This window comes from Orcinus orca, chromosome 10 (assembly GCF_937001465.1).
Source record: "Orcinus orca chromosome 10, mOrcOrc1.1, whole genome shotgun sequence".
Classification (NCBI taxonomy): Eukaryota; Metazoa; Chordata; class Mammalia; order Artiodactyla; family Delphinidae; genus Orcinus; species Orcinus orca.
Window position 1 is genome coordinate 55,073,527 of NC_064568.1, and position 144,179 is coordinate 55,217,705.

Below are 144,179 nucleotides of genomic sequence, written 5' to 3' on the forward strand. Positions count from 1 at the left end.
AAGTCCTTCCAGAAGTGACTGTTCCGCTCACTGCCATACCAGTTCAGCCTCATCCCATCCAGAGCCAACAGAAAAATGACAAAAGGCAAGGCCAGAACTATTAGGGGCTGTCTTTCTCCTACCTTAGAGTCTGAATGAGGATCTTGAAATATAGCTGTTTATATACCCACTTCACAGAAGAGAGAAAGCCAATCCTCAAAAAGACTAAATAACCTGCCTTGGATAAATCAGTTCTTGAGTAACGGACCAGGAAACGATGCCAGGTCTGAGAGCCATTGAAGCAGACTGGATCTTAGAAATCAGCAAAAAGGAAACTCCTGAGGGACGACAAAGGAGCTATCTGGGAAATTCCTACATAGTGATGGGCAAACAGGCCTGGATTAAGAAAAAGGGAAGTGAGTCTCCTCCATAGTAGCAAACAGGCAAATCACCCTCTTCCCTCTCTGCTCCTTGATCCATGGAGAGTGTAGTACTGGAACTCATGGAGCTCAAAGGCTGAGGGAGACAAGTGGAAAGGAAGGTACCCACAACACCGCAGGTATAGAAAGGAATGCCACCGCAGTGCTGGGGGTGGGGACACGCCTTACCTGGGAGGCTCACAGAAGTCTTCACATTGAAGGTAAAGAGTGAGCTGACCCTTAAAGATGAATGGACATCAAAGACTCCTCTATTAAATAACTGTCTGAGCCTAGATAAGTCATATAACCTCTCTGGACTTTGCAATGTTTAATCTATAAAATAAAGGAGGAAGGTGAGCGTTTTTAAGAGTTCTCTTAGCTCCATCAGTCAAGAATTCTATAAATTCGTAGTAGAATGGAAATACTGTTTGACTTTTCCCTACCATCTCTCATGTATCCTATGTTTTTCCTCTCTCTCTTGCTTGCTTTGGCAACCCACACTACCCTACCACAACCCCCGCCACTGAAAACAGAGGAAGTGAAATGAAAGTTTTAAAATGACAGGTGCCTTTACCCTTAGCTAAGTTTAACATGCATTCAGTCATCTGCTGTGGGTTATTTTGGCTTTAGACTCTATTTATTCTGTCAGTCAATATAAAAGGTACCACTCACCATACCACCACCACAGCAGACGTGCAGGCTGTAGCATGGAAAGAGAGGACTCCTTTTGTGGAATTTTAGAAAAGCTATTAGCTATATAGGATTTCACTAATATTTTTGGCATTTCAACATAGGGCTTCAAATCTTAGGCATGTGGAATCTCTAAGAAGTCTATTATATTTGAATAAACTATAATATTTTATTGTTAAAGGGCTATTTTTTAGATAAACTGAAGAGGAAAAAATGATGAAAAATGCTGAGTCATTGTAGAAACAGAAGAAAAAACAGAAAAGTACAGAGGAATCAATATAAATACACACCTTGGATTCTGACTAAATCCAAAGGGCAGAGATGATTGTAGAACCAACATAGGCTGATTCAATTCTTCAAGACCTTCTTTCCATTCATCACCAGCAAAGAAAAACCAGCATTCCTGTGACCATGTTCTGCCATACAGGTGAGCTGGGATCAAATCTACAGAAAGAGGGGGAGTCCCAGCCTTTGAGAGAGCAAAGTCCTAGACCCAGCTTCTGAGTGCTGTGTGACTTTGGAGAAACTCTAACCTCTCTGAATTTCAGTCCCCTCATGTGCAAAATGAAGTCTTTTGGGAGAATAGGAAGTGAAAAAAATAGGTTTTAGGTAACACTATCTGGGTTCATTCAGTCACTTATTCTTTCAGTCCTCAACTCTACATTATATGCTTACCAGGTACAAAGCACTAAGGATCTCCTGGTGAGTAAAAACAAACACGAAGCTATGAAAAAATAAGTACACTAATAAAAATAAAGGTACAGTTGTGAGGTGGGCAGAGGAAAGATGTGCGACACCAGGAGAACTATGATAGGAGTTGAGTTGTGCATGTGATGAAAATAAAGGGGTGGGGGTGGGGTAGGAGAGACGTTTCCAGGTGTGGTCTTTCGGAATTGCAAACCAGAATTATCTAATTAAGGAGGACAAGCCTCTAAGACAAATAAAGGAAAGGCCATTAACACTGTTGAAGACAGAACAGGGTCTCTCAAGCAGGTGGCCTGTGGTTGACACTGCAGACCACTGCTAGCAGGTCAGCTGGCACCAGCACTGAGAAAGGACCATCGCACTCCACCACAAGGTGAGCCTAGTGACAATGGGTGAGCAGGCAGGGCCACATCTACCTCTCTTAGCTTAGCGACTGTCAACAAGTCTTGAGGCCAATTTGAGCCTCAAATTTCCCTACATGTAAAAATGGAGCTTACCACGTCTCCTTCAGAAAGAATTCCACAGTATTTGGCAGAGTATATGTTCACAAAATATTTCCCTGAATGATCAAGGTTCACCCAAGAAAACTGTTTTCATGGCATTAATTCAGATTTAACATGTCCTCAAATTTGTCTTGGTGGGTTAATCAGAATAACAATTATGAAATTGACTCCTACAGTCAATTATGCTATAATTGACAGCTTTTAGGTAACAATCCTCATAAAACTGTGAATATGAAAGCAAATAAACTCCAAATTAAAAGATCATTAGTGGCAATTCAGAAGGATTATATAATAGAGGTCTATTATATGGGCCAGTTACAGTGTTGACAGCACAGTCATCATCATTTAAAATTTCTCTTCCCCAGCATGGACTAAACCAATCTTGCAACTCCCAAGATGATACCTCATTTACTACCTCATTCTTTTGCAAGAATTAAAACAAAGAAACAAAAACCTCACCTAGATTCCTGCCTGTTGACATTCGTCAGCAAATAAACAGCATCTGCAAAGCACAGGGCATTTTCCTCTTGCTCTGCTTTATCTGGGAGAACAGGAGGCAGGACTACATTTGGTTCCATACCTGTTATGCCCCAATCACTGAGTTACATACACACATCATCTCACCTAAGCGCCTAGCAATCCTGCCAGTTATGACCAGTCCCAACAGGTGATGAGACTGAGGCTCACTGAGAATAAATGACTTACAGTTACAAGGCTGGTACATGGCAGAGTCAGGATCTGAAATCAGATCTCTCTGGCTCTAAAACCTAAAACTTCGTTACATCAATTTTTTTTCCAAACTCAATGGCTCAATGGTGTAGCAATATGGGAAGCAGGGAGCAAGTGGGAGGGCAGAAGGAGGAGTCCAGTGATAATACTGGCACTAAAGGAGGACATTATCTGTAGATAAGTGCTGCCAGCTTTAGCAAAAATATTATAGGACACCCAATTAAATTTGAATTTAAGATAAATAACCATTTTTTTGTATAAGCATGCCCACATGCAATATTTGGGACCTACCTATGCTAAAAATTTTTTGATGTTTATCTGAAATTCAAATTTAATTGGGCATCCTGTATTTCACCTGGCAACCCTATTTGTAGAGAATTTTAAAACAATAGTAAAACTCCCTAAAACTTGGTATGCTTTTTATTATCACCATACACCAGCAGTTCGAAACACTGTCAGTGACAGAATACTCTCTGGTGGGTGGGCTTCCCTCTACCACCCTGCCCCCACACACTTAGATTCATCACCACCCAAACTGTTTTCTAGAATGTCAGTGTCCATGAGATGCTGAAACATCTGGAAGATGCCCACCATTCACCCCTTCCCTTCCTCCATGCTCAGGTGTCTCCATCAAGAGGTAGAGTCTAATTTCTCCAAAGATATACCGATGGCCAAAAGGCACATGCAAAGATGCTCAGCATCGCTAATTATTAGAGAAATGCAAATCAAAACAACAGTGAGATGTCACCTCAGAATGCCCATCATCAAAAAGTCTACAAATAACAAATGCTGAAGAAGGTGTGGAGAAAAGGGAACCCTCCTACACTGTTGATGGGAATGTAAATTGGGACAGCCACTATGGAAAATATTATGGGTTTCCTCAAAAAAACTATAAATAGAATTACCATATGATACAGCAATCCCATTCCTGGGCATATATCCAGAGAAAACTATAATTCAAAAAGACACACACACACCAATGTCCATTTACAATAGCCAAGACATGGAAGTAACCTAAATGTCCATCAACAGACGAATGGATAAAGAAGATGTGGTGGATGTCCCTGGTGGCACAGTGGTTAAGAATCCCCCTGCCAATGCAGGGGACACGGGTTCAAGCCCTGGTCCGGGAAGATCCCACATGCCGCGGAGCAACTAAGCCCGTGTGCCACAACTACTGAGCCTGCAAGCCACAACTACTGAAGCCTGCATGCCTAGACCCCATGCTCCTCAACAAGAGAAGCCACCACAATGAGAAGCCTGCACATCACAACAAAGTAGCCCCCACTCGCCACAACTAGAGAAAGCCTGTGCACAGCAACGAAGACCCAACAAAGCCAAAAATAAAAATAAAATAAATTTATTTTTTAAAAAAGATGTGGTATATTTATACAATGGAATATTACTCAGTCATAAAAAAGAATGAAATAATGTTTTTTGCAGTAACATAAATGGATCTAAAGATTACCATACTAAGTGAAGTAAGCCAAAGACAAATATCGTATGATATTGCTTATATGTGGAATCTAAGAAAAATGATACAAATGAACTTATGTACAAAACAGAAATAGACCCACAGATGGAGAAAACAAACTTACAGTTACCAAAGGCAAAAGGGGGGAAGGATAAATTAGAAATTTGGGGTTAACAGATACACACTACTATATATAAAATAGGTAAACAACAAGGACCTACTGTATAGCACAGGGAACTAAATTCAATATTTTGTAATAACCTATGAGTGAAAAGAATCTGAAAAAGAATTTATATATATATATATATATAACTGAATCACTTTGCTGTATACCTGAAACTAACACAACATTGTAGATCAACTATACTTCAATTTTTAAAAAATTTTAAGAAAAGAGGTAGAGCCTAACCCCCTTCTCCTTTGGATCTGGGTTGGTCTTGAACCTTGCTGAACCAAGAAACTGTGGCAGAAGTGATGTTCTGAGACTTCTAAGCCTAGAATATTAGAAGTTTTGGAGCTTCCTCCCTGGTCTCTTGGGGATGGTCACTCATCAGATGCCCCCTGTGAGAACACTCCCTCACTAAATCCCAATGAGAACCCATAGGCATGCAGCCAGGATGTGGGTAAGCACTCTTGTTGACAATCACGGTTGAGCTCCCAGCCAGCAGCCACTAACAACTGCCAATCATACAAATGCCCAGGCTAGTTGAATCTTCAGGTAATCCTGAGGTAATCAGAAGCCCAGACTCTTCTGATTGCAACTGCACAAGAGACCCCAAGCAAGAACCCAATCCAGTCAGGCACACACTGTGAGAGACAGTCATAAATTGATCTACATTAGGGTTTTGTGCATTGTAAAGCAATAGATAACTGGAGGAACAGAATTTTTGTGGGATTATAAAAAGGAAGTTCCACATAAACATTTGAGAAACACTGAAATAATCTCTTCTTTTTGGAGATTCACAATGTCATATCAACAGTTCTGGGAATTTATGCAAGGAAAAATGGATTTAATTTTATTCAGCCCAATGTTTCTTAAAGGGTCACATAATGCATTCTGCATAACACTCTCATTAATATTTTGGGAAACAGTGTCTTGGTAAGCTCACTTTAGGAAACCCTGCACTATTCCATGCTATTTCTCAACGAAACCAATGAAATGACAAATCCTGCTAAAAGTGTGGGCTCTAAGAGAGAACTAAGATGTAGAAATATTTAGATTATACAGCATATATGGTAGTTACATTCACTGAAAAAACAGGGGTATATGTTCTAATCAAGAAGAATATACATACACAGAGAATGGGAGAGAATATTTGAAATTGAGATCTATTGATTGATTGAGGTCTATTCCTGGAAACCTGGGATGCAAAACAGCTGAAGCAAAGTGTTACCTTTATTTTTTCTTAATAGACCTTTACTGGAATATAATTGCTTCACAATACTGTGTTAGTTTCTGTTGTACACCAAAGTGTATCAGCCATATGCATACATATGCCCTCATATCCGACCCCTCTCCAGCCTCCCTCCCATCCTCCCTATCCCACCCCTCTAGGTCATCACAAATCACTGAGCTGATCTCCCTGTGCTATGCTGCTGCTTCCCACTAGCTATTTTACATTCGATAGTGTGTATATGTCAATGCTACTCTCACTTCGCCCCAGCTTCCCCCTTCCACCTCGTGTCCTCAAGTCCATTCTCTATGTCTATGTCTTTATTTCTGCCCTGCAACTAGGTTCATCAGTACAATTTGTTTTATAGATTCCATATATATGCATTAGCATATAGTATTTGTTTTTCTCTTTCTGACTTACTTCACTCTGTATGACAAACACTAGGTCCATCCACCTCACTACAAATAACTCAATTTTGTTTCTTTTATGGCTGAGTAATATTCCATTGTATATATGTGCCACATCATCTTTATCCATTCAGCTGTTGATGGACACTTAGGTTGCTTCCATGCCCTGGCTATTGTAAATACTGCTGAAATGAATACTGTGGTACATCTCTCTTTTTGAATTATGTTTTTCTCAGGGTATATGCTTAGTAGTGGGATTGCTGGGAAATAAAAACTAAACTAAAACTATCTTTAGTTTTTTAAGGAATCTCCATACTGTTTTCCATAGTGGTTATTATATCAATTTACATTCCCACCAACAGTGCAGGAGGGTTCCCTTTTCACCACATCCTTTCCAGCATTTATTATTTCCAGATTTTTTGATAATGGCCATTCTGACCAGCAAGAGGTGATACCTCATTGTAGTTTTCATTTGCATTTCTCTAATAATTAGTGATGTTGAGAATCTTTTCATGAGCCTCTTGGCCCTCTGTATATCTTCCTTGGTGAAATGTCTATTTAGGTCTTCCACCCATTTTTTAATTGGATTGTTGTTTTTTTTTGATATTGACCTGCATGAGCTGTTTGTATATTTTGGAGATTTATCCTTTGTCTGTTGTTTCATTTGCAAATATTTTCTCCCATTCTGAGGGCTGTCTTTTTATCTTGTTTATGGTTCCCTTTGCTGTGCAAAAGCTTTTAAGTCCCATTTGTTTATCTTTGGTTTTATTTCCATTACTCTAGGAGGTGGGACAAAAAAGAACTTCCTGTGGTTTATGTCTAAGAGTGTTTTCCCTATGTTTTCCTCTAAGAGTTTTATATTGTCCGGTCTTACATTTAGTTCTTTAATCCATTTTGAGTTTATTTTTGTGTGTGGTGTTAGGGAGTGTTCTAATTTCATTCTTTCACATGTAGCTGTCCAGTTTTCCCAGCACCACTTACTGAAGAGACTGTCTTTTCTCCATTGTATATTCTTGCCTCCTTTGTCATAAATTAGGTGACAATATGTGCATGGGTTTATCTCTGGGCATTCTATACTGTACAATTGATCTATATTTCTGTTTTTCTGCCAGTACTATACTGTCTTCATTACTGTAGCTTTGTGGTATAGTTTGAAGTCAGGAAGCCTGATTCTTCCAGCTGTTTTTCTTTCTCAAGATTGCTTTGGCTACTTGGGTTCTTTTGTGTTTCCATACAAATTGTAAAATTTTTGCTTCTAATTCTGTGAAGAATGCCATTGGTGGTTTGATAGGGATTGCAATGAATCTGTAGATTGTTTTGGGTAGTATAGTCATTTTCACAATATTGATTCTTCCAATCCAAGAACATGGTATATTTCTCCATCTGTTTATGTCATCTTTGATTTCTTTCATCAGTGTTTTATAGTTTTTGAGTAGAAGTATTTTGCCTCCTTAGGCAGGTTTATTCCTAGGTATTTTATTCTTTTTGTTACAATGGTAAGTGGGATTATTTCCTTAATTTCTCTTTCTGATCTTTCGTGGTTGGCGTATAGGAATACCAGAGACTTCTGTGCGTTAATTTTGTACCCTGCAATTTGACCAAATTCATTGATTAGTTCTAGTAGTTTTCTGGTGGCATCTTTAGGATTTTCTATGTACAATATTATGTCATCGGCAACTGTGACACTTTTACTTCTTCTTTTCCAATTTGTATTCCTTTTATTTCTTTTTCTTCTCTGATTTCCGTGGCTAGGACATCCAAAATTATGTTGAATAAGAGTGGTGAGAGTGGACATCCTTGTCTTCTTCCTGATCTTAGTGGAAATGCTTTCAGTTTTTCACCATTGAGTATGATGTTAGCTGTGAGTTTGTCATATACGTCATTTATTATGTTGAGATTGGTTCCCTCTATGCCCATTTTCTGGAGAGTTTTTATCATAAATGGGTGTTAAATACTGTCAAAAGCTTTTCCTGCATCTATTGAGATGACCATATGCTTTTTATTCCTTAATTTGTTAATGGGGTTCATTGATTTGCATATATTGAAGAATCCTAGCATTCCTGGGAATAATCCAACTTGATCATAGTGTATGATCCTTTTAATGTGTTGTTGGATTCTGTTTGCTAGTATTTTGTTCAGGATTTTTGCATCTATGTTCATCAGTGATATTGGTCTATAATTTTCTTTTTTGTGATATATTTTTCTGGTTTTGGTATCAGGGTGATAGTGGCTTCGTAGAATGAATTTGGGAGTGTTTCTCCCTCTGCAATATTTTTGGAAGAGTTTGAGAAAAATAGGTGTGAGCTCTTCTCTAAATGTTTGATAGAATTTGCCTGGGAAGCCATCTGGCCCTGGACTTTTGTTTGTTGGAAGATTTTTAATTATGGTTTCAATTTCATTACTTGTGATAGGTCTGTTTATATTTTCTACGTCTTCCTGGTTCAGTCTTGGAAAATTGTACCTTTCCAAGAGTGTGTCCATTTCTTCACGGTTGTCCATTTTATTGACATATAGTTGTTTGTAGTAGTCTCTTATAATCCTTTGTATTTCTGAGGTGTCAATTTTGATTTCTCCTTTTTCATTTCTAATTTTATTGATTTGCATCCTCTCTATTTTTTTCTTGATGAGTCTGGCTAAGGGTTTATCAGTTTTGTTTATCTTCTCAAAGAACCAGCTTTTAGTTTTATTAATCTTTGCTACTGTTTCCTTCATTTCTATTTCATTTATTTCTGCTCTAATATTTATGGTTTCTTTCCTTCTACTGACTTTGGGTTTTCTTTGTTCTTCTTTCTCTAGCTGTTTTAAGTGTAGGGTTAGATTGTTTATTTGAGTTGTTTCTTGAGGTGAGGTGGAATTGCTACAAATTTCCCTCTTAGAAGTGTTTTTGCTGCATCCCATAGGTTTTGGCTTGTTGTGTTTTTGTTGTCATTTGTTTCTATGTATTTTTTAATTTCTACTTTGATTTCTTCAGTGATCTCTTGGTTATTTAGTAGCGCACTGTTTGGCCTCCATGTATTTGTGGTTTTTACAGTTTTTTTCTGTAATTGATTTCCAATATCATAGCCTTGTAGTCAGAAAAGATGCTTGATGTGATTTCCATTTTCTTATATTTTCCAAGGCTTCATTTGTGACCCAAGATGTGTTCTATCCTAGAGAAAGTCCCATGTAAACTTGAGAATAAAGTGTATTCTGCCACCTTCAGGTGGAATGTTCTATAAATATCAATTAAATCTATCTGGTCTATTGTGTCATTTAAAGCTTGAGCTTCCTTATTTATTTTCTGTTTGGATGATCTGTCCATTGGTGTAAGTGGGATGTTAAAAGTCATCTACTATTATTGTGTAACTGTTGATTTCTCCTTTCATGGTTGTTAGCGTTTGCCTTATGTATTGAGGCGCTCCTATGTTGGCTGCATAAACATTTATAATTGTTATATCTTCTTCTTGGATTGATCCCTATATCATTATGTAGTGTCCCTCCTTATCTCTTTTACCAGTCTTTATTTTAAAGTCTATTTTATCTGATACGAGTATTGCTACTGCAGCTTTCTTTTGCTTTCCATTTGCATGGAATATCTTTTTCCATCCCTTCACTTTCAGTCTGTATGTGTGCCTAGGTCTGAAGTGGGTCTCTTGTAGATAGCATACATATGGGTCTTATTTTTGTATCCATTCAGCCAGTTTGTGGCTTTTGGTTGGGGCATTTAATCCATTTACATTCAAGGTTATTATCAATATGTATGTCCCTATTACCATTTTCATAATTGTTTTGGGTTTGTTTTTGTGGGTCTTTTTCTTCTCTTGTGTTTCCCGCCTAGAGAAGTTTCTTTAGCATTTGTTGTAAAGCTGTTTTGGTGGTACTGAATTCTCTTAGCTTTTGCTTGTCTGAAAAGGTTTTGATTTCTCCATTGAATCTGAATGAGATCCTTGCTGGGTAGAGTAACCTTAGTTGTAGGTTTTTCTCTTTCATTGCTTGAAGTATATTCTGCCACTCCATTCTGGCCTGCAGAATTTTGCTGAAATAATAGGTGATAACATTATGGGGATTCCTTTGTATGTTATTTTTTGTTTTTCCTTTGCTGCTTTTAAAATTTTTTCTTTGAATTTAATTTTTATTAATTTGATTAATAATGTCTTGGTGTGTTTTTCCTAGGCTTTATCCTGTATGGGACTCTTCTGCACTTCCTGGACTTGGGTGACTATTTCCTTTCCCATGTTAGGGAAGTTTTCGCCTAGAATCCCTTCAAATATTTTCTCAGACCCTTTCTTTTTCTCTTTTTTTTCTGGGACTCCTATAATTCGAATATTGGTGTGTTTAGTGTTGTCCCAGAGATCTCTGAGATTGTCTATAATTCTTTTCATTCTTTTTCTTTATTCTGCTCCTTGGCAGTTATTTCCACCATTTTGACTTCCAGCTCAGTTATTCGTTCTTCTGCCTCAGTTATTCTGTTACTGATTCCTTCTAGTGTATTTTTCATTTCAGTTATTGTGTTGTTCATCTCTGTTTGTTTGTTCTTTAGTTCTTCTAGAATTTTGCTAAACAATTCTTGTATTTTCTCAGCCCGTGCCTCCATTCTATTTCCAAGATTCTGGATCATCATTACTATCATTACTCTGAATTCTTTTTCAGATAGATTGCCTACTTCCTCCTCATTTATTTGGTCTTGTAGGTTTTTACCTTGCTCCTTCATCTGTGAAATATTTTTTTGACACCTCATTTTTATTTTTTTAATGAGTCGGATTATGTTTCTGTCTTACTAGTTGTTTGGCCTGAGGTTTCCAACACTGGAGTTTGTAGGCTATTGGGTAGAGCTGGGTCTTGGTTCTGAGATGAGGAACTCCGTGAGACCTCACTCCAATGAATATTCCCTGGGGTCTGAGGTTCTCTGTTAGTCCAGTGGTTCAGGCTTGGAGCTCCCACTGCAGGAGTTCCGGCCCTAACCCTGGATCGTGAACCAAGATGCCACAAGCTGCGTGGAGTGCCAAAAAAAGAGAGAACAATAACAAAGTAAAAAATAAAATTAGACTAGGAAACTAACAGATATGTTAGAAAGAATATATAAATTAAAATATAGGTGAAACAAAAACCAGAAGGTATAACAGTACAATAGTAAAAAAGAGGAGGGAAAAGGAAAAAAAAAAAGGGGAGGTGAAGGCCTTGGCTGTGGAGGGTGGGGCATAAGCAAGGGTGAGGCTTATGTGGTGGGCAGGGTCTATGCTTAGGACCCATGGCCTGGAAAAGGCCCTGGGGGCTGTGGTGGGTGAGGCTTAGGCACAACTGAACAGAAGGGGCCCAGGTGTGCCGCCCACCCCTGGTCTCAGAGGGTGGAGGACATCACCTGGGAGCCCAGCATGCTCCCTGGGCTCAAGGGGATGGGGCTCTCCTCTCCTGCTCCTACAGTCCTGGAGGGCCCCTCCCACCTGCCTCTCCTGTTCTCCCCTCAGCCTCCTTCCTATGTCCCCAGGACCAATGTGGCAGCTGGGGGGGTGGGGGAGTGGGAAGGTAGGGGAGGATGACCTTGGAGGGCAGACCAACTGGGGAGCTCAGCAGGCTCCCCAAGTCCCAGTGGGGGGGCAAATGCCCTCTGCTCCTCTCCCACTCCTCCTGGAGTGCCCCTCCCACTTGCCACTCCTGATCTCCCCAGCTTCCTTCTTATGCGCCCAGGACCCATGTAGCCTAGAAGAGGCTTTGGAGAGGAGCATACTGGCCTGGGAGAACAGCAGGCTCCCTGGGTGCAAGTGGGTGGGGTAATCACCCTCTACTGCTCTCCTGCTCCTCCCAGAGGGCCCCTCCCACCTGCCTCTCCTAATCTCCCTGGCCTCAGGGGTACCAATCCTGTACAGCCACCACTTCTCCACCCTCAGTCCCACCATGTCCTACCAGTTTGCTTGGGGGTTCCTCCCATCTCCTTGGGTGTCAGAGTCCCCCACCAGTGACCAGTAGGTGCCCTAGTTGTGGGTAGACACTAACTCGGCACCTTCTCACATGGCCATCTTGATTCCACCCCTTACCCTTATTTTTTTTATTTTTTATTTATTTTTTCTTATTAGTCATCCATTTTATACACATCAGTGTATACATGTCAATCCCAATCTCTCAATTCATCACACCACCAAACACAGCCCCAACTGCTTTCCCCCCTTGGTGTTCATATGTTTTTTTCCCTACTTCTGTGTCTCAATTTCTGCTCTGCAAACCAGTTCATCTATACCATTTTCTAGGTTCCACATATATGCATTAATATATGATATTTGTTTTTCTCTTACTGACTTACTTCACTCTGTATGACAGTCTCTAGATGCATCCACATCTCTACAAATGACCCAATTTTGTCCCTTTTTATGGCTGAGTAATATTCCATTGTATATATGTATCACAGTTTCTTTATCCATTCATCTGTCGATTGGAATTTAGGCTGCTTCCATGACCTGGCTATTGTAAGTAGTGTTGCAATAAACATTGGGGTGCATGTGTCTTTTTGAATTACGGTTTTCTCTGGGTATATGCCCAGTAGTGAGATTGCTAGGTCATATGGTAATTCTATTTTTAGTTCTTTAAGGAACCTCCATACTGTTCTCCATAGTGGCTGTATCAATTTACATTCCCACCAACACTGCAAGAGGGTTCCCTTTTATCCACACCCTCTCCAGCATTTGTTCTTTGTAGAGTTTTCAGGATGCCCATTCTAACTGATGTGAGGTGATACCTCATTGTAGTTTTGATTTGCATTTCTCTAATAATTAGTGATGTTGAGGACATTTTCATGTGCTTCTTGGCCATCTGTATGTCTTCTTTGGAGAAATGTCTATTTAGGTCTTCTTCCCATTTTTGGATTGGGTTGTTTGTTTTTTTAATATTGAGCTCATAAGCTGTTTATATATTTTGGACGTTACTCCTTTGTCCAATGATTCGTTTCCAAATATTTTCTCCCAATCTGAGGGTTGTGTTTGTGTCTTGTTTATGGTTTCCTTTGCTATGCAAAACCTTTTAAGTTTCATTAGGTCCCATTTGTTTATTTTTGGTTTTATTTCCATTACTCTAGGAGGTGGATCAAAAAAGATCTTGCTGTGATTTATGTCAAAGAGTGATTTTCCTATGTATTCCTCTAAGAGTTTTATAGTGTCCAGTCTTATATTCAGGTCTCTAATCCATTTTGAGTTTATTTTTGTGTATGGTGTTACGGAGTTCTAATTTCAATGTTTTACATGTAGCTGTCCACTTTTCCCAGCACCACTTATTAAAGAGACTGTCTTTTCTCCACTGTATATCCTTGCCTCCTTTGTCATAGATTAGTTGACCATAGGTGGATGGGTTTATCTCTGGGCTTTCTATCTTGTTCCATTGATCTATATTTCTGTTTTTGTGCCAGTACCATATTGTCTTGATTACTTTAGGTCTGTAGTATAGTCTGAAGTCAGGGAGTCTGATTCCTCTAGCTCCGTTTTTTTCCCTCAAGACTGCTTTGGCTATTTGGGGTCTTTTCTCCATACAAACTTTAAAATTTTTTCTTCTAGTTCTGTAAAAAATGCCATTGGTAATTTGATAGGGATTGCATTGAATCTGTAGATTGCTTTGGGTAGTATATTCATTTTCACAATATTGACTCTTCCAATCCAAGAATATCGTATATCTCTCCATCTGGTGCTATCATCTTTAATTTCTTTCCTCAGGGTCTTATACTTTTCTGCATACAGGTCTTCTGTTTCCATATGTAGGTTTATTCCTAGGTATTTTATTCTTTTTCTTGCAATGGTAAATGGGAGTGTTTCCATGATTTCTCTTTCAGATTTTTCATCATTAGTGTATAGGAATGCAAGAGATTTCTATGCATTAATTTTGTATCCTGCAACTTTACCAAATTCATTGATTAGCTCTAGTAGTTTTCTAGTGACATGTTTAGGATTCTCTATGTATAGTATCATGTCATCTGCAAACAGTGACAGTTTTACTTCTTCTTTTCTGACCTGTATTCCTTTTATTTATTCTTCTTCTCGGATTGCCATAGCTAGGACTTCCAAAACTATGTTGAATAATAGTGGTGAGAGTGGACATCCTTGTCTCGTTCCTGATTTTAGAGGAAATGCTTTCAATTTTTCACCATTGAGAATGATGTTTGCTGTGGGTTTGTTGTATATGGCCTTTGTTATGTTGAGGTAGGTTCCCTATATGCCCACTTTCTGGAGAGTTTTTATCATAAATGTGTGTTGTATTTTGTCAAAAGCTTTTTCTGCATCTACTGAGATTATCATATGGTTTTTATTCTTCTATTTGTTAATATGGTGTATCACATTGATTGATTTGCATATGTTGAAGAATCCTTGCATCCCTGGGATAAATCCCACTTGATCGTGGTGTATGATCCTTTTAATGTTTTGCTGGATTCTGTTTGCTAGTATTTTGCTGAGGATTTTTGTATCTATATTCATCAGTGATATTGGTCTGTAATTTTCTTTTTTTGTAGTATCTTTGTCTGGTTTTGGTATCATGGTGATGGTGGCCTCATAGAAAGAGTTTGGGAGTTTTCCTTCCTCTGCAATTTTCTGGAAGAGTTTGAGAAGGATGGGTGTTAGCTCTTCTCTAAATGTTTGATAGAATTCACCTGTGAAGCCATCTGGTCCTGGACTTTTGTTTGTTGGAGGATTTTTAATCACAGTTTCAATTTCGTTACTTGTGATTGGTCTGTTCATATTTTCTATTTTTTCCTGGTTCAGTCTTGGAAAGTTATACCTTTCTAAAAATGTGTCCATTTCTTCCAGGTTGTCCAATTTATTGGAATAGAGTTGCTTGTAGTAGTAGAGTTGCTTGTAGTAGTCTCTTAGGACACCGTATTTCTGCGGTGTCTTTTGTAACTTCTCCGTTTTCATTTCTAATTTTATTGATTTGAGTCCTCTCCCTCTTTTTCTTGATGAGTCTGGTTAATGGTTTATCAATTTTGTTTATCTTCTCAAAGAACCAGCTGTTAGTTTTAATGATCTTTGCTATTGTTTTCTTTGTTTCTATTCCATTTATTTCTGCTCTGATCTTTATGATTTCTTTCTGTTAACTTTGGGTTTTGTTTGTTCTTCTTTCTCTAGTTCCTTTAGGTGTAACGTTAGATTATTTATTTGTGACTTTTCTTGTTTCTTGAGGTAGGCTTGCATAGGTAGCTATAAACTTCCCTCTTAGAAGTGCTTTTGCTGCATCCCATAGGTTTTGGATCGTCATGTTTTCATTGTCATTTGTCTCTAGGTATTTTCTTATTTCCTCTTTGGTTTTTTCAGTGATCTCTTGGTGGTTTAGTAACATATTGTTTAGCCTCCATGTGTTTGTGTTTTTTACGTTTTTTTCCCTGTAATTGATTCCTAATCTCACAGCATTGTGGTCAGAAAAGATGCTTGATATGATTTCAATTTTCTTAAATTTACTGAGGCTTGATTTGTGACCCAAGATATGATCTATCCTGGATAATGTTCTGTGCGCACTTGGGAAGAAAGTGTAACCTGCTGGGTTTTTTTGTTTGTTTGTTTTTTGTGGTACGCGGGCCTCTAACCACTGCGGCCTCTCCCACTGCGGAGCACAGGCTCCGGAAGCACAGGCTCAGCGGCCATGGCTCACGGGCCCAGCCGCTCTGCGGCATGTGGGATCTTCCCAGACCAGGGCACGAACCCATGTCCCCTGCATCAGCAGGCCGACTCTCACCACTGCGCCACCAGGGAAGCCCTAATCTGCTGTTTTTTGATGGAATGTCCCATAAATGTCAGTTAAATCTAACTGGTCTATTGTGTCATTTAAAGCTTCTATTTCCTTATTTAATTTCATTTTGGATGATCTGTCCATTGGTTTAAGTGAGGTGTTAAAGTCCCCCACTATTACTGTGTTACTGTGGATTTCCTCTGTTAGAGCTGTTAGCAGTTGCCTTATGTATTGAGGTGCTTCTATGTTGGGTGCATATATATTTATAATTGTTATATCTTCTTCTTAGATTGATCCCTTGATCATTACGTAGTGTCCTTCCTTGTCTCTTGTAACATTCTTTATTTTAAAGTCTATTTTATCTGATATGAGTATTGCTACTGCAGCTTTCTTTTGCTTTCCATTTGCATGGAATGTCTTTTTCCATCCCTTCACTTTCAGCCTGTATGTGTCCCTAGGTCTGAAGTGGGTCTCTTGTAGACAGCATATCTAGGGGTCTTGTTTTTTTATCCATTCAGCAAACCTGTGTCTTTTGGTTGCAGCATTTAATCCATTCACATCTAAGGTAATTATCAATATGTATGTTCCTATGAACTTTTTCTTAATTGTTTTGGGTTTGTTTTTGTACGTCCTTTTCTTGTCTTGTGTTTCCCACTTAGAGAAGTTCCTTTAGCATTTGTTCCTTTAGCTGGTTTGGTGGTGCTGAATTCTCTTAGCTTTTGCTTGTCTGTAAAGCTTTTGATTTCTCCATCGAATCTGAATGAGATCCTTTTGGGTAGAGTAATCTTGGTTGCAGGTTCTTCCCTTTCATCACTTTAAGTTTATCATGCCTCTCCCTTCTGGTTTGCAGAGTTTCTGCTGAGAAATCAGCTGTTAACCTTATGGGAGTTCCCTTGTATGCTATTTGTGGTTTTTCCCTTGCTGCTTTCAAAATTTTTCTTTGCCTTTAATTTTTGCCAGTGTGATTACTATGTGTCTCAGCATGGTTCTCTTTGGGTTTATGCTGTATGGGACTCACTGTGCTTCCTGGACTTGGGTGGCTATTTCCTTTCCAATGTTAGGGAAGTTTTCAAGTATAATGTCTTCAAATATTTTCTCTGGTCCTTTCTCTCTCTCCTCCTTCTGTGACCCCTATAATGAGAATTTTGTTGCGTTTAATGTTGTCCTAGAGGTCTCTTAGGCTGTCTTCATTTCTTTTCATTCTTTTTTCTTTATTCTGTTCCGCAGCCATGAATTCCACCATTCTGTCTTCCAGGTCATTTATCTGTTCTTCTGCGTCAGATATTCTGCTATTGATTCCTTCTAGTGTATTTTTCATTTTAGTTATTGTATTGTTCATCTCTGTTTCTTTCTTCTTTAATTCTTCTAGGTCTTTGTGAAACATTTCTTGAATCTTCTCGATCTTTGCCTCCATTCTTTTTCCGAGGTCCTGGATCATCTTCACTATCATTATTCTGAATTCTTTTTCTGGAAGGTTGCCTATCTCCATTTCATTTAGTTGCTTTTCTGGGGTTTTATCTTGTTCCATCATCTGGTACATAGCCTTCTGCCTTTTCATCTTGTCTATCTTTCTCTGAATGTGGTTTTTGTTCCACAGGCTGCAGGACTGTAGTTCTTCTTGCTTCTGCTGTCTGCCCTCTGGTGGATAAGGCTAAGAGGCTTGTGCAAGTTTCCTAATGGGAGGGACTGGTGGTTGGTACAGCTGGCTGTTGCTCTGATGGGCAAAGCTCAGTAAAACTTTAAACCACTTCTCTGCTGATGGGTGGGGCTGGATTCCCTCCCTATTGCTTGTTTGGCCTTAGGTGACCCAACACTGGAGCTTACCCTGGCTCTTTGGTGGTGCTAATGGTGGACTCTGGGAGGGCTCACACCAAGGAGTACTTCCCAGAACTTCTGCTGCCAGTTTCCTTGTCCCTTGGTCTGCCACAGCTGCCCCCCACCTCTGCAGGAGACCCTCCAACACTAGCAGGTAGGTCTGGTTCTCCTATGGGGTCACTGCTACTTCCCCTGGGTCCCGATGTGCACACTACTTTATGTGTGCCCTCCAAGAGTGGAGTCTCTGTTTCCCCCAGTCCTGCCAAAGTCCTGCAATCAAATCCTGCTAGGCTTCAAAGTCAGATTCTCTAGGAATGCCTCCTCCCATTGCCAGATCCCCAGGTTGGGAAGCCTGATATGTGGCTCAGAACCTTCCACTCCAGTGGGTGGACTTCTGTGGTATAAGTGTTCTCCAGTTTGTGAGTCACCCAACCAGCAGTTATGGGATTTCATTTTATTGTAATAGCACCCCATTTACCATCTTATTGTGGTTTCTCCTTTGTCTTTGCATGTACGGTATTTTTTTTTTTATGTTGGAGCTAGGAGTTTATTAATTAATTTATTTATTTTTGCTGTGTTGGGTCTTCGTTTCTCTGCGAGGGCTTTCTCTAGTTGTGGCAAGTGGGGGAGACTCTTCATCGCGGTGCACGGGCCTCTCACTATCGTGGGCTCTCTTGTTGCGGAGCACAGGCTCCAGACGTGCAGGCTCAGTAGTTGTGGCTCACGGGCCTAGTTGCTCCACGGCATGTGGGATCCTCCCAGACCAGGGCTCGAACCCATGTCCCCTGCATTAGCAGGCAGATTCTCAACCACTGCGCCACCAGGGAAGCCCATGTAGGGTATTTTTTTTGGTGAGTTCCAGTGTCTTCCTGTCATTGATTGTTCGGCAGTTAGTTCCCCTTACCTTTATTTTTAATAGGAATTTCTAAATAAAGAAGCCTTCTATCTTAACTCAAGCTGCAGATCTCAACTCAAAGTTTCACTTCACAGTTTGAATTACGTGGCTTGGCTGCAGCTGACAATCCATTTCAAATCCAGACTTTAGGCTGTGCTACATAGATAGGGCTTTACTAGTAAAATAAATCACAGTTAAAGTACAAGGATTATTTGTCTCCACCCATTTGTCTGAAATAGATCTCAAGTCATAAAAACTAATTCTCTAGCATTTCTTGACATATATACCAGTTGCCATGTTTTCCCTCTTTAGTTCATGATAGTAGGCTGAAAGGTATTTTTTTACATTTCATTTATCTGCTTTTAATAAATCATAAAGATAGCATATTCTTTTGCAGGTTTTCTTAAATATGAGTGTTTTTAATGTCAACTGCTTGAAGGAAAAGATTTTTATTTATGGATTCAGCTGAGATGAAAGAAAGTAAACAGCTGTATAAATAAATTGCTACAAACATCACTTTCATTTTAATGTAGTTATCAAATACAACATGTATTTACAATGAAACACTGCACAGAGAGAAGGTGAACACAGGAAAGGACCTAAGAGAGATGCAGTTAAGATGAATTTGTGGCCTTACTATTTTACTTGTGAAGCTTGAGGATATCACTGAATGGAAAGCAGGGTCAGCTCAGCATAAGCTACCAATGCAGAAGGAGTCATTCTTCACAAAATGCTTATCTTGTTTAACCCTATCTGGTTCATTTTGCAGAGAACAGACTCAGGCTTGGATAAAAGTCCCCACCCACCTTGCGGGTGGGCAGTAGCAGGATCTCCAAAAGTAGCACCTTTTCAAAAATGTTCACATGTCCATTGTTAAGATAATATTTTTTTTAAATGAGAGAGAAAAAAATGTTAGATGAAGTGTAGTGAGATACACTACAGAATCATCAATAATCATACCTTAGGAAGCACAGTAATCAGAGGGTTTTTGGTGAGTGTGTCTGTGTGTTTTAAATCTGTTTTCTCCCCTCTACTAACAACAAAACAAGCTCCATCTCTATAAAAACCATGTTGTCTTGTTCTGGGAGTTCCATTCACATTGAAATATATAGAAATGGTACTCCTGGAAATATGCAGTGCACATCTGTGGCCCTAAAGAGAGACCCTGCCCACACCCTCCTCTTCACTTGCTCTGCTGCCAGGTTGCTAGACCTGACTACACCTAAACAGCAAATCAATTCTTCAAGTTCATATATCCTTCCAACCAATAGTGGCACACCCTGAGTGTATATATAGCCTCTCTGATTTTAAGTCCCATTATGGTTTTCAGTTACATGTGGCCAAGAGAATTAATACTCCAAGAACATCTAGGTTTTCATCAAGTGGGGAAAAGTAATTTAGTTATAGGTGTGTAAGAGCAGAAACCAAGTAAGCAAAAAAGTCCAAATGGCTTTGTAGAACATTTAAATTCTTAAAACCCTAACTCATGATTCCTTCCCATATGTTTGTTAGAGAGACTGACAAGCAATCTAACAAGACCAAGACCCTCAAGACATCCCTTAGGTTCTCTCGGAAAAAGAAATATTAATATTTTTATACACACACAACAGAATCACATCTGTGTGCATATGCATGCATAGTCACTGATGAAAAGAAAATACTCTGGTTACTACAATCAATTGCGTGAAACCATCCTTTCATTTATAGTTTGCAGAACAAACATAAATAAGCCAGGTTTTATGAAAGTAAAAACTTCACATCCTTGACCTGAGCCCTCTTTGCTAGAGTTTTTAATTTACCTTTTTTCATGTAATAATTGTACTTGAAAGTTTATTATCACATTTACACTCCCATGTTCTTTTTCCTATTCAATTCTCATGACAATCCAGAGAAACTGGACCCAATTATATAGACAAGAAACCCAGGGCCAATAGGACTTTGGTGAGTTTCCAAGTGACACAGCTACTTAGGGGCAGACAAGGTTGAAGTGGAAACTGTTTTTTCACTATTAATCAACTGTTCTCTCTCTAATGATTGATTCTCACTTTATGTCTCTCTCATTCCCTTGCACCATTTCTGTATTCAATTTTATGGTGATAATATAAGGTAACTCTCACAGTTATTTGAGATCATTCGCAGGAAGGTAAAGGCAAAAATCAGAGTTTCCAAGACAGAATTCAGACCAGGAAAAAAGAATCTCACTATATAACAAATGAATGACAACTGTGCTGAAATGGGTTGGAGGAAATAAGTATAGACCTAAGTAACTTTGGAAATGAGGAAATGAGTGGAGACTCTCAGGTTAAAGATAAAAGGAACTGCACATAGGCACAATACGGTAGTTGATAAAGGTGTTTCTCATGGGAATAGAAGCAACCAATTTTGAAACCACTGTATATGTATAGTGAGACTAAACATATAGGTAAATGGATGGTGGGCAGTAGGAACTAGGTTTCTCATTATTAAAGATAAGCAAGGGAGGAGGTTAGAATGAATTATGTGATACAGGATTAGAGTTGGAGACATCAGTATGAACTAATGTTTAGCCTAAAACAGGTACAGATAAATATAGAAATGGTTATTGATGTGTATATATACACAGGTTAGTAAACATATATATGTCTGTGTGTATATATATTTCCAAATTCTGTTTGCTTTAAGCAGTGACATCCCAGTAGCAATGAACACATTTAGTGCCCAGATCTTGGTTTCTAACATCATTCTCCAATACAAGGAACTAGAACTCCTTGGAGAAATGACTGATTCTGGGGCTAAGGCAGAGAATATACAGGTGATCATGGAGTACCCCATAGTGCCAGAAAGTAAGGAAATGCTCAAAAAACAAAATTATAGGCATATGCCAAAGGGACACAAGAGCCAACTGAAAGTGCTCAATGACCAAAGCTTGAGCACTTTCAGTTGCTCAAGCTTTAAAGTTGGCTCAATAATTTGAGCCACAAAATAAATAACATACTATTGGGTTATAGCCTAATATATAAAGTAAATATACATGAGTCCACACTGATATAAATAAATGATTAACTAAATAAATAAGGGAGAACAGGCAAATCTCCTACGCAGAAGAATTCCAAATAATTTATATAGTTCCTCTCATTCAAGGAGGTAGAGCATAACACCCCCACCCCATCCCAAGTGTGGGCTACACATAGTAACTTCCTTCCGAAGAGTACAGTATGGAAAGGGAGGGGAGGAGTAACTTTACAGTGAGAAACCTATTTCAACCAGGTGATCAAGCTTAACACCATCAGTAAAGAGTCATGTTGATAATATGTATTCTTTTTTATTTTTTAACATTGTAGTTGATTTACAATATTATAGTAGTTTCAGGTGTACAGTATAGTGAGTCAGTATTTTTGCAGATATTGGGTATAATCCCCTATGCAATACAGTATATCCTTGTTGCTTATCTATTTTATATATAATAGTTTGTATCTGTTAGCCCCATACCCCAAATTTGTCCCTCTGCCCTTCCCTCTCCCCTATGGACATAGAGAACAAACTCCTCATAGAGTCTGTTCTCTATGTCCATGAGTCTGTTTCTTGCATATACATTTATTTGTACTATTTTTTAGATTCCACATATAAATGATATCATATAGTACTATCTTTCTCTATGATTTATTTCACTAAGCATAACATTCTCTAGGCCCATACATGTTGCTGCAAGTGGCATAATTTCATTCTTTTTTATGGCTGAGTAATATTCCATTGTATATATGTGCCACCTCTTATTAATCCAATCACCTGTTGATGAACACTTGGGTTGCTTCCATGTCTTGGTAATTGTAAGTAGTGCTGTTATGAACACTGGGGTACATATCCAAGGTATCTTTTTGAATTAGTATTTTCAATTTTTCTGGATATATACCCAGGAGTGAAATTACTGGATCATATGGTGGTTCTATTTTTAGTATTTTTTAAGAAACCCATAATGTCTTCCATAGTGGCTGCCCCAATTTACATTTCCACTAACACAAGGGTCCCTTTTCTCCACATCTTCTCCAACATTTGTTATTTGTAGACTTTTTGATGATGGCCATTCTGAGGTAACATCTCATTGTTGTTTTGATTTGCATTTCTCTAATAATTATCAACATTAAGCATCTTTTCATGTGCCTGTTAACCACCTGTACGCCTTCTTTGGAAAAATGTCTATTCAGGTTTTCTGCCCATTTATTGATTGGGTTATTTGTTTGTTTCTTTGATATTGAGTTGTGTAAGCTGTTTATTTATTTTGGATATTAACCCCTTGTTGGTTACATCTTTGAAAATATTTTGTCATTCTGTAGGTTGTCTTTTCATTTTGTCAATTGTTTCTGTTGCTGTGCAAAACCTTTTAAGTTCAATTAATTTTCATTTCTTTACTTTTGCTTTTATTTCTTTTCCTTTAGGAGACTGCTCCAAAAAAATATTGCTACAATTTATGTCAAATAGTTCCTATGTACATATGCCTATGTACTATTCTAAGAGTTAACAGTTTCCATTCTTACATTTAGGCCTTTAAACCATTTTGACTTTATTTTTGTATATGGTGTGAGGGAATGTTCTAATCTCATTGTTTTACATGTAGCTGTCCAGTTTTCCCAGTACCACTTATGGTAGAGACTGTCTGTTATCCACTGTGTATTCTTACCTCCTCTGTCGTAGATTAATTGATCATAGGTGCATAGGTTTACTTCTGGGTTCTCTAGTCTGTTCTATTGATCTATTTGTCTGTTTTTGTGCCAGTACCATACTGTACTGATTATTGTAGATCTGTAGTATAGTCAGAAGTCTGGGAGGGCAATACATCCAGCTTTGTTCTTTTTTCTGAAGATTGTTTTGTCAATTTGAGGTCCTTTGTGGTTCCATATGAATTATAGGATTTGTTCTAGTTCTGTGAAAAATGTCATGGGTATTTTGATAGGGTTTGCATTAAATCTGTAGATTGCTTTGGGTAGTATGGCCATCTTAACAATATTAAGTCTTCCAATCTAAGAGCATGAAATATCTTTCCACTTCTTTGTATAATCTTCAATTTCCTTCATCAATGTTTTACAGTTTTCAGAATATAGGTATTTCATCTCCTTGGACAACTTTATTCCTAGATATTTTATTCTTTTTGATTCAATTTTAAATGGGATTTTTTTAACCTTCTCTTTCTGATATTTTATTATTAGTGTACATAAATGCAACAGATTTCTGTACACTAATCTTGTATCTTGCAACCTCGATGAATTCATTTATTAGTTTTAATAGTTTTGGGATGGAAACTTTAGGGTTTTCTATGTAAAGTCATTCAAGTCATTTACAAGTAGTGACAGTTTTACCTCTTCCCTTCCAATTTGAATACACTGACTTCTTTTTCTTGTCTGATTACTGTTGCTAGACCTCCCAATACTACATTAAATTAAAGTGGGGAGAGTGGACATCTTTGTCTTCTCAAATTTAGCAGGAAAGCTCTCAGGTTTTTACCATTGAGTATGATGTTGACTGTGGCTTTGTCACAAATGTCCTTTATTATGTTGATATATGTTCCCTCTGTACCCACTTTGAGGAAAGTTTTTATCATGAATGGATGTTGAATTTTGTCAAATGTTTTTCTGCATCTATTGAGATGATCATGTGATTTTTATCCTTCCTTTCGTTAAGGTGGCATATCATATTGGTTGATTTGAAAATGCTGAACCACCCTCATAATCCTGGAATAAATCCAACTTGATTATGGCATATAGTCTTTTTGTTATATACTGTTGGATTTGGTTTGCTAATATTTTGTTGAGGATTTTTGCATCTGTATTCATCAAAGATACTGGCCTGTAATTTTGTTTTATAGTGTTTTTATATGTCTTTGCTATCAGGGTAATGGCCTCATAGAATGATTTGGGGAATAAGTAGTATATGTATTGGTTCTTCTTTATTTGTTTGGTAGAATTCCCCTGTGAAGTCATCCAGTCTTAGACTTTTCTTTTCTGGGAGTTATTTTTTATTACAAACTCAATCTCACTTCTAGTGATCAGTCTGTTCAAATTGTCTCTTTCTTCTTGGCTTAGTCTTGGCAGGCTGTATACTTCTAGAAAATTTTTCATTTCTTCTAGGTTGTCCAATTTGTCGGCATGTAACTGTTCATAATATTCTTTTATGATTTTATGTATCTCTGTGGTATCAGTTGTTATTTCTCCTTTTTCATTTCTTATTTTGTTCATTTGGGTCCTCTCTCTTTTCTTCTTGGTGAACCTAGCTAAAGGTTTATCAATTTAATCAATTAAAAAAAATAGCTGATCTTTTCTATTTTTTGATCTCTATTTTATTTTTTTCCTCTGATCTTTATTATTTCCTTTATTATTATTATTATTTATTATTTCCTTCTTCTGATTTTGGGATTTGTTTCTTCTTCCTTTTCCAATTCTTTTAGGTGATATGTTAGGTTGTTTATTTGCTATTTTTCTTGTTTCTTAAGGAAGGCCTGTATTGCTATAAACCTCCCTCTTAGAACTGCTTTTGATGCATCACATAGATTTTGGAAAGCCGTGTTTCCATTTTCATTTGTCTTGAGGTATTTTCTGATATCCTCTTTGGTTTCATCACTGACCCATTCATTTTTTAGTAGCATGTTGTTTAGTCTTAATGTGGTTGTTCTTTTCCCATTTTTCTTTTTGTAGTTGATTTCTAGTTTCATACCACTGTGGTTGAAAAAAATGCTTGATATAATTTCTATCCCATTAAATTTGTCAAGGTTTCTTCTATGGCCTAGTATGTCATCTATCCTGAAGAATATCCCATGCACACTTGAAAATAATGTGTATTCTGGTTTTTTTGTATATAGTGTCCTGTAGATCTCAATTAAGTCCAACTGGTCTACTGTGTCATTTAGGACCTCTGTTGCCTTATTGATTTGCCCACTGATGTCAGTGGGGTATTAAAGTTCACTACTATTATTGTATTATTGTCAATTTATCCTTTTGTATCTATTAGTATTTGAGATATATGTATGTATGTGTATATATATATATATATATATATATATATATATAATCCTGTATTGAGTGCCTATATGTTAACAAGTGTAATATCCTCTTCTTGTATTGATGCCTTTATCATTATATAATGTGCTTCTTAGTCTTTTGTTATAGCCTTTGTTTTAAAGTCTATTTTGTCTGATGTGAGTATTGCTATCCCTGCTTTCTTGCCATTTCCATTTGCTTGAATGTTCTTTTTCCATCCCTTCATTTTCAATCTGTGTGTGTCTTTAGCCCTGAAGAGAGTCTCTTGGAGGCAGCATATTGAAGGGTCTTGTTCTTTTATCCAATTAGCCACTGATCTTTTGATTGGAGCATTCACTCCATTAACATTTAAAATAATTAGTGATAGGTAGGTACTTTTGCCACTTTATTACTTCTTTTCCAGTTGTTTTTGTAGTTCTCTATTCATTTCTTTTTGTTTCTCCCATCGTGGTTTGACAATTTTCTTTAGTAGTTTGCTTGGGTTGCTTTATTTTTGTTTTTGTGTATCTATTGTGGGGTTTTGATTTGTGGTTACCACGGGGTTCATATATGTTGATCCATAATTATATTTACTTGTTTTAAAGTGATAGTCATTTAAGTTCAAACACATTCTAAAAGATCTATGTTTTTTACTCCCCACCCCCATATTTTGTGTTTGTGATATATTTTACAATTTCATGCTTATTCTTTAGCTGTTTATTATACTTATTGTTGCTTTTTAAATTATCTTGTCTTTTAATCTACATACTGGCTTATTTAAGTAATCTTTGATCTTTACTAAATATCTGCCTTTCCTACTGGGATTTCCTTTTACTATGGATTCTTTCTTCTCTTCCATTTAGAGAAAACCCTTCAACATTTGTTTCATGGTATGTTTAGTATTGATGAATCCTAGTTTCTGCTTGTCTAAGAAGTTCTTTAGTTCTCCTTCTATTCTAAATAATAATCTTGCTAGGTAGAGTATCCTAGGGTGCATGTTTTTCCCTTTCAGCAATTTGAATATATAACGCCACTCTATTCTGGCCTATAAAGCTTCTGCCGATAAATCAGTTGATACCCTCATGGGAGTTCCCTTTCATATGACTCTTTGTTGTTCTCTTGTTGCCTTTAGAATACTCTCTTTAACTTTGCCATTTTAATTATGATATGTCGTGGTTTGTCTCTATTTGAGTTTATCTTGTTTGGGAACTTCTGTGCTTCCTGTACCTGAATATCATTAAAAATGTACCAAGTGAAAGGAAGAAACAATGTCATGGATATTCCAAGACATAAAATACTTAAAATTACCTTTATATTTGCTTACAAAGAAACTGAGGCAAGTCTTTCCTCTCTTTCCTGATTTCCCTTTTTTATTAGATTTTGCTTGGGCTTATGCTGAAGTTACTCAGCACACTGTAGAGTCACCAGTTGGCAGTGGGAAGCAGTGGTTTGACACAATGGGCAGCAGAGTCCGAGATTTAAATATTTACAGAGGATAGCCTTGCAAAGTGGACAACCAGGTCTGGGCCTGAACAAAGATGGCAGAGTAGAAGGACGTGCTCTCACTCCCTCTTGCGAGAACACCAGAATCACAACTAGCTGCTGGACAATCATCAACACAAAGACACTGGAACTCACCAAAAAAGATACCCCACATCCAAAGACAAAGAAGAAGCCACAATGAGACGGTAGGTGGGGCACAATCACAGCAAAATCAAATCCCATAACTGCTGGGAAGGTGACCCACAGACTGGAGAACACTTTACCACAGAAGTCCACCCACTGGAGTGAAGGGTCTGAGCCCCAAGTCAGGTTTCCAAAACTGGGGGTCTGGCAACAGGAGAAGAAATTCATAGAGAATCATACTTTGAAAGCTAGTGGGATTTGATTGCAGGACTTCGACAGGACTGGGGGAAAGAGAGACTCCACTCTTGGAGGGCACACACAAAGTAGCGTGCACATCAGGACCAAGGGAAAGGAGCAGTGAACCCAGGGGAGACTGAACCAGACCTATCTGCTAGTGTTGGAGGGTCTCCTGCAGAGGCAGGGGGTGGCTGTGGCTCACCATGGGGACAGGACACTGGCAGCAGGAGTTTTGGGACGTATTCCTTGGCATGAGCGCTCCCAGAGTCTGCCATTAGCCCAACCAAAGAGCCCAGGTAGGCTCCAGTGTTGGGTTGCATCGGGCCAAACAACAAACAGGGAGGGAACCCGGCCCCACCCATTAGCAGTCAAGCAGATTAAAGTTTTACTGAGCGCTGCCCACCAGAGCAACAGTCAGCTCTACACACCACCAGTCCCTCCTATCAGGAAACGTGCACAAGCCTCTTAGGTAGCCTCATCCACCAGAGGGCAGACAGCAGAAGTAAGAAGAACTACAGTCCTGCAGCTTGTGGAACAAAAACCACATTCAGAGAAAGATAGACAAGATGAAAAGGCAGAGGGCTATGTACCAGATGAAGGAACAAGATAAAACCCCAGAAAAATAACTAAATGAAATGGAGATAGGCAACCTTCCAGAAAAAGAATTCAGAATAACGATAGTGAAGATGATCCAGGACCTCGGAAAAAGAATGGAGGCAAAGATCGAGAAGATTCAAGAAATGTTTCACAAAGACCTAGAAGAATTAAAGAAGAAACAGAGATGAACAATACAATAACTAAAATGAAAAATACACTAGAAGGAATCAATAGCAGAATAACTGAGGCAGAAGAACGGATAAGTGACCTGGAGACAGAATGGTGGAATTCATGGCTGCGGAACAGAATAAAGAAAAAAGAATGAAAAGAAATGAAGACAGCCTAAGAGACCTCTGGGACAACATTAAACGCAACAACATTCACATTAAAGGGGTCCCAGAAGGAGAAGAGAGAGAAAAAGGACCAGAGAAAATATTTGAAGACATTATACTTGAAAACTTCCCTAACATTGGAAAGGAAATAGCCACCCAAGTCCAGGAAGTGCAGTGAGTCCCATACAGGATAAACCCAAGGAGAAACATGCTGAGACACATAGTGATCAAACTGGCAAAAATTAAAGACAAAGAAAAAATTTTGAAAGCAGCAAGGTAAAAACCACAAATAACATACAAGGGAATTCCCGTAAGGTTAACAGCTGATTTCTCAGCAGAAACTCTGCAAGCCAGAAGGGAGTGACATGATATACTTAAACTGATGAAAGGGAAGAACCTACAGCCAAGATTACTCTACTGGGCAAGGATCTCATTCAGATTCGATGGAGAAATCAAAAGCTTTACAGACAAGCAAAAGCTAAGAGAATTCAGCACCACCAAACCAGCTAAAGGAACAAATGCTAAAGGAACTTCTCTAAGTGGGAAACACAAGACAAGAAAAGGACCTACAAAAACAGACCCAAAACAATTAAGAAAATGGTAATAGAAACATACATATCGATAATTACCTTAGATGTGAATGGATTAAATGCTCCAACCAAAACACACAGGCTTGCTGAATGGATACAAAAACAAGACCCATATATATGCTGTCTACAAGAGACCCACTTCAGACCTAGGGACACATACAGACTGAAAGTGAGGGTATGGAAAAAGATATTCCATGCAAATGGAAATCAAAAGAAAGCTGCAGTAACAATACTCATATCAGATAAAATGACTTTAAAATAAAGAACGTTACAAGAGACAAGGAAAGACACTACATAATGATCGAGGGATCAATCCAAGAAAAAGATATAACAACTATAAATATATATGCATCCAACATAGAAACACCTCAATACATAAGGCAACTGCTAACAACCGTAAAAGCGGAAATCAACAGTAACACAATAGTGGGGGACTTTAACACCTCACTTACACCAATGGGCAGATCATCCAAAATGAAAATAAATAAGGAAACAGAAGCTTTAAATGACACAATAGACCAGATAGATTTAATTGATATTTATAGGAAGTTCCATCCAAAAAGAGCAGATTACACTTTCCTCTCAAGTGTGCATGGAACATTCTCCAGGATAGATCACATCTTGGGTCACAAATCAAGCCTCAGTAAATTTAAGGGAATTGAAATCATATCAAGCATCTTTTCTGACCACAACGCTATGATATTTGAAATTAATTACAGGGGGAAAAATGTTAAAAACACAAACACATGGAGGGTAAACACTAAGTTACTAAATAATCAAGAGATCACTGAAGAAATCAAAGAGGAAATCGAAAACTACCTAAAGACAAATGACAATGAAAACACGACAATTCAAAATCTATGGGATACAGCAAAAGCAGTTCTAAGAGGGAAGTTTATAGCTATACAACCTACCTCAATAAACAAGCAAAATCTCAAATAAATAATCTAACCTTACACCTAAAGGAACTAGAGAAAGAAGAACAAACAAAACCCAAAGTTAGCAGAAGGAAAGAAATCATAAAGATCAGTGCAGAAATAAACGACATAGACACAAATAAAACAAGAGCAAAGATCAATAACACTAAAAGCTGGTTTTTTGAGAAGATAAAGAAAATTGATAAACCATTAGCCAGACTCATCAAGAAAAAGAGGGAGAGGACTCAAATCAATAAAATTAGAAATGAAAAAGGAGAAGTTACAACAGACATGGCAAAAAAACAAAGCATTCTAAGAGACCACTACAAGCAACTGTATGCCAATAAAATGCACAACCTGGAAGAAATGGACAAATTCCTAGAAAGGTGTAACCTTCCAAGACTGAACCAGGAAAAATATAAAATATAAACAAGGTCTTCCCTGGTGGCGCAGTGGTTGAGAGTCCGCCTGCCAATGCAGGGGACATGGGTTCGTGCCTCAGTCCAGGAAGATCCCACATCCCGCGGAGCAGCTGGGCCTGTGAGCCATGGCCGCTGGGCCTGCGCATCTGGAGCCTGTGCTCCACAACAGGAGAGGCCACAACAGTGAGAGGCCTGCGTACCGCAAAAAAAAAAAACAAAAAAAACTATATATATATATATATATATATATATATATATATATATATGTAAACAGACCAACCACAAGTAATGAAATTGAAACTGTGATTAAAAATCTTCCAACAAACAAAAGTCCAGGAACAGATGGCTTCACAGGTGAATTCTATCAAACATTTAGAGAAAAGCTAACACCCATCCTTCTCAAACTCTTCCAAAAAATTACAGATGAAGGAAAACTCCCAACCTCTTTCTATGAGGTCACCATCACCCTGATACCAAAAGCAGACAAAGATACTACAAAAAAGAAAATTACAGACCAATATCACTGATAAATGTAGATGAAAAAATCCTCAACAAAATACTAGCAAACAGAATGCAACAACACATTAAAATGATCATACACCAAGATCAAGTGGGATTTATCCCAGAGATGCAAGGATTCTTCAATATATGCAAATCAATGAATGCGATACACCATATTAACAAATTGAAGAATAAAAACTATATGATATCTCAATAGATTCAAAAAACTTTTGACAAAATTCAACACCCATTTCCGATAAAAACTCTCCAGAAAGTGGGCATAGAGGGAACCTGCCTCAACATAATAAAGGCCATATACAACAAACCCACAGCAAACGTCATTCTCAATGGTGAAAAACTGAAAGCATTTCCTCTAAGATCAGGAAAAAGAAAAGGATGTCCACTCTCACCGCTATTATTTAACATAGTCTTGGAAGTCCTAGCCACAGCAATCAGAGAAGAAAAAGAAATAAAAGGAATACAAATTGGAAATGCAGAAGTAAAACTGTCACTGTTTGCAGATGACATATATAGTAATGTCATATATAGTAATACATAGAGAATACTAAAGATACTACCAGAAAACTACAACAGGGAATCAATGAATTTGGTAAAGTTGTAGGATACAAAATTAATGCACAGAAATCTCTTGCATTCCTATACACTAATGATGAAAGATCTGAAAGAGAAATCATGGAAACACTCCCATTTACCATTGCAACAAAAAGAATAAAATACCTACGAATAAACCTACCTAAGGAGACAAAAGACCTGTATGCAGAAAACTATAAGACAAGGATGAAAGAAATTAAAGATGATACCAACAGAGAGGTATACCATGTTCTTGGATTGGAAGAATCAATATTATGAGAATGTCTATACTACCCAAAGTAATCTACAGATTCAATGCAATCCCTATCAAATTATCAATGGCATTTTTTACAGAACTAGAACAAGAAATCTTAAAATTTGTATGGAGACAGAAAAGACCCCAAATAGCCAAAGCAGTCTTGAGGGAAAGAAACGGAGCTGGAGGAATCAGGCTCCCTCACTTCAGACTATACTACAAAGCTACAGTAAACAAGACAATATGGTACTGGCACAAAACAGAAATACAGATCAATGGAACAAGGTAGAAAGCCCAGAGGTAAACCCACACACCTATGGTCAACTAATCTATGACAAAGGAGGCAAGGATATACAATGGAGAAGAGACAGTCTCTTCAATAAGTGGTGCTGGGAAAAGTGGACAGCTACATGTAAAAGAATGAAATTAGAACAATTCCTAACACCATACACAAAAATAAACTCAAAATGGATTAGAGACCTAAATGTAAGACTGAACACTATAAAACTCTTAGAGAAAAACATAGGAAGAACACTCTTTGACATAAATCACAGCAAGATCTTTTTTGATCCACGTCCTAGAGAATGGAAATAAAAACAAAAATAAACAAATAGGACCTAATGAAACTTAAAAGCTTTTGCACAGCAAAGGAAACCATAAACAAGACGAAAAGACAACCCTCAGAATGGGAGAAAATATTTGCAAACGAATCAATGGACAAAGGATTAATCTCTAAAATATATAAACAGCTCATGCAGCTCAATATTAAAGAAACAAACAACCCAATCCAAAACTGGGCAAAAGACCTAAATAGACATTTCTCCAAAGAAGACATACAGATGGCCAAGAAGCACATGAAAAGCTGCTCAACATCACTAATTATTAGAGAAATGCAAATCAAAACTACAGTGAGATATCACCTCACATCAGTTAGAATGGGCATCATCAGAAAATCTACAAACAACAAATGCTGGAGAGGGTGTAGAGAAAAGGGAACCCTCTTGCACTGTTGGTGGGAATGTAAATTGATACAGCCACTATGGAGAACAGTATGGAGGTTCCTTAAAAAACTAAAAGTAGAATTACCATATGATCCAGCAATCCCACTACTGAGCATATACCCAGAGAAAACCATAATTCAAAAAGACACATGCATCCCAATGTTCACTGCAGCACTATTTACAATAGCCAGGTCATGGATGCAACCTAAATGCCCATTGACATATGAATGGATAAAGAAGATGTGGTACATATATATAATGGAATATTACTCAGCCATAAAAAGGAAAGAAATTGGGTCATTTGTTGAGACATGGATGGATCTAGAGACTGTCATACAGTGTGAAGTAAGTCAGAAATAGAAAAACAAATATCGTATATTAACACATATATGTGGAACCTAGAAAAATGGTACAGATGAACCGGTTTGCAGGGCAGAAATTGACACACAGATGTAGAGAACAAATGTATGGACACCAAGGGGAGAAAGCCATGCGGGGGGGAGTGATGAATTGGGCGATTGGGATTGACCTGTGTACACTGATGTGTATAAAATTGATGACTAATTAGAACCTGCTGTATAAAAAAAAATGTGATCAAATGTATTCTATTGGAAAGAAGCAGAAATAGACCGTATTTACTGTGTAAATTATATAGTTTAATGATATTTAGCATCTACTGCAGATGTATTTATTATTGCAGATTGTATTTGCTTTATCAATGTCTTTGCTTTGGTAATCAAAATAAAATAAAATAAAATCTGAAAAAAAAAGAAAAAAATATGTAGGAAATTTTAAAAAAAAGTGGACAATCATATATGGATAAGGAGGGGTTAGCCAATATGCTCAAAGCTTTCATTAATTCTAGACTCAAGAGTCCAAGGTTACACTGGTCTTTTAAATAGAGTACATTATCTTCAAATTCAAGCACTAATTAGAGGGCTTCCCTCAACATGGTCAAAAAATCAGAAGGCATGGGAAGCTTTTATTTTCTACTTCAATTCTAAGCAGCACAGTGAATGAATATAATGGAAGAGCTGAACCCAGCATGGTGCAAAGTGAGTCTCTTTCAATGAATGGCACAGGAAGTTGGAGGGGGAAGGAGATGCCACAGCAGTAGGTAGGGAGGGAACTTGAAAATTATACTTTATATTCCAATCACTGTAAGAATTGTGGCAGGTTCTGATCTCCTCACTATCCAATTTTTCTCATTACTAAAGACAGCAAACAAAGCAAAAGAAAACAGCCTCAGGCCTTAAAATAGCAGGTTTCAAATGCTGAGAATCATGAGGCATCCAACACCTTGCGGCAACCCACTGTGCATGATTTCAGAGCAACAAGTAGTGAAGGGATACAGGCAAATGGATCACTCCAGCGTCACCTTCTAGAAGTTATTACCAATCCCAACTCAGTGGAGAAGAGACAGTCTCAAAATGGATTACAGACCTAAATGTAAGACTGAACACTATAAAACTCTTCGAGGAAAACATAGGAAAAACAGTGAGGCTGTTTGGGAGCCTTGAGAAGCTGCAAATTCTAAATACACATGAAAAAACAAACTGAATGCTCTCGATCTCCATCCAAGAAGCCCTAAGCAAATCTGTGAAAGTTTCTTCCTGGATACTTCTCCTGGGCATTTTTGATGCTTTAGTCTTGAGTGCATACAATGATTTCAATGGTAATATTTCTCTAAATGAGATGTACCCATAGAATCTTGCTGCTGGTACCATTAAGTACAATTTCTGGGTAATTCACCAGATCCTTTTGCCAGGGCCACCTCATCTTGAAATTCCTGGGAATTATGTTTTCTCCACTGGGGGAAGCCCAAAGCCAATGACTGTTTCATGGGTACAAAAGTTCGTTCTCTTGTCTTGGAGTGGGACAGCTTTTGGTGTTTCATCCTCCAGATCTCCCCATGGGATCAGGCTGAGGTCAGACCTCAGTTGAAACCACATTGTTGCTTCAATTATTCCTTGTCCTATTAGAATTCTCTCACTCCCTTACAGGTTTCACCTGAGAGTAGTCCCTCTAGAAATACTTGCACCAGAATCCCTTGCTCATTTTCTCCTACTAGAGAGCCTGATCTAGGTTGACCCCAATAAAAAATTCTGATGATGATGATAGTGACATTGTCAACAACTGCCAACACAATAGAAACTTACATTTACTGAGTGTTTATTATTGCCAGGCCCTTTTCTAAAGGTTTTTCAACAATCACCTCTTCATCCTCACAAAAACTCATGAGGTAGGTGTAATTAGTATCCCCATTTGGTAGAAGAAGAGTCTTGGAGGGGCTAAAAATACTTGCCCAAGGTCACACAGCCAGTATGAGTTGAAACAAGAATCCCAGGCAGTCAGGCTACAGAGCCTGGGCTCTTCACTTTTGTTCTACTCTAATTCACGTCCTAATATATTTTACAACCACGAGATTCTTAAAATCAATCCATTTGTTGTAAAGTTTCTTACCTTCAGGACCCAAAAATGTATCTTTAAGCAGCTAGTCTATCTTTGGCTCCGAAATCTAAAGAAAGTGTGAAGAACTGTGGCCTGAAAATACATGTAGGCCAGTTGCTGCTTTGTAGGGTGTTGGGGACACCATTGAGAGGAAGGGGCCCCATCACCTCCCCTTCAGTAGAGCTCAGACCACAGGAAGTCAAAATCCAGATTCCTTCTGTTTTATAGGCTGATTTAAGGAACATCTGGATATTCCAGAGCTGCTGGATATCCTGCACTTTGGGTTCATGACTCCTGGCTGTAAGAACCCAAACTGGACATCATAAAAAGTTGAGCAGGAAAGGAGTTAGGACAGCTTTTTCTCTCCTCTTACCTACGAATGGCAGCTGTACATCACCTCAACATGGAGCTTCAGGAGGGTTGTTTTTGCTTACTGGAGCCAGTGAGAAAGCAAAAGGCCAGCAACGTCCTGCCAGACACTCACTGTGCCCTGGATGGCTTCCCACATAAACAAAGTGGGGACGCCTTTAAAGAAAAGATGCCCTTGGCTTTTTGAGAGTGAGAGTGATCTTCCTACAAAACCACAACCTTTCCCTGGCCTTGAGTTCCCTATTTGAAAAATGTAAGTATCTGTGGTTTTACTTCTGTATAACCTTTTTCAGCAAACCCACAAGAATTTGGGTTCCAGTGTAAGAGATTTGCCAATTACTCCAGTTGGGCATAATTATAAAAAATAGAAACCAGGGTTTACAGAGGAAGAAGGAGGTAACTCGGAAGGCAGAATCAGGGTAGAAATTTTGGCAATAAAACCCAGAAAGAGAGAAGAGAGGGAAAACAAGTTTAAATCAGGGCCAGAGTAAGACTTTTAGGGACTGATGTTTAGTGAAAAAATTGCTCCTCACCCTATATGTAATTAAAAACAAAAACTTTATACCCTATACAATCAGTATAACTTATGTCAAAATTAAACTAGTTTCTCCTAGTTTTTTTTTTTTAATTGCAAAATTCTGGAGAAGTCCATAGCAGCTGGACTCCTATCTTTGGAACCTTTGGTTGGCCAGCCCCTTAATATACTTGCTGACAAAGCAGCGTGAGGTAAAGTGAAGCCTAGGTCTTAAAAACTAAATCCTTGTGCCTATTGGGAAGAGGGCAACTGTTATTTGTGTAGTAGTTGTTGATGTCTATATTTCACATAAATGGATAAAAACAAATCTGAATGCTTATTCTGCATTTTGGAGGCCAAGGAGGGTGCTAGAGGTGGGACATAGGAAGATGGAGGCAATATTTTTGTGCTAAAAATTCCAATAAAATCCCTATGGCATTGAATATTTATGAGAAATCCTAGACACAGAGGGGAGAAAACATCTTGAAGTGTGCTCATTATTGGCAATAAAGTAAAGCCATAACATAGCTGTAAACATAACCAATATTCACCTGGAACAGGGTAGTTGCATCATACTCATTATTAACCCATTGAAATATGTCTTACTGGTTGTGAGATAGCTGATGTTCTCAAACCCTCTGCTCCTCAAACCCTCCCCAGGAACCACAGGATTCCCAGGACCCAGCAACTAAAGGATTAACACCTGGACAGGCTCAGACCAGTGTCCACTCTGGTCAGTGTCCCCCACTGATGGCACACCAATCCGTAAATATGACATTGAAACCACATGGTGGGAGATCATGAAATTGTATTAACAGATAGGAGCTGCAGGATGGAAAGGAAGAATGTAGTGGCCATTACGACTCATTCACAATAAATAAAAATATTTTTTAAGAAAATTCTCATAGTCTTTTTTTTTTTTTTTTTTTTTGCGGTACGCGGGCCTCTCACTGTTGCGGCCTCTCTCATTGCGGAGCACAGGCTCCGGACGCGCAGGCTCAGCGGCCATGGCTCACGGGCCCAGCCGCTTTGCAGCATGTGGGATCTTCCCGGACCGGGGCACGAACCCGTGTCCCCTGCATCAGCAGGTGGACTCTCAACCACTGCGCCACCAGGGAAGCCCTCATTGTCTTTTAATTAAAGTTTCTCAACCATTACTTTTCCCACTATGGTGTTTTTAGGACTCTAAGCTTTGGAGTTGGAAAGACAAGTCTCTATTTCTAAAACTTGTTCTTGTGGGTGAGTAATAACCCCTGAGTACCCATTAACCTTTATTCACATTGAGCTGCTCACACGGAGCTGAGCAGGAACCCTCGACAAGGACCTGCCTACAACTCCCCAGAATTCACAGACCAGCAACCAATCCTGTCATATTGCTCCCTCTTTAGAATGATTCATACTTTTAAAAAGTTCTTTCATTTCACCATTACAAACTCCTGTAGAAGAGGGTTTTTGGAGTCTAGTTGTCCGGAAATCTTCCCCTTTTTTTCCAGCAGTAAGCAAACTCTAGCCTGTTGCACCTCTTGGGTGCAGATGGTTCCCTAGCCATCAAACAGTGGACATGAGTAAGTCTGAGGAACGTGCCTGGTGAATTACAGGCAGGTGCAAAACATCAACAAAGACATAGCTGCATCCAGGAAGGGTTTTCTTATATATGTTTGGTTGCCTCTCTCTCTCCGCCTCTCTCTCTGTTGCTCTCTTTCCTTCTTTCCTTCCCTCCTTCCTTCCTTCCCTCCTTCCTTCCTTCCTTCCTTCCTTCCTTCCTCCCTCCCTCCCTCCCTCCCTTCCTCCTTCTCCCTCCTTCTATCTCCCCATCCCTCTCTCTTTCTCTCTTATTTATGATCTTCAGTAGCCTTTCTATTTAGAAAGAGATCAAGAGAAAAAGAAATGAGGAGGGAAGGAAGGAAGGAAGAAAGGGAGGGAGGGAGGGAGGCCCAGCCTCTGCTTGAAATGCTAGTTAAGTCACAGCCCAACAAGTATTCATATGATAGCATTAGATAACCTCCCTGCTTCAAGCTGAGGAATTCAAGTCCTTTTACAAAGGACAATTTCTCTTACAAATGTTTAGTATCTGCATTAAGACCCTCCTCATTCCCCACTGCCAATACAACATCTCTAAGAAATCACCTTCTGCTTGGTAATACCTTGTTGAGTTTTTATTTTCTAAAACTATACTTTAGAGATGAGACAGTGGAATTTTAAGAGATATTACAAAATTAAAAATTCTGCCTGTTGCAGTTTCTTGGAACTAAAACCAATCCTCAACAAATTATGCTAATTTACTGTACAATGTTTAATTAAATCTTACCCCAGGCAATCTACTTCCAGGGTTTATTTTTACAGCTTAGAACTTTCAAACATGGAAATGCCTTTCAATTTAAATAGAAAAAAAAAACTATTCACTATTTCACTGGGAAAATAATGTGCTTTACCTCCTGGGCATATGCCCACCTTAAGTCTCTTTCTTTCTCATTCTCATTCTTTGTCTCTTTCTCTTCTCAGGAAAACAAAAATGCTCCTTAGAAACCCCCTTCTCTATTCTGATTTCTCTCTGAAATGGCAATTTTCTTGAACTCTGCCATTTCCCTTACAGATTGTGTTCTACTAAAAGTAAATGTAACTGATTGGAGATAAGACGAGATCTCTTCCACAAGGAAGTGGCAGTGGCTGCACATGTCACCGCTGACCACGGGGGTCTCAGCGCCTCTGACCCCTCAGGCTCACTGCGTTTGGGGAAGAACAGGCTGACATGTACCAGCTGCCCCATCTCCTCCACCCAAGCCCAGCATGTAGCCCCTGACTCAGTCCTCTGTCAGCTGTGCTTCCTAAACCTTCCCTTCTAGAAACCCCTCCATGACCAAGCCCACTGAGCTTCTGCTGCTAAACGTTCATTCAAAAATGTTAGACAAGAACCAGCAGGTCTGAAATTTCACTCCAGCCAGGCATTTTTTGTCCTCCTGCACAAAATATTACGACATTTGCCCAAAATCTTGATTTTAATAGTCTGCTTTCAAATTGTTTTCCACAGCAAGTACTATAACAACTTCATAATTTTCCATCCTTTCTTGGATTTGATAAAACAGTGAGCATTGTCCTCTGACATCTGAATGCCACACATGATTCAAAGTGGACACGGCGTCACAGAGGTGTTTGCCTTTTCCCATCAGAGGTCTCTGCACCACATTCTTTTTACCTTTGCTGTGTGACTTCTGCCCTTTCTGATGTAAGTCACAGGGAGGAGGAGCAACCTCCCACATAAAAGACCCACTCCACTCACATACCACAATGTTCATTGCAGCTCTATGTACAATAGTCAGGACATGGAAGCAACCTAAGTGTCCATCAACAGCTGAACGGATAAAGAAGATGTGGCACATATATACAATGGAATATTAGCCATAAATAGAAACGAAATTGAGTTATTTGTAGTGAGGTGGATGGACCTAGAGACTGTCATACAGAGTGAAGTAAGTCAGAAAGAGAAAAACAAATACCATATGCTAACACATATATATGGAATCTAAAAAAAAAAAAAATGTTCTGAAGAACCTAGGGGCAGGACAGGAATAAAGATGCAGACATAGAGAATGGACTTGAGGACACGGGGAGGGGGAAGGGTAAGCTGGGATGAAGTAAGAGAGTGGCATGGATATATATACACTACCAAATGTAATACAGATAGCTAGTGGGAACCAGCCGCATAGCACAGGGAGATCAGCTCGGTGCTTTGTGACTACCTAGAGGGGTGGGATAGGGAGGGTGGGAGGGAGACGCAAGAGGGAGGAGATATGGGGATATATGTATATGTATAGCTGATTCACTTTGTTATACAGCAGAAACTAACACACCATTGTAAAGCAATTATACTCCAATAAAGATGTTAAAAAAACAAAAACAAAAGCCAATCCACCTCCCTGGAGCCCTTGTGTAGGCAGCTTCCAAGGTGGCATCAGTGATGCCTGCCTCCTGGCTTTCCCATGTTGTGTACCCTCTCCTGCACGGTGCCAGGTTGGTCTGCATGGTCAGTGGGATACAGTCGAAATGATGGTGTCACTTCCAGACTTCATCTGTAAATTATGACATCCCCCATCTTGGATACTCTCTCCCTCTCGGTCAGTCAGTCTCTCTTCTCTCTCTCTCTCTCTCTCTCTCTCTCTCTCTCTCTCACTCCTCTGAGCACCTGCTCTGGGAGAACTTAGTGCCATCAATGCATAGGCAGCCTGTGGAGAAGCCCATGGTGAGGAGTCCCAGCCAAGAGCCTGCCAACAACCACACAGGTGAGGCTGAGAGCAGATCCTCCCCTAGCTGAGCCTTCAGATGAGACCTCAGCTCCTGCCAACATTTTGACTGTGATCCTATGAAAGATTAAGCCAGAACCACCTAGCTACCCAGATTCCTGACTCACAGAAACTGTCAAGTAATAAATATTTGTTGTTTGAAGCTGCTAAGTTTCAGGGCAACTTGTTACATAATAATGGGCAACTAATATAGAAATGTTGACTATCCTTTCCTCTTCTGGTATCTCAATCAAAGTCTGATCAAGAAAGAAGTCACTTGGTTATTTGGAACAAAGGGACTTAATGCAGGGAGTTGGTTATATAGGTGATAGATATGCTGAGAACTCAAATAAAACAGTGAGACAACCCAGACGTTAACAGCATCAAGCAGTCTCTACCACCCCTTGACCAGAATGGCAAAGAGAGGAGGTGGCGTTGCCAGAGCCATGGGCCAGATCACTCTACAGCGCAGTGCTGCCCAATAGGACCTTTTGAGATAAGGGAAATGATTTATTATTGCACCATCCAATATGGTAGCCACCAGAGACATGTGGCTACTTAGCCCTCCAAATGTGGCTACTGCAACTGAAAAAACTGAATTTTAAAAGTTTATTTAAATTCAATGAATTTAAATCTATATAGCTGCATATAGTTATATATGATAGCAGCTATCATGTTGCACAGTGATGCTCTAGAAGCTGAAACCAAAGTAGGCCATTCCGTTGGGAGCTGGAGCCTTGAAGGACATGCAGATACCACCTAAGATGCTACCAGAGCTAGAAAAGGACCAGGAGGCAGTCCCTGACATTGCTCATCCCCACCATCACTCTCTCTCTCCAAATTCCTGCCACCACTTCCCACTGGTAGGATCTAGCAGGAAGCAGATTCCAGGAGCCAGCCTCCCTGTGGGATGCAGAGCAGAGCAGGGAAGAGGTACCTACTTCAAGGGAGCATGTGCCCAGGAGACAGGAATTCACAATCTTGATGAGCTCTAGAACATCTACAGGCACACACCTTTCTCTCAATGAAGCAAACAACATCTTCTTGTACATTTCACAGTAGCCCTGGGACTCAGCCAATCAAGTCTTTCTTCCAAACATGTACAGTCCTCTTCCTAAAAGGGATCCAAGCAAGTAAATGTCTCTCTAACTTGATTTATGTGGTGCATTGGCTATGGCATTTTCCACAGTAAGCTATAAACTGCTGTATTCGTTTTCTACTCCTGTATAACAAATTACCATGCACTTAGTGGCGTAAAACAACATATTTGTATTTTCTTACAGGTTTCCTAGGACAAGAGTCCAAGGAGAACTTAGCTGGGTCCTCTTCTCAGAATCTCACAGGCTGTAATCAAAATGTTGTCCAGGGCTGCAGTCTCATCTGAAGGCTCACTAGGGAAGAATCCACTTCCAACTTTACTCAGGATGTTGGAAAAATTCATTTCTTCGCAGCAGTGTGGCTAGGGGCCCCAGCTTGTTACCAGCAGTTATCTGGAGGCTGCCCTAGGGGCCAACCATGGTTCCCTGCCACATGACACTTCCTATAGGCAGTTCAGAGCATGGTCTGAACAGTCTGATTTTCTTGCTCAGACTGCTACGAGGAAGTGTTATAAAACAAAATGTAATCATGGGCACAGCACCCCATGTCCTCTGCCATATAACATAACTAATTATGGACCTGACATTCCATCACCTTTGCTATATACTATTGGTTAGCAACAAGTCACAGGTTCTGCCTGTCCCCAAGGGGAGGGGATTATACAAAGACATTACTCATTGGAGGTTCACTTTAGGTATGTCTTCCATGCTGTTGGAGAACAAAGTCTATGTCCTACAAATATTTGCTGTTTATATTCTTAACAAATATGCTTAGCATACTAGAGTTGCTTAATAACAATTTCCTGGGTTAGAAAATCATATTTTCAAGGAGTTGCCCCTTAGGAATATGTTGACACCCAGCATGTAGCAAGATGGGAAATGCACAGGAAGCAAGGTGGTCCTGGAGGTCAACCGTTTGCTTGGCTAAGACAGTAGTGAGATGTCTCAGCCTTAGATGTGACAACACAGGCTTACCCACCTACAAAGGTACAGACACCAGGGTTTGCATAGTTCAAGAACATGGTCTAAGATAGAAGTCACACAGGCATAGCTGTGTCACAGGTCAGGAAGCAGATGGAATGTACTTGGCTCACATGTCATTTTTTAAAAAAAAATAAATTAGTTGCTAACATTTTCAAGTCAGGAAATTTCACACCTAAATTCAGATTTTTTTTTCTTCTCCTGAAATTGCAATAATCAGCAGAATATGACTTGTGCCCACCCCCTTTAAATGGGGCATGTACTTTCAATCCATCTCAATCTTTACCCAGCTCTCTCATTCAGAAGTCATATGAGTTTGCAACCTCTGACCTACGATAATGTTGCAAAGAGTCTCAGAATGTAGAACAAGCTCAACACCTGGGGACAGAGGAAATGACTAACCCCAGAGGTCCAGCCAGGGAGCTGAGTTCTGGGAGGTCTCTAGATGTGAAAAGCATTCATCAAAGACGGACTCTGTAAAGAGTGGAGTCAGAGTGAAGTTATTAAGAGACTCCACAGACCACAGTCTTTACAGAGGAACTCAGCGTAGGGATAGGAAAGAAGGCCAGTTCTACTCAGGGCACCCGTGTGCTATGGAATCCCACACCAGAACTGTGCCATTGCAGGGCAGTGAGAAACACACAGGATGCAAGGATGCCTGGTGAGCCCTGGGACTCCCATTCTCAGGGCAGTGTACTCAGAAGAGAGGCTTAATGCTCCTCTCCCACCAGGGTGAAGGGGCAGAGAGCAGAGCTGTATCCCTCAAAGAGGTCTGGCTCAGAAACTAGAGAAAAGAAATAAACCTACAACTGGAAGTAAATCCATGAAGAGATGGGGAGAGAGGCTGGGGCTAATAAAGAGATTTCACTGCACTTAATTCTTCAATTACAAGATCCAAATTTGTTTTAAGAACTGTTTGGTTTTCTTCAGAATTAATGTATTAAGGAATCTGTCTTCTGTTTCCTTCAAAAATAATAAGATATCATCACAGAATCTCAGACATACTTAAAATCACAAATGCAGAGCTTCTAGAACAGTTAACAAAAACTATTTCTATTCCAAAGGGGAACTTGCTGTATTTATGAATTTTCCCAAAGTAATAGAAAAGGTTACTCTTCTCTGAAATTTTCTTCTCTGGCCAGTTTCTCCTTCCACCACATTTTCTATTTCTTAGTCATCTACTATGTAGATGTAGGGAAAGATCAACTTCCTGCTAGTAAATTTCTGAGTACTTTAACTTCTTGTTAGTGAATTTCTAATGCTTGGTACAATCATTGGTTCCCATCCTGATTAACTGAAAGTAACTACCACCCACTGGATGCCCACAGACTTCCCCACCCATGCCGGGCAGCCACCCCTATTCTTGGTTCACAGAGGGTCTGTGTAGTGAATCTACTGTGTGCCCCCAGGATCAACTGTGGAGGTGGTACAGATGGCTGGACAACTGAGCAAAGCAGCAGCAGTCAGGTAGGTCTCAGTGGGAGGTGATCAGGAGCAGAGAACAGCCCTCCAAAGTCAGTGCTGCCCATTCCAGGGTTGGCTTCAGATGTCAAGAGTAGTTTAGCTCCCAGGGCTCATGCCCCATCCTACAAAGAACAAAATAAAACTCCCCCGAGAAACATATGACCTGGAATTATGATGGAGGTGAGGGCAGCCATGAGCGAAGGAATGGGAGGGATTGAATGGGAAGGGGAGAGGTTGCCATTGCAGCAGATGGAGCACCTATCCTCACTGTGGTTAAAGGAACATAGAGCCCCCAAATTCCTTCCATAGAATCTGGCTGTCACTGCCTCTCTTTCCCCAGTCCCCCATCCAGTACCTGGAAGTCTCCTTTGTGATATGAATAAGTCCTCAGGTTTTTTTTTTCTTTCACTGTTCTTGGAAACCTTGAATAAATCAGCTGAATATTCATTAACTTAAAAATGTATCCAGCTACAGGACTGCTTGCTTATAAACTCATCAGGTAAGTGCTCAGTGATTTCTGTGAAAGGAGGATGTGCATTATTCTGCTCCCAGGAAGGTAGGGTATCCCCTTTTGATTATTATACCCTAAGGGAGGGGTGGGGTGGAAATGTGTCCTTGAAGGATGACTTTATTGCTTCTCCATGGGGCATAGCTTTAACTTTAAAAGGGACCTCTGGGTACTAGAAGCTTGGTACTAAATCTCCTTTTCTTTTTCTGAATCAGTGCACTGCCTTCCACTATTATCTAATAACAGAGCATGTCTGGTCCTTGATGAGCCTCTTTTTAGGAAAGCAGGTTTCAGCTCATAAATATGACTGAAATTTCGTTGCAAACATACCCCAAAGGTTATGCGGTGATGCTGCAGACACATGGAAAACACACTTATCAGCCAGGCTCATCTGTTCCATCTGGAGTGGGACCAGGATAGGGACCACAGTGAATTCTTTCGGGGTTTAAGTGAGAAAGCTTGTGAGAGGAAGGATGAAGTTGAAAAAAGATTTACTTTTACACAGTAGACAAAGGAAAGGAGGTCAGGATTGCTACCGACAGGTCTCCTAACATTCCGTGACCACCCCAGCTGTGTGCACTGTACTGCCCCCTTCCCTACCTCTCAGGAATGAGCAGGATCTTACAAATACATGACTTGTGACAGGGATGATATTATGCCCTGGGATAAGACCCAGATCATGGCTCAGGGTCCCCAATCTCACTTTTTTTAAAATAAATTTATTTATTTATTTATTTTTGGCTGCGTTGGGTCTTTGTTGCTGCACGTGGGCTTTCTCTAGTTGCTGTGAGTGGGGTCTACTCTTCATTGTGGTGCGTAGGCTTCTCATTGCAGTGGCTTCTCTTGTCCAGAGCATGGGCTGTAGGCACATGGGTTTCAGTAGTTGTGGCACGCGGACTCAGTAGTTGTGGCTCATGGGCTTAGTTGCTCTGCAGCATGTGTAATCTTCCTGGACCAGGGATCAAAACCGTGTCCCCTGCATTGGCAGGTGGATTCTTAACCACTGCACCATCAGAGAAGTCCCCCCCAGTCTCACTTTTATCAGACACTTTTTTTCAGTCTGTCAGGAAAATGAGTCACGTAGAAGAGGAACAATTTATTCCTTCTCACAACTCTAACCTCTGCTTGTCTATTTAATAGTAGATGATCTGGTTATTTAAAAGATGCTATTAAATAAGCAGAAAACACATGTGATACGTATGTGTGTGTGTGTGTGTGTGTGTGTGTGTGTGTGTGTGTGTAAGACTTCAAATCTGAAGATGAATAATTGACGCTAAAGCCATGCAAAATGCCAATTCTTGTTGGATGGCCTGTTTCTATATTGTTGAACAACCAATTTCCCCTACAACACTCTTTTTTAGCTAATGAAATCATAATTTGCAGTCAAAATATTGACTTGGATCAATAGTTACTAACACAAAAGACTTTTTAGGTTTATTAAGTAAAACATTAATTTAAGAAAAGCTAGTTTCTGAACAATATATATATGGTCCAATTTCCAGAATTACAAAACTCAAAAACACAAAATAGAACTATATATATATATATATATATATATATATATATATAGTGAGCAACGAGGAACTTGGTTTATTCTAAATACTCCTGTATTGTTTGAATTTGTGAAAATATATGCAGTTGTTACTTACATAATGAAAGGTAACTATATTAAGACTATATTAACTTTACAAAGCCACCGTAGAATCCATTCCCTTGGCACAGTAGTGACTACAACTCCTCATCTGAACAACTGACCAGTGTCCATTCAAATCAGCCACCAATACTTCTCCTTACCCTCCGAGTCCACAGACTTTATCATGTATAGAACACACTTTGACTCATTCTAAAGTTTGAAAACTGCACGTCTTTGCTCCCCAGTGAAACCAGTAAGCACTTGAAGGCAAGAATCTTGTCTCATAGATATTTTATTTCCTGCCTTCCTACCATCCAGTTCATTGTTTAGTGCATAAAAAATATTTGATAAATAATAGTTGAACTTAACTCACTCTAAATCTCCTCTTTAAGCTAAAAATGTGATTGTCATAAATGTCTGAAAGGATAGAGACTACAGACATGCCGGAACACAAACATCCCCTTTAAATGTACACCTTCTGCTCCATGGAGCTCAGAGTCAAGAGAAAGGGGAGAAGCTCACTTTAACAGACAGATTTTCTGATCTATAACTGACCAACATTATTCTCTTTATCTTCTGTGGTCTGTGTCATTTTAAAAACTGTCTCAAAAGGGTGTATTATTGAGTTTCCTAGAGCTAAGACAGAAAATTTTTGAGATACATGGATAAAGTTAGAGATACAATGAAGTTTGTCACAGCATTATTGATTAAAGCAAAATTTAAAAACAAACTAAACATCAAAAATAAAAATATTTAAAGAAATTAAGATCTTTTCCCACATGAGAAAATGCTGCAAAGTCATGTTTCCAAGGCCTAATTCAATACAGTAAGTTGAATCCATATTTTTAAGTCTCCTCTACCCCCAATTCCTATTGAAATGAAGAGCTGCAATTAAAAATCAGGAAACATTATGCTAGCCTTGGAAATCAAGCAAAGATGTTATCCAAAAGCCAGACATTTTAAGTAATTATAGCAAGATCTAGTATAAATGAGACTAGATCAAGCAAAGAAAGAGGACAATAAATTCACAACTGAGAAATTAATGAAACGGACTCCCAGCCCAGGTGAAAAAAATGTTTGCAATATGGCAAAGACACAGTATGCAAATATCAAAATACTTGATGAAATTATGTAAATAAATAGTAATGACCTAGAGTGAAAGTCACAGATAATTCCAAATAAAACCTGGAGTTTGTCCTCTCCCATATTCCCCTCCAGGAAGAGAAGATAGAAAAGTTTTCTCAATTTACCAACTTACAAGAGAGGCATCAATATCTTTGTTCAGTCTTGATTTAAATTCTTTTTTTTTTTTAACTTAAAGATAATCATTAGGGTTTTCTGGATGGCCAGACTTGGAAGTAGTTAGAGGAATTAAGAGCCAAAAGAAAAATGTTCTCACAATCTTTCTTAACCTACACATGAAAGGCAATTGAATTGAACATTCAAGGCTCAGTCCTTGGAAAAGAACACAGTCTTATTTACTGTGTGTGGCCAAAACAAAAGAAAGAAGTGGCACCCCCTAATCTGCTACCTCTAGTCCCAGGGCCAAAAGTTCTTACAGACGTACATTCACCAAGAGGATGAGTGGGTGATGAATGTAGCATTAGTGACCCTTTTGGACCTTTTGACTATCTAAAGATGCTTATTTCTAAAAAAAGCCATATGGTTAAGTTCTGAAAACATCCTCGGAACATTACAGATGTTCCATTGCATGCCCAGGCTCAACTTTATAGAGGATCCTGAAGTTGTGTTTATCAGCAGTCCATGTCTTGTAAAGATCTCCATCTTATTTTTTATTGATCTGTATGGGCTTAAAAGGTCTATTATTACTGGCATCACTGCTTTATCTTGCTTAGTGAGACAAAGTCTATAATATTATTAACTAAAATTTTCTTTTGTTAAAAGTTGTCACTTTTTATATCCTGTCATAGTAGTAATTCAGTAATAAAATTACTAAATTTTATTACTATATTACAGTAAAATTTATTAGTAGTAATAAAAACATAGTTTGAGCAATTCAATGAAAATACAGGTAAAAGGAGAAATGGACATGGTTTGTTTAAATTGATATAATACAAATGTTAAAATCATGTTATCAAAGAGTATGGGAAATTTACAATACCCTAAATAAACAGCAGACTCCCAATTTTGTTTGAAAAAGAAGAAAATGTTTGTATGTATTTTTAAGTATGTTTGTGTATATGTGTGTTTATGTATGTGTATATATATGTATGTGTATATATGTATGTACATACATATACATACAGATTGACAAAAATATCTCCAATATTTGTAATCTCGAGATGCTGAAATTACCTATAACTCATTTTTTAAAATCTGTTCAAAATTTCCAATATTCAGCCCATCTAAAATTAATAAACACAAAGTAATATTTTAAATTTAAAAGCTAAATATAATCAACAACAAATGAAGAGACAAATTTGTTTTACTTGTAATAGGTTAGAATTATAAATTCAAAAGCAGAGAAAACAGAACCTAAAGGCAAGTCAATGTTCAATACAAAATGAACACATTTTCTCTATTTATTGTAACCAATTTCATTTACTAAGTAAAGCCTTTACTATATAATTATTCAATTCTCAACTCAAGTGAGTAGCTTTGATAAACAATAACACCCCAAAAGGTAACATCAGTCAATATCATACTACACAGGTTTTTTTTTTTTGGCGGGGGGGGGGGGAGGGGGGTGGTTGTTTGTTTGTTTGTTTAGTATATAATGATGAGTCCTGGACTTAAAGTCAGAGGCTGGAATTCAAGAATGTGTCTGACATTTTCCAACTGTGTGATTTTGGCTGTCACGTCACATTTCGGAACCTCCCAGCGCCCACAGACTACAAAACATTGTTACGCGTCTCACTTCACAGGATTCCTGTAATGAAATGATAGAATTTGGGCACTTTGTGTAAGATCGTGTAAAGAGAACTGCATTAATTTAGTGATCTCAAATCTGCTTTTGGCACAGACATCTGTAATTGCTAATGGCAAATCATAATTTTTTAAAAAAAACCTTTAAATTTAATGAGGGAATAGAAAACATTTCCTAACTTATCATCCGAAATGCCAAATAAACGATAGAATTGTGGCACAAAGTGAGAGATAAGTATGATTCAGTTGCATTACTCATGTACCACCAAATGGAGAAATGAGTTCCATGGCTAAGTTTGGAGTTCAGCTCATAACCAATACAGGTTAGGTCATGAAAAAATGCTTGCCTTTAAATGACCAATATTTTGAAAGTTAGAGAATTAACCATCAGAAAATCTATCACTAAGATACAGATAACTAAGATGGCTGGAAAGAGTCTCACACAGTATCTATCCAGCTGAGATTATGTAGCTCAAAATGTAATTGACGGTAGTTCATTTTTATGAGACTAGATTTTGAAAATAGTCTTTGATTGAAAAGAAGATGATTGCAATGTAGCATAATAACAGAATATAGTCACTGATGATAGTAGATGAAATCTGACAACAAGTTGAAATACTTGGACAAATAACAGAGAAACACTCAACTACCTTGGCAACAGGTATAATTATGATGATAAAATTATGTATTAAAGTAATTTTTAAAGGGTAAGTACGTATTTGTAAAGAGTCTATGTTATATATATATATATCTATTATATATTCAAGTCTAAAAACATTGAAAAAGGTAACTACGTAAGACACTAGAATAAAATAATTAATGAGGGCAAATATTTAATCACAATATGCATAATGCATCAGAATTTACTCATGTAGCAATTTTACACAATATAAAATAAAGATGAAAGCAGAAAAAATATATGTGGGCGATGGCAGTTGTGCCAATTACTGAAATTTCTGCTTATAAACTATTATTATACTTTTTATTATACCCAGTTATCTGGGATCCTATCATATTTTAATGACAGTTGAAGGATTGCATTGCCACACCTGATCCTTTCAATTAAAAACTGGTTATCCTAATAATTGAGTATTAAAATGTATATAACACAAAAATATACTTTCTTATTTTATTTTGTTTTTTAATAGCTCCCTCAAAACTATGTAACAGAATAATATTAACATTATCACCCTCATACCAGGAATTTAGATGAGATTTGTTTCATTGAATCTTGAGTTTTATTTGATTTTTGTATTAATTAGGACATATTTCCCCCCAACCCCATCTAAGGCTGATACCAGAGTAAAAAGTAACAAACTCTAATGGAAAAGAAAGCCAAAAGCAGATCCAAAATATATAAGAATTTATGTATGGAAAAAATGGCATTTCAAACTCTTGGAGAAAGATGGAATTCGTTAATATCAATATCATGCTCAATGCACAAGCTCTGAGGTATATGGCATCTACTTAGCAGAATGCCTGGCATATACTCAACAACTAATAAAAATTTTGTTGAGTAATTCAGTGAAAAAAAATGTGATCAAAAAAATGTTTGTTGGTTTTCAACCACAGAGATTTAAGATGTTACTATAAGGAAAAACAGCAAAATAATTCTTTTAAATGGCAATTATTTATCTCAATTCAGTTTTGTGTAAGTCTTACTAAGCAACACAAAAAAACAAACAAAAAGAAGCAACAAGATATCATGGAAAATATGGATAGATTCACAAACATAAAAATAAAAAACTCTAATGAAAGAATAAATACAACTAAAAGAAAAATGATAACATGGGAAAATATATGTCATATGTATCACAAGAGGTAATCAGAATTTGACAAATCAGAAGAAAAAGTAATTCTAAGAAAAACTGGCCAGGAATAGCCATAGTTAAATCACAAAATACAAATAAGTGATCAATAATCCTGAAAAATACTCAAGCTTACTAGTAATGAAATGAATGCAAATGAATCCTGTGATGAAATGCCATTTTAAACTAAAGAATCTCAATGATTAAAATAAAAGTTAATAACCAAGATGGAAGCATTCTGAAAGACATTCAAAGAGTATAGATGAAAAGATGTAAAAACATATGTTTACCTAATATTCCATATTTATCTCAAATCAGTTATCAAATATGCACATTAATACTAATATACAAGAAAGTTCTATATGATATTTACAATACAAAAAAACTAAGAAAAAATCTATATGCCTACAGCAGATATTATTAATTCCTCCCCACTCTCCATTTTCTCCTTCACTTTGTAAAAACACCACCACTCTCCTCCCCAGGTCTTATCAGATGACATTTTTATAAGAAAGTAACTTGCCTTTCCTATAAAGGGCAAGGGCATGGAGCTCATGAAATAATTCCAAGCACACAAAAGAAGGCAACACCCTTGGAGATGGTAGAGAAACAATACAGAAGAAATCTGGATTTCTAGGGGACCTCACAGAGCAAAGCCCCCTATCACAGCGAGGCCACCTGCCTCTCTGTGTCGTCAGCTTCTGTCATATCTGAATGACCAAAGCTCAGGTCTCTTTGTGACATCTGCGGAGCCTCTCCCCTAGTTAATTCAATGCCCAACAATACAGGATTGTTTACATGACTTCATTCATACAGTGAATTCAGCTACTGAAAGTCACAGTTCTGAAAAAATGTAAAAATAAGGAAATGCTCATGACATGGAGATTATTTACTAACCTGGTAAAAGCACATTAGTAAATAATAGATGTAAAAAATATATCAGAATCCTAATTTAGATACAGAAAAAAATATGAATTAAAAGAGAACAAAACAGTAAAATGATTCTAACTAGATAATGGGAATACAGATAATTTATTTTTTTAATTTTCTGTGATCACTTTGTACTCTTTTGATGGAATGTAATAAAACTGAGGGAAATGTTACAAGAAAACACAAAATTCTGATAGAGGAATGCCATTGCCACAGCTGAATGAAGAGGTGCTCTACCTGAGTGTTTAAAGCTCTCCCTGACCCAGAGGGGTGGGAAGGTTACACTGAACTGTGCATACAGGGAGCTTAACACATGTTTATTAAATCGGACCAAAGCAAACACGTTTTCCATGCAACCATTTAGTAGCATTTTAATGAATTCTTTTAAAGAGCAGGTTAAAGTTTAGCCCAAGTTTTAAAAACTGCCACTATTGACAACATATTCAACAATATTTCAGGATTTTGTTAAGGGACTATTAAGTGATTTTTTTCACATTCAATAATTCCAGTAAGTATGTATTTATCCTTTTGTGTGGCTTATAGCTGATGTGATATTCAACAGAAAAAGTGCTGTTAGTCATTCAGCTTGTTTGGGCAGAAGACTGGAACTTACCTAGTGTCAACCTGAACAAGTAAATACAAGTGTTAAATAGGAATTCACACAATTTTGTGGGTGATACAGAATTACAAGTTCAAAAACACGGGATAATCTGCTTCTCAGGCTGATTTCTTTACTGCTATCAAGGTTTTTTTTTCATGTAGACGAAGGACAGAAAATAGTAGACATTTTCAGAATTTATGTCTCCATCTAAATTTCCCTACCCACCTGAGCCCAAACACTGTATATCATATTTGGTAAGTGTTAACCAATGTCAAGTCCAAGGAAACTTTGAAATTTTTCTCTAGGGATTCCATTAAACTTTTAGATGCCCTGATTTTTTTCAGTGATTTTGGGATGACCATGGAGACTAGAATGAATAAATTTGTACAGAACTGTCAGTTCTTTTTTTTTTTTTTTTTTTTAGTTTTTTAGGTTTTTTTTTTTTTGCGGTATGCGGGCCTCACTGTTGTGGCCTCTCCCGTTGTGAAGCACAGGCTCCAGATGCGCAGGCTCAGTGGCCATGGCTCACGTGCCCAGCGGCTCCGCGGCATGTGGGATCCTCCCGGACCGGGGCACAAACCCGTGTCCCCTGCATCGGCAGGTGGACTCTCAACCACTGCGCCACCAGGGAAGCCCAGTTCTTTTCTTAACGAGTCAATCCAAACAAAGATGGATTAGTTGGACATTCCCAAGTATAAACAGCTCCAGTTAAAAATCACTCTTTAGCAGTAAGACTTTGTGTATTTAAATGATCTGTCTCAACGTCCATAATCTACATAAAAACAAATGTCCTGAGGTGGCAGTTTATCTCCTGGTAGATGTAAGGTGACCTTCACAGAAGAGGATTCTTCTGGAGCATTCTTCTGTTCCCTGAATCCCATATTTTAGATAAACGTTTAAGGAGGGACAACATCCCACCTTGCTAAGCCCATATTCCTTGGCCTAACCAACTCTTCAGATTTCAGGACAAATATCACTTGCTCAGGAAAGCCTCCTGACCCCCTACCACCACCCCACAGTCTGGGTTAGATGCTTTTGCTACATGCACCCTCATCACTCTACACAATTTTACCATGGGCTTGGCAAACTTTATGGTAACTGCCCATTGATTTATCTATATCCTCCATTGAACTCCATGGAGAACAGAACTATTTCAATTTTGTTCACTGTTTTGTCCCCAGCAATTAGCACAATGGGTGGCGGAAAATGAGCATTCAACTGTCAAATGACTGAATGCATGCATGCATGCATGCATGCATGAACAACCAATGCCAAAGAAATGAAAGGACAAGACAGATCCACCATTTTTTCACCTGCTCTCCTGGGTCCAGGATTCAATGTTTCATTTGGGAATGAGGAGTGGTTATTTCATAGCCACCTCTCACTGAGCCTCATTCCTTACTGAAAACCAGTTATTACCTTTGAAGGCAGGACCCAAACTCCTGTTCCTCTGCATTACATGTCCCAATCTTGCTTAGAACATTTTGAACAATATGGAGAAAAAGATGCAGGAGCTCTTCTTGCTAATTGTTTGAAGGTTTATCAACTACTTCTGGACCCTGAAATAAGGCTTATTTTCTTGGCTGTATGCTGCAGCTATATCAGCTAAAATCTGTGGGCACTGAGTGTAGATGAAATCTTTCAATATGTTATGCATATAAGAATATGTAATAATATAGTCTTGCATTATTTTCTGAATGTTAAGGTAATCATCATATAAAAGCAAATTTCTAAAAATTCAACCTGCTGAGGTAAATTAAGATAGTCATTTGAGATAATAAAATGAGAGTAAAATCAGAAGTTAGGTGACATTATTTGCAGATTTGAACCATGATTATTACCATCACTTTTCCCATCCACCAGCTGGGTTCCCTGAAGTCAGGAAATCTAGCAGAACAAGGAAGATGTACTAGGACTCAAGTGCCAAGAGTTGCCTTTGGCTCAATCACAGGGTTGAGATCATAAATTTGAACTGCTCATTCAATTTCCCCATTATGAAATTTACAGACATTTCTTCTTTATATTCCAAACACTTTGCCACCCAACTGTGGTCCCCATCTGGCTATAGCTTTCTCTGTATCAGTCCTGATTTTCTGGTTGATGATTCTACTATGGAAATTGTTTCTGAACAAAATGTTACAGAAAACAATCTCAGCTGCTGAAGACATCAGTTCTAAACTATCCTGTTTTAATTTGTCAACCTTAAAAATCTGGAAAAATGGAAACAATTTTGAGTCTCTAAGAAGAATCAAGATAATTATGTTTTTAAAATAACAATTGAGACGTGTTTAGTACAAAATCGAGCTTACTTTTTGTAAGAGGTGGGAAGCAGGCAGAAAATGACACTTATACTTGATGTGTAGTGTTAATGGTTATTGTCATCCTAACTTGCTGCACAGTTTCTATCATCCCTCAAAGCAGCTGCTATTGAAGGGTTGTGAATATTTGCTAACAGTGCTAAGTACGCATATTTTAATAATTCTTTTAAAATATGCTTACAAGATGCCCCAAAGAAAAGGATCTTATTACGTTCTACTTGAGACAATTGAAAACTTCAAATATATTGGAAACTTATTGGTTGAAAAAGCTCTAAAAAAATGAGGCCATGTCTGGGCTTCCCTGGTGGCGCAGTGGTTGAGAGTCCGCCTGCCGATGCAGGGGACACGGGTTCATGCCCCGGTCCGGGAAGATCCCACATGCTGCGGAGCGGCTAGGCCCGTGAGCCATGGCCGCTGAGCCTGCGCGTCAGGAGCCTGCGCGTCCGGAGCCTGTGCTCTGCACAGTGCTCTCACAACAGTGAGAGGCCCACGTACCGAAAAAAAAAAAAATTAGGCCATGTCTGCACACAAAAAGAGAAGTGGAAAATTGAGGCAATTACCCAGATCTTTCAGTATAAGAGAAACATCTTAGCCTTTATACATCTAGTCACTGAAGCAAATGCTTGTTTTCTTTCTTTTTTTTTCTTACTTTCTTTTTCCTTTTTTCCAGCATGAAAGATAAATTGTTGAAAGTCCCTATTTCTCCAAGCCTGCCCTAAAACAAATATAAATGCCTGACATTTTAATTCCTATTCAACCTGAGTTTTGCATTCTTGTGGGGAGGGGGGCAGGTAAGGAGAGGAGGAGCTCATTTCCCTTGCGTCCTGGTAACTGAAGCAGCTTTGGGTTAAGAAGACCCATCTAGACAAGAGCAGGAGACCTTGCTGGGTGCCTGGGGCAGTGGCTGCAGGAGTTGCAGGTACGGGCAAAGTCCTTTACTCTCTGGGACCCCATGTCGTCATCAGGCTAGTGGTCCCTAACCTGCTACCTGGTAGTGACTAGTAAATCACAAAATAACATCAGCAAAGTACTCAGCATAGGACCCAGAGACAGCATGTGCTTGGTAAAAAGGAGCTTTTGGTCCCAGTTGGTTTGGGATGAACTCTACTAACAGTTCATGCCTATATATTCAAAAATAAGTGCATTTTCACAGCCCTGAAGTGCAAATACCTCAGTTTCAGAATGAACTAAGCCTGTATCATTAAAAACAGGGCTGTTGAAGCCCTTTGTCAGCACTCCTACATCAGGAAACCTCAGTCCCTTTCATTTATAGCCTATTCAATGCAGCCACACCCAACACAAAATACAATTTTGTATATTTTGAAATAATTGAATTGAATTTTTATTGCTGAACATAAATGTAAATTTAGCTCTGATTTGATTTCTCAGCAGTCATCAGTATCTTCTTGTGATCTGAGTAGTCTAATCTACCAGTTTTCCAAATGTGATACAATGTCTATCCTGATAAATTTAATAATTTATTCAGATTAACATATTAATTTTGATTGGGACCATTCTTGAGTGAGAAAAAAGAAATCATTGACTACTTGTCAGAGACTTTAAATTCCACCTCCAGCACTTTTGAGCAGGGTGACCTGTATAAAATGGCCCCTTTGAGGCTATTCTATGAAATAACATCACTGTTTCCACGTCCTTCATCCATGTGTTACGATGCTTCCATGAGAAGGTATATGTGTAGGTACCCTATAATGTGTACGAACATTAGTACTTAGAGAAGCAAATGGAACAAAAACAGTAGTAGCAGCTTCAAAGCCAGATCCAGACTCTTTTTTCAGTTTTTCCACATCCTTTGTAATAAGTATGAACACAGAGCATCCTGGGGGAGGCCAAGGGTGTGTGGTAAGACCCCACATCCACCCATAAAGAAAAGTCGCAGATCTAGTGGCTCTCAGCCCTTCCTGGGAGGTGGCAGAGAGAGGTTCATGCCACATTCAGTGACAACATTCCCTTCTTATGTGAAGGCAAAAGCCTCAGGAAACAGGAGTGTCGTCTGATTAGAACCCACCCTCCAGTAGCCATTCACACAGTGCAAGGAAGGGCCCCACAAGTGGCTTGCTCTGGCTCCCTGGAAACTTCTGTGGCTTTCATCAGAGTTTACGAAAGTGAAACGAGGCCAGACATCTTTCCAGGGCCAAAATGGTTTGGAAACAAAAATATGCTGTGCAGAAAACCCACCTAAGCCAAGGCAGCTGAATAAGCACCCAGCTCGCAGCACAGGAAACCAGGCTGCCCTGTAAATAAAATTAACGTAATGAGACTCTGTCGCCATCCCACGTCTGAGTTAAAAAGTGATTTCTGCCAAGCCCTGCATCCAATCAGATAATCATGTCTCCGAATAGCATGAGACTTTTGGCTAGAGACTTTCCAATGGAAATTTAGAGCACCCATTCATCAAAATCTTTTTTTTTACAATCCGTCTCCCTACAGAATTATAGCATAGAGAGGACTTGCCCCATTCTGTGATTTTAGGAGCCAATTAATTACACCAAACTCTATTTTAACTGAGAAATGGGCATAAGAGTGAACATATACTTATGGGAGCCAGGAAGGGAGGAAGGGAGGAAGGGAGGGAGGGAGACAGGGAAAGACAGCGAGCCAGTGAGCGAGAGAGAGGTTTTCACTAAAGCATTTTTTCTATGGTCCCCAAAGTAATAAAGAACTAATGACTTAGATACATCTCTGGCCCCTCTGCAATAGGGTACCCAATGAGAGTGGCTCTCAAAGGATTTATCCACAAGGAAAGCAAATTCAGTCACATAAACAAGAAGCGGGGGGGAACTGCTATAGATATGTCACAGCCTTATCTCAATAGGCTTGGCTGTGTATTTAGACACTTGGCTGAATTAATATATCCCACTAAGTAACCTTGCTGTCTCCTGTCGCATGCTCGGTGAACAAGAGAAAGGCAATCAACGGCAGGTGACAATATTGTATGTGCTCCTTGTTGCTGAAATCAATGACTAATCTTGCACGGCTGGAACAAATAAAAAGGTAGGGAATCTGCTCTGACTGCAGAATGCCTCATAATATTTGCATTGAAAAACCTTTAATAATAAGCTCAGCCATGGTTGTCAACGTTCTATAGAAATACAACAGATTAGCTAGTTGACCCCTACCATTTGATTAATTTATCCCTGCTCTATGTACATCCCTCTGAAAGTGTTCCTACATGACTTTGTGTTTCAGTAGGTTGAAAATCTTCTCTTTCTTGGGTTACTCTCCACGGCAACTAGGTCAGAACTCTACCCATTGTGGACTCCATCGAATGGTCCCAGTTGATTGACTATCGTTCAGTCTTGGAGACATTTTAGGGAGGATGATAGCTGGGAACGTGGCATAGTTAGAATTACCTAAGTGCAAAAATCTTAAAAACTTAACTTTGGAAGGAGGCCGAAATGTTTAGAACTGAAACTTGTAAAATAGGCTGGAAAGACGAAATAATTAGACAAAAATAAAAAGCCTGATTATTTTTTTCATGTGTACCAAAAAAAATTTTTAAAGGTGGGGGAAGGTAGTTTAAAGAAAATTCCAGAAATGTCTGCTCCTGAGAGGTTGGAGGGGGATGGTGGAATGGAACTGCAGATTCTTGTGTATGCAAAATAAATCTTGCTACCCTATGGTGATAACAAGGTAAAAGAAAAGCCTTTGCTCTGAATCACCATAAAAAACAGCTTACACTCTCTAAACAGTAGTCTCCCCATCCATAAAATGGGAGTGTTATTAGAATTTTTGTAAGGATTAAACAAGATAAAGCACATAAAGTGATCATAAGTATGTCCCACAAATGACAAAATATACAATAAACATGGTCATAATTATAGTATTAATGCAGAGTATAAGTGTGCCAAATGTTGCCTACATGCCTAGGCTATGAAAGTTTACATTAACAATCAGTGTGCCACCTAGAATTACAATTCAATTCAAATACAAAACTCTTGTTCCAGTTATTTAAAAGCATAGTAAAATGTAATGATTTAAAGTTTTTATTCATTGTTAAAGCTAACTCTGAGGGGAGTTAAAAGAAAGATTGGAATATGTGAAGAATGACAGCATCATATACAGCAAAAAGCAACAATCATGAATAAAGATAGAACCTGACACATACATATGCCACAGTTAATGTCAATCGCAGCTAAGACCTATCAAAGAACAGCAAGCCAAATGCATTTTGTCCCCTCCTAATGGATTCTGTTTACTATCTTTAGCAAGACATCTTGTAACATAAGGGTGATTTTAAGATATTAAAAGTTAGCCTCTGGAGCTAAAAAGTAAAGACAGACAGAATCTACAAGCTCAGACCACCCCAGAGTTAGAAGTCTTTAGACTACCATTCAATTCAACTTTCCCTCCATGTAAAAATCCCCACCTGGAGAGCTGTCAGTTACACGTCTGAACACTAACAATCATGGGAGCTCAGTGCCTCCTAAGACTTTCTACCCCAATTTCACACAGTTCTAATAGCTAAAAAGTTCTTTGTCATGAATTACATTCCACATCCTTATTACAATTTCTACCATCTGCTAGAATAATGCAAAATTAATCTATTCTTTCTTCTACATAAAAACCCTTTATAAATAAAAATTGTTATCAGTGTGGCCCTAAAATCTTTCTCCCTTAAGCCAGATATCCACAGTACCATCAGAGAAGTTTTGGGTTTTGTTTTAATTTCAGGGAAGTTCTCTGATCACTCTCCTCTTGGCTTATCACTGAATCAGCTACTACATACCATTCTCTGGTGTGAACTGAGAAGCCCAGCTTAGGACAGAAACTTCAGGTCCCTCAGATCTCACATTAACCTGCTATTAATGCCATCCATAGAAAAATTAGAATGCTTAACAGCTACATCATTCTGTTCCCTAGCAGAAGACTTGATTTGTATAAAAATCTGTTCATGTATATGTTGAGAGCAGCCCAGATAGGTCTCCCCATCTCTGTTCTTCTTTGTTTCCTAACCTAAACAATTGTATCTGAATTTAATCATGATAAATAGAGTTGTCTTGGTTTGGGCTGTTTGTTCCAACCAGATTAAATCATCTTGAATTCCATATTAATACGTGATCCTCAGTTTTCAGGCATTTGCACACCTTTTCAGCCTACATTTGGCTTTGTGAAAGGGGAGGGAAAGGGTAGGACAGGGCATCCTAGGCCACTCTCAGAGTAAAACCTCACAACCACATTCTTTATTGATGGAGTTCCATTTTGTCAACAGGAAATCAGTAAAAACTGTCAAATGACTTGCTGAAATTAATGAAGACCTTGATTTTTTTTCAATCATCTGATCTAGAAGTCTAGTAATCTATCAAAAAAGAAATCAAGAGTAATTCTTATGCCTGGCCTAAAGACCTAAATATAAAACATGACAGCATAAAACTTCTAGAAGAGAACAAACACAAAACATTCTCTGACATAAATCGTACCAATGTTTTCTTATGTCAGTCTCCCAAGGCAATAGAAATAAAATAAAAAATAAACAAATGGGACTTAATCAAACTTATAAGCTTTTACACAGCAAAAGAAACTATAAACAAAACAAAAAGACAACCTACATAATGGGAGAAAATATTTGCAAACAATGCAACTGACAAGGGCTTAATTTCCAATGTATACAAGCAGCTCACACATACAACTCAATAACAAAAAAACAAACAACCCAATCAAAAAATGGTCAGAAGACCTAAATAGACATTTCTCCAAAGAAGACATACAGATGGCCAATAGACACATGAAAAGATGTTCATCATCGCTAATTATTAGAGAAATGCAAATCAAAAGTACAATGAGGTACCTCCTCACACTGGCCAGAATGGCCATCATCAAAAAGTCCTTGATTATTCCTCAGGAACAAATACCTTAGGAAAACTAATAATATTTATGTTATCCATTTATGACATTCTCACCTTTCTGTTTTATCCATCCCTCTTTGTTCTAGTATATTGGAGGATGTGATTTCCTTCTATAGCCTTAATTTAATATATGTCCATCTTTCATGTATAGATTATATATTGTTGAGGGAAGCAGTGAGATGCTGTCATCACTGTTTGCTAACTAGACGAGATTTTAAATAAAAACTGTAGAATGATTTTAAAATCTATGTTTATCAGCAGCATTTCTACATAACACATTAATATCTTTGTTCATTTACATAATTCACAATCGTCTGGCCAGAAATGCATTTTGGAACTTCTTCTCTATCCCTTGAGCCATATATAATTTTACATTACTTGTTCCTTGAAGAACATTCTTCTGGATTCCAAGATCCAAGAAAGACAAATCATGTCTGTTACATGTCACATCTAGCAGCATTACCTAACACACCACCAGGCTCATGGTACATACTCAAAACCTACTGTTTGACTGGAATATTACTCTGCATAAAACATAAATACTTTAATTCCATGACACTATTCAGCTCTCTATGTTCAAGTCATTAGATACTGATAGAGCCACGGTAAAAGCTAGCAATTCTAGAGAGAAAGAACACAGTTTCTGCCCTCAGAAAGGTTATCAACTATTAGGGAAACAAACAAGTAAACTAAAAATTGAGATAGATGCTGGAGAAGAGTGGATCATGGGATGTTAACAGAAACGTAAAAAGGGGCACCTAATGTTACCGAAAGTGGTAACACTGTTCTCTCAGGGTCAAGGTTCTGAAAAAAGTATTTTATCAAGCTAGTTTTCTCCAACTGCATATGCAAAAAGAATCAGTTTTGTAGTTTCAGAAGAGTTTCATCTTAACCAATTTTCTCCAGAGTCTAAAGAATACTGTTGCCATATATTGTTCCCATTCTACAAAAGGGAACAAGAATACCAATCACACAAATGGAATATACCCTCACACACCAAAAGACAGAACAGTCACAAATCATGGAGAGGATGACCCATATGGAGTCCCAAACAAACACTTAACAACACAAACGGTCTTCAACGTCAGACACACGTCAGAACCAATTAGCAAAAACGCCCAAATAGCACTTTGTGCTCACAAACGGGCCTTGACGTCAGAACCAACTGGCAAAACACCCAAATCACACTTCGTGCTCAAAAGAGAAGTTTGCCGGGTGCACACCGGTGGACTTATTTGGTCTTGGAGCTCGTCAGCTCTTCCAGAGGCATCTTTCCGTTCCAGCAAGGGAAAGCATACATTGGCAGCCAGTGCCAAGCAGGGGAGAAACAGCGAGGGGCCCCCAAATAAATGGTTTGAGCAGCTGCTAGGAATGTCCCTGCCAGATCCCTCTCAGGTCAGGGCCAGTGAGCCACGAGCAGAGGGGTCCTCGCAGCCATCCCAAAGCTTCTTCATGCCGGCGGCCCTGCTCCGGAAAACCCGGGAGCCAGATATCGCGAGAGCCCAGCCTCACGCTGGGAACCAAAACCTGTTAGCAAAAGTAGGTCCAGCTGCCGCTGCTCAAAAGCCAATAAAGAGACAAGGCTGGTGGAAAGGAAAGCTTGCTTTATTTTGGAGGCTGGAAACTGGTGGTTGGACTCCTGACAATCAGTGGGCAAGAGCTTTTATAGACAGAGGGAGGGGGCTACATGCAGAAACAGCACAGTCAGCTCTGACAGTCCTCTTGACACTGGTCATCGGTGGTCTGGCCACCATCATCTTGATTGTTTTAAGTACAGCTAGTCTTCAGTTCCAGGGTCGGTTTGTTCCCATTTCTTTGAGGCCAGTTCTCAGAATTGTGGCAGCTTATGTCATGGCTACAGTCTGGTCATCATGTATTAACTTCTTCCACCTGGTGGGGGTTTCAGTATATAAGACAGCTCACAGGATATGGCTCAGAATATTATCTCTAGCCCTTGAAAAGGAACAAAAGGTCCTTGACTTTGCTTAATGACTGAACTTTTATTATTTAGTCTTGTTGGACTGTTTTCCTTTGTTTCTGCATTTTCTCATTTCTCTGATTTGACTTATTCTTCGACTAAAGTTTTTCCACAGACAAAAGGCAGGCTGAGGATGTGGGGGGCCAAGGACCATAGGGTCCTGCTCCATTTCAATAACAGGGCCTGGCAGAACATGGCCAGGAAACTCTAGTTATAATCCTAAGTGGAGACTCCAGGTCTAATATACTTTTAAGCTGCAAAAACATCCATGACAGTACCTTTTCAGTATTTATCACACACACTTGAAAAGCTCATAATCTCCCCTTTTCTGACCCAAAAAACTCAGCTTATCTGTTCTCCCTATCATGATGAAATTCAGAATATATGTGTTTCCCTCAATGCCAAAAAGAGTATTTTACCACATAACAAGAGGTTTTTATATGCTCACAAAATATAATATGTATTAAAGCAAGAGAACCATCTTACAAGCGGTCCTTGTTTTGATCTGTAGAGGATTCATAGCTGAATTTAGGAAAATGTTCTTTCCTCCAATAATTGCAATATCCATCTAATTCTAGCTGAAGCAAACTCTTGTCATTCTGCTTATTCACTTACATTCATAAGCAAATGTAATTTCCTTGAGAAAAAGTATGTTGCCTGAATTGGTAAGAAAGAAATAGGTAAAGTAATTATTCAAAAAAACACGAAAAGCAAAAGAAACTTGGACTTGCTTATTAGTTCTTTGGTACGGAGCCATGATTTGAGTTGGGGAGCTTGTGTAAGTGCACATCTCATGCCTGGTTTGGAAAGAAACAAGGAACAAACACACAGCTTATGGAGGTATAGGGGATCTTCTTTTGATCAATTACTATAGCATGTAATGGTAGCTTAACATATATTCATCCATAAATATGAAATGATAATCAATCAACTTGCTGTTTATTGATAGGCACAAGAAAACCAGCAAAGATGAAAACGTGACCTCCAGTATCTGCAGCATGTGTTTCTGGCTGGCCAGTGTCTGAACTCCCTTCCTACCTTTGGAGAATTTACCTCACTTTATAAATAATATTTATAAGGGAAAAAGAACCTGCTCCAACCATAGAAGCTGCCAAAGACTCACTCCCCAGGTCCCCTGCAGCAAGAGAGAAAGGATGAGACCTACATTCTATCAAACAGGTGCACATGCCAAAGGCATTGAGTCCAGAGTGGATCACGGGCAGCACCCTGGGCCAGTGGTGGTGCCAATTGAGGACAGTGCACTGATACTCAGTGGGAACAGCCACGCCATCCTCAGCAGACTGACCCACTGGCAGGATTTGGTTTGTAGTTTCTGGCTTCCCTTTTCTTCTGCCTATTTTGCCAACCTAGTTTTCTATTCTTCCAAGCAATTCAGTGGCCTAACTAATGTAGTCTTGAAAAGTTCCTCTTCTGTTTAAAATACCCACAAATAATTTCTGTTGCTTGCCACCAATAACCCCACAAACAAAATGGTCTTACCAATGACTCTCCTCCCTGATACTAATATCTGGGCTATTATTGCGTCCACCCCTCACTATGGTGATTCACCTTTTTGCATACCTCATTCTCTCGTGTGAAGTCCTTGAGGGCAGGCATAACTTTGGTTTCCTAAGTTATGTTTATAACACCCCCTTAGCCTATTGGCACATGAAAAACAATCCTCATATAAAACACTTATTCCAGGGCTTCCCTGGTGGCACAGTGGTTAAGAACCTGCCTGCCAATGTAGGGGACACGGGTTTGAGTCCTGGTCCGGGAAGATCCCACATGCCATGGAGGAACTAAGCCTGTGTGCCACAACTACTGAAGCCTGTGCGCCTAGAGCCCATGCTCTGCAACAAGAGAAGCCACCGCAATCAGAAGCCCACGCACCAAAATGAAGAGTAGCCCCCGCTCACCACAACTAGAGAAAGCCCGCAAGCAGCAACGAAGACCCAATACTGCCAAAAATAAAATAAAATTAATTAATTAAAAAAACAAACAAAGAGACCAAAAAACCCACTTATTCCAGTTCCCTGATGTACCCAAACAGGCCCCAGGGGACTAAGGAATCTTTGAATATCTGATTTTAGAAAAACCAGTTGAAACTATCAAATGCATAGCATCTATACCACATAATTATCATTAATAATGTCTAGTATTTTATAACATGAATAGGTACTGTCTCAACTGATCTTCTCCACATATTTGAGGAAGATGGTAAATATTTCTACCATCCCAACTCACACATTGAAACACCCACTATAATTTCCCCCCAAATCATCCTCCTAGACTGTCAAGCAGCAAAGACACTAAAGTTGTTCCATAGGGATTATAAGGAAGATATTTTTTCACTTCCATATCCCTCTTGAGCTAACAGTTAGACTTTAAGTGGAAGATTTTGTATGATTTTATATATATAAGCACCTAGCAGCTGGTCACAGAAGTGAATGTTGTTATTACTATTGTGGTTGTTGTCAGGTACTAGGTTCAGTACTTTAATCCAAAGTATTTTTTTATTTGTTAATTTTTTTATATTTCATTGAAATATAGTTGATTTACAATGTTGTGTTCATTTCTACTGTGTGGCCAAGTGATTCAGTTACACATCATTTTATCAAATACATACCACAGATCTTATGTAAGGCACTGTTCTTATCCCCATTTTACTGATGGGGAAATCGAGGCTCAGAGAAGCTGGGTAACCTGTCCTAAATCTCCCTGTTCATCCAGGATTCACTCGTACACCTCTCTCACTCCCAAGACCACCTGCTCTGACAGCACATCCTGCTTCCTTTCCCATCACACGCCTCCTGCCCTCTCACTGTGCTCTCACTTCTCGTGGATGGATGGGGCCACCGCATCACACATAATGAAGTCGCCTCCAGCCTGTCACTTCATTACTCAGGGGCTGAATCACAGCCCTGAGCTGCACCTTGCCCCCCTGCCTCAGCCCACACAGTCCCTGATCACACACTGAGCCCCAGAGCTGTCTCCTTTAGCCCTGAGAGAATGACAGAACCTCCCAGTTTATTTATCAGAAGAGCCCTAAGCCTTTAATAAATGACCACTTCAGAAACACAGTTTCAGAGATCTCTTGGAGGGCTATAATTGGAGATGGTATTGTCACGGGTGCGATGGAAGGCCGACTGTATTTGCTCCTCTGTCCTCTTATGTTCCCTTCAGGTACCACGTAAAGGCAGTAAAAAATAGCTTAGCCATGCCGAGATCTCCGCAAGGGTAAGCATTTCTCTGTCATTCTCTGCTACAAGGCTGAGGCCATCCTTAAAATGGAAATGCCTACTGAAATGACCCACTGGTGGCTTCCTAATGGCCTGTTTCATTGTTAAATGTCTCATTTTACCTGATAAATCATTGAACCATAGCATCAATTGTGTGTGAGGCTAAAAAAACACCTTGCTGCTGATCTTTCCAGAAACAACCCTACCCCACACACAATGCTTGTTCTTTATTCCGCATTCTGGATTAGGTGACTTGCCTGCAGACTCCAATCTCCTTAGGGGAGGAATTTTCTGTTATTTGTTCAACACAATTCATTCCACGAGAAAGCTCTGTGTACCTTGAGAGTAGCACATAAATAAAGCTACTTGAGAGCCAGAGCAAGAGAGAGTATAGAAAATGTCATGTTTTGAGAAATGAAAGATACCATGGCTTCATGAATCTGAACATCACATTCATTTTACTTTTTTAAAGATTTATTTATTTTATATTATTTTATTTTTTTGGCTGTGTCAGGTCTTAGTGGTGGCACGTGGGATTTTTGTTGAGGCACGTGGGATCTTTTGTTGCGGCACGCGGGCTCTTTGTTGTGGTGCATGGGCTTCTCTCTAGTTGTGGTGTGTGGGTTTTCTCTACTCTAGTTGTGGTGCGCAGGCTCTAGGGTGTGTGGGCTCTGTAGTTGTGGTGTGCAGGTTCCAGAGGGCATGGGTTCTGTAGTTTGCAGCACGCGGGCTTAGTTGCCCCATGGCATGTGGGATCTTAGTTCCCTGACCAGGGATCAAACCTGCATCCCCTGCATTGCAGGGTGGATTCTTTACCACTGGACCACCAGAGAAGTCCCCCATCACATTCATTTTAAATTAAAAATAAAGATATATTTTTAAATTGTGATGATTAATTCCAGGAGAGGCACTGTTTTCTTCAATGTAAATGGAAGCTTTTCATTAGCAAACAAAATTATATATAAAATAATAACTTATATGAAAAGAATGTCTTCAGAATTAGAGTATCTCAGCCTTTGGACCGAAGTATTGTGGAGTCAGTAAAATGATCTTTATGGAACTATATTATGACATGGGGGGGAAGCAATACACAAAATATTACCTATTCTTGAAATTATGACCACTCTTATACAGAAAAATTACATAAAATTTCCTAGATTTAAAGGACCTTGGGATAGTCGTGAGGCAAAAACTGGGGAGCATATACATACCAGGGGCTACAGTCCCCTGTATTAGTCAGGATAGGATGGGTTGTGCTGCAGTAACAAAGCAGCCCCCATAGCTCATGACTGCATACATATTGTTCCTTAATCCAAGTTCTCTGTGGTCCCATTGGCTCTCCAAGGTAGCACCTTCCAAGCCATGGCTCATCACTCAGCTCCCTTCCATCTGGAACATCTGTGCCATCTGAACACATGGCTTTCAGGGTTGCCCAGGCAAGTTGGAGGATGTTACAGGAAACATTCCCTCCTGTTATGGACCAAATTGTTTCGCCCCAAAATTCATATGCTGAAGCCCTAGCCCTCAATGTGACTGTACTTGGAGACAGGACCTTTATTTTGATTAATATGAAATGAGGTCCTACGGATGGGTCCCAATCTGATGGGGACAGTACCCTGATAAGAAGTGGAAGAGGCACAGGAACTTGTGCTGGATCTCCTTCCCTGCTCACCTGTGGGACAGCAGTGTGAGGTCACAGCAATCAGGGAGCAGTCTATAATGAGGAGGACAGCTCTCACCAGAAACCAAAGTTGCCAGCACCTATTACCACAACTGTGAGGAAACAGAGGCCTACTGTTTAAGCCACCCAGTCCATGGTATTTTGTTATGGCGGCCTGAGCTGACTAATAACATGACTGCCTCAGCTCCAGGGTGACATACAACATATCTGACCCCAGACTACTAGTGGGAACTAGTGAGACGGCTCTGTTGACAGCATGGAGGCAAGAAGTTCTATTTCTCACACGCCCAGAAGGAAAAGAAGAGTAGGTATCAATGAGCACTGGCAGTGGCTCCCACACCTCCCCACACACCTCCCAAATGAGGGCCAAACCAGCTCTGATCTGGGGAGAAAACAGACAGGATTTCAGGAAAATAAGAGAGAGCAGGAACCAGTAAGGAATTAGTGTCACTTCCATCCCTGTTGGATTGAGACCCAAGGGACAGGAAGTGTATGAAATGAGTCTTGAAATTGTGGGTAATTTTGAGAATAGATGGTGACTATGAATCTACTCTTAAGTTTCTGAATATAAGAGTTTCCCAAGGTCCCATATATTGTCACGACACAAGGAAGCCACATTATGGCATATTGGGGAGGTGGTTCCCAGGGATTTACAGGGATTTTGTTAGAAGATTTAAGTAGAAGATTCAAAAAGCAGTAACACCCCAAGATTGGACATAAAAATAAGCCCAGGAGAGAGTCAGCTGGTGGCCCAGACATTACACTGACGAGGGGAACAGCAGCATCTTTTTGAAGCTCCCTGGTGCTGTGTCCTTCAAGACAGCGTTCACAGTAGGAGATGCCGACAACGGCTGGGATTTATAGCTTCAATAAGGACAGCAGAGGCTGTGTGGCGTTACTTGACAGACAGAGGCAAGATGAATGAAATTACCCTGAGGAAAAGCAAAGCCAAATTGGCAACCAGGGAGTCTTGATCCGCAAAGATCTGTGACTACAGCATACAGACCACAGTATCCCAGGAGCAGGGTCTGGCATGTCAGGAAACCCTCTCCTAAGCAGAAAAGAAGTTGTGGCCCTTATGCTCCATAGCTCTAAAAATAATGTATAGCTTTTCGTGGATCTCTCTGAATTTTAGAGGCAGATCATACCACACTTGGGAATATTGCTTTGAGCCATTTATCAGGTGACACAGAAAAGTGCCTGATTTCAGGGGTGTTCAGAGCAAGGGTGTTGGCAGCCATTCCAGGATGTAGCGTAAGCTGTCCTGCCACTAAGGCCATACGACCAACAGATATCATGGTGTTAGGAACACTCATGTTGAATAAGAATGCAGTGTATTTTCCCTGACAAGCCTCAATAGAAGAGTCCAGTGTGCATACCTTGGATTCTACAATAAAGCCACATCTTTAGCAGAAGAAAACTACTTGCCATTTGAAAAACAGTTCTTGGAATTCTAAGAAGCCCTAGTAGAATCTTAAGAGCCTGACCACAGGACACCAAGGAAGTATGTGTCTGGGTTGCCCATTATGAACTGATATTATCAGATCCATCAAACCATAATGTAGGGTGGCTGCAGCAGCATCCTTCCTATGATGGAAATGGTACCTCCAGGATCAGGCACAGACAGGTATTGAAGGCACACAGAACTTACAGGAAGAGGTAGCCCATCTCTCAACTCATGTCTTACATCCTCAAGGGGACACAGATCCTACGAGAAGGTACGTGGGTCCAATTCTCTGACTGATCAGTTCTGGGTATTGGTGCTGGCTGATGATGCTGCCATGTAGAAGCCTGGTCAGAGGTGGCCTTGAGGGGAACACTCCCAATGGGCAAAGATAAGAATAGGACATGTGGTCCTTGCTTTGTAACAGAGGAAGAAATGACCCGACCTGAAATGTATAATAATAACTAATTTTGGGCATTGCTGAATGGCTTTTCTTATTGGTCAGCTGCAGGGAAGGAATGAGATCAGAAGAACAGAGACAAAGGAATTTGGGGAACAGGCACAGGGGTGAACTTGTTGGAAAGGACACAAAACATGCTCATGTTCATGTTTCATGTTAGAGCTCACTTTAACGTAACCATTGCCCCAGAGCTTGCACAAAAGGCCCTTGGAACAGAGTTGCTATGGTGATGGTGACAGGAATGAAGGTGATGTATGGGTCACACAGCAAGGGACTCCTCTTACCAAGGTCACTGCTGAACGCTCAGCCTGCCAAGAGCAGAGTCTGATGCACTATCTCCCAAGGAGACCTGCCAGCCACTTACTGGCAGATTGATCTATCAGACAACTCTTATCTCAAATTTTACGTATTGGAATTGATACCTATTCCAGATATGGGATTGGCTTCCTGGCCTATAGTCCCTCTGTTGGAACCATGCACAGACTTACAGAACACCTTTACAGCTGCATATGCTACCGATCATTGCCAGCTAAAAGACCCTTTTTATGACGGTGGGCATTTGATCACTTGATCCACTAACCCTACCGTATATCACATCACTCAGAAACAGGCAGCCTAATGGCATGATGGAATGGCTCATTGAAGTCTCCTATGAGATCCACCTCAGGGACAACATCCTGCGAGTCTGGGACACTGTGCTCTGGGATTATGGTACTGAAGCAATGGCTGATAAACATGGTGCTGTGTCCCTAAAAGCCAGAATCAATTGGTCAGAAAACCAAGGGATACAAGTGAGATAGACAACACTTATCATACCCAGTTTATAGTTTTCGGAATTTGTTCTTCTTGTCCCTAAAATGTTAGGCTCTGCTGGGTTGGATTCCATGTAACCTTAACCTACAACTACCACCTTGTCATTCTGGGGCTCCTTGTGACAGTAGAACATCCAGCAAGAAAAGTTGTTGTTATATTGGCAGTTCTAATTGATCCCATTATCATGCAGAGGGAGGGATGCTGTTATGCGGTGATGGACAGGAAGGAGCCCAATATGGTACCACAGGGCTTCCCTGGGGCATCATTTAGTGCTTCCATGTTCAGTAATAACTGTAAATGGGAAACTGCAGAAACCACAGTTCAACAAAGGTAAAACAATTGAGGACTCATATCCCCCAGAGATGAAGTTCTGAGTTACCCTTCCAGGCAAGCAACTTGTCTGCACTGAAGTGCTAAATAAAGATGAGGGAAATATACAGTGAGAAATAGAGAAAGGAAATGAATATTGTGGCCTTAGAATGAGTTGCAGAAGTAGTAGCTGAAGCTTGTTCCATGAACCCTCATGTTTAAGCCTTTTGTAGACTTGGAGGGGTGAGCACAGCTTTGAAGTCTTTGTGAATGATTAAATATAATGGAAAGCAAAAGGTATGGATGCACTATATTGAGTAGCTTTGTACCCTAACTGACGTCTTCCATCAAACCATTTACTCCAGCCACTGGCACAACAAGCTTCTACCTGGACGCTTTACCTGCAGTTACATATAACAGCACGACACTTCAGCTGCCTTGCTGCTTTCCTGGATCTGCTATGTGGAACATCTACAAGAACTCACTTGGCACTCACACATGGAAATCCTGAAAGTGCAAGGGAGTTAACACTTTACAAGGAAACATTTAGTAATAGGGGATGGGAGCTGTGGGTAGAAAAATGCTCCTCTCTTCTGTTCCTTTGGTGGACAATTCTGAAACACCTGATCTTTCAGAGGGATATGGCAGAATCCAGCTGCAGGGGCCTCCATTGCTGATAGGCTCAAGGATGCATAATTCCAATTTTTAATCAGGTTTTTTGCTTTTTTGATGTTGAGTTGTATGAGCTGTTTCTCTGTGTTGGCTATTAATCCCTTATTGGTCATATCATTTACAAATATTTTCCTCCATTCAGTAGGTTGTCTTTTTGTGTTGTTGATGGTTTCCTTTGTTGTGCAAAAGCTTTTACATTTAATTAGGTCCCCTTTGTTTATTTTTGCTTTTATTTCCTTTGTTTTAGGAGATGGATTCAAAAAAAATACTGCTGCAATTTATGTCAAAGAGTATTCTGCCTATGTTTTCCTCTAGGAGTTTTATAGTATCCAGTCAGATGGTTTCACCAGTAAATTCTACCAAACATTTAAAGAAGAAATAGTATAAATTCTTTACCAATTCTTCTGAAAAATAGAAGAGGAAAGAAAATTTCCAAATTCATTCTATAAGGCCAAAGCCAGATAATGACATCACAAGAAAAGAAAACTTTAGACTAATGTCTATTATGAATGTAGATGCAAAAATCTTCAACAAAGCACTATCAAACTAAACCCAGCAACATATAAAAAGGAATGCAAACCATGACCAAATAAGATTTATCTCAGGAATCTAAGGTTGGTTTAACATCTGAAAATCAATCAATGCAATATTCCATAAAAACAGAAAAAAATGGGCAAAAGCCACATAATCATCCCAAAAGATGAAGAAAAAAAACATTTGACAAAATGCAATATTCTTTCATGATTAAAAAATTTAACAAATTAGGAATAGAAGGAAAGTTTCTCAATCTGATAAAGAGCATTTATAAAAAACCAACAGCTAACATCAAACTTAATGGTGAAAAAATGAGAGCTTTTCCCTTAAGATCAGGAACAAGACAAGGATGTTCACTTTCCTCACTTCTATTCCAATTGTACTGGAGGTGCTAGGCAGGGCAATCAGGCAAGAAAATGAAATAAATAACAGCTGGATTGGAAAGGAAAAAGTAAAGTTATCTCTAGCATATTCAGATGACATGACCTTGTATATAGAATATCCTAAGAAACTCATTAAAAACTATTTGAATTAATAGACTAGTTCAGTGAGGTTGCACAACTACAAGAGAAATATACAAAATACAACTGTATTTCTATATACTAGCAATGAACAATCTGAAAATGAAATCAAGAAAACAATTTCACTTACAATAGCATCAAAAAGAATAAAATACTTAGTCATAAAGTATTTGAACAAATGATGTATAAAATTTACACTTCGAAAATTAGAAAACATTGTTCAAAGAAATTAAAGAAAAGCTAAACAAATAGAAAGACATCCATGTTCATGGATCAAAAGACTTAATATTATTAAGATGGCAATATTCACTAAAGCAATCTGCAGAGTCAACACAATCCCTATCAAAATTCCAGTTGGCTTATTTGCAGAAGAAATTGATAGGCTGATCCTCAAACTCATATGGAAATTCAAAGGTCTCAGAATAGCCAAAACAATCTTGAAGAAGATGAATAACATTGGAAGACTCACTGTCTTAGTCCATTTAGGCTGCTTTAGCATAATACCATAAACTGGTTGCTTATTAAAAAACATAAATTGGGACTTCCCTAGTGGCGGAGTGGTTAAGAATCTGCCTGCAAATGCAGGGGACACAGGTTCAAGCCCTGGTCCAGGAAGATCCCACGTGCTGCAGAGCAACTAAACCAGTGAGCCACAACTACTGAGCCTGTGTGCCACAACTACTGAAGCCCGTGCACCTAGAGCCTGTGCTCCGCAACAAGAGAAGTCACCGCGATGAGAAGACTGCACACCACAACAAAGAGTAACCCCTACTCACTGCAACTAGAGAAAGCCCACATGCAGCAATGAAGACCCAACGCAGCCAAAAATAAATTAATTAATTTAATAAAATAAAACAAAATTTTCAATTTCTGGGGGCTGTGAAGTCCAAGATGCCTGCACATTTGGTGTCTGGTGAGAGCCCAATTCCTGGTTCATAAATGGCCTTTTTTTCTCCATGTCCTCACATGGTGAAAAAGGGATGAGTGAGCTCTCTGGAATCTCTTTTATAAGGACATTAATCAGATTTATGAGAATTCCACAAATCATGATCCAAGCAACTCCCAAAGGCTTCATCTCCAAATACATTAGGATTTAACATAAATTTAGGAGGACAAAAATATTCAGTCAATAGCACATATTCCCAATTTCAAAACTTACTACCAAGGCACAGTAATCAAAACAGTGTGGCAACTGGCATAAGGATAGATATGTACCCCAATGGAATAGAATTGAGAATACAGAAATATACCCTCACATATATGGTCAACTGATTCTTGACAAGGGTACTGGAACAATTCAATGAGGGAAAGAAAAGTCTGTCAACAAATGGTTTTGGGACAAGACATGAAAATGCAAAAGAATCAAGTTGTAACCCCTTCTTCACACACCATACACAAAAATTAACTCAAAATGGATCACACACCTATCTAAGTGTAAGAGCTAAAACTAAAACTCTTAGAAGAAAATATAGAAGTACATCTTTATGACTTTGGGAAAGGCAAAGCCTTCCTATGGTTAACAACAGAAGCACAAGTGACAGAAGAAAAGATAGATAAATTGGGCTACATCAAAATTTAAAACTTTTGTGCTCAAAGGATACCATCAAGCCCATCATCAAAAAATCTAGAAACAGGGGCTTCCCTGGTGGCACAGTGGTTGAGAGTCTGCCTGCGGATGCAGGGGACACGGGTTCGTGCCCTGGTCCGGGAAGATCCCACATGCCGCAGAGTGGCTAGGCCTGTGAGCCATGGCCGCTGAGCCTGTGCATCCGGAGCCTGTGCTCCGCAACGGGAGAGGCCACAACAGTGAGAGGCCTGCGTACCGCAAAAAAAAAAAAAAAATCTAGAAACAATAAATGCTGGAGAGGGTGTGGAGAAAAGGGAACCCTCTTGCACTGTTGGTGGGAATGTAGATTGATACAGCCACTATGGAGAACAGTACGGAGGTTCTTCAAAAAACTAAAAATAGAACTACCATATGACTCAGCAATCCCACTACTGGGCATATACCCTGAGAAAACCATAATTCAAAAAGAGTCATGTACCACAATGTTCATTGCAGCTCTATTTACAATAGCCAGGACATGGAAGCAACCTAAGTGTCCATCAACAGCTGAATGGATAAAGAAGATGTGGCACATACATACAGTGGAATATTACTCAGCCATACAAAGAAACAAAATTGAGTTACTTGTAGTGAGGTGGATGGACCTAGAGTCTGTCATACAGAGTGAAGTAAGTCAGAAAGAGAAAAACAAATACTGTATGCTAACACATATATATATATGGAATCTAAAAAAAAAAAAAATAGTTCTGAAGAACCTAGGGGCAGGACAGGAATAAAGATGCAAACATAGAGAATGGACTTGAAGACATGGGGAGGGGGAAGGGTAAGCTGGGACAAAGTGAGAGAGTGGCATGGACATATATACACTACCAAATGTAAAATAGATAGCTAGTGGGAAGTAGCCGCATAGTACAGGGAGATCAGCTCGGTGCTTTCTGTCCACCTAGAGGGGTGGTATAGGGAGGGTGGGAGGGAGACGCAAGAGGAAGGAGATATGGGGATGTATGTATATGTATAGCTGATTCACTTTGTTATACAGCAGAAACTAACACGCCATTGTAAAGCAATTATACTCCAATAAAGATGTTAAAAATAAAAATAAATAAAAAGGGATACCATCAAGAAAGTGGAAAAACAATGTACAGAATGGGAGAAGATAATTTCAAGTCATGTATCTGATAAAAATACTTGTATCTAGAATATGTAAAGTACTCTTAAAATTCAATAATAAAAAGACAAATAACTCAATTGAAAAATGGGCAAAGGATCTGAATAGACATTTTCTCCAAATATATACTAATGGTCAGTAAGCACGCAAAAGATGTTCACCATTGTTAGCCATCAGGGAAAGCAAATCAAAGCCTCAGTGTGATATCAATTCACACCTCCTACGATGGTCAAAATCAAGTGTTGCCAAGAATGTAGGGAAATTGAAACACTCATAGATTGCTAGTTGGAATGTAAAATGGTACAATCACTTTGGAAAACAGGTCAGCAGTCCCCCAAAAGGTTAAACATAGAGTTACCATATGACCCAGCAATATCACTCATAGGAAGACACCCAAGAAAATTGAAAATATGTCCACCAAAAACTTGTAAAATATACCAATGTTCCTAGCATCATTATAATAGCCAAAAAATAGAGAAAACCCTAATGTCCACCAACTGGTGAATGGATAAATAAAATGTGGTTTGTTCATACAAGAAAATGTTTCTTACAATAAAAAGAAACATAGTGCTGACACACTCTGCAATATGGCTGAACCTTGAAAACATGCTAAGTGAAAGAAGCCTGTCTCATGTGATTCCATTTACGTGAAATTTTCAGAATAAGCAAATCCGTAGAGACAGAAAGTAAATTGGTGGTTACCAAGATCTGGGAGAGGGTTGGGGGGAAATGGGAAGTGACTTCTAACGGGAATAAGGCTTCTTTCTGAGATAATGAAAATGTTCTAAAACTTGACTGTGGTGACTGCACAACTTTGAATATACTTAAAACTATTGAATTGTACCTTTTAAATGAGAGAATTTTTTGTTATGTGAATTATATCTCAAGAAAGCTTTTTTTTTAAAGGATGAAGAAACTAAAGAATGCACCCTTGCCTTGGCTTTTCCTCTAACCCTATTTTCGTCTCTCAAGCCTATTCCCAGGATCATGCTTCGTAATGAACTAGCTGCACGCAAGCCCTGATTCAGGCTCTGCTTTCTGGAGAGAAGACAGGATGGAGATAGGTGCTGGTGAGTGAGTGAGTACTTTTCTCCTTGGAGAAAAAGTGAAAAGGTGGTACCACTACCAACATCGTCACCGGGGTAGTTGTACAAGGTTCTTTACCTGTTGTGCTTTCTTGCATTGATGGAATAAAGGGCAAACCCCAAATCCATGCCTATTTTCTCAGGGCCTTTCCTCACAAAGACTTTATGAATCAGGGTAAATATGATATCACTTATATGTGTAATCTAAAATATGACAAAGTTGGGGACTTCCCTAGTGGCTCAGTGGTTAAGAATCCACCTGCCAATGCAGGGGACATGGGTTCGATCCCTGGTCCAGGAAGATCCCACATGCCGTGGATCAACTAAGCCCGTGTGCCACAGCTACTAAGCCTGCACTCTAGAGCCGGCGAGCCACAACTACCGAAGCCCCTGGAGCCCATGCTCCGCAGCAAGAGAAACCACCGCAATGAGACACACCCGCAGGGCAACGAAGAATAGCCCCCGCTTGCCGCAACTTTCTGTTTCACCGCAACAGAAAGCCTGCGCGCAGCAACAAACACCCAACGCAGCCATAAATAAATAAAATTTTTTTTAATGACACAATTTAACTTATCTACGAAACCAAAACAGACTCACAGACATAGAGAACAGACTTGTGGTTGCCAAAGGGGAGGGGGGTGGGGGAAGGGAAGGACTGGGAGTTTGGGATTAGCAGATGCAAACTAGTATATACAGGATGGATAAACGATAAGGTCCTACTGTATAGCACAGGAAACTATATTCAATATCTTGGGATAAACCATAATGGAAAATAATACGAAAAAGAATATATATATGTATAAATGAATCACTTTGCTGTACACCAGAAATTAACACAACATTGCAAATCAACTATACTTCAATAAGATTAAAAATTTAAAAAAAGAGGGCTTCCCTGGCGGCGCAGTGGTTGAGAGTCCGCCTGCCGATGCAGGGGACACGGGTTCGTGCCCCTGGTCTGGGAGGATCCCACATGAAGCGGAGCGGCTGGGCCCGTGAGCCATGGCCGCTGAGCCTGCGTGTCCGGAGCCTGTGCTCCGCAACAGGAGAGGCCGCAACAGTGAGAGGCCCGCATACCACAAAAAGAAAAAAAAAAAAAAAGAATTTGGTTAAGAAAATGTACTAACATTATTAGGGGTTTTTAAAATACTGGCATAGAAATAAATAGGAGATAATTTTCCCTCCCTCATCTCTAAAAGCCTTGAGTTCTGAGCCTGGACACCCTATTTTCAGGACACATCACTGTTTTTGTTGCAGAGCTGTCAGGCATTCAGACAACCGCCAGCTGCCAAAGCTTTCCTTGGGGGAAGGACAGGGAGATGAGAGAACCTATTCTAGGGAGGATAAGCAGGGACCTGGTCTGATTCTGGATCTAAGATGTACAGAATGTGCCTGCCTCCTGCACAGTCTAGAGCAGGAATCTGTAAACTTTTTCTGGCAAGCAGTATCTATTTTTTGGCTTTGTGGGCTACAAAGTCTCAGCCACAACTATTCATGTCTGTTCTTGTAGTGGGAAGGCAGCCAAAAGCTGCTGTAGACAATAAAATGGAATGAGTGTGGCTGTGTTCCAATAAAACTTTATTTATGGAAACTGCCTTTCTTATCATAGAAATTTTAATTTCTTATCATTTTCATGTGTCATGAAACATTATTCCTGTTTTGATCTTTTTCAACCATTTAAAACTGTAAAACCATTGTCAGCTTGTGGGCCAAACAAAACCAGTAGTGAGAGAACTTCTAGGAGGGGGTAAGTAAGTGCCACTGCCCTTAGCAAAGCTGTAAACTGGGGACCAAAGAAAGGGCCCTGCGCTTGTGCTTGGTGTAAAGCAGGGCACTCGCTCCAGATGGACAATGCAGCCTGGGAAAGGGACCCCGACTTAGGAAATTATGTGTTTGCTGGGTAGGGGGGGAGGTGTCATGCACATACCTATGCAATGAATCCCAGATTTTTCTAGGATCCACAGTGAAGGAAGACATCACCCCAAGCTGACTTTGAATTATTTTCCTCCATGAAGAAAAGAGGCTTAAAATATATTTAATTTCCTTATTTCTTTTTAGATTTTATTGAAGTATAGTTGATTTACAATGTTGTGTTAATTTCTGCTGTACAGCAAAGTGACTCAGTTATACACACGCGCACACACACACACACACACATATATATATATATATATATATATTCTTTTCCATATTCTTTTCCATTATGGTTTGTCACAGAATATTGAATATAGTTCCCTGTGCTACTATATTGTTTTTAATTTGAAGTTTATAGCATCCAGTGCTAAAATAGTAATTTCAACTTTCTATATGTCCTCAGAAAAAGGCCTGTGTACCTGTTCCTGAAGGCTAGACCCTGGGGAATATCAGATCAGGCAGAGACTAGAATCTGAATCCAGAAACAGGAACTCTCAGGTCAAGAAAGTATTTAATAGCAACATAAAGTAACCTCTTTTTTTCTTCAGCTGAACTCTCTCATTGCCAGAGGACAGCCAACTTGTACCCTCTGAGAGTGGAAGCATAGCCTAAAGCTGTCTACCACAAGGGCAGACTTCCTTTGAAATCTAGAGCTTTATCTCAGGAATGCATATGAATTTGTATTCTCCTCTATAGCCCAGCTGTGTGTTTGTTTTAATATAAAAATAGCATGTTAAACTTTTTACCATCAAAGAAAACCATTACTCCTTAAAGATGCATTGTGTTTACCCTGCAGCTTTGAGGGCCCCCAGGCAAGCCACCGCACTACCCAGGGGCACACACACTGTATCTGAGGAGCAAAAAAACACACCAGGCTGCAGATTTTCAAGATTCCAGTCAGGCACTGGATACTCACTTTTCATTAACAGGGCATGATTGATATGGGTTTAGAGATTCCCATCTTCTGTTATAGGACACTGGTTCTCAAAGTGTGGCCCCAGGATCAGCTACAACACCACCTGGGGACTTGTTAGAAATGCAGATTCTCAGCTGCACCACAGAACCACTGAATCAGCAGGTCTGAGGGTGGAGCCCAGTGACCTGTATTTAATAAGTGCTCCAGGGGACTTTCATGCTCCTTCAAGTTTGAGAACTGCTTCTACAGTGGAAAGAGTTGGAAAGAGCCATAAAAACCTTTTAAAACTTCATTACTTCATCACTCAGCCATGAAAAAGAATGAAATCATGCAATTTGCAGCAACATGGATGGACATAGAGACTATCCACTTAACTGAAATAAGTCAAACAGACAAAGACAAATATCATATGATATCACCTATATGTGGAATCTTTAAAAAATGATATAAATGAACTTATTTACAAAACAGAAATAGACTCATAGACATAGAAAACAAACAAAATTATGGTTACCAAAGGGGATAGCGGAGGAGGGGGTTAGATCAATTAGGAGTTTGGAATTAGCAGATACACACTACTATATATAAAATAGATAAACAACAAGGACCTACTGCATAGCACAGGGAACTATATTCAATATCTTGTAATAACCTATAATGGAAAAGAATCTGAAAAAGACTATATATATAATAACTGAATATATACATATAACTGAATATATATAACTGAATCACTTTGCTGTATACCTGAAACTAACACAGTATTGTAAATTAACCATACTTCAATTTAAAAAATGGTAATTAAAAACAAGTTCACTGTGACTAATCTCTCCAATCTCTCTCTGCCTCCTCTTCCCCATCTGTAGAATCAGGGCACCACTTTGCTCTCAGGATTGCCTTGAGAATTAAATCAGATCTACCCAGACATCCAGAAAACATGACACAGCACCTGATGATCACAAATCCAGCATGAATTTTGTTTTCCTCCTTTCCCAGCTTGAACCAAATATTAAAACAGAGGTATGTAAGTACAACTGCAAGTAATGATCTATTTCCATGAGATGATATGAGAGATGTGGCTGAAACATTTCCCCAGGAGACACCTTCACCACATCCATCCCTTCCATCTACATTATTTGCATATTCCTGACGTTCAGCATATGAAATTTTAAAATCAAGTCATTATCAAATTGAAAACTATTTAGGCTAAAAAGTACTGGTGACAAATCAATTTTCCAGCAGCCTATGTTTTTCTTTGATTTTACGAGTTCCTTTGGGAGCATTCATTTATAAATTATCCAATTTAAAGGAGGAAAAATTCTCTGAAATACCAGCTTCAAAGCATAGCATATTGTAAAGGGCACCATTTCCTTATACATCCCAAATTGAGAAAAATCTTAAAGTTGCCTTCTGGTTTCCCACAAAATCACAGATTATACCCACTCGTCTTTATTCTCACTCTTCTTTCCTCATTTATTCAGGCAAACGGTTCAAAAAAACTTTGAATAGCTATCAAAATTCAGATATACAGAGAAAACAAATATGCAAACAAACAAACCAAAAAAATCCCTTTAAAATATGCATAGGGGAGTTACATAAGTGTGTTTCTCCAGTTTTCTTCTTTTTAATAATATTAGAATACTTTTGTACAGAATGCAGTGATCTACATGACATACATGTAAGTGTACATACACATGTGTTCCTACAAGCCTGCCCTCTCTCACAAACACATACACACAAATTCTACTTTCTACATAACAGATAGAATAAACCTTAAGAACACAGGCTCCCAAATGTTGAATTTTCAATTACTTGTGAAAGAATTAAATGGAAGTTTATGGATAAAAACTTGGCTCTGAAAATACCAGAATAACCCAGATAATTTTGGGGTTATGATTCAGGGGGTTATTTGGGGTGGGGACCTATTTTAGCTTACTTAAGAGAATACCCTGTTTTTAAATTTTTTCAAATTTTTTTTAGTACCACTACAGCCTCAAGTAGAAACCATTTATAAACCATTGGTTAACTGGTTAATTCTGAGTCCTTCCTTTAGAACAGTTTCCCAAAGGGCTTCCATGAGGCAATATCTTGCTGACCTGCTTCTGATGACTGTACATTCCTCTACAGAACTTGGACGCTGCATTTTCTTACATCATTTTGTCACTCACTGACATAATTTTCTCTATGTCTCAATCTATATGAGTTTATGGTATTTCAGAAGCAAAGTAGATTTGTCTAATTATTTGACTGAGATTGAAAAAGAGTAAACTTTCTAAACCTGGCATTTGGGATCTAATGATGGTGAATATCCTTCTGGATTATTCTCGCACAGCACTGCACACTATCAAAGAATAAATCAAAGACTATCAGATAAAGAAGATGTGGCACATATATACAATGGAATATTACTCAGCCATAAAAAGAAATGAAATTGAGATATTTGTGATGAGGTGGATAGACCTAGAGTCTGTCATACAGAGTGAAGTAAGTCAGAAAGAGAAAGACAAATACCGTATGCTAAGACATATATATGGAATTTAAGAAACAAAAAAAATGTCATGAAGAACCTAGGGGTAAGACACAGGAATAAAGACACAGACCTACTGGAGAATGGACTTGAGGATATGGGGAGGGGGAAGGGTGAGCTGTGACAAAACGAGAGAGAGGCATGGACAAATATACACTAACAAATGTGAGGTAGATAGCTAGTGGGAAGCAGCCTCATAGCACAGGGATATCAGCTCAGTGCTTTGTGACCGCCTGGAGGGGTGGGATAGGGAGGGTGGGAGGGAGGGAGACGCAAGAGGGAAGAGATATGGGAACATATGTATATGTATAACTGATTCACTTTGTTATAAAGCAGAAACTAACACACCATTGTAAAGCAATTATACCCCAATAAAGATGTTAAAAAATTAAAAAAAAGAAGAAGAAGGAGGAGTAGGTGGAAAGAGGAAGGGAAAGTTTCTGTTGAGTTTATTTCCTTGGCAAGAGAAAACACAGCAGAGAAGGCATCATAGAATGGCTGAGGAGGAGGGAGCCCAAGGAATCTGGGTTTCTTAAGCACGAAAAGGTGGTGTGGTTCAGGTGGTTAGACTTAGTGAGGATGGCAAACTACAACTCCAGGTTAGACAGAATGAGTTCATAAGTCTGAATGTGGTTGGTTAAAATAAGTCCTCTGTTCCTTCTAGAAAAAAGAGAAGACTCTGAAGACAGTTACATCCAATGAGGGAAATATTCTGGAGTCACTCAGTTATAGGTCCTTTAACATCTTTGGTTATGATGAAACACAGCATTCACACATACACATTTGTACAACACTGACATTGAAATAATGTTGTTGAAATTTGGAGATAATATAGCATGCCAGTTAAGAGCTGGCATGAAATCAGACCACCTGGGTATCAGCCCCAGCTCTGACACTTATTGGCGGTTTGATGTTGGGAAGGATGGTGTAATCCCTCTCAGTTTTAGTTTCCTCATCTATGAAATGGGGGCAATAAAAGTACTCTTAGATATGATATAGTTATGAGGATTATATTAAAACATTTGTCCATATGTATTACTTAGTAAATGAAAGACATTAGAAATAGCTTCCCTGCTGTTGATGGATATACCTTGTCATTTTTCTATCTCTCCCAAGAGAAATTAAGATTCTAGGTTGGCAAGTGATACAAATATTCACCTAACACTGATTCATTCATTCAACGATTTGTGTTTGTGGAGTGCCTACCAGATAACCGGTCTGGCAGAACTCACAGTCTAATGGGAAACACAAATACACACGTAATTAAGAGGTCATGTTGGGAGGAGAATAAATAGGGCATAATGAGAAACAGGAATGGTTTATTTCACAAAGAAATTGTGACTGTCGAGGTAGATAATTCTTTAGGAATCTGAGATAAGGTAAGCTCAGCTATAAATAAGAGACACTTAGGTAAAATGTTCTGGGAATATACTCTCAGAGTTTTAATGCCTGTCCAATTAGCAAATATTTTTGAGAACTTTCTTTTTGCTAGGAATTGCAGATACATGCATTTCTGCTCTAACATTAAATACATTTTACTGAAAAATTTTGCATCCTGTATTATGGGAAAAAATAGGATTGGAGGCAGTTCAATAAAAACTTAAGAAACTTTGGAATAGAACTTTAACACGCATACACTAATAATCTTAATAAAAATTATTAGCACAAGTAAATCTTTAGCATCACTTGAACCTACCCTCTTTCGCAAGCCCTATACCTTGGAGTTTGCTCTCCTCCCACACGTCCTCCTCAGAGGTGTAGGGCCTGAAGACATTTGATTTTAATAGAAGCCAGTTTCATCAAAATTAAAACCATAAGGTGGGCTCGCAGCAGTGCTGGGATGGTAGGAGCAGGAGCTGGAACAGAGGCAGGGTCGAGGCCAGGCTCTGTACCCACCACCCACGCATCCCCCCGTGCATCCCTGCGCCTCCCCGAGCATCCCAGTGCAACCTCGTGCTTCCTCGCATATCCTCGCACATCCGCCACCCTCAGCCGGCAGGATGGACAGCGCGTTGGGGGTCCTGGGCTCTGGAGACCAAGACCCCACCACCAAGCTCTTTTCATGGTGCTGGGCGCAGGGGTGACAGAGCTCAGTCACCAGCTGCTCTACATGGAGCTGCCCATCAGACGGGTCATGAGCCAATACCCACACCATTGAGACCAATGGGCTGGGGAGGAAGGTCCTCCACCCTCCGACCTTCTTCACCTATGCCAAGGACATTGTGCAAGTGGATGGGAAGATAGGCTGTTCCGAGGCCTAAGCTGCTGGCTGACGTCCACTGCCCTCTCCACCATGACCCCGGGCAGCATGAAGAAGATTTTCTCTCCGGATGATATCGAGCAGGTTTCCAGCAAGGATGACACGAAGATTTCTCTGAAGACTGTGGGGAAGGAGACCTCCTACCTGATGATGATGCAGGGAATGTCCCACATATTGGCTCACCCCTTACGTGTCATCTCAATAGCTGCACGGTCCATTTTGTGGGACTGGAGACCAAGTACACTGGAGAGTTGAGCTCCATTGGGAAGATTTTCAAAGATGAGGGGCTGCTGGGACTCTTTGTCAGCTAAATCCCTCACATCCTGGAAGATGCGGTTTTCTTGCAGGGCTGTAACCTGCTGGCCACTTCCTCAGTGCCTACCTGGTGGATGACAGCTTCAGCCAGGCCCTGGCCATCCATTCCGAGCTACCCCACAGGGGTGGCAGTGGCATGCCGACCTACCCCTTCCTGCTGGTGGGCGATATCATGGCTGCAGGCCGGGCTCCCCACTCACTCCCCAGAGTTCAAATCCGGATCCACTGCTGGAAGGACATGAGTGGGCAGGGCAAGCCTTTCCGTGGCTCCAGCCTGCCTTTCCACCACCAGGTGTCATCATGCTTTGCCCTGGAGTACCCCGAACCACCTCAAAAAACACTGTGTCTTAAACAACAAAGACCAAAGAACAAAGTATAGCACAGGGAAATATACTCAATATCTTGAATTAACTTTTAATGGAAAAGAATCTGAAAAAGAATACATAAATATATATAACTGAATCATTTTGCTGTACACTTGAAACTAACACAACATTGTAAATTAACTGTACTTCAATTTTTAAGAAAAGAAACACACACACACACAAACCCACACTATCTCAGCCTGGCCACCGTGAGTGAGGCCTGATCATCTCCAGGCACCTGTTACATGACCAACCCAGCAACACCTAGATGTGCTCCAGCCCAGGTGGGCTCTGGGTTCCATATTTGCCATGTGTCTGCACAAAAGCAGGGGATGGGTGGAAGTGAGCCTACACCCAGTGTCTTGGTCACTGTTAGACCTGAGGAAGCGGGGTGGCATTGAGGAATTGGGGCAGAATCCCCTTCCATTGCAGATTTGCCGAGTTTGCCTTGTGCTGGGGCCAGAGAATGGCTTGTGGAGGCCCAGGTCAGAAGGGCAAAGACTCAGGGGGTCAGGTACCACCCCCCATTCACACCCCTCGAGTTGGCCCCAGCTCTTATCCTTCAGCTCAGCTGGGAGCATCGCTCTCCTACTTTGTAAATAGGGTGTGATCCCCTTTCAGAAGGCCACCATCATGTCTGGGCACGTGCTAGTAAGTCCTGGCTAGGTTCTGCTTTCATTTTTCTCAGCACTACTTTTCTGATAAGAAGAAGGCAGCACCTTCTGAACGGGACATCGTGTGACTGCTCAGAACGTGTCCCCCTCTTCATCAGTTTCATGGTGTCGCCTCATGTGCAGGACCTGGTCACCCGTGCAGCTGTGAACACCCAGAAGTTAGGCAGATCAGGGTCTCTAGTCCTACCCAGTTTAAAAGTTCCTAATAAGATTTGACCTTTTCTCCCTCAAATAAATGTATTGGTGGTGATTTGCGGGAAAAAAACCCTACACTCTGAAGGGGATCAGAACATGCCACCCCCAAATATGCCATCCTGCTATATGGATTATTTTGAGCTGCATACACTTGAGGAATAGCAGGGGCAAGAAAGGGTCTCTGACCTCCCTCTTTCTACCTAAAAGCAGGACATACAATTTCATATGAGAAAAGTGCTCTCCCTGCACCAGGAAGAAGAGAACATTCTTATCTCCAGACGTGAAAAGTTGACACCACGATGAATCTGTGCAAACAAACCTACTAAAATAACCTTTATCTCCCATTAGTTTCCCCCACATATTTCCTAACTTTCCCACAATTTGGCAGCCCCAGCCCAGCCCCTTTTCCCTTTGTCATGTCTGGTCTCCACAGCGAACTGTTCTTTGCTAACATGGCATGTAAGTTTCCAGGTCTATCCCATCCTTACAATATCTCTTTCTTTTCTATGAAGGCTTTCATGCCACATAAAATATTAACATCAAGTAAAATTTGTATGTTTTTCCTCCTATTAATCTGTCTTTTGTCAGTTTAATTTACAAGCCTTATTACACAACCTAAGAAGACAGAAGAAAAGTCTTATCTTCCCTACAAATCCAATAGTACCTAGGATTCCACACCCAAGATTTTTTAAAAACATGGGAAAATATCTTTGCAACATCTTTATCCACACTTGCAGTCTCTCCTAATAACTTAAAATAGTAGAAAGTTAGCAGTTCCTAAAGCCACTAAATCATCTGTTTCTTGCGTAAAGAAAGGTACACTGGCCAGAGTTTTAGGTGTTTTCCTTTATAAGGCTAAATTTTCTTCTTTAATTGTAAGAAAGCTTACATTGGATCATTTCAAAACATGAACCTGCTGGGGACTTCCCTGGTGGCACAGTGGTTAAGAATCTGTCTGCCAATGCAGGGGACACAGGTTCAAGCCCTGGTCTGGGAAGATCCCACATGTTGTGGAGCAACTAAGTCTGTGCGCCACAACTGCTGAGCCTGCACTCTAGAGACCACGAGCCACAACTACTGAAGCCCACATGCCTAGAACCTGTGTTTCGCAACAGGAGAAGCTGCTGCAATGAGAAGCCCGCGCACCGCAATGAAGAGTAGCCCCCACTTGCCGCAACTAGAGAAAACCCACGTGCAGCAACGAAGACCCAGTGCAGCCAAAAATAAATAAAATTTTTAAAAAACAAAAAAACATGAACCTTCTGAGCCAACTCATATATGAATCATCACAACTTCCTCTTAAATGCCATCTTTCCATTATTTACAACCTTAAGAAACACACACTGCTTCGGAAAAAATCCTATGACCAGGCATGGTCCCAAATCACAAATAATTCACAGTTTAGTAGGAAAGGTAGTCACACTCAAATCATACTGTCTTAAAATAACTAACTTATTGGAGAGAGAAAGAAGGGCTAGAAGAAATCATGGTACACAATGATGAAATTTCTGGAGCTAACTTTGAAAGATTTCTCAAGTTGTTTATAATAGAAGAAACACTGAAAAAAGAAGAAGAAGAAGAAGAAGAAGGAGAAGAAGAAGAAACATGTTGCTAGGCAGAAGGGAGTCTGGGAATACATTTCAAGAAGAAGCAACTGGAAATGCAAAGATGTAAGGTCCCTCCTCAGAGCACAGAAGAAGAAGGTCGCTCTATCTCTCTCGTCTCAACAATTTTTTGACATTTTATCCCTGACTCTTCTGGTTCTAATAATCATTGGGAAAGTGTGGTCAGGCCTTATTTACTCAAACTCAACTTCTCCGTTTTCTTGTGAGGATGTTTTGGAGAGTGGAGGTGAACTGGGTTGAAGAAAACTGTCTCCAAGCCTGGATTTGGCTATTCTCCTAGGTGAGGACTGTGAACAATCTCTCACCCGGAGTGGGTGCAGGTCTTGGGAAAATAGCTCCACTGGTTTAGAAGATGGCTGTGTGCATGTGGGATGGCAGAAATGGAGACCACAAAAGGTGATTGATAAAATCCTCACCAGGAGACAAGGAGAGGATTTTAACTCAGTCCACTGAGGAACTGGGAAGATGCTGAGAATTCTGCTACAAGTGCTACATGATGATGATGGTGGTGAAAAAAATGTTTTAATAGAATTTTTCCAGTTATTTGCTCTATAGTATCTAATGGAACCCTTCCCAGTAATCCCTAAAACATGCAATAAAACTCTTGATTTGTAGTTCCTTTGGAGGGAGGATCAGGAGATGTGCCACATGGGAGATGAAAAATTCCCATTCCCACATAATAGAAACAGAGTAAGAGAGAACATTTAAGAAGAGCTTTAGTGGGATGACATACTTAAATTCCTGAAATAAAAAGATTATCAACAAAGAATCCTATATCCAGCAAAATTTTCCTTCAAAATTAAATAAATTAATAATAATAATTTTATATATTATAATAATATATAATTTTAAAATATAATAATTATATATTATTATGATTATTATATATTATATTAATATATAATAATTATATTATTATATAATATTAATATATAATGATATTGTATTTATATAATTTTAAATATAATAATAATTAATTAATTAATTAAAATGAAATAAATATGAAATAAAAGAAGAGCTTTGGACTTCTTAAAACCACGACCTAGCTGTTGGAATCAGTCCTGTCTAGATTTTAAGGAACCAGGAGACTCCAGTTAACATTGAGTTAAACCTGTGATCTTTGTTTACGTTAACTTTTTTTTAATATAAATTTATTTATTTATTTTTTGGCTGCATTGGGTCCTCATTGCTGCATGCGGCCTTTCTCCAGTTGCGCCGAGCAGGGGCCACTCTTTGCTGCAGTGTGTGGGTCTCTCGTTGCGGTGGCTTCTCCCGTTGCAGAGCACAGGCTCTAGGCAAGCGGGCTCAGTAGTTGTGGCTCGTGGGCTCCAGAGCACAGGCTCAGCAGTCGTGGCCTATAGGCCTAGCTGTTCTGAGGCATGTAGGATCCTCCTGGACCAGGGCTTGAACTCACATCCCCTGCATTGGCAGGTGGACTCCCAACCACTGTGCCATCAGGGAAGTCCTGTTTACATTAACTTTTAATATCCTATGTTTATCCCTCCTGACAGCAATTTTATACACTTTTCACACAAAGACATTGACCTTTGGATGTGTTCCGTAGGCAACCAATTGCCCAAAAGGGACTAACAGGAGTCAATTTATTTTTAGCATGTGTTCCCAAAAGAAGACCTTTTGCCTTCAGGTAATGGTGATAAAGAAAGGAAGTGAGCAGAGAATCAGCTTTGTGTCCCCATCCATCCTCAAAGGGAAGGTACTTAAACTCAAGTTTATGGCTTTTTTAGTTTTGTATGTTCAGCACTTAGTCCATTGCCTAGCTAGTAGCCTATATTGGCAATCAATTTAGCTCATGTGATTGTGGAATCTGGCAAGTCCAAAGTCTGCAAAGTAGGGCAGTGCCTGCAGACCTAGGAAGGAGTTGATGCTTCAGTTTGAGTCTGAAGGTGTCTCCTAGAAGAATTCTCTCTTCATTATTTTTTAACATTAATTTTTTTAAAAATTGAAGTATAGTTGGTTTATAATGTTGTGTTAGTTTCTGGTGTATAGCAAAGGACATATATATATATATATATATATGGTTTTTTTCAGATTCCTTTCCATCCTAGGTTATTACAAGATGTTGATTATAATTCCCTGTGCTATACAGTAGGACCATGTTGTTTACCCTTTTTATGTATAGTAATGTGTATCTGCTAATCCCAAACTCTGAATTTATCCCTTCTCCCCGCTTTCCCCTTTGGTAACCATAAAGAGTTTTTGGTTTGGGAGAGGGCAGTCTTTTTCTATTAAGGCCTTCAACTGATTGGATGAGGTGGACTCACGTTATAGAGGGTAATTGGCTTTACTTGCAGCCTACTGATTTAAATGTTAGGCTCATCAGAAAAATACCTTCACAGAAACATCTAGATAACGTTTAACCAAATAACTTGGCATTGTGGTCTAGCCAAGTTGACACATAAAACTAACCAGCACACCAATGAACCCCAGAAGCTCCATCCACGTGCCCATCCCAATCACGACTCTTTCCCCCCACCCCACACCCAGCAAGTAACCATTACCCTGATGATATAGTAATCATTTTTGTGTGTATTTTTTAAAAATAATTTTAGTGCATCCCTAGACACGGTAGTTTATTCTTGCCTATTCGTTTTAATTCAATATTCCTTGAAGATCTATTTTACTCCATAGAACCCAAACCATGTCTTTCTTTACATTTGATCTGTTGAAGAACTCAGGCCTTTGGATGTAAAGAATCACTCACATTCTGGTTATGGCTGATCAGATTCTGCATTAAATTTTGAATGTTTCTCAAAAGTTTTGTGCAGGCCATGTCATGATTTTCCCCATATCAGGTAGGTGGGAGGGCTGCAGAGCACAAGAAGATCCTGGTGTGTAATGTGTTCAGGAATCCCCAAGATGGGTCATAGGACCAAGGACTAGAGCTGCAGAGAGAGCTCTGCCTGGATGTACAGAGCGTGTCTGGGACGTGGGGAGAATGGGGAAGAGTCTACCCCAGCCCAGGTCTCCTTGGGCTCTGGACTGTAGCATCCCAGAGCTCAAGGATAATAGGAGTGTAAAAAGAATGGGTAGGTGATACGGGAAGGTACAGAAAAGCAAGGTAAGGATAAGTGAAAAATATTCCAGTCATGGGAAAAAGAAGAGAATTTTACTGAAGAGGGACATACAGAAAAATACACATACATGAGTGCATAGTTTGATAAATTTTCACAAACGGAACACACTGTATAGCTAGCATCCCAGTCAAGAAACAGAAGAATCTCCTTCTTGCCCGCTTTCAATTCAGTTATTACTCTCCCAAAAAATGACCTCCAATGTTATAGATTAGTTTTTTCTGTTTCTGTAGTTCAAACAAATTGAATCATAGAATATGTAGTCTTTGGGGGACTGGCTTCTTTCACTCAATATTACATTTATGAGATTTATCCATGTTTTTGCTGGGTTGTAAATCATTGATTTGCATTGTCATATAATATTTGATTGTGTGAGAATTTGGATAGATTCCAGTTTGGGGCCACTGTGGGGCTATAAATGTTGCAGAGAATGTCTTTTGTGAACACAAGTGTATGCATTTCTGTGAGGTCTACGCCTAGGAGGGGGTTTGCTGGGTCATGGCATATGCTTATGTCTAATTTTAATAGATATTGCCAAAGAGTTTTCCCATGTTGGGAAAATCAATTTATGTTCCCATCAGCAGCTGATTGAAATTTCCTGTTCTTCTATATTCTCAATACATGATCACTTTTGCCTTTTTATAAAATAAATAGGTACTCTTCTGGTACCTATATAGTAGTATCTCATTGTAGTTTTAATTTGCATTTTTCTGGTGAGTACTGAATTTAAGAAGCTTTTCATAAATTTATCAGCCAGTGGGATATCCTTTTTTATGAAGTGTCTGTTCAAGTCACTTGCTTATTTTTCTATTGGGTTGCTTTCTTTCTCACTGATTTGTAGAAGTGCTTTATATATGTTGGGTGAGTAATTTGTCATATATATTATATAATATATATTTCAAAATATAATATATTAATATAGATAATATATTGATATATTATATATTTCAAATATATACGATATATAAAATATATATTGAAATATATAATACAAATTATATTAACATATTTTATATGTTTATAAATATAAATTTAATAATATAAATATATTAATATAAATTTATTACATATAAATATATTAAATATAAAAATATTTCTATTATATATTATATATGTTTGAAATATAAAATATATTAATACAATATATAATTATATTATAAGAATAATATATTCATATACTATATATTATATATAAATATATAATATATAATTATATTAATATATTACATACAATTTATATTTGTTTAATATGTAATATATTTAATATATAATATATAATATTTTGAGATATTATTATAATAAACAATATATTGTATGTTATAATAATATATTAAAATTATAATATAATAATAATAATGTGTCATAATATATTAAATATATATGTGTTATAATAATATATTGATAATGTATAATATATTAAAATATATAATATATTTATATAATATATAATGTATATTTAATATATATTAAATATATGTGTGTTATAATAATATGCCAAAATAATATATTAATATATTATATATTAAATTTAATGTATAATATATTAATATATCTTTAATATGCATAATATGTATAATTATGCATAATTATTATTATGTATAGTTATACATGATATGTACAATATTATAATATTATAATATGTATAATACATAATTATACATAATATGTATGATACATAATATGTATAATATATATTCCTATAATATACATGTAGGAAATATATAATATACATATTTGAAATATATAATATACTAATACATTATAAAACTATATTATATGAATATATATCAGTATATTAGATGGGGCTTCCCTGGTGGTGCAGTGCTTAAGAATCTGCCTGCCAACCCAGGGGACATGGGTTTGACCCCTGGTCCGGGAAGATCCCACAAGCTGCAGAGAAATTAAGCCCATGTGCCACAACTACTGAGCCTGTAAGCCACAACTACTGAACCCAAGTGCTACAACTACTGAATCCCGTGCGCACCTAGAGCCCATGCTCCACAACAAGAGAAGCCATCACAATGAGAAGCCCATGCACCACAACGAAGAGTAGCCCCCCTCTCCACAACTAGAGAAAAGCCTGTGCACAGCAGTGAAGACCCAATGCAGCCAAAAATAAAATAAATAATGAAATGAATAAATTTTAAAAATATATATATTATATAACTATAATATACATTAATATATTATATATTCTGGGTGAATCATTTATCATATATATTGTATACATGATGTATAATATATATAATATATGTATTTGAAATACATAATACATATTAATATATTATAAATATATATTAATATATTATATAAATTATATTATAGAGTTATATATAAATTAATATGTAATTATATATATTGAAGTAGCTCATCTCACTCTTTTGATTTTTTATGTAAATTTTTAATCTAAACTAGACTAAACATTTTAATGGCTGAAAATAATACTGTCCTTATTGTTAAAGGCAATAAAAAGTGAGAGAATGTCTCATGAAAAGACAGAGAGAGAGATATCAAAGAATAGGTCAGAGTACAGCAATGGAAGGAAAGAAAACTATCTATTTTTCGTGTCACCATCAGGCTGAATTCATACACACAAATAGCTTCATTAAGCTCCTCAGCAAAACAGCATCACCCACATTTCACAGACAGCAGAACCAAAAGTCAGGGGATTCTCAAATGGACCCACAAATGTGCTCCATGTATAGGTAACTTCTCCAAATCAGCCAGCCTAGTAAATGGTTGGCCAGATTCTGAACCCAAGCCATATGTCACCAAAGCCCAGTGCTGCTAACCCATGACATTAAACTACCCTGCCTGGCTTCTTATGTGTGGCTGTAAAAAACGAATGATGCCTTTGCTCATACCATTGGAAAGCTGTGAATGCTTCGGCTAATTTATGACGTATCTGTGCCAGGGAGGAAAAACATTATTTCCCCGCTGTATTTCCAGAGAGACAGCTGTCTAGTGATCTTCGTGTGACCTTCCTAGCAGGTAGCTCACTCCTAGGTTTTCCATAAATGCTCCCTGGATAAACAGACAAATAAAGGAATGAATGAATGCCTACATGCAAAGAAAAAACCTGAATGCTAATGTCAGCTTTCTGCTAAAGACACCATGAGTGACCACACAGGTTTCTCAGCATCCTCAGGTGTTGCGAAGTCATTCAGGTTTCAGATGTCCAAGAGGACATCAGGTGAATTATTTTAAGCCATCACTTCTGAGACTAACCGCTGTGTTGACAAAAATAGGCGAGTGAAACAGCTGCAGCAGTGAAACATGCCCTAGGTCCTGGCATGGGTGGTGCCAGCGAAACAGAGCAGGAAATTTTAAGAGCTGGAGGAGACAGAGCAGGAAGCTAGCTTCAGTCCTCTTGACTTCAGCAAAGGGAGGAAAGGAAAATGCTAGCAAAATGGACGTTGCGAGGAGCAGATACACTTAATTTAGCCCATCCCAACAATGTCACACGTGCATATTTTGGTATATAAGCCCTAGAGCTTTTTAGAGCAATTACACAACCAGTGCCCCAGTGCATCAAAAGCCAGTGAAACTGGATGCAGCACCATGGTGTTGAGAAGTGCTGAGGTCCTGACGTGCCTAGAGAAATGGCTGTAATCATGGCCCAAGCAAGCCATAATGAAACAGTCATTTGAATAACTAAGGATTCTATTAAAATGTTAAGAAGATCCCTGGGGGGTTGGGGTATGTCAGGGCACTCTGACATCATCTCTATTTTTTTTTTTTGGCGGTACACTGGCCTCTCACCGCTGCGGCCTCTTCCGTTGCGGAGCACAGGCTCCGGACGCGCAGGCTCAGCGGCCATGGCTCAGCGGCCCAGCCGTTCTGCGGCATGAGGGATCCTCTCGGACCGGGGCACGAACCCGTGTCCCCTGCATCGGCAGGCGGACTCTCAACCACTGCACCACCAGGGAAGCCCTCATCTCTATTTTGATAACATTCTTGCTCTGTCACCTAGAAAAAGTTATTAATTTACTCTGTATCTCAGTTTTGCCAGCCATAAAATGAGGATGATATTTTTTAATCTGTAAATCAAATAAAATTATCTAATGCTAATAATAGGCTATAGGTTATAGGTCTATAATTCCTCAACAGTATTCCAAAATTCAAAATGCTGGGAAAACTTCATTTTTTCATAGGTCATTTGGCAGCAAAACTTCATCTGACGTGAACAGATTTAGTGATGAAACCTGATCTGAGATAATCTGGAGATTTTTATTTATTTAGCCTCTTGCTAATGGGATTGATTAAGGACATTGCTCAAAACCTTTTAGGACTGTTATAAAGTATATGGAATATATGCTATTTTAACTTTCTAAAAGTCAAAGAAAGTTTGAATTTTAAAGTGTCAATATATCTGGTCATAAGGGATTAATATCCAACATATATAAACAACTCATACAAATCAACAACAGAAAAACAAAAAACCCAATTAAAAAGTGGGCAGAGGAACCGAATAGACATTTTTCCAGAGGAAATGCAGATGGCCAACAGACCCATGAAAAGATGCTCAACATTGATAATCATCAAGGAAATGAAAATCAACTCAAAACCACAATGAGATATCACCTCACACCTGTCAGAATGGCTCTCATCAAAAAGAACACAATAGCCAGGACATGGAAGCAACCTAAGTGTCCATCGACAGATGAATGGATAAAGAAGATGTGGGACATATATATTATTCAGCCATAAAAGAAACAAAATTGAGTTATTTGTAGTGAGGTGGATGGACCTAGAGTCTATCATACAGAGTGAAGTAAGTCAGAAAGAGAAAAACAAATACCATATGCTAACACATATATATGGAATCTAAAAAAAAAAAAAGGTCATGAAGAGCCTAGGGGCAGGATGGGAATAAAGACGCAGACCTACTGTAGAATGGACTTGAGGACATGGGGAGGGGGAAGGGTAAGCTGGGACAAAGTGAGAGAGTGGCATGGACATATATACACTACCAAATGTAAAACCAATAGCTAGTGGGAAGCAGCCGCATAGCACAGGGAGATCAGCTCGGAGCTTTGTGACCACCTAGAGAGGTGGGATAGGGAGGGTGGGAGGGAGGGAGATGCAAGAGGGAGGAGATATGGGGATATATGTATATGTATAGCTGATTCACTTTGTTATAAAGCAGAAACTAACACACCATTGGGCTTACATTAAAAAAAGGTCATAATATATAAAATATAACTAAATGCCTAGGTTTCTTTTTATCATGGTCCAAACTGCTTAACCTTCAATAACACCAAATCTACAAAATGTAGACCACAAATATCTATAAAACTTAAAACCAGCTACTTCATCAGTGTTTAAATTTAGTATTCATAAAATATCATTGCATTTGAAAACAATTTAGATTCAGTTTTTCTCACTTTGTAAGAATGCTCATGTATGCACAATACATGTTGAGAAATGATAGCCCCTCATAAATTGTTCTTGTAGTGAAATGATTTCAAAGCAAAGTAATGAAAATTCTCCCAAATGTTTATAGAAAAATAGTATGGTTAGTATGAGATGGAAATGCAATTTAACATGTTTTATATAAATGAGACCTTGTAATAGTCAAAATGTTCAGGTTGACCACAGAGAGAAGTATCAGCTCTGTCAATGTAAGCTCTAAGAAGGATAATAAATATTGATGTGGAGAATTCTTCTCTAGGTATCCTCAGCATCAACTAAATTTCCTTAACACCCTAGATTTTTCTGGTTCCAGTCTCAGTTACAGAGATGAACATCACCAAACATTCACTAGGCTGAAGACACACTCTGGAAAGTGACTTTCATACTAAATGTCCAGTTAAGCTGACTTGTGGCTTGAAAGAATTCATCTTCACTTGGATTAATAAATTGATTGCAACCGAACACTGAATGGTGGCAAATGAATGCGGTTCTAAGTCTCAGACCGTCTACACAGAAGCACTAGTTCTGTGGGCATAAGTAATGGTTCATTACCACAACATTTAAGCACAGAAGTATGATTCCATTGCCAAGTTGCAGAAATGATTTAGCTATTATCATGGCATACTTCATGTACAAAACTAAAATTCTAGGTGTTTTGCTGACTGTTTTATTATTTAATATTCACAATACTCTATGAGTTAGCCTCAATCATTTCCCTCATTTTACGGATACAAAAACAAATGTTGAGAGATTCAGAGGCATCCCAAGATCAAGCTAGTGACAGAGCTGGGATAGGAATCCAGCTTTGCATGTCTCAGAGTCTGAGTTCTTAACCATTATTATGGTAAGAATTCCTAGCTCCACCCAAAATAACAAGCCCATCAATCTCATCATTTTCTCTTTTCCCCCCAGTGTGAAAGATGTTGTATACACACAAACACACACACATACCTTATAAAACATAAAGATATTTTCATCATATAAAATCGTATTCCACTATGGAACTAAAGGCTTTTTTTTTTTTTTTAACTAATTTGAGGTCAAGTCCTGTATCTTATTTCCCAATTTCCAAAGAGACACACTCAGAGATTCTGCAGCCCTTCAAGAGATCACTAGTGGCACCGAGCTCCACTAAGAAAGCAACAGCAGAGACAGAGGAGAGACTGCAGTACAGTACAGCAAAGCCAGTGAAGCCACTGTTGGTTTTCCACACAGCAATCAGTAACCAGAAAATAAAGACACCATGTTCATCTCCACTGAACCACAAGTTGCTAAGAACAACTACCTGAGTTTATTGTCTTATTTTCCAGCTTTTCCCCTGCCTGATGTTAGCAGGGGAGGCTTCTGTACTCCAGGCATTCATATCTAATTTGCTAATGGTCATTTATATTGATGAGTGGACCCATAGTGAAGTAAGATCCCTGACTTACTCCATATTCCACAGTCCCCAAAACATCAAGATGTCCCTCCATTTATTACACTGAGAATCCCCCCAAGTCTCAAGTGCACTGCTGACCACTGAGGTAGCCATGCTTCCCTTAAGGAGGAAGTGAAGAAGTCACTGCTCCAGGTGAGAGTTCATCACAGCCAATATGGATGTGTCAACGTCAGATGGACAAAACAATCTCTTGTTCCACTCATGGCTTCTTCCCACAGCAAAACATTTATTCATAAAGTATTTAATGTGGCCCCTAATACCCATATTAGGGGTAAGGCTCCAATAATAGCCCCATTAACTGCTGATCTAGTGACAGAGGCTTTAGAATCTGTATTTGTGATGAAATGAATGAAAATAATATAGAAAGGGTATGAGAGCCTCAATATTTTCAAGCCTCATTTTTCATTTCTGTATGAAAGATGCATCTTAAAACTTGTACAGAAATCTAACCATTTAACACAAAATGATCAAGAAGAAATCTGATCTATCCTAACAGAGGTTAAGTTCCACAGGCAGTAGAAGGCAAAATTGAATGTCATTAAAACTGCAGTTGAAAGTCCCTTAGGAAGGGATCACATTGGATATCAATACATATTTCTCAATACATTCAACACCTCTTTTTCTCCAAAGATGAAACAGATCTCTGTTACTTTGGGCATTCAGTGAGCCATCATTTACATTTATGAGTCACATTACACAAAAATTGTGCATATTTGAACAGTAAAATCATACATAGGACAACAAGATGGTCACTTCCTGAGGGGCCTATGGTAACTGAGATATTTGGGGTCACAGGAGATATATCGACTAATCTTTCCAGGGTTTGCATTTATTGAAGAGAAAGTCAAGTGGAACCACTGAGGGTACTTAAATTATTTTCTTCCCCCATCCTCTTTATTTCCCCAGCTTTTTTTCCTTTTTGATAGCATTTATAAGGATTGTTCATCTCAGAGTTGAAACAAATCTTGAGATTTCTTTAAGAAAATGGCCATCATACAACAAACTCAGCTCTACCTCTGTTTTTTTTTTAACAGCATAATGCCCTCAAGCCTCATCCATGTTGATGCAAATGGCAGGATTTCCTTCTTTTTATGGCTTAATAATATTATGCTATAAATATACCACATTTTATTTATCCCATTCATCTATCAGTGGACACTTAGATTGTTTCCATGTCTTGGTTATTGTAAATAATTCTGCAATGAACACAGGGGTGCAGATATCTTTTCAAATTAGTGATTTTGTTCCCTTTGGATAAACACTCAGAAGTGGAGTTGCTGGATCATATAGCAGTTCTACTTTTAATTTTTTGAAGAAACTTCATACTCTTTTCCATAATGGCTACACCAATGTACACTCCCACCAATGGTGCACAAGGATTCCCTTTTCTTAGTTCCATCTCTTAGAGTAGATTAAAGTTGGTTCTATAAAAATTTCAGTAACACTAGCAGTCATCAGAAAGATGTAAATTAATTCTATAGAATAAAAATAATTGATGCTGGAGAAAACATGACAGGTATGACTATGCATTTTCCCTCTGAAAGTCTGTATGTTTCAATTAATTCCAAATGTTCATGGGGGAAACCAGCTCAGGCTCAAGACACACGCTACCAGTGAGACAGGGAAGCAAGTTTTAGAGTGGATGAAACTAAGCTAGATCCAGACGTTAGCCCAGAAGATCCTCAGAGTTCAAGCTCAGGTTTGTCTTGGTAGGTAGAAGGAGGGGGTGTGGGCAGGGAGAAGGTACATTTCAGCCAGTGGCATGTCAGAGAGAAGTTCTGGGTGACTGATGGGAACACAGAGAACAGCAAAAGTACACCATGGTCCCTGGACATCTGTTCATAAATGACCAACTTCCACTCCTTGGAATCCTGGACCAGAGTGGGAACCCCACTAAAAGTCAGCTAAGCCATGAGGGCTAAGAGTTAGAACAGCAGAAGTTATAATCACTCGCTCTGAAATCAAGCACATTTGTGTTGGATTCTGGCTCTGCCGCTCATTAGTAATAGCAAGTGCTCATTCAATGGTAACAATAGCCTGCATTCAGAATTGTCAAGGATTGAAGATAAGTTGACCATACATATAGCAGAGGGTTTAGTGCAGGAATACAATCCTGGAATTGGTCAACATGGGGACCTAGGTAAGGTGGGGAGTGGGGAGGGGGTGGTGGGCCCAGGGCTGGCTTCACAGGTGCGCCACCTTTGCTGCTACACAGGGCCCTATACTTGGAAGAGTTCCACACTTGGTTTAATGCTTTACTGTCACCATCTTGAAATTCTCAATAATTTTTTAACATTTTGCACTGGACCCCAGCAATTATATAGCTGGTCCTGGGTAGGCCATTATGGATACCAAAGACATTTCAAACACTGAAGATATTGCAAGTACCCATAGATGTTGGGATAAGGCTCCACTGATTACGATTGGTTTAGACTTGTCTGGGCTTTGCAAGGCAGAATCCAGCTTTGGGAGATGGAAAACAGCAAAAACAGGACAGACTAGACAGAGGAATGGGCACACCTGTTTTTTTGTTGTGTTTTTGGTACGCGGGCCTCTCACTGTTGTGGCCTCTCCCGTTGCGGAGCACAGGCTCCAGACGTGCAGGTTCAGCGGCCATGGCTCACAGGCCCAGCCGCTCTGTGGCATATGGGATCTTCCCGGATGAGGGCACGAACCCGTGTCCCCCGCATTGGCAGACGGACTCTCAACCACTGCGCCACCAGGGAAGCCCGGGCATACCTGTTTGATAAGGAGGGTGACTATATAAACTGATATCCAGCAATTGTGAATGAGAATGTAAGTGGGTGCTATTAATAATTACCCCAAGACAAGAGGCTCAAACTGTGACTCTCTTGGTCAAAGTGGGAGAAAAGGTCACCCTATAAATAAGCCATTCTAGCAAAGTATTTTGAAGTTATTCCTAAAGGGCAAAGTTGGAAATTAATGAGGAAGATAGCATCGTGACTACAAAGCACATGTGTTCATAGAAAATTCAGATCTATTTTTAGAGGTGGAGGGAAAAGAGTAGTTATTATCTGATATTTGAAAGGATAATCAATCAGAATAAAATTTCGTGTAGCCAAAACTTCTATTTGAAAAACTGCCCATATGTTGATAATTGTTGCAGGTACATGGAGTGCATTACACTGTTCTCTCTACTTTCATGTGTTTGGAAGTTTCATAATAACCATTTTTAAAAGCAAAAAAAAATAACTTAGATGTTTTTGTTGATATTACATTGATTGAATAAATATTTTAAATCTTCTAATAGATTATTTTATTAACAGCTTGCCGTAAAATTACTCTGAAAAATAAAAAGGAAAACAACTTGATTTGAGAATGATTTGAGTATCAAGTGTTCTCCAATTACCAAAGTGAATAAACAGTACTGTTGCCAGAATTTCTATATTGAGGGACTTAGGGATATAAATATAATTGGAGGATGAATCAGAAAGTCTGTCCTGAAGCTCTGTTTACATAGAAATCACATTATTTTTATTTAGATTTCAAGTTGATTTTGAATGGCTTGGGATTGCTGTGATGAGGCTTATGGGACATTAAAGCCTCCTGTATTAGTCATAGGAGATTAGACTGTACTACAGATACAAATTAACCCCAAATCTCAGTGGCTTAAGAAAAATCCAGGCTTGTTTCTGGCTTGTGCTTCTGTCTGTTGAGGATTAACAAGGTGCTTTGCCCCTCCTCACTCACTGAGGGATCCAGGCCCTCAGAGGCCCTACCATCTTGTAACTGCTCCATCTGAAACACGTGGTTCTCTCTGTCCCCATGTCTGGTGATGAAGACTGGAGAGTCATACAGCCTCAGAACATAAGTTACAAGCCATTTCCACCAACATTTCATTGGCTGAAATCTGTCATGTGGTACCATCTGATGGCAGAGGGTAAGAGCAATCCAGAGAAGCGAACGGAATATTTGTTTAATATTACTGTCTCCACTATGTCCCAACCATGTCCTATGGATAATACTGCAAAAAAGTACAGTTCATGATTTCTGGGGTCTTAAGTCCTAGAGTCTGAGCTGAGTGCTGAATGGGAATTAAAATGGCATCGATCAGTCAGAAAATATTTGTTCAGCAAATGAATAATGAAAAGAAGATTGCAGGGTGAAATTTCTAACTTTTTCAAGCAGTAAATAGTATTTATTTTCATATAAGAGGCATGATTAATGCAAATGAATATTGACAATTCATTCAAACCAGCGAAGCTGATCTGTTAACTGCCAACAATTTCCTGGCCATTGCCACGGATAACAGTAATGTTTATTTTAAGATCAGTGATGGCTTTAGTTACCTTTTCCTGCACAGCAAACTACCAGGTGGGCTCAGTAGGGTGGTTTCACTTGGGGTCTTTCCCTGCAGTCAGATGGTGGCTAGGGGTAGAATCATCTGAAGGCATCTTTTCTCATAGGTCTAATATGTCTGCTGGGATGCTGGGAACCAGTTGGGCACTGCCTGGCCATCTCTCTCTTTCCATGCAGCCTCTTCACAAGACTAGTCTGGGCTCCACACAGCCTGGCATCTCAGGATAACTGGCCTTCTGCATGGCAGACAGCTTCTTCTAGAGTAAGCATTCCAAAAGCACAAGGCCCAAACTGCAAGGTTTCTTAGCACCTCGGCTTGCAAGCCCCACAGTGTCACCTCAGTGCACCCCACTGGTCAAAGGTGAGTCAGAGGGCCAACTGAGCTCGAGAGAGGAAGCAAGGCAAAGGTATGAGGACTGAGCGGCATGGGCGCCATCTTGGGAGAAAGCTGTCACTAACCAGACCTTTTATTTAATCAGACCCTAATTTCCTACACTCTAAATAGTTCATTTTCAAATGCAAGTGCAAATTTGTAAGAGTTTATATTATGCTAAGTTTGCTGTTCCACAGTTTTGCCCTTATCCTTTAAAAAAAACTGTAAATGGACATAGTGTGCAAACGCATAAGAATTGGTATCAGATTCCCTGATCTCTGGATTTAAAATGCTAGGATGGCAACTGGATGTCAACTCTAGTTAAGGACATCACCGCTTTGCTATTCTGGTCAGATTGTCAAATATCTGGGTGCAAGTATCAGGATGAATGGAAGGATTGGGGAGGGTAGTGCAAGCCTTCCACTTCACATACACAATCATATAAATTGTGTGTGTGTTGTGGGGGAGTGGTTGCGGGTGTGTGTGGATGTGTAGGTGGGGGGGGTGTATGTGTGTGCTTGAGTGTGTGTGTGGTGTGTGTAGTTGTGTGTGTGGGTGTGTGTGTGAATGTGTGTGTGTGGTGTATGTGTGTTTGTGGGTGTGGGTGTGTCTGTAGGTACACATAACACAGTCGTCTAAAGTCCAAGGCTTGGCATTAGCCCTGAAGTCAAGGAGTTCCCTATTTAGCAAAACAATTCACCCAACTCAGATTACTGAACAGGACAAAAACAAGATCACTCAATAATTATATCTAAGCAGAGAGAAAAATGAGACCACTGTCCACATCACAAAAGGGATGAAACATTCCAGTCACCCAGGTAACAGGAGTGACCACTGCTTCTTTATCATTTACATCTTTAGCCTGGCTCCATTTCCCCACCTTCTGGATAAAGTTATTCGCATACTCCGTCATAGAGTTACCCCCACCTCTGGGCAGTACTCAATCCAGAACAAACCCACCTCCTCACCTCTCATCAACACCACCCAACCCAAGGCCAAAGCTCAATGTGAGCCACTCTCAACAGCAACTCTCTCTTATTTGGGGCCCCTCCTTCTCCACGCTGTGCGTCCCTTTAGTCCATCACGAGGATAACATCAGCGCATGACATCAGAGTGACCGAGGATGGGAGTGTGGGTTCTCCTGGCATCTGGCCGCCTCTCCTCCCACCACAGTGATAAGAACTAACACCAGTGATGAGGTGAAATGCATTTTACCCCAATCAATCCATAATTATCAGCTCTAATGTGAGCCTCGGTGAAGGAGAAGGTGGAAACTAATGATTGGGACATTCCCGCCAGTATTTCATGCAGTGTATTCATTCTTTCATGCAGCAAATACTTCAGGAGCTGAGTACTGAGTCCTGCTACATGCTGAGTACAATGGAGTTTCACAGGCAGGTATGAAAAAAATATGTAATCCAGAAAAAACAGTAACTGTGGCCATTTATCACTAGCTATTTATTGCACTCCCCTTCTTTCTCTTAGGACACAAACACAGTAACACAATGAAATGCCTCTTTCTTCCCTTGTGTAACACTGATCCACCCAGACTTCTGCTCTCACCCTTAGGTGCTGTCCGTTCTGTCTGCCACTAGAAAATGATGACACTAGAATATCTGGTTGAATTCTCAATTGTTACTCCTTAACATATTATATCTCTTTTTTAAAAAATTCACCAGTGTTCCCAATTAAGGAGATTAATTGTAAGGTTCTCACCTACCAAGAATGACTCTAAAGACCAAGTTTACTAAAGGGTCAGCAATCAATCAATTGATAATTATTGACCAAAACTTTACACTGAGGGTGCTTGGATTTGTGACAATTATCCAAAGGAAAATCTTTCCATTTCTAAATGACAAGAGAAGAGCTATTTCATATTTACAAGAAATTTTCTGAACATGAGAGGAAAATTTGATGGGAGGGTTGAAATTTTTCTAAAGAGAAGTACAAAACATACATTAACAAAAGTGATCACAGTTTCAGTTTATCTCTTGGTATTTCAGATTTGAAGACAGTCACCATCCTCATTTGTCTGTTTCCTTTATTCAAAGTGCAATTCATAATGACTTTTCTTTGGTAGATATTTGCAAAGCATATAAAACTTTATGTGTCTTCTTTACAAACTGCAAAGCAATGGGAGAAGCTACTTCTTTCTTACAAATATGTTTTCAAATTACTCCAAATGAAACACGAAATGGTGCATTTTTAACTAAAATTTAATAAATATATTAAAGTCCATGCTTTAGAAGTTGCCTATTTGCAAATAGTGGATATAAGACCCTATTTCAACAAAAACGTAACTGTGCAAAAACATTTCAGAGTAGAAATAGTACCTAGAGCCCAAAAAGTTGTGTTCTGGTTAGGGCAAAACAGAACTATTTGTTAAAATGCTTTTCAGTTGCCTTAAATTAATCTAAAAACGTTAGAAATAATACTGCCGACTGGTTAAAAGACTAGGATGCTGGAATCTGATGAAATTAACCTTGTGTTATTGGATAAGTTAATTAAACGTTCTGGTTGTCAGTCCCCCCACTTAGAAAATATCACATCATTATCATAGAGATATTGAGAGGATTAATGCATTGAGAGGATAGTGCATGTAAAGGAATTAGCAGACACCACATAGTAAGTGCTCAATAAATGTTAGATATGCTGATAACAATTATGAAGGAAAGGTGATGATATTAATTTTCAAATGAGTAGGTATCTTCCTTGTATACTGATTTACTCGTTACCGTATCTATGTTTGTGTCTATCTCAGGTTTGCAAATAGTGTTTTGAAAACAAATAGGAAATGATCCACTTGGACTCTTAGTAAATATAAATCCATGACTCAATTTTTTTCCTAAATGTTCTGCTGATGCCAAAAATCAGAGAAACACACAAGGCTGGAATCCAGGAATGAGTTGCTATTGTATTCTCTACCTCAGGCTGAGAATTTGTGTGGGGACTTTCAAAGACAGAAGCCAATAAGCCTGTTATATTGCAAACGCAAAAGACAATGGTTTTTGTAATAAACACAAATTGAAAAGGGAAGGATTAGAGCATGAGTAACAAAGAAGAGAAATAATTATTCTGAGTGGGATAGGGGTGTAAAAGGATTACCACCCACCAGGCCAGTTCAAGAGAATAAATCTCAGAGCTTTCAGCAGCTGCAAGGTAGGTGATCCTGTAAATATTCACATAATATTTCTAAAATTAAATGTCGCTGTTACAGAAGCAAAAGAATTAAATGGGTCATGCCACAGTAGGTGTGTCAGTCGGAAAACAGTCGGAAAAACTGTTGGAAAAATGGGGCCAATACCAGGCTGTTCAGTAGAAGGTATTTAATACAGGGCATTAGTTATAAGGGTGTTGGTAGAACTAAAAAAACAAACAGGGAAAGATGAGGAAGCTGCTGCCTCCCCTAGGGCTGGGGGGAGATGAGAGTATGTACCTAAAAGCCAGAAGTAAGGCTGCTTTATGGAAGTTAGATACACACAAGGTCTCAGACATGGAGATATACTGCCCAAAGCAAACACAGAGGGAGAACTAGATCCTATATCTTTCCAGTCTGCCAACAATGCCTCCCACAAGGACAACCTACACAGGAGCCAGTTAGCAAGGGAGCCTGGGAAAGTAGGTGTCAAGGGAAGGGCATGGAGCAGATCTGAAAGCAAATGAGCAGATAACCAGCACAATAGGCAATCAATCACCAAGGAAACCTATGAAATAGAGAAAAAGGTACCACTCCTTCCACTTAGAGTGAAAAGGAACCCTCAACACAAAAGGGATGACATCAATATTTGTTTTAATTGGAGTACCATTTAGAAATGCCAGTGGGTTATGTTCCCCCATCAAAAAGGTGCTGCTAATATTGAAAGTCTCCCCACACAACCAGATTTCTTTCCACATGTAACAGGGTAAAAGGAAACCCATTTTTAGTTGTTCATCTGCTCTCGGATTTCATAGACCTGGAAGAATTCAAAGAAAAAACATGGGGAAATGCATGTAGGATGGTCATCACTTTAATTTCCCTAACATGAAAACTTACACAAATACCATCTAACAATTCCCTGATTTTATGAAATAAGGTCATTGTGATAGCAGAACACTAAAAGGATATATTTCCAGAATTAAGTACTGTCCCAACTGCCCTGTCTTTACTTTTCTCATTTCGTTGCAGCCGGTGAAAAGTTTGCAAAACCAGCACAGAATCACAGAAGGACAAGGTAAGGTTATCTCAATGGGAGGTTCCCAAAAGGATTGTATTGACTTGTAAAACTGAATGAGCTCTGGAGAAGAAAGCATAGAATCCTGGACCAACTAAATTTGTGTAAGTTTGGACAATGTAATCTCTGGGTCCCACTTTCCTTAGACTGTGAAGATTACATTTAGAACATCTCTGCATCTTCAGGGCGAGCAGAGATGTGAGTGTGGACTTGCTCAGCTCAGTCTCGGGGAAGTGTGAGAACAAAAATCACAAGTACCGATTCCCAAAGTGCACATGCTCAGGTCGTGCCCAGCACGTAACGTAGAAAGTCACGGACACCTGGGCACTCAAATCAGCTCCCTTGGCTGGCGCCTCAGCCCCTCTTTCTGTGCCACCTTTTTTCTCAGCTCACATTCATGAATCAACGTATCCTCCCAATTGACCAAAAACTATTGCAGCCACACATGATGCCCATGAGGGTGGAGCCATCACCTCAACTTTTTTTCTACCAACCAATTCAATATAAAAATAAGCATGGTGATAAAATATGGCAATAATGGAAGAATTTAGTTTTCTCTTATTAATTTTAACATTGTTTTATTGACAAACGTCAATCTGTAATTGCAAGGAAAACAAAAGATAAAAAGAAAAACACAAAAAGAGCCCTCCCATTTTTCAGATGTTGGAGTAAATGGTCACCAATGCTAAATTTCTACAGAAAGTCGATGAAATGGGGGCATTGGGACTATAAGCCATTGACAACAGGCTCCTTGCATAATCACTGCAGCCAGCCCAAGTGACCTGAAAAGTCTAAGACAGAAGTCCGGTCAATAAAGCAAAAGACAAATGGGAGGTTATTTCTCCTTGGTCTCATAACTAGCAGGTAATTTGAACGCAAGTCCTGCTCAGCTTTTCGAGTCCAAGGCTAGTGCTCTTACAATGAGCTGCTTCCAAAAGAAGTCCATGTGGTCACAGGCTGTCACCAACAGAAAAGGTGCTGCTTTGTTTATACACAGGGACATGACAGCATCTGCTGGCTTCACTGTCCCAAAAGAGGTTAAATAATGCTCAGTATTGCTTGACCTGAGGAGTGGTTGGTAATAACCCTGAGGAACTAGGCAAAAAATACAACAACAGCAAAGTGATTCTTTGTAGTATCAGTGCATCTTCTGATATATCAGGGTACACACTCAGAGCCCTGTGTCCAGGCACATGTACACACATGGGGAGCATACCCCCATTTCCTGCAATAAAAGGGACAGAAAGGATAATCTTGGGTTGAAGAAAAAAGGCACTTCCAATAGTCACTAGATTGATTTCATCAGCTATCTACTGAGGAGGGCTTTTCAGCATTTTCCTGTCACTGTTCCCCTCAGAGAGTTCTGACCCAAAACTTGAAGTCCAGAAAAGTTACCAATGAGGAACCACACAGCCCTTTGTCGAGGGGGCCACTGTCAGGTGACACCAGACACAGCCCGACACTGTCCACATTTTCTCAGAGACAACACAATTGTAAGTTCGAGCATACCTCATGGGAAAGCAATATGTCAAGCTCTTAAAAAGAGCATCTTACCTGATGTGGCTGCGAACTGGACCATCTGCTATAGGTGGGAACACCGGACGGCTTGCTGGCTGAGGTTCTCTAAAACAGGAAAGAGAAAAGAGATGTCACGCTGTCACACAGACTGAACACACTTTTCATTTCTCTAAATGAATGATTTATTCAGTGTCTACAGTTCCAAAACTTAACACATCTTAGATTCTATCTGAACTGAGTCTTTCTGATTCATTTCTTTCAAAACATAGTCTCCTCAACAAGTATAATCATATGGACATTAAAGTCAAGACATCTGGATCCACGTCTCAGTTTGTACTAGTTGTTTAACCTGGTACGAGTCACCCACATGCTCTCTGTCTCAACTTTCTCTTCTACGGAACCTGGAATAATCATTTTTATGTCATGGGATTCCTGTGAGGGTCACATATGACAATAGCTGTGAAGCACTTTGTACAGTAAAGAACTATGCACATATAAGGCGTCCATTCAACAAGCAGAAAATAAGACACGTTATTTTACATTTCTGTTTGAAACAAAACTGGTTTACAAACACCTAAGTTAATAAATGAGGTCATGTGAGTGCCAGTTATTCTTGTTATAAAAAGATCCTTCACCTTACAAGACGACCACACCATTGCTACCAGCAACCTGGGCTTGTAAAATGCCACAAGCTCACCATACATGAGCTCATCCCAAGCCATTCTCATCACCATTTCCTTTTTCTACTTCTACCATGGAGGCTAGAAAAGCTACATGCTCACTTTCTTAGTATTTCTTCCCACCAGTGCTGGCTCATAAGATGTGACCATAATTCTGCTGTGGGTGGGCGGTGGTCAGGAGTTCTGGGAAACACTTTGCTTTCCTGACAAAAGGGAAAAGATAAGGCTTATACTTTCCCGATTACTCTTCTTTCTCTCTACATGCACATATGCTACACGGGAGCTGAAGCAACCATTTTGTGACCATGAGGAAAAGGCTGAGATGCTATCCGTGATCTTGTTAAGCAGCTGAACCATGACTTCTGGCTGCTACTTTTGCCTAAACCCTCCTTGTGTCATTGACATTAATCGCGTTTTTCTACTACTAGCAGGGTGTAATGCCATGCTCTGCTGTTCATTCAAATTGAGTCAAATTACAAGATTTCAGTTCTTCAGAAGCTTGTGGATGCTTCAGGCAGAGAGAACATACAGACAGAAGCATGAAGATGTGAAAGCGATTGGTATGCTTCGAAAATGATCAATAGGTCAATACAGTATGGCCAACTCCTGCATCCCCCATCACTGCACTCTATTTGCTCTTCAGGACTCTTGTGTGATTCCCAGCTGGCCTTTGCTGATTCCAACAGCTTCCCTGCATCTCTGCAACAGAAAGCCTTGTGTGCTGGCTGCTGCTGTTGTGTCTTGCCTGCTCTGATCAGCTTCCCTCTGCATCTGCCCCTCCCAGGGGGCAGGGCTGGGACAAGCTCTCAGGCCCTCCCACTCTCTCCTGCCTCACTGAGGTTAATGGGAATGAACCCAAGAGCAAGTGTGAGAGAAGCATCTCGTTTTCAACTTGGATGGAGGGAGAACCTCAAGGAGAAGCTAGAAGTTAAACCAAAATCTTCATCATTTTTCCTCAGGGAGAAACAAAAGGGATGATCTTATCACTGAAGGACCATGCGCATTCTCCAATGCTCACTTTCCTTGTTGTGAAGTAATATCCCCATGCTCCCTTCCCATCTAGCCCCAAATCCATTCAATTCAATGATTCTAACATATTCACTTTTAGAGTATATAAATGATTACCAATTATAGTGGCAAGACTGACTTTCCATGGAAGGATTAGATTCCTTTCAATGTTATGTGTTTAAAATATGAAAAAGAACCTTCTTCTTAAATCTCAGCTAACTAGATAAGGTTCATAATCTAGAATAGCTCTTTGCCCGGATGTTTTAACAGAGTCCATCTTCCCTACACTTTTAGGAAGAGGCTGTTGGCTGGTTTTCCAGCCCAACAATTTGGGCTTCAGCAGTCTCTTTAAGTCTCTTTAAATCATAAGATTTTAGAATTCACCATCAGACTAATTTTGGAGGCATTATGTCTTGAGAACATAATTCATCATTATTTAAAGTCACAGTATGGGTTTCTGAAATTGTAACAATAAATATTATATTTATTATCAGAAAAATTAAGATTTGGGCTTTTTTAAATTGAGATATAATTGACACATAACATTGTGTAAGTTTAAGGTGTACAACATGTTGATTTGATACATTTATATACTACAATATGATGCCCACTGTAGTGTAACACTTCTGTCAGGTCACATAATTATCATTTCTTTTTTGTGGTGAGAACAATCAAGACCTAGTCTATCAGCAACTTTGAGTGTTGTTGACTATAATTTCTATGCTGTGCATTAGATCTCTAGGACTTATTTATCTGCTAGCTGCAAGTTTGTACCCTTAAACAACGCCTTCCCCTCCCAGCTCTTGGTAACCACCATTCTACTCTCTGTTTTTACAGTCATGGCTTTTTTAGATTCCATGTATAAGTGGTATCAGACAGTATTTGTCTTTCTCTGTCTGACTTATCTCATTTAGCACAATGCCCTCCAAGTCCAACCATGTTGTCACAAATGGCAGGATTTCCTTCTTTCTTGTGGCTGAATAATATTCCATTGTGTATATATATGCACCACATCTTCTATATCTTAAGTGTTGATGAACACTTAGGTTGTTTCCATATCTTAGCTCTTGTGAATAAACATGCCATAAGCATGAGAGTGCAGATATAGATTCAAAATCCTGTTTCACTTTCTTTGGATATACAGCAGTGGGATTGCTGGATCACATTGTAGCTCTACTTTTAATCCTTTAAGGAACCTACATACTGTTCTCCATAGTGACTGTACCAATTTACCTTCCCACCAACAGTGTAGGAGGGTTCACTTTTCTCCACACCCTTGCCAACACCAGTCTCTTATCTTCTTGAAAGCTTTGGTTTTTATAAATAAAATTTAAATTCTGGTAATCAAAGTCAAGATATGAGCACTGACATTCAAAACACATTTTAAAGAAAAGTTAGATGTGTGACATGCAGCATGTGACTCAAATTCTTAAGGAACCTTGAAGTGGGAAGGGCAGAAGATGGGCACTTGTGGATTTGAATGCAATAATAACTCCCTATGAAATGGACCTCTATCTCCTCTGGATGAGTATCACCATACTTCCATGCCCACGCTTCACTTTTTCCTAAAGGTCACACTGCACATCAGCACTGACACAAATATGATTCACTTTATAATGGCAATTACATTCTTGTGATTCACATGCTTTATGTCCTTCCCAGTGCTCAGGATAAATGTAAAAGGCAAGAGAGACAACAAAGCAACTGGGCAACATTAAGTACAAATTTTAAAGGCATAACAACGTTCATAATCATACCATAGCTTCTGACGGATGCGGCTGTATTTGAAAACTAGTCTCATAGCATAAAACATGAAAGCTGGTTGGGTTTCCTTCATGTGTTTTTAATAAACTAGCCATAATGTGTGGTTTGGATTTCAGCTTAAACAAAAATAAACTTACACAACAAACCAGATAACTAATTGTTCATACCCTCATTCTCCTCCTGCTAGAGCCCTGGGCAACCAGTAGTTAATCAAAGGGAAGTACCCACATCAGAATAAAGAGGCTTGCATGAATTCTCTGACCCCAGGAATTTACAAATCTCTGAGAGTGGGATCCAGCAATTTGCATTTTTAAGTGGCTCTTCAATTGATTCACATTAGATCTTAAAAGCAAAGAAAAAGGCCAGAATAATCCTAGCACAACCTTCTCCTGCTACAGGTGTCCACTGAAAGACAAGAGCTATGAAGAGCAGAGGCAAGAAGACCCGAGGATATTATTGAGCAGTTTTCTCTAAACAGATAAAATGAACTCTCAGACTCTAGAGAAATATTTCTGGAAACTGTTGGAAGATGCTTGGGGAGAAAGAATCTCATTTTTAATCTACAGATATGTATTAAACTTTGAACCACCAAACTTTTAATTAAATGGGTGGGTAAGGGTTTCAGTTTGGATATCCACCCACACCCCACACCCCCTACCCTTGGAAACCTTCCCTAAATACCAAGAATAGGCTCTGCCCTTCTGATGTGTTTCCAACACATCTGCACCTACCCCTTATCAAAACTCTCCTCACTCTATCTTGTAATTGCCTTCTAAATGCAGCTTTCTCTTGTAGACTGTACGTCTCACAAGGTTATAGGGATGGGGGGTAGCAAGTTGGGATTGGATGTTATTTACTCATGTAATCAGGCATGCCTGTGCCTGGAATACAGTAAGTGCTCAGTAAACATCACGTCAATTAATTAAAAGGTTCATTAAACTTAACCCGATCCAACTTTGGCAAGTATGGAGACACTGGTGAAGGAAGTGACATTTCTGAGGGAAAGTATCCATAAAAATTGGCAGGATTTGAGAGCCTCAGTGCTACTTGAACTTCTTAAAAGTGTAGCGCCATTGGCCCAGACTTCAAGATATTAGGATAGGGAGTTGTCTTAAATATGGCTTCAAAGAAAATACTGCTCAAGTAATGAGGGCAAGAAATAAGGAAAATGGCAGACACCACTTTGAACTTGAGAGTCTTGAGTGCATGTTAATCCACAAAAAAGGTCTCCAGAATGAGTACTATGGGGCACACTTAAAAAAACTAGATGACCCATCAAAGCAGGCAGAGGCTAGACGTCAAAGAGGTATTGAGTCTCAAACATTTACCCTACTTTGCATCTTCTGTCTCTCCCTTCTCCAGGCTGGTGAGGCTTGTGGGAATGTAGTTTACTCATATCATGGAGAAAGGAGTTCAGGAGGAGAAGAATGTAGAATATTTTAGTGACAAAAGCATGCAGACAATGTCACTAAGAGGCTTCCTTTTTAACAGACTGTTTTGTCAAACCAAGGAAAAGGAGTGCTATGCAGAAACCTGGAAGACAGACCAAATTCAAGGGCAGCTCACAGTTGAGGAAAGCTGCCAGATGTTGCAGCAAGACGGCCAGCCAGCCAGGCAGCTGCTGTTCTCCATCCTACAACTGTCCTCCAAATCTAATTGCCCATCACCATAAGACAAGGAGCTTGGGGAACATGGACATTTTTCAATAGCTGGAGTTTTTCCTGCATTAAGCCTTGAGCCTAATTAAAGCACGAAAAATGAAAAACCAATAAATGGTGTTGGAAGATGCCAATTGGACATATGAATTTAACATCTTAGCACAAAAAGTCATTGACAGATAGGGTCCAGGAATCCACGTGGGTTACTCAGACAGACTGAACTCTGGATGATAGACATGACTTCTGGGATTTTCATTTCAGATGGAAAAATCATGTTTCCAACTCTAATGAGATGATTCATGCAAGGAACAAGACCAAGAACGTAAATAACCTAGACAGCAGCAACATTTTTAATAAGCAAGGTGTAGAGAGCTGACTCAAAAACCTTTCTTCCGGAGCAAGAAACTTTGTAAAGTACAAGTGGCAAAGGCTCTACCCACACACACCTTAATAAGTAGCTACCAAAAAAATCACAAGAAAGGACGCAGACCAGACAAGCTAAGAAAAGAAAATTGATTAACAAAAGAAAAGAGCATGGGGTGAAGTTCTGGAGTCTCTTTAGCAATTTTGCTATTGAAAGGGCCACACGGTTTCCTCGTTGTAGTGGTGGTGTTCTAGAACATACACTCTAATACGTGTTGCTACACTGATTTGGCATTTACTAAACTCCTATACAGTTAGTGTCTGTGAGATAGATAAGAAACAGTCTCTAAACTCTCTGTCCTTTATAAATGCAATCACAAACTTATTACCCTCATTTTAATAAGGAATTATTGAGCCAATTATGGAATGCCAGAACTCTGGACCTAACTAGCTCAGTCAAGGAGGACTAGCACCTTCCTAATGCTACAGAGAATCCTAAGAGTTGGGTAAGGGATGCTACCTAAAAGCTGACCTAAATCTCTCCAGTTTCAATAAAAGCTCAGATCATTAAGGTATATGACAAGCAGCTCCCATATTCTCCATTTCTTCTCAGTGCCAACCTTTGGAATTCTTTTCTCCATTAAATCAATCCATTTTCTTTAACATTTCCCTGTGTGCCCTAGTTTCCAGGCTTTCAGTCATGTCACTGCCCTCCTTAGTCACCCCTAAAACCTCCAAACTCCTCCCTCTGAAGCTGTGAAATCTGAAATTGGATGAGTTACTCTTTGGGTCCTCATTCCATGACAAAATGCAAAATAAAATAAATCTAAGCTTGCCTCAGTGCAAACAATGAAAGAGAGAAAATCTCGATACAGTCAAGTACTAAAGATGGATTTAGTAACTATATTCAATAGGCTTTGCTTCTTGGTTTTATTTACTTTTCAGTAATGGAAGAGAAATAGCTGAGTCTGGGTTAAGGAGAACTTAGATATAAAATAACACAGACTCCATCTTCCTCTAAGAGTTAAAATACCATGTGGATTTACTGAAATCAAAATGATGTTCCCAGGGTCTTTGTTTATTAGTCCTCCCCACCCCCAACCCCCACCAATGCACTTTAACTTGACAAGCACTTTTTTGCATACCTAGTATGTACAAAGCACTCTATTAGCAACAGGGCTTACAAAGATGGATGAGATTCTCCCCAATGATGTTTCTCCTCTTCCTCCTCCAGTCCTGCCCCAAAGAATGAGGTGCAAGCCCATCTGCTGTCACTCTTCATCCCATTACCCTACTGCAATTTCTTTATAGCTCTGATCACTATCTGAAATTACCTGTTCATGTACTTGTTTGGTTCTACATTGTTCGTGTCCCTCACTAGAATGTTAGTACCAAGAAAGCAGGGTTCTTGTCTTTTCTCCACTTTCCTTTATTAATCATTACTTTTACTATCATGCATACAGCAGTGTCTCAGTCAATATGAGCTGAAATTATGAATGAATGAAGAGACTCAGTTCTTACCCTCAAAGAGTGAAGGAGATTAACAAATCCAAAACTCTACTACAGGAAGGAGTGTTGCTCCTTCCCTCGTGCGTCTGTGCCCTGCATGGGAGAGCCATTCACAACATAAAAAAATCATACGCTGGTCTATTACGACACTTTTCCAGCAGAAATGATAAAGTGCTTTACTGTAACAAATTTACAACAGTATTCCAACAAGTGGAAGTAAAATATCTTAGGCAGGGTACCTAATTCACAGTAACAAAAAGGCACTCTGCAGGCTACAATGGTCTCGCAAGGGCGATTCCCTGGCCTTGGGTTTTGAGTGTCCCAGATAAGAAGTGAGGACAGAAGAGGTTTTCTCACCAACAGATGCTGCTTTAAATGACCAGACTGTGGTCTTCAGGCTCCAAGATGGCCTCAGATGACTCCCTGGGTCCTGGTATTCACACCATTTTATAGCCCCCTCCACACTGTATCAGGGCTGGTATGCTTTACCCACAAAAAGTGGTAGAGATGAGGATACTCACTCACTAGGTTAGGTTCTAACTTGGGCTGCTCCCTCACTCTGGGATCACTTCCTATGGGAGGGGCTGTATCATGAAACACCCTACGGAGAATCCCACCCGGTGAGAAGTTGAAACCGCCTGCAAACAGCCATGTGAGTGAACTTGAAGTTTGACCCTGCAGCCCCAGTCAAGTCTTCAGAGGCTGCAGCCCTGGCTAAAGGCTTGACTGTAACTTTAAGAGAGACTATGACACAGAGCCACCCAGCCAGTCAGATCACATACCCCCACCCTCAGAAACTGCGCAAGGTAATCCATGTTTGTTATTCAACTGCTGAATTCGGGGGTAATTTGTTACACAGCAATAGATAACTAATTCACCTTATTAGCAGAAAAACTATTCACCTCTTATAAGTAAAAGTCTGTAGAAAGGATTTAATACCCTATGAATCATACCTAAGGGGGATGAAAACACTATTCTTGTGACTGGTGGAAAAAAGAAGTTTCAGGACTTTTTTCCCCCTTTAGGTCTTTTTAAAAAGATAAGTCCCTGAATTTTCACATCATGATTTAACATGTCTTGCAGTCACTTTCTTCAAGGAGAGAGAACTGTTAAGTCCCTGAAGACAGAAACACAAGGTAATCTCCAGCTTCCTTCCTGTGCAAGACTAAAAACAGCAAACAGGATGCTCAGTAAATAAATGATAAGCTTCCTTTTATCAAGCAGCTTTCTCTGTAACTCAACTTGATCTTGCTGTATCTTACCAAAAAGAATGGATTCACTTGAGCTGCTGGGCTCGTCTGCCACCCCACATCTCAGAGACACAGAAACCCTCCCCTAGCAGCTGCCTAATGGGGCAGTGTATGGAGTTCTGCTTTCAAGGTACTAAGGGGAGGAAAGGCATGCACAGACTCTGTGTTCCCCGGAATGTGTGCTATGCAGAAACTGGACCTGCAAAGTGATCTTTAAAAAATGGTTCTTTGGTCAGTTTGGGGAAATACTATATTTCCCAATTGATCCAACCCAGGGGTCAGCACAATTTTTCTATAATGGGTCATACAGTAAATATTATAGACTTTGTGGGCCATATAGTCTCTTTCAAAACCACTCACTTCTGTGAACCATGACAGCAGCCATGGACAGTACAAATGGGTGTAACTGGGCTCCAATAAAACTTTATTTGCAAAAAATGGCTTGGGTCAGACTTGGTCCATAGGCTGGGGTTTGTATATTTTTCCTGCCCCTCACTGGAATGCTGAAGTACTGGGAAAGCAGGAAAATAAACACAGAGGCCATTGCTCCAACCTCTCTCTTAAAGAATCACTGCACATTCTGACATATAAAAGGCATTAAGAATTTCTGCTCCAAAGACTTATTCATGGATCCATTTGTTCAACTCAATTTACCAAAAATTATTTGTCCAAAGAACGTATTTACTTACTTAATGATTTCTCTCCTGCACTCCCCTGCCTTCCCCTCTTCACCTCTCTTCTCTCTCTGTCAACTTGTCTTATTTTTTTAATTGAAGTATAGTTAATTGACAATGTTGTGTTAATTTCTGCCGTATAGCAAAGTGATTCAACTATACATATATATTCTTTTTTAAATATTCTTTCCCATTATTATGGTTTATCATAGGATATTGAATGTAGTTCTCTATGCTATACAGTAGGACCTTATTGTTTATCCATTCTATATATAACAGCTTACATCTCTCAACTTGTCTTCTTATTGAATAACTATTAATAATTCAGACATCTAGTCTTCCATAGAACATACCTGAGGAAATAATGAGTTACCTAATTTGCAGTGTGTATCAGCCTGAGTGAACAATTTAATTGTACCTCCGCAGAGAACTGACTTGGAAAGTGGAGCATCAATGAATGCTTCAAGCGATACCTTGACTTTTATACATAGGATAGCGTCAAAGATAGAAAATTTTAGAAGTGTTTGGTTTTGGTTCTCAAGATGGTAGCATAGAAAGATCCTGAGCTCACCTCATCTCATGGGCACATCAAAATTACAACTATTTATAGAACAACTGTCAATGAAAAAGATTGGAATCTACCAGAAAAAATCTTGGACAACTAAAGACATAAACTACAGCCAAGACCCACAAATGGGAGGATAATTACAGTTGCAGAGGTTCTCTCCAAGGAAAAAGGGGTCTGAGTCTCACATAGGGCTCTCCAGCCTAGGGGTGCTCACTGGGTAGATGAGCTCCCAGAACGTTTGGCTATGAAGGCCAGTGAGACTCACTTTGAGGAGTCTCACAGGACTTGGTGAAATAAAGACTCTACTCTTGGGCTTCCCTGGTGGCGCGGTGGTTGAGAGTCTGCCTGCCGATGCAGGGGACACGGGTTCGTGCCCCGGTCCGGGAAGATCCCACATGCTGCGGAGCGGCTAGGCCCGTGAGCTATGGACGCTGAGCCTGTGCGTCCGGAGCCTGTGCTCCGCAACGGGAGAGGCCACAAACAGTGAGAGGCCCGCGTACCGCAAAAAAAAAAAAAAAAAGACTCTACTCTTAAAGGATTCACACAAAATCTCACACACGCTGGGAGCGAGGGCAGAAGCAGTAATTTGAAAAGAGCCAGGGTCAGACCTGCCTGCTGATCTTGGAAAGTTTTCCAGAGAGGCAGGAGGCAATTGGAGCTCCCCTGGGGACACAGACACTGGTGTCAGCCATGTTTGGAGTCTCATTCTAATTGTGCTGGCAAGCACCATCGTGGAATCCTCCCACCCGGCTCCACTCCCACCCACCAGCCCATAAGCACCAAGTCTGGGACACCTCAGGTCAAGCAACTAACTTGGCGATGGGGGACACAGCCACGCCCACCAGCAGACAGATTGCCATAAGACCCCCGGGAGCCTACAGCCACCCCTGAACATGGCCCAGCCCACCAGAAGACTCAGGACCCAGCCCCACACAACAGTGAACAAGCACTAGACATGGGACCCCCCAGAGACCTGCTGCCAGAGAGCCCAGGGCTAGCTCCACCCACCAGCAAGTCTGCTTGAGACAAAGCCTCAACCACCAGCAGGATGACACAAGGACAACTGCAGCCCTGCAGCCTGTCATGGCAGGATCTAGCCCCCCCACCAGCAGGCCAACACAAGCTTCAAGATTCCGTGAACCTTACAGCCAGCTACATCAGGAACTAGCCATGCCCACCAATGAGTCCACACCAGCTCTGGGACCCCTGGCCCCGCAGCCAGACCACAGGACCCCGCTCTGCCTGCCACTGGGCCAGCACTAGCCCCAGAACCTGGCTGCAGACACCAGCCCCAGGATCCCCTAGACTCTGACTATGCTCACCAGTGAGCCAGCACTAGCCCCAGGGCCACCTGGAGATCTGCAGCCAGCTGCCTCATGACCCGGCCCAGCCATCCAGTGACCAGAACGCTCTGGACAAGGCAGGACCTGGCCACCAACTGACCTTGGGGCCAGCAATCCCTATCAGACGTCCCAGAGTAGTCAGCCCACCACAACAAAAGGACACATGCAGCCCACATAGTGGGGCTGGGCATATAGCTCTAGTGTCCAGAGGTGAGTGCACTTCTGGGAAGCATAGGACATCACCTACAAAAGGCTATATCTCCAAGGTTGAGAAATGTAACCAACCTACCAGACACCCTCCCTGACTTCAGACTATACTACAAAGCTACAGTAATCAGAACAATACAGTGCTGGCACAAAAACAGACACATAGATCGATGGAACAGAATAGAGAGCCCAGAAATAAACTCACACACTTAACGTCAATTAATCTATGACAAAGGAGGAAAGAATATACAATGGAGAAAAGACAGTCTCTTCAATAAGTGGTGCTGGGAAAACTGGACAGCTACATGTAAAAGAATGAAATTAGAACACTTCCTAACACCATACACAAAAATAAACTCAAAATGGATTAAAGACCTAAAGGTAAGACCAGATACTATAAAACTCCTAGAGGAAAACATAGGCAGAACACTCTTTGACATAAAATGCAGCAATATTTTCTTGGATCCATCTCCTAAAGCAAAGGAAATAAAAGCAAAAATAAGCAAATGAGACATGATTAAACTTAAAAGCTTTTGCATAGCAAAGGAAATCATTGACAAAATGAAAAGACAATCTACTGAATGGGAGAAAATATTTGCAAATGATACGACTGGTAAAGAGTTAATATGCAAAATATATAAACAGCTCATACAACTCAACATAGAAAAAACAAATATCCCAATAGAAGACCCAAATAGACATTTCTCCAAAGAAGACATACAGATGGCCAACAGACACATGAAAAGATGCTCAACATAAATAATCATCAGAAAAATCCAAATTAAAACCACAATGAGATATCACCTCACACCTGTCAGAATGGCTATCATCAAAAAGAACACAAATAACAAATGTTGGTGAGGATGTGGAGAAAAGGGGTCCTTTGTACTCTGCTGGTGCAAATGTAAATTGGTGCAGCCACTGTGGAGAACAGGATGGAGTTTCCTTTAAGGACTAAAATAGAGCTACCATATGATCCAGGAACTCCACTCCTAGGTATATATCCAAAGAAAATGAAAACACTAATTCTAAGAGATACATGCACCCCAATGTTCACAGCAGCATCATTTACAATAGCCAAGATATGGAAGCAACCTAAGTGTCTATCAACAGATGAATGGATAGAGAAGATGTTAGATAGATGGATATATGATAGATAGATAGATAGATAGATAGATGATAGATAGGTGATAGATAGATAGATAGATACAATGGAATACTACTCAGCCATAAAAAAGAATGAATTTTTGCCATTTGCAACAACACTGATAGACCTAAAGGGTATTATGCTCAGTGAAATAAGTCAGACAGAGAAAGACAAATACTGTCTGTTATCTGTGGAATCTAAAAAATAAAACAAATGAGCGAATATAATAAAACAGAAATAGACTCACAGATATCAAAACTAGTAGTTACCAGTTGGGAAAGGGAAGGGGAAAGGGGCATGATAGGGATAGAGAATTAAGCAGTACAAACTACTACGTATAAAATAATTAAGATACCATGATATTATGTACAGCACAGGGAATATAGCCAATATTTTATAATAACTATAAATCGAGTATAAGCTATAAAAATGTTGAATCACTATGTTGTACACCTGAAACTAATTGAAACTAATATAATATTGTAAATCAACTATACCTCAATTTTTTCTAAGTGTTTTGTTTTTGTGTTTGTTTTGTGAAAATTGTTCGATTGATGCCTTGCCACATTCTTCCGTCCTCCACCTTCCCCCACCCCCACCCGAGGAGTGATTGCTACTTCTGGAACTTGTAGTATGAAAACCATCATATTAGGAAGTTTTGGATTTGATCATTACCCCTAGACAATGTCAAGGAACTAACAGATCTAGAACTTAAAACTCAAAGTTGATTTCATTGGCCAAATTCACAAATTGAAGATTTTCTGGCAAAGTGTGTTAGAAACTTATAAGACACACATAGTAGTGTCAAGCATGGTCAGAGTTCTTTTAAACAGAAGAAACCTTTAAATTCCTCAGTATTGGCCTATGATTATTGGTGACTGTTGACCAAACAGGCCAATCCTGGTACAATGTGGGAAGGGACAGTGTGTGAAGTCCAGGAGAGTGAATCACTGGAGGAGGTCTCTTGGAAGCTGCCTGTCACATAAGGTCTGTGGAAAAAAAAAATGGGAAGCAGATATTTTATCTCCTGAATCTGATACTAATTCTGTGGCATTAGCCAAGTCATTTCTGCTAATCTATAAATTGGGGGTTTGAACTAAAATCAAACTTTTGGTAACAATATAAATCTATCAATATTTATACATTACTTAACATATTTTCAGTGCACTTTCATATTAATGATACCACACGGTGGACAATGTTGAGTGAGAAGGGTCTGGCCACAGGCTGGCTAGAAGCCAGTTTCCCAGAATGCAGCTGCCTCTGAGATTCCAACCTAATCGTTTCTTCCTCAAAGCCATGAGAATCTTCAGGAAAGTCAGACTATCCTGAGCTTAGATACCACCAAGTCCCTATAATCCACAAGGCCTTTCAAAGCTTGAACTTTTCAAAGCCTGAGAAGAGACTTGGCAGTTCCTGAATTTTAGGAGTGGTTTAATCACCGCCCCCCACCCCATCAAATTGGAGAACCCCCTTCTATCTCCTTTCCTTCATCACACAGAGACATGTAGCTCTCAGAAGTTTTCCCCCATAAGAACATGTCCATCTTTATCCAGGGATTGCCTCCCGTCCCTTTATTTTCATTATGAAACAGAGTAGGAGGACCACGTTCTCTGTAAAAATAGCACCAGATGCCACAGCTGCAACGGGCCTCCCAGACACGGACACTTGTGACAAGGCTCTCATCTGACCGTGTGTGTGGCTGTGGGTTGTGGGGAGAGAATGGCCACAGCTGTCACAGCGAATCAGGTTTATCCTTGGTGCTAATGCCCATGTACCAAGCGCCCTTGGCCTGCACTCTTTCCAGGATGAGTGTGTTTACAAGTGGAAAACATTTGAAGTCTTTGCTCTGTGACTGAATGGAATATGTCAGAGAGAACACTTTTATGACTCTTCCTGAAAATTATCATGTGGCTGATCCTTCTTTGGGGCCTAAAAGTAGAAAAATACACTTTAGTTTTTCTCTCTCCAGGAAACTAAAGATTTCACAATTCTTAAAATAAGGAATAAACTATAAAGTTTAAAACTTTATGTCGAAATAAGCAACGGTATCCTATGAAAATACTCATAAATTGGGGATTAAGTTAATTCTTCCAAATACAGCCATCTATTTAGAAGAATTTTGTTGCCATCTACATTATTTGAAACTTAAAAAATATATATACAGGAGGAGGGAGGTGAGGTAGAAAATTGAGCCTAATTTTAAGAGAGTGGGGTTTAAGGCCAGCACATATAAAAGCATTGGCAAGCATTAAATAACAAAAGAAATTAACTACCCCCTGCGATGTGTATTTAAGTGCAATCAATTCTAAGAAATTGTGGAAAGACTGCCCTCTTCAGACACACTACTTTTTCTTTTTAAGTTGCTACAGATTTTTTTTCTATATAAGTCTCTCTAGGGGAAAATGGAGTATGGAGTAAAATAGTTATAAATCAGAGGTTTATTCTAAGAAATAAATGTCAAAGAAGTACATGGAAAAAATGTTCTTAAGTGCCTAGTCTGCCTGTCTGGACTTGCCCAGAATATGTATCTTATAAGTATTCCACTTGGCTCTTGAAGCATCTAATAAGCAAGCTTTAGAATCCTGAGTGGTAATTAATTAATGCAACTGTCAGGGCTGAAATGTTTACCTCGGCTGTCACATAACTCAGTGTATTCAGAATAAACACCTGAAGTCACAATAATTGGCTTTCATGTCATTAGAATTTTTAATAGCCATGATGAACTCTACTCATTCCACACCAAACTCTTGTTTTCTGTTTTATTCCTGTCATTTGGAGCAAGCTGAAATGACAGTTAGAGAGTCCTGTCATAACGAAAGGTATTGTGCAGATTTGGGTCCTTGGGCAGGCCCTCATCTGGCTGTCGGCAGAGTTTCCTTAGAAACTCTATAGGCAGGTCTTAGGGAGAACCAAGTGGGAAATTTCATTTGAAACTCAACTTTCTTTTCTACATTTCCTGATCTGGGCCTTTCCCCCACCCCCAATATTTACTTTTTCAATGATCAGATGCAAAATATGAGTCTCATATAATGAGGAGTCCAAGAACCACACTCAAAAACCGATTTCAGGGCTTCCCTGGTGGCACAGTAGTTGGGAGTCCGCCTGCCGATGCAGGGGACGCGGGTTTGTGCCCCGGTCCGGGAGGATCCAACGTGCCGCGGAGCGGCTGGGCCCGTGGGCCATGGCCGCGGGGCCTGCGCATCCGTGCGCTGTGCTCCGCGGCGGGAGAGGCCACGGCAGTGAGAGGCCCGCGTACCGAAAAAAACAAACAAACAAAAATTTCAGTTCCTTATAGTCAGTCCAGAACAAATTAGAGCAAAAAAAATGACCAACAAATGAGAAAATACCCCCATTGTATCACCTTCCACAAGAGGGACAGGAAGAAATCTAGTTTGCAAAGTGGCCTCTTTTGCTTCCTAACTGTGGTGAAAAGAGAAGACACATTATATACTCAATTAAACAGAGGTCATTGCAGAGGGAAATTCTAAACATGTTCAAGAAACAGTAGTTTATGAAAATCGAATTAGAGTCTGTAGGAAAATGGTGTGTACGGCCGTGATAACTAGTAATTTACATGATATCTGACATCTGTAATATACACATGTGTTTTTGCAGTGGGACATAAACACGGAACTAACTTGTTTATGATTGGAGGCAACTTGCTGAAAGGAAATGTGTGTCAGCATGTTTCTCCTCTAGTTTGAGTATTCAGTTTCATATATAATTGATAGATTACCATTTTTATGAAGGGTAAAATAAGAGTAAATAAATTATGAGGATTTAAAATATCATCCATTAGCCAAGAATACTCAGTTTTTCTTTGAATGAACACTCAACAATTGCCATTCCTGAGGGCATTTCTAGCAGACCAGCAATTTCTCTGGCTTCTTGGCTCCCAAATTACTTGGGTCCAAAACTGAGATTGGTAGACAACCAGATTGCAACTACCACCCAGGCCTCATATTTATGCATAGCTTAAATTCATAGCATTTGGGCAGAAAAGCCAGCATAATTCCAAATTCTGAACTCAGATTATGCCTGTATACAGGGATAAAATGAATAAATTCCAAATGGAGCCATTAGAAGGAGCTTTTTACTCTAGAGCAAAGCCTTGAAGTGAAGAAAAGCTGATCACATGTTCCATAATGTCTGGGATTTCAAATATAGATATATTTACTTATGTAATTAAAATTCTGTAAAATTACATTTTGAATGTGTATACAACTATAGATGCTACATATACAAGTATATAAATTTATAAACTTGCACAGTTCATATGTGTACACAATATATACATTAGGTATTCTGGATAATATGTTTGTATTGTATATTATAAATGTGTTATGTGCATTATTTATATTTATTGATTGTTTTTTGTTTGTTTGTTTTGTTTTTTGCGGTACGTGGGCCTCTCACTGCTGTGGCCTCTCCTGTAGTGGAGCACAGGCTCCGGACGCGCAGGCTCAGCGGCCATGGCTCACGGGCCCAGCCGCTCCGCGGCATGAGGGATCCTCCCGGACCGGGTCACGAACCCATGTGCCCTGCATCGGCAGGCGGACTCTCAACCACTGCGCCACCAGGAAAGCCCTTGATTGTTTTACTTATCTATTATAAATATATGAATATCTCCTCGTATGTTCAATACATAAATATATACAATATACTACATATTATTTACAATGTATTACACTATGCAATACATATTATACATAATATTACATATTAGATGTAAATTATATATAATATACTAATATTAAATATAGAGTATATATTGTACATTATATGCACATATTATATAAATGTTATATAGGGATATTACATATTTTATACACTATATATTATATTGCTGCATAGATGTGTACACAAAGCTGTAGATACTGAACTTATTTTGAAGTTAAACAGGTTTTCAAAGGTAATCTTAATCGTATGCAAGTTCTAACTTCCACAAGGATTTCACAAGGAAATTCCTTCACAGAGGAGACACCGCTATACCTGTTTTCAACAGAGCACTTCAATAGCCTTCTTCCTCCTGCAGATGCAAACACATCTTTAATATTTAGAGTAATATAAAGCTCAGGAACTTCATACAATTTCAGATCTAAAACCAATTCGTTTTTTGAATTGGTGTTGGCTAGCCCGGCTTTCGTCTACTGGCTCTTTTAAGTACAACTACTTTAAATACAGCTTTTAAGAACGATGTTGGCATCTCCAACGTGATGAAAGAAACACCAAGTTGCCCAGGATTTGTGAAGAGGTGAGTTAATGGCCAATGTTGGGACAAGACCTCTCAATGGGCAAGTACTGTAACCACAGGACCGCCCAGCCTTTTAGGTCTCCGTGCTTTGATTAGCAAATGTGATGCTCGACCGATCAGCACAATCATTTTAAAAGGCTCTGGAAACCCTTCCTCCCCGGCGTGCACATGAAACACACCAGCATTCATGTCAATCTCCCCTCAGACGCAACATCACCAGCTCCTGTTACCGTGGCGCGGACATAAGCCAGGGAAGAGCCACGCACAGAGGGGTCGTTCCTGTGATTAACTGGTAGAATCTAAAGGAGACAAAAAGAATAGAGCCCGAGCTCAAGCCACGTTCGGCCATTTGTGCCTGTCAACACAATATGCATATAAGCAAACAGAGCGTGGAGCCAACCTAGTACATTCCAGACCTGAGCATGTTTTTATAAATAATCACTCATAAAACTGGGGGAAGAAGGAAAAGGAGCCAGGGTGTCATTGTCCCGCGCTCTGCGGCCCCTGCACGGGCTCGTTAGGGACAAGCTGCCCTCTCTTGATGGAAACTTCGCAGCTTCAGGTCTGGGAGGTACAGGGGGTCCGGAAGGGACACGCAGTTCCGGACACGTGCCGCTCCCGGGATCGCCCAGCAAACTGCTCAGGTCCGGACCTAAAGAAGAGCCCTGCAGCTGCAGTGGCCGTGGAGGGGGCTGGCACCTGTTCCCAGCCTCCAGCTCCAGACTCTGTATCACTGGCCAGGTCCAAGGTCCCGGTTGGAGTCAGAACGTCGGGGCTGGAAATCTCTGTAATGGGCGTCTGTTGATGTGCTGGCCTAGGTCCCATTCTCACAATATTTTTTATATATAACAACAGTCTATTCCTTTGAGAAGTTCCTCCACCCCCACTACAGGAGGCAGCTCAGGCGCCTGGTCCTCCAGGTGACCCAAGTCTGGCAGGAAGTTTCTTTACCCAAAATTTGGATCTTGAGTGAAATGACCTAAGGGCAACTAGGGGTGCCCTGGAGAGACCCTTTATTAGTTTCTATAGCTATCCTAGATCACTGGAGCTTCCCTCCTTGTTACATTTCCAAGCACTGGAGGCTCAGTTTTTTCTTTTAAATTTAATTCTATGACCTATACCCTATTCTTCCAATAAATTCTATTTTGCTTAAATTAGCAGGATTAGTTCCTATTGGCTTAAAACCAAAAACCATAACTGATACAGACCCTTACCAATGACCCTGCTTTCAATTTCTTTTCTGTTCTTCACTGCATGTTAGTTATCAAGTTCTGCTCATCATAAATATATCATTTTCTCTCTATGTATGATAATATATAATGGTATATTATATTCTACTATATTACACTGTCATATTTTTCTCATCCTTAAAATGCCCTTATGATATACATATTATTATTGCAATTACACTGAGGATGAGGCAGTAACTGGGCTCAAGTAGGTTAAATCAGTGGTGCATTGGGATAAGCCGAGGCCTTGTTAAACGGCGATTCCTGGTCCCCAGGCCCTGACCCCTGATTCAGTGGGTCTGAGGGGCCCCTGGGAGTCACTTTCCTAACAAGCGTCTGGAGGATGATGTGGCTGGTCCAGGGCCATGCTTCGTGAAGCACTAGACTGAGTCAGTCTTCTCAAACTCTAATGTGCCTACAAACCACTTGTGGAGCTTGTGGAGCAAACCACCTGACTCCGCAGGGCTGAGGTGATGCCCGAGACTCTGCATCTCCTACAGCTCCAGGAGCAGCTGCTGTTGCTGGACCACTCCCAACAACACGGATCATGTGGCTGCCCCAGATCACATGGTGAGTCACAGCCCCAGCCTGACTTGACTTCAGGCTTGCCTGCTCTTGTTCACTCTTGCCTCCTGGAGGAAAGCCTGGTCTTTACAGGTGAGAATCCAGAAACCCAGAAGGATTCCCACAGCTGGTTAATTATATAGTCAATAGGATGCAACCCCCAGGTCGCTCTGGGGTGGGGCGGGCTCCACAGTTCACAAAGTCCATTCTGCATGAAATCCTGACAAAAACACCAAGAAATGGGCCAGGCCAGCATCTGGTCACATGTCACTGACAGGGCAGGCACGTGAGGTCTGAGCAGAGAAACCACTTGCTTCCAATCACTCAGCTGAAAGGTGCCAGAGCCTGAGCTAATGCCAAGTAATGTGCTCCCACCACCTACAACAGCCCCCACCCCCCAGAGGAGGCAAGACACACCCTTCCTCTAAAAGAAGAAATGGGAGTACGCCCCACAACAAAGAATGGGGACCCAAGACCCTCGAGACCAGGCGTCAAAACTAGTGGTCCACTAGCCCACCTGGCCTATGGAGGCATCTCCTCTGGCCTACACAGTGTCAGGTTTGTTGCTGCTTACTCAGCTGTATGGGTTTAAATAGTGGGAAAATGTGCACTATAATCCAGAATGAACATTGTGAAATTCTGACAACACAGAGCCCAGGTTCACATCTTATAAGAATCAGCTCTGGTTGTGAGGGGGGGAACGTGGGGTCCAGGGGTCATCCGTGTAGCCACATGCCCAGCCTGTGGACTCACGTGACAGACACTGGACCTGGGTCTTCAGTGCCCACTGCCCCCCATCAGCCTGCGGCCAGGCCAGCCTGCACCATATGGGTTTGGATGGCTGCAAAAAGCTGGAGATCCCTGAACCAGGGCAGTTCACTTGTCAAGATTTTCATGGGATATGAGACAAGGGAGCAGAGTTGAGCCAAGTCACTAGGAAAAGGATGCATTTGTTCAAGCACTGGAAAAGAAACCCCAGAATACATGCCCCTGACTTTGCTGTCACAGGAAGGTGGCCTTTGGTTGGTGATTGTTGCTGACTTCTGGAAAACTCTGCCTTTGTTAAAAAAAAAAAATCCCATTTTCTCTCCCCTCATGGATTAGTGGTCCCTGCTGCACAAGGGCAAGGATGTTTCTGAAGGAGGCCGAGGGCCCAGCTGGCAAAACCCTGCTTTAGCATGATTTCAAATTGCCGAGTCAACACAATGCCACTCTTCTGTTTAAATTATTGGACAATTAGGACTTCGTGGGGTGTGAGTCTAGCCCTGTATGCAGCCATATTTGTTGTTATTAAACGGCAACAGGAAAACACATCCAGAAGTAGACTGGGGCAGAGTTTCAGGGCAATCAAATTTCTGCAAGGAATTTAAACACTGACACCCTCTTTGCTGAAGACAAAAGGTTTGCTGGTAATTCATCAGACCTTTAAGACCACAGTCATGCACGCACGTGCGCATGCACGTGAGTGCGCGCGCACACACACACACACACACACACACACACACACACACACATCTATATATTTGAGAGTCAGCCCTGAGAGGAAACAGCCCCATCCTCTAGTGTTCTGCTGTTGCCTTGCAGCCTGAAGGTAGAAATAATGAGACTGCAGAAGGGAGTGGCAGATTTTATCTCAGAGACACTGACCCGCGTGACTCCGTTAGCATCGTTCCAAGGAAAATTATCCCTCCCTCTGTGGGGATGGGAGGGAGTTGCAGGGAGACAGGAGGCACAGAGATGTTCAGTTTCCATTTGGAACCAGATCACTGCCCACCACCAAGGACACGTGTGCCCTGATGCCCTCATCCCACAAAAGCCAGGCCTTGTCTATTTCTATGCTACTTGCCTGCAACAGAGCAAGAGCTTCTCCAAACTAGGAGCACTGCCTCCCACTCCCTGCTCTAACCAGAAGCCATAACCCCATTCAGCCTACATCAGTCCAGGCAGCCCATCCCCTCAATTTATCATTCACCCGATTTCCCTTCTGGGATCCTCTTCTTGAGGACAATCAAAGCCATGTGTCCTCCACAGAGATCTGACTTTCCAGAGAAAACCATCCTTTCCAGTTCTGAACAAGGGAAGGAGAGGGAGATGAAGTGGGGAGGGGGATGCTGGAGGGGAAGGGGGGATTACACCCACATACACACACACATGCACACAGGCACGCACACACAGGGCATCACTGGGGACTCCAGGAAAAAACACCTCCTGCAACAATGTAAAGACACACTCAATCTGAGATGAGATCATTGGACTTTCACTCTTTGAGTGCCAGAAGTTTTTTAATCCAGAAATGCTGCTGATGGACATGGTTATGATTCCTAAGCTTAACCACTTACTTTCTGTGGGACCTTGTACACATTTAAATAACTTGATTGAATAACTCTGAGGGGCTAGACTTCTTCATCGCCAAAATGAAGATATTAGTTTCTACTTTGCAAAATTGTCTTGTAAATTAAATTCAGAAAGCAATTGTGCACCTCAAATAGTGCCTGGTGCATACAAGAAGCTCAATAAATGTGGCCTAATCATAATCATAGAAATAACAATAATATTTGAATAAACCCTATAAATGCACAGTTGGGAATGCCACATGCAGAGGTAGCCCTTAACTGTGTAAGGCTTACAGATGAGGTCCATCCTGCATTCCAACATATTGCCAAAGGAAAGTTTTCTCAGACTATGTTCCTCCCCCAGGACAGTTTGGGGGAGCCCCCCACTGCTAGACCAGGCTTCGTTCACAACTGAACTTGAGCTTGAGGACCCTGTGTCAGAGCTCTGTGCTGGACGGACTAGGAGACACGTCTTAGATAGCTCACCAAGCCAAGAGAGCTCCTCACTCAAGGGAAAGTCTTGGTTTATTAGAACGTGCTGGAAATCACAGAGTAAATTTATGACTTCTTCCTGGATGGTTAGTAATTTAAAATTTAAATTTTATAATTACAACAAAGAGGGATATAAATAAAGTAAAAGGTAGGGAAAAAGCATAAGATTTTTAACTTAAAATATATAACTTCAAGAGAAATTCAGGCGTATAGGAGGCTGGTATTTCAAGGTCTTGGGTTGGGAGCAGAGAGTAAGCAGTCTCTCTGCTTTGCCCTTAGAGTGGTTGGGAAACACTGAGTCCCCACTTAACTGCAGGACAACAGGTAGAGTGGATATTATTATTGCCATTTCATTGGTGAAGAATCAGGTACAATTAATCTGCAGTGACAGAAAACAGATTGGTGGTTTCCTAGGGCCAGGATCAGAGGAACTGACCACAAAGGGACATGAAGGAACATCTTAGGGCGACAAATATTCCATCTTGATAGCAGTGGTGGTTACATGGCTGCACACATTTATCAAAAAACCAAACTGGATACCTAAAATAGGTATAGTTTATTGTACATATAGCAAAACAGAACTGATTTTTTTTTTAAGGCTTCAGTTTTTAATTGAGAGTTTAAAGGAGGCTGTTGACTCTGAATCCAATTGCAGGGAAAAACAATAGACCCTATTAGGCAGTAGAAGAACATTGTGGGGATGAGAAGGTTACAGATAAACGGCAGGGGGTGGGTAGGTGGCATCAGTGCTGAGCCATAATTAGCAACTTAGATACACGGGGAGAGTGCAGAGGAATGGCACATCTAGGGAAGGAGAAAGGAGAAGGAGGCAAGAGGAGGAAAGAGGGTGAGGCACTGGCCCCAGGACCAGAACCTGGGGGAATGGGGTGAGCCGGGGGCAAGGCGAGAAGGTTCAGGACAGGTGAGAAGTACAGTATCTGCACACAGAGGCATTTTCAGATGCAGCCTCTGGTTCTCCAAGCCATGCAGGTCACATGCTGTAAATTTCACCACCCCAGGCCAAGTTCCAGCTGCTTCCCTTAGTGCTGCAAAACTCTAGCAGAGGTTTCAGGGAGCTGAACATGCAAACTGTCCCTCTTCCTTTGGCTCCGTGGGGGCCATTCTCCCTGGTTCCCTCCACAGAGATATTCTACCGCCAAGTGTCTCTGCACCAGGGAGTTCCATACTCCAAAAGACGGACTTATTTTTAGCTCTTGAAAAATCCCCTAGGTTTTTCAGTACAAAGGAAAGATGAGTGACTAGGCTTCTTTTGGTTTCAGGGATTGGGGCAGGGGGAGGGAAAGAAAAAAGAAAACCAACCTGAAGTTTGTTGCAATGTCGCTCTTCGATTTTCAGTGTTAATTTGGAAATTGGCTTCAACTTGCTGTGAACCTTTGCACAGAAATATATTACGCTGAACACCGAAGTGTTTTAAAAATACCGGTGCACTCTGGTAACCATCTGTCACTCTTTGCGGCACATAGCAATTTAAAATTATTGGAGCTCTTAAATTAAGTGCTTAAATTTGAAGGTGATCACCACTTTGAACATGTGGATTGCACAGCTATCTCAACCATAACAGTGCTTCAATTTTCTTTAAACAGGTCATTTTGGAGAGCGATAAGGGAGTCTGATTGCCCAGCATGCATTGATTTAAAACTACTGGAGTCGTCAATTCATTTCTACAAGCACTCCTGTTTGGGTGCAATCTTGCTCTGACGGCTTAAATTGGGCCAAATCAGCCTATACTGCACATGCCCAAAACGCTAATGTATTTTGGTAATCTAACCTTTTGGGGGGCAAAATTAACAATCATTTCAGCAAGGGCAAAAACAGCACTCAAGCAGATGTATTTGCCTTTCAAAAACACAAGGTCATCTAGGTGGGATTTTCTGTGTGTCTAATGTCAGAAAGATACAAAGGGAATATATGTATTGGTTTTTCAGAGACATTTGGCCCAACATAGTGTATTTCTCAAAAACAATATGAAATTTATCAGAATGTAATGCCTGTTGTCGAACTCTGTGCCCTTGCTAGAACACACAACTTAACATTTCATTACATCTGAAATAGTAAGACACAAGTTTTAGCCACCTAACTGTACACACGGTATAAAAAATCTTTTTTCAAATTAAATATGCCTTCCTCCAGTTACAAGAAAAAAAAAATTAACTAGAGTGTTAAAAAGAAAAACAGCCAATGGACAAGATGTCTCACATAACAGATGTCAAAATATCTCATCAGGTAGTCTGAGAAAAAGATTTGCTCTTTAAAAAAGTGAGAAAATGCCGACTTAATTACACTGAAAACAGTAATAATAGCTAACATGTATTGAATACCATGCCTTTTTTATTTTTAAAATTTTATTTATTTTATTGAAGTAGAGTTGATTTATAATGCTGTGCCAATCTCTGCTGTACAGCAAAGTGACTCAGTTATACACATACAGACATTCTTTTTAAAATATTCTTTTCCATTATGGTTTATGACAGGATATTGCATATAGTTCCCTGTGCTACACAGTAGGACCTTGTTGTTTATCCATCCTATATAGTTTGCCTCTGCTAATACCAAACTCCCAGTCCTTTTATCCCCCACCTCCCCTCCCCCTTGGCAACCACAAGTCTTTGAACACTATATCTTTATCTCTGTCATCCTCACAGCAACCCCTGGAGGTAACTATTACAGACCCTTCACCTTTTACTGTCGTATGGAACTTGTTTCTCATTTATTAGGAATAGATTCTCGTATCTACAAAAAAATTATTTTGAGGGGTCATCAGAGTAAGATAATACACAACACACACACACACATTCTCAAAGGGTTTCTTTGCAGCTCTAATGAGGTATAACACACATACCATAAAATTCAGCCATCATCAGTACACAATTCAAATGGCATGTTGTAAATTTATGGTTATATCATCATCTCCACAATCCAATATTAGAACATTTCCATCGCCCCCAAAAGTTTCCTTGTGCCCACCTGGTCTGCAGTCAATCCCCACTGCTACCTCAAGGCCCAAGCCACCTCTAATCTGGGAATTTCATAGAAAGGGGATCATACACTATGTGGTCTTCCATGCCTGTCTTCTTTCACATAGCATAGTGTTTTTGAGGTCCATGTTGTAGCATATACAGAAGGCTTTTTTCCTTTTTATTGCTTAATAATATTCCATTATATGGTTATACACAATTGATAAACATCTGGTTTGTCACCAATCTTGTACTGTAATGAATAAAGCTTCTATGACCACTTGTGTATATGTCTTTGCATGGATGTATGTCGTCAGTTATCTCCTAGGTAAAAACCTAGGTGAACTGGTGATTCCTAAGATAAGTCTCTGTTTAACGTTGTAAGAAACTGCCAATCTATTTTCCAAAGCGGCTGTCCCATTCTACATATTTACCTTTGCACCAGCAATGAATAAAATCCCATTTTAGTAGGAGGAAAGGGAGGCCCAGCATAGGTATTTCCCAAGACTTCACAAACAGTAACTGCAAAGAGGTGTCTGTAGCTGAATTCCTGACTCTTGGATATCCAGGTTTCTTAACTTCTCAATGTTGCATAGATTATTTGAGGTTAAACAATTGTCCCTGCTGTAGGACTTAAGAAGATGTAAGACTCTGGTAGTTATAAGGAACTTCCAAGAGGAGTTAACGGCATGTAGTGTTTTACCACACAGTTTGCCCATCGGACCCTTTCTCATCAAACTACATGTGTTCTGTTGAGCTCCCTGGAAGCAGAGCCTGAGACAGGGATGGTGGGGATGATTTGTTGAAGAAACAAATGTGTAGTGGAATGAGAGAAGCAGGCTAGAAAGGAGAAAGGGACTCAAGGATGGTATTTCAGGTAGAGTCCATCTTTGGCCCAACTGGGGCCAAGAACAAGCTCTGGAACATAAACTACAGAACAGAGTGATCTTGCCCAGGGCTCCTCAAGTCAGCGGGTCACTGGCTGTGGGCTGCCACTGCTCCTTGGTGGGGGGAGAGCAGGGGTTATGACCTTTTGCCCTTGGTGCCTCCCAGTGATAGAGAGCAATGGTCCAGAGCAGGGGCTCTTGGGAGGCATCAGCAGCTGGCTCACTACGTGCCCTGTGCTGGCAATGGGACCTGGGAGAGCACCCTCTGCGCCCATTATAGGAAACTTCTCACCCTCTCCCAGAGGCTGACACACCAAGCTCTTTCTCACCTCTAGGGCTTTGCACTTGCTCTTCTAACTTGAGAATCTTACCCCAACCCAAACACAAACATATTGGCTTCTTCCCACCCCTCGGATCTTAGTTCAAATGTCAATATGAAAAAACTGAGGGACTTCCCTGGTGGTCAGTAGTAAAGAATCTGCCTTGCAATGCAGGGGATGCGGGTTCAATCCCTGGTAGGGGAACTAAGATCTCACATGCTGAGGGGCAGCTAAGCCTGCATGCCACAACTACTGAGCTCACGTGCCACAAACTACAGAGCCCGTGCACTCTAGAACCTGTGCACCACAACTACAGAGCCCACGCGCCCTGGAGCCTGCACGCCACAACTAGAGAAGAGGAAATCCACATGCCACAACTAGAAAGAAGCCCGAGCTTTGCAACAAAAGATCCCACATGCCTCAATGAAGATCCCACATGCCACAACTAAGACATGACACAGCCAAAAATAAATACAATAAATAAATAATAAATAAATCTTCAAAAAAAAACTGAAAGAGAAAAGGGCAGTGCTGGTCATCAAAACTGGCTATACATTCTCTGCACGATCCATGGCTGCTCTGAGCTCTTACACCCCCATCATCACTTGATAAGGAAAACAACAGAGCATGTCGGGGAGGAGGCACTTCCTTCCACTTTGCATCACTTTTCCCAGAATCACAGGCCTCCTGAGTATATATATCACTCAGTACAGGACAGGTTATCCTGCAGTAACAAATAGCACCCAAATCTCAGTGGCTTGAGAGAAAGACTAGTTATTTCTTGCTTATAGTACACATCCACTGTGGATCAGCAAAGGCAGGGGGATGGAGGCACTGTGCTCTCAAAGACATTCAGAGGCCCCCTGGCGGATAGGCCATCAGTCTGAATGTTGCTAATCACTAACTGCCACACCAGAGGCAGAGTGTTGCAGAGGCTGTAGCATCAGCAAATAAATGGGTCAGCCTGGAAGCAGCACATGCCACTCCTGATCGGGACTTGTTGTTACAACAGCTCACAGGGTCTGAGAAGTGCTATCTCCCATGAGCTCAGAGGAGAGACCAGTGGAGGAACATGTGGCCTTCCGTTAAGGTTTGACTTCATCTAATGATGAACAGTACGGCTCTGCTTGCTGTTCACAGTCAATAAAGTAACTCCCTTTCTGATGGCCTCCCATGTTAAACTGGGCTTGGAAAGAACAGAACTTTCAGTGGTGTAAAGATAAAGAGCAATTAAAGGGGCCATGAGCAGTGGTTAATGAGCTAGCAAGCCCTTCCAAGAGAACACTAACTCAATCCCAAGTCACCAGCCAAGGAAGTTCTGCAGCATTCTAAAATGTTCAGAGCTTTTCTACTTTCACTTTGAGGAAGAGAAAGTTGGCTTGCTTCTACTTCTAAGGTCAATAAAGGTCAAGAAGCCATAAAACTTATTTTAAGACCAAGCCAGGACAGTGATCTGACAGGGTTATGGAACACAAAGCCTTAATTAAAGTTCCCATGTAAAGAGAAAGAATTTAACTACTTGCTTATATTACTCTCTGTGTAAAGAAAGTCTTTCAAACTTCTGTATCACAAAAAGTCTTTGCAAAAAATTAACTTAAAATAAGTCATCTTTTTAAAGGTACTCTCACACAACAGGCGATTAGGAAAGCCTTCTTTTGCTATTCATCATGTGTGTAGCTGCTGCAGCGTACTTTAGAGCCTTCCTCTTGAAATTAGCTAAATTTAGGATCCTTCCCCACTTGCCTGTGAGTTGCCTAGAAAGACAAGAAATTCTATATATTACGCAGAAAAGAGGGATGTAAGAGATCATGATCTATGGACACAGAATTGAGGCCATGTAAGGGTCAGCCATGCAAAAGTGTTCCCAAGGTTTAAATTAAGAGGGATCACCTCAATCGAAAAATGGGCAGAAGACCTAAATAGACATTTCTCCAAAGAAGACATACAGATGGCCAGTAGGCACATGAAAAGATGTTCAACATCACTAATTATTAGAGGAATGCAAATCAAAAATACAATGGGGTACCACCTCACATTGGTCAGAATGGCCATCATTAAAAAGTCTACAAATGACAAATGCTGGAGAGGGTGTGGAGAAAAGGGAACCCTCCTACACTGTTGATGGGAATGTAAATTGGTGCAGCCACTATGGAGGTTCCTCAGAAAACTAAAAATAGAGTTGCCATATGATCCAGCAATCCCTCTCCTGAGCATATACCCAGACCAAACTATAATTTGAAAAGATACATGCACTCCTATGTTCATAGCAGCACTATCTACAATAGCCAAGACAGGGAAACAACCTAAATGTCCATCGGTGGATGAATGGATAAAGAAGATGTGGTGTATATATACAATGGAATATTACTCAGCCATCAAAAAGAATGAAATAATGCTACTTGCAGCAACATGGATGGACCTAGAGATTATCATGCTAAGAGAAGTAAGTCAGAACGAGAAAGGCAAATGCAATATATCACTTATATGTGGAATCTAAAATATACAAAGCAACATATCTATGAAATAAAAACAGACTCACAGATATGGAGAACAGACTTGTGGTTGCCAAGGGGGAGGTGGATTAGGTGAGCGAAGGAATGGGAGTTTGGGATTAGCAGAGGAAAACTATATAGGATGGATAAACAAGTTCCTACTGTATAGCACAGGAAACTATATGCAATATTCTGTGACAAACCATAATGGAAAAAACATGAGAATATATATACATATGTATGTATGTATAACTGAGTCACTTTGCTGTACAGCAGAAAGTAACACACTGTAAATCAACTACATTTCAGTAAAATTTCAAAAATTAATTAATTAAGAGGGATCACAGAAATTGCCCATTTGTTTCCACAGATACAGGAGGAATTCAAGAATTTTGATGATCTACCCAAAAGTCAAATCTCAGAATGTCTAATTTTGCTTATATTTGCACTTATAGTTGCTCTGCAGTGAAAGTGAGTGAACATCTGAAGTAGGAAGTAACCCCCTGAGTCACTTGAGCCGCTGACCACTTCTCATCAGTTCTTTGGCTGTGCACATCTAACCCAACAACATGAAAGAAATGTCACTTGCCCAGGCTGAAGAAGAAGGCCATGGTTGGGGCTCTCCCTGCTTGTGGAGGCCATTTGGTCATGTCTCTTAGAGCATTAATAGGCTCTAATAATATGCTGTTTGACTGAGGTGTCTGTCCCCTCAGCCCTTCTACTCTGGCCTCCTTACTTTTCCTCAAATGTGCCACAGCCACCGAGGCCTGCATTACATCACCTATAAAATGAAGGTTTTGACTCTTGAAAAAATTAGAACATCCGGAAATAATGAGCCCCCAGGCCCCTGAGGCCACCAAGGTTGGCGTTGAGCAGCAGTTGCACTTTACCTTGGCATGAGTGAGTGCTCTGATCTGTCGCAGGGCCAGTGGGGGGCTGCTGGAGGAAAAGGGGCCCTGATTTGTGTTATTTGCCAATTTCAGTGGTATAAATACCCTGTCATGTTGATTTCAAGTGACCACTGGCACGTCTGCCAACTTACACATTTCCTGTAATCAAGCAATCGGCTTTCATGAGCTGGTACAAACACGTGCAACCACGTTTCCAGAATACCCTAGACAGTGCCTGACACTCTAGCCCACGCAAGGTGGTTGCCTGAGTTAAAATCAGACCTGCTTCACACACTACTTGACCCATCTGGGCTCTGCAGACATCCACACCAGCCACTACAGGAGGAGATGACCCTGGATCTTTCCAGCTGCAGCTCTAGCTGATTCCATGGCTTATAGGGGGACTTCTCAGAGGACGCTTCCTATACTAACACCAGCATAGGCTGATATCACCTCAATAATTTTGGATCTAGAAAGGGCTGCTAGAAGATTGAAATTCTTATCTGGATTCAGATTTGACTTTGCAGTCTCCACTACCTTATCCCTGAATTATTGTAACAGCTTCTCGGCTAGTCTCTGCCACTCCAGTCTCTCCTTCCTTCAATGATTTCTGTAGCTGGGTGGCCACTAGAATAACTGTCCTCCAACAGCTGTAAGAATGAAGTCCCCCATCACCATTCTCATCTGTCACTTCCTCACGAGGTAAGCCTCTGAAGCTTCCCGTGGCTTTTCCTATCTAATCAAAGCCCTGAGCTCGGCATTCAAACTTGTCTGACCATAAGCAAAAGCGATAACCCTGGGCTTTTGTGGCCTCTCATAATACCAGCCAAGGTCTCTGAAATCCCTACAGACCCTCCACACTGCGTCTCAGTTTCCTTATTCACAGAAGACAGCATTAACTCTCACTCCCACCTTTCATCAGACCTGCTGGAATACAGAGCATCTAGTAAGGATGCTGTCTGCATACTAAGTCCCAGGGACACTCCGCCTACTCCTTTCACACACACGTCCCTAATAAATCACACACTCCTTGTGAAAACAGAGAACATGGAAAGGATACACATTTCCTTGTCACACTTTCAGAGCCCCCAGAGGACAAGTCTTCAGCCCCCTTGGCATTTGCAGAAAGCACTCTCCCCTCCTTCCGCTTGTAGAAGGATGGTAGTCAGAGACTGTCCTGCAAGTCAGGTCCCTTTGTGTGTCCTACCTGTCATGAGCCTCATTCGTCTACAGCAGAAATCTACTCACTATACATTTTATTAACTTTTCCCTGTTTCCAGTCTCACTTTCCTCACTTTTTCCCTTGTGTTTCCTTGGTGTCTGAACCCACATCTTGGGTTCTGCTTTTGGATAAACCAGAATGGAGGCCCGGGATCTGTGAGGGAAGAGCAGGCACGTGTGCTCAGGTGTCCAGTCTCTCTGGGGCATGTCTGCAGGGTCCTGGGCAGCCACCTGTCATGGGGTCATGGAGTCTGATTCCCACCCACGCTGAGTCTCCCTTGTTATAGACCAGTGGTGCCCCACTAGGGCCAATTTTCAGGCCCCCAGACATTTGGTAATATCCGGATACAGTGTTGTTTGTCACGATGGGGGATGAACATAACTACTGGCATCTAGTGGGTGGAGGTCAGGGAGGCTGCAAAACCTCCTGCAATGTACAGGACAGCTTCCTACAGCAAAGAATTATCTGGGCCAAAATGTCAACGTTGAAGTTGAGAAATCTTGTCATAAAGGAAGCATGAGAGCAACTCTGTCCCTGGGGAGCAATCAGACCATTTGGGTATCAGGCTAGATGTGGGGCTCAGCTACTTACAGGAGGTATCTGGGGAGACCATCTGGCCGGCACTGGAGGCCTGAGGCCCATGGAGAGGAGACGGGGCCAGATTCCTACTGGAAGCTGAGCTGGGGTGGGCCCCGGCTGGGATAGGACAGATTCTGGTCTAGCTGCACATCCAGGCAACACAGAGCAAAGCCCTGGGGTTATTTTTCACTCTTGCACCACAGAAAGGAGGCATCAGCTTGCCCTCTATCCCTTCCTTCTAAAAGGAATATTCTTAAGAACATTCTCTAGACCTGCAAACAATTGCATTAACATAAAAGTACAAAGCCCTCTATAAACGAATAAGTCCTATCCAAAGAGGAAGCCCCCAGTGTCCCTCGCCCTGCTCCCCATCTCCACACACATAACAAACTGCAAGGTACGAGGGAAAGCCAGACAGGGGGTTAGCCACTGCCACCTTGGCTGATCCAAAATGAGTAGGATTGGCTCAAAATTCTCTGGGCACAAAGAACATTTTCCTTAAAGGTTCGAACTCTCAAAGATATCACTGTGAGTTTCCTCAGAAGCACAGAGCAGGATCCATGGTGGGATTAAAATCTCTGGCATCCCAAGTGAGAAGGCATCAGACAGGACAATGATCCAGGTGAGCTACCTGCCCAGAGAGACCAGGACGTAGAGATGCTGCCTGGACCCCACTGCATCTGGAAGAGTGCTGCTCAGGAATTCCAGCCAAAGACACCAGGCAGGACCAGTCACCACTAAGTGAGCACCTGTCTCCCTGAACAGCTCCCTGGGCTGCGTAATTAATCAGCCCCACTCCTGTAGGTGGCCTCCTGCCAAGGTACGGAGATGGCTACCCAATCCTAGCTTAATTTCGGTCTCACATTAAAGCCTTATGTGCTCTGGAGCATCTTTGCAAATCAATGATGGTTTCTTTTTGGGAAAACAGAGAAGCAGAGAAGGGTAGCAGCCCGCTGACTGACAGAAATCCACAAACCTGGCAGCCAGCTCCAGCCCAGAAAACAAAAGGGTCTTTGGTTCACCTGTCAAGACTGTGCCCTTCCTCGGCTTCTTCCCTGGAAGCTTATCTGATTCCTTGAGCCAGGTGTGATGGAGCGAAGAGCACTGACATCATCACCCAGGGTAAGCGGCTGGCTGGCTGGCTTGGAAGCCGCCAGGGAAACTGGCATAAGATGCTGCTCTCAGCAGTGGCTGCGGCTGCCTGGGAGACAGCGGATTTCTCTCCTTCAAACTGGCAGCTCAGAGAAAAAAGGAAGGAAATTAGGGGCCAGGGCTGTTCCCTGGGAGTGTCTGTGTTTACCTCTTGCCCTTGCTTCTACTTTCCAAAAGGTCCTTCCAAGAAATAAAAGAATCTTTCAAAGCTATGGGGAGGCATTAGCCAGACTTAATCAGGCAGAATCTTTAGTTATTATTTATTTTTTCTCTTCCACTCATTTTTTTGGATTTTTTCTTCCAGTAATATTGAGATATAATTGATATACAGCACATAATTGACATACAGTACAAGTTTAAGATGTACAGCATAATGATTTGACATGTATTTCATGAAACGATTATCACAATAAGCTCAGCGAATATCCATCACCTCATATAGATACAAAATTAAAGAAAAAATATTTTTCCTTGTGATATTTAAGTCTTTTCACACCTTTCATATATAACATACAGCAGTGTTAGTTATCATGTTGTATATTACATCCCTAGTACTCATTTTTCTTATAAATGGAGGTTTGCACGTTTTGGCTACTTTCATCCAATTGTTCCCACCCCCAACTCTGATAATCACAAATCTAATCTCTTTTTCTATGAGTTTGTTTGTTTGTTATTGAAGTATAATCAACCTACAACACTATGTTAGTTCCTGGTATGCAACATAGTGATTTGGTATTTCTATACACTTCAAAAGGATCACCACCTAATCATCATCAGTCACCATATCTAATTTGATAATCATCCTTCTGATAGGTGTGAGGTGATATCTAATTGTGATTTTGATTTGCATTTCACTGATGATTAGTGATGCTGAGCATCTTTTCACGTGCCTAGTGGCCATCTGTATGTTTGCATTGGAAAAATGTCTATTCAGTACCTATGCCCATTTTTTAATTTGTTTTTGTTCTTTGTTGTTGAGTTGTATGAGTCCGTTGCATATTTTGGATATTAACCGCTTATTGGATATATCATTTGCAAATATCATCTCCCATTCAGGTGGCCTTTTTGTTTGGTTGATAGATTCTTTCACTGTGCAAAAGCTTTTTAGTTTGATGTAGTCCCATTTGTTTATTTTACTTTTGTTTCCCTTGCCTGAGGAGGCATATCCAAAATAAAATATTGCTAACACCTATGTGAAACAGTGTACTGCCTAGGTTTTCTTCTGGAATTTTTATGGTTTCAGGTCTTACATTTAAGTCTTTCATCCATTTTGAATTTATTTTTGTATATGGTGTGAGAAAGTAGTCCAGTTTGATTCTTTTGTATGAAGATGTCCAGTTTTCCCAACACCATTTATTGAAGAGACTCTCTTTTCCTCATTGTATTGGGCTGGCCAAAAACTTTGTTTGGGTTTTTCCTTACAATGTTATGAAATTTTGGGCCAACCCAATATATTCTTGCCTCCTTTGTCATAGATTAATTGAACATAGACCTACATTTCCAAATATAGGTCTTTTACCTCCTTAGTTAGACTTATTCCTAGGTATTTTAATCCTTTTGATGTGATTGTCAATGGGATTGTTTTCTTAATATCTCTTTCTGATAGTTCATTGTTAGTGTATAGAAATGCAAAAAATTTCTGTATATTAATTTTGTATCCTGCAACCTTATAAAATTCATTGATGACTTCTAATAATTTTTTGGTGGTATCTTTAGGATCTTCTATATCATGTCATCTGCAGTGACAATTTTAATTATTCCTTTCCAGTTTGGAGTTCTTTTATTTTGTTTTCTTGTCTGAGTGCTATGGCTAGGATTTCCAATACTGTGTTGAATAAAAGTAGAGATAGTGGGCATTTTTATCTTGTTCCTCATCTTAGAGGAAATGATTTCAGCTTTTCATCATTGAGTATGATGTTAACTGAGAGCTTGCCGTATATGGTCTTTATTATGTAGTAGAGGTATGTTCCCTTTATACCCACTTTGCCAAAAGCCTTTTCTGCATCTATTGAGATCATCTTACGACTTTTATTCTTCTATTTGTCAATATGGTGTATCACATTTATTGATTTGTAAATATTGAACAATCCTTGCAACCCTGGGATAAATCTCACTTGATCATGGTATATGATCCTTTTAATGCATTGTTGAATTTGGTTTGCTAATATTTTGCTGAGGATTTTTGCATCTATGTTCATCAGCAATATTGACCTATAATTTTCTTTTTTTGTAATATATTTGTCTGGTCTGGGTATCATGGAATGAATTAGGAGGCATTCATTCCTCTGCAATTTTTGGAATAGTTTAAAAAGGATAAGTGTTAACTATTCTCTAAATGTTTCATATAATTCACCTGTGAAGCTGTCTTGTCCTGGACTTTTGTTAGCTGGAAGGTTTTGTTTTGTTTTTGTTTTCTTTTACTTCTGATTCAATTTCATTATTGGTAATTGGTCTATTGAAATTTTCTATTTCTTCCTGGTTCAGTATTGGGAGACTGTACATTTCTAAGAACTTGTCCATTTCTTTTAGGTTTTCCACTTTATTGGCCTATGTATGTTCATAGCAATCTCTTATGATCCTTTGCATTTCTGCGGTATTGATTGGTGTTGATTTTCCTTTTTAATTTCTGATTTCATTTATTTAGGTCCTCTCTCTTTTTCTTCATGAATCTGGCTAATGGTTTATCAATTTTGTTTATCTTTTCAAAGAATGAGCTCTTAGCTTCATTGATCTTTTCTATTGTTATTTAAGTCTCTATTTCATTTATTTCTCCCTGATCTTTATAATTTCTTTCCTTCTACTAACTTTGCATTTTGTTTGTTCTTTTTCCAGTTTCTTTAAGTGTAAGGTTAGATTTGGGGGTTTTTTGTTTGTTTTTTTGTTTCCTGAGGTAAGCTTGTATCACTATAAACTTCCCTCTTAGAACTGCTTTTGCTGAGTCCCATAGATTTTGGATCATTACATTTTCATATTTATTTTGTTTTGTATTCGTTCGTCTCCAGGTATTTTTTTATTTCTTCTTTGATTTTTTCAGTGACCCATTGGCTGTTTATTAGCACATTATTTAGTCTCCATGTGTTTGTGTTTTTGCAGGGTCTTTTCTGGTAATTGATTTCCAGTCTCATAGCATTGCAGTCAGAAAAGATGCTTGATATGATTCCAGTCTTCTTAAACTTACTAAGACTTGTTTTGTGGCAAAGCATGTGATCTATCCTGGAGAATGTTCCATGTTCACTCGAAAAGATTGTGTATTCTGCTGCTTTGGGATGGAATGTTATATATATAGCCATCTGACCTAGTGTGTCACTAAGGCCAGTGTTTCCTTATTGATATTCTGTCTGGATGATCTGTCCATTGACATAAGTGGGTAAAGTCCACAACTATGATTGTGTTGCTGTCAGTTTCTCTCTTTATGTTTGTTAATATTTGTTCTGTGTATTTAGGGGCTCTCATGTTGGGTACAAATGTATTTACGACAGTCATATCTTCTTCTTGGATTGATCCTTTGATCATTATGTAACATCCTTCTTTGTCTCTGGTTAGAGTCTTTGTTTAAAGTCTATTTTTTCTAAGTGTTCCTACCTAGGCTTTCTTTTCATTTCCATTTGCATGGAATAACTTTTTCCATCCCCTCACTTTCAGTCTGTGTATGTCTTTAGATTAGAAGTAAGTCTCCTGTAGACAGCGTACATGTGGGTCTTGCATTTGAATCTATTCAGCCACTCTGTGTCTTTTGATTTGAACATTTAATCTATCTATATTTACTGTAATTATTAATAGGTATGTAATTACTGTCCTTCTGTGAAATTGTTTTATGGTTGTTTTTATAATTCTTTTTTTATTCCTCTGTTCCTTTTTTATTCTTTTGCTCTCTTCCCTTTTGATATGATGACTATCTTTAGTGTTATGTTTGGATACCTATCTCGTGTGTGTGTGTGTATGTGTGTATCTATTATAGATTTTTGGTTTGTGGTTACTATGAGGTTTATATATAGCAATATATATATGATTATATATACACATATATATGATTATTTTAAACTGATGATCTCTTAAGTTCAAAGGCATTCTAACAACCCCGCAATATTTTTTTTTTTTTTTTTTTTTTTTTTGCGGTATATGGGCCTCTCACCGTTGTGGCCTCTCCCGTTGCGGAGCACAGGCTCCAGATGCGCAGGCTCAACGGCCATGGCTCACGGGCCCAGTCGCTCCGCGGCATGTGGGATCTTCCCGGACTGGGTCACGAACCCGTGTCCCCTGCATCGGCAGGCAGACTCTCAACCACTGCGCCACCAGGGAAGCCCTACCCCGCATTTTTACTCCCTCCCACATGTTTAATTTTTTGCATCATATTTATTTACATCTCTTTGTTTTGTGTAGTCCTTAACTTGTTAGTGTGGGCACAGATGATCTTACCACTTTTGTCATTTAACCTTCTTACTTGTCATTTAAGCTTACCAGTTTTATAAGTGGTTGATCTACTACCTTTGCTGTGTATTTGCCTTTACTGATGAGATTTTTCCTTTCATAATATCCACATTTCTAGGT

The 144,179-nt window shown here is 39.9% G+C and overlaps 1 pseudogene; it reads left to right on the top strand.

The window, feature by feature from the left end:
* The first annotated feature begins 21,362 nt into the window (after positions 1–21,362).
* Positions 21,363–84,221, top strand: LOC101276119 (mitochondrial carrier homolog 1-like; annotated as a pseudogene).
* Positions 84,222–144,179: the final 59,958 nt, after the last annotated feature.